This window comes from Mytilus trossulus, chromosome 8 (assembly GCF_036588685.1).
Source record: "Mytilus trossulus isolate FHL-02 chromosome 8, PNRI_Mtr1.1.1.hap1, whole genome shotgun sequence".
Taxonomy (NCBI): Eukaryota; Metazoa; Mollusca; class Bivalvia; order Mytilida; family Mytilidae; genus Mytilus; species Mytilus trossulus.
The window spans coordinates 30,380,076-30,524,254 of record NC_086380.1 but is presented as its reverse complement, the minus strand read 5'-3'; the positions used below and the strand labels follow the sequence as shown (position 1 = coordinate 30,524,254).

The following is a 144,179-nucleotide window of genomic DNA, read 5'->3' as shown; positions in this document are numbered from 1 at the left end:
AATGACGAACTGTTAAATGCAAACGGAGCAATGTTTTTCAATTGCTGATTATCACCTATGACAAGTTTCATCAAATTATTTAGAAATGCGAAGACATTATTATCCAAGTTTCGTAAACGATTTCCATCCATTATTAGATAATTTAAATTATCCAGGCATTTAAAAGATTCTTTAGAAATTTTCCTTATAGCATTGTATGCAAGTGACAAGTATTTCAGTTGCGGAACAAAAGTTTCATCGCTGCTATTACAAAAATTGGGTATTGCATATATATTATTATTTGATAAATCCAGAAAACCAGTTGTCATAAGACCGTTAAAATTGACATACACAATTTCGTTTTCTTCAACCTGCAATTTTCTTAGGTTTGCTATTGGTAGAAATACACTTGAATTTAGTTTATGGAACAGATTGTTTTTAAGCGACATAACGATTTTAGCTCCTTCCAAATGATAAAACATGTCATTCGGAAGTCCATACCAATCATTTTTCTCTAAATACAAACTTCGAATAGTTCCAATAGTCAAACTTTGAAACGAAGATTTCAACGATGTAATGTTTAATAACTTCTCAGTTATTATTCTAAGCTCGGCAATATTTTTAAAATCATAAAACGCATCATCTTGAATTATCTCCATTGAATTATTCTCTAACCACAATGTCTTGAGGTTGATCGAAGAAATATTCCTAAAACTACTCCGATTGATCACCGTAAGAATGTTATTTTTCAATATCAATTTAGTAATTGTTGGTGGTAGCTTCGGGATATAATTCAAACCAGTGCAGGTTGCTATTGTTTTTGTACACATGCATTCATCATTTAGTCCACTTGGTTTTGCTTTCGCACAGCAGAAAACATTACATACAACGGCTAAGCAAAGTAAAATGCACACATAGGTAAACTTTAAATTCGACATTTTCAAACTTCAAAGTGATAGATTACAAAAAAAATGACACTGAAACAAAAAAATACTTCCCGGTATATTAGTATGTTGAAAAACTTCCTTGATTCTCCAGTTTTTTTATATACCTGTTATAGTTGATCTCTTGATAATTACGTGCATGTTTCAACTCGATATGCACTTGCTAACCTATATTTCAATTTAAATATTTATTTGACAGTTTTCTAACAATGAAATTCTATAACCAAACCCGCTATTTTAAACATACTTCTTTGGTTTGCCAAAAAAGCACTATGACACAAAACAATTATAAACTGGCAGAAAGTATATATTTCTTTAATTCAAAACTGTTGAATGGTTTGGTGACCTTGCCTTTCGTAAGCCCAGTCTATAAACCTCATAAAAAATATGATTTTCTTATATTGACTTTATATTGTATATATATGTCATATATGTATCCGTGTGATCGTTTTGCATTCAAATTGGACTTTAACTTCTTTTATTAACCAACTAAGTACATCACTGGCAGAAATAAATGTTGATTATAAATCTGTGTTTAATACAGACAAACTGGACATTAATACAGGGCTATTACACAAAAAAAAACAGGGCGGCTGGGCCAGTACAGAAAAAACAGGGCCGTTACAGAAAAACAGTGTTATTATCAAATATAAAAATTTAACACGGCCGCCGATTTTCAAAACAGATCGGCTCGAAAAAAAAAGTCATCATAATTTTATTCTGTAAAATACGTCAAAGCAATGGTTTTCTTGAGATCAATATTTTTGAAATAGACTATAAATTTCAAAAATAGTAGACAGTACATCAAGTTATCAGCAACACATACACTTTTGTTCAGTTGGTTAATAAATGTACTAAGACATGGGTGTTTTTATAATGGCCCTGTTATATTTGTCTTCGGTCAGTAATAATAGCCTCGGATGTCTGTACATACTTCTTCGACCATTATTACAGACCTTGGACATATAACAGGGCCATTATAAAAACACCAATTCATTAATACTATAGTATTAATTTGAATTGAAGGAGATCATAAATGAGCATAATGTATACTTGACTGATGTAGCAAAACTATAATTATCGAATTTCCATGACGGTTATATTTATATAGGATAGTTAAAATAAAAGATTTCCAAATGTGATTTTTTTTTGGGCTTAAAATGTTTTGTATAAGGAAATTGAGATAACAGAAAATTGGAAGAATACATATTTCTCACGGAAGTAAATAAAAAAAATCATTATTCAATTTAAAGTGGGATAAAAATAGTCACAATCAACAAAAAAATGTTTGAACACTTAAAATGACTCTTTTTGTGGAATTTTTCTCTCATATCTATAATTATCATGTATTGAAGAAAAAACACCTGTAAACAGTATGCAAAAAGCCTAGGATGTATTTATCAACAAGTGATTTTCCCTTGTTCGAATTTTTTTTTAAAGTATTTCAAATGTTAAATCAATTGGCTACATTTAGGATTTATAAACAGATTGAAATAACATTGATAGGTCGCAATATTTTCTCATATTATTTTGCGATACAACTTTTTATTTAATTGTGTAAACCCAATTCAACAATTCAAAATGATATAGTACATATAACGAATGAACGTAGCATCAACTGTAAAAATTTGTGAACAACTTCACGTCGTCGTCAACGCGGGCACATATGGCCTTGTAAATTCAAATTCCGAACTTAATAAATAAAGTACCATAAAACCAAACCCGTACTATTACTAAAATGTTTTCTTATGTCCCACTTCCACCAAACATCAAAATTTAAAATAATTTTGTACTGTTGTGGAACTGTATTTCAAATACGTCATACAAATATCAGACGAGGAAACCCGAATTTAAAACGAAATGATAGAAATTGAATATGGGAACGAGGAATGTGTCAGAGAGACAACAACCCGAACAGAGAGCGGTAAACAGCCAAAGATCACCAATCGATCTTAAACTTAGAGAGAAAATCCTGCACTAGCAGGCGGGCTTCAGATGACCTCTCTTAAAATAATAATGTATACTTGCTCAGAGAAAATAGAAACAGCTATTAAAACGCAAATTATTTTGAGAAAATATGATGCAAATTATAAAAAAATGTTTTTTTTAAGATAAAGCATATTTTCATGGTCTAGATACATACGTTTGGCCACTCTAGTAAAATGAATTGTACAGAGAAAATGTTTCCCACATATTAGTTTAGTCATAGTTTGAGACTCTCTCTTGTTTTCCACGTTTCTAAAATGATTACTCAAATGATTCCACAGTCCTGACGATAAGAGAAATAGTTTCACCATCATTATTCAATAGAAATTACATATCAAGTGAATATTTGGCGCAATGAAATTAAAGTGTAGCACCATATGTATAATCTCTGCAAATATCGTGTTTATTTTTCAGAACTCAGACAGCTGATTTAAGAAAAGAGATTTTTGTGTAATACTTGCACAATTACAGTTTTTTCAATAAATCAACAACAGCTGACCAAAACATCAGTCAGTGGGAAGAGTAGCTCATCGGTTGACCAAAGTATGAGTGGGACAGGGAACCCAACAGAAAAGAAAATGTCTCAAAACCAGACACCATCCGTACAGTCAGTAGAATCATCTCATGAGTTATGCACTTCGACTGAATACACTGATAGTCAAAAGTCTGTTATTTCTTTATCTACCACCTCTATCTCCCAAACAAACAGTCAGACATCAGTCATCTCTTTATCAACAGAACTATCTGAAGATGACATGTTTAACAATGTCAGTACAGAACCGTCGGATTCAGATTCAAGCACAGCCAACACTCCAAATCAGTTCCTTCATCTAAAAAATTTTATCCATCTGTTGTAAGATATTGCCAAGGACTGACTGTTCTTACTGGAAGTTCCAATAAAACATCGTCCACGGTGATTGATATTCAAATCTTAATGACTGATGGCAGTGATCAACGATTATTACCAGAAAATATGCCAACATATTTTAATGATTCGAAGAGTTCACTTGAATCTGAGCAAAATCAACCTGCCTATGTCCTGTTAAAGTCAAACAAGGTCATATGTATTCTAATCGACAAAATACAGCCTGGTCAATACATTCTAAAAAGGTTTTGTAAGAAGGTCAAAGTCATGCACGAGAAGGTGGTTACTGATAAAGATTTTAAAAATGTTACTGTAAGTAAAGCAATTATTTTAAAGTATAGTGGACCTGTTACCGATGATTATCAGGGAGATTCACAGATTTTGATACTGGGATCTTTTCACAAGCAAGCATTAAAATTTAAAATGATATCCACACATCAGTCATTATCCACAAAACTTGCATTGCTTGAACAAGACGAAACACAGACACTACTTGAACAGACAAGTCCGGCAAAACATGACCAGATTTTTCTACAGATGATCAACAACGCTGTAAAACAAATGAAAACTGTCACAACAAAGAAAAGCAGAAAACAGAAACCTAAATCGGACATGAATGGCAATTTGGATGGATTTGAAAATGACTTGAATGAACCAGTGAAAAAGAAACCTAAATTCCAACTGAGGATTGTTCTAAAGAACAAAGGAAATAGTCTGAAGAAATCTAAAACTAATTTAAGTCAGGACAATCACTGATTGTGCGGTAATAAGTCTGTGATAATAGGCAAGAATTGACTTTGCTTGTTAAATAGACCAAGGAACATCGAAAAATCGTGCAGTCATATAAAACTAATTTAAGCCAGGAAAATCAGTGATATACAGTGGTGGTAACAATACTTTGGTAATAGACAAGAATTGACTTTGCTTGTAAAAAAGAGCAAGGAACATACAATACTCGTGCAGAAGTCTTAAATTAATTAAAAACAGGAAGTCAGTGATCTACATTGGTGGTAACAAGACTGTGATTATAGACAAGAATTGACTTCGCTTGTTAAACAGAACACGGCACATAAAAAGTTCTTACATCTGATGAAGTAATGTTATGGTCAGCAATATGACTTATGTGATATTATTTCTTTTATTAATTTCTGAAGTCTTTCCATTGTCATTTTTTATTTATTTTAATATGCGACATTTACCTTATTGATATATCTTAAAGTTTTACATACAGTATCAAATGGTTTTTTTTACTTATATCGATGGTCTATCTTTATTCTCTATATTTCTATGCCTATTTTTCTCTTTTAAAAATCCTCGTCTATGCTCTCAATAAATTGACTAGTTGTGGTGGCACCAATATTTTGCATGTTTGTCAAATTTAAATTGAATTTAACAGAATTTTTCTCAATATTGTTAAAAAAATTAAATCGCATTTTAGTCAAAAATGACAAAATCGCAACTCGAAATACACACAATAATTTCTGAATATAAGTAACACATTTGTTTTCCTGTCAATTAGGAATGATATTTTCAAAAGTTTTAATATAAAGAGTTTTCTGATTGATGCGCGGTTTATTTCAAATATGTAATTAAGAGATATCAGATCAATGCCTGCTGTAAAAATTAGAACAATTTCATCAATATATGGGTTGTATTGAAAATTGGTATAAACCGACACGAATGCAATTGTTTATCCTTGCAAGTGAAACATTTCTTCTAGGAGAGATACTAAGAGAGATTATTTTACCAGCATTTATACAATAAGTCAGTTATTGTTAAGTAAAACTTGAGAAATATGTTTTTTTTCACCAATAAAGTCAGGTATGTGAAACTTTATTTTGCCTTTAAGTGACACACTATGATAAATATTATCGTATACGCTTACTTAATGTCATGTTTTCTGTGTATAATTTTGGTATTATACACTTTCAAGGTTTTAAAGAGGTCATAATTCATACATTTCGAGATGTAATCTTTACTAAGGTGCAATTGATTTTGCTTCGCATTCTTTTTTTTCTTGATTCTAATTTTCAGGAAAGCTTTTTCTCTTTTATAGATTTACTCCTTTTATTTGGGTGTCGTAGAGTAGGAAAGTAATTTCAAAATCTACTCAAACCGACATGTACACTGCATATAAATCATTGCTTTGATGTCTGGAAACGAAAACATATAATTTTGATGGAATAAAGCCTTATATATACAGAAAGTGCTATAGATATTTGTAATTTCTTAAAACTAATTTTGTAATTAACTGTACATGTTATTTCTTTTATCACAAAGTGAAAATACAAACTCTTATTTCATTACTGGTTGCAATATTTTAGGCGAACAATACAGACTTATGCAATGTTGTCTGGCGCCAAGGAAGATAACTCATGTTTGACTCGGATGTAAACCAAAGAAGTTGATCTTCAAAGATGATCTGATGTAGTTTTTAGTATAATAAGAAATATAGTTGTTTTCGTTATCACCTATTTCTTTTGTTGTTATGTTTGACAATAAAATTGTATACAAATACATGTTTGTTAGATTTCTAAAAGCAATGGAATGAAGGTAATATAATTATATCAGACACTGCAGAAAATTTCTTGTATCTTAGGAAAAATTCTTTCTTGGTAAGTTTTCATTTAAACGGTAGAATTGCATAAACTACAAGAAACAAAGAGAATAAGGAAAGAATAATATTGAAGGAATGGCTTAATATTTTTTTTCTGTCTATGCAGAAATAACATTTAAATGTGGTACACACTGAATAATCCGAGTAGTTGGTTATTTCAAAGTGTGCTCCAAATTTATTTCGAATAGGCAAAAAAAAACCATTACAGTCATTCCTACAATATTATCCTTTCCGTCATTTATGATAATTCAATTTTTTATTCTTTTAAAACTGTCCCGGGCACTCCGGCTTCCTCCACCAATAAAAACTGAACGCCAAGAAATAGTCTAAAAACGTTGCTTAAAAGTAGTGTTAAAACACCATTTATCAAATTAAATCAATTTAAAACTGGAGTAAATCAAGCGAAACTTTGATGACGTCACAATCACATGAAAAAAAGTATGTCTATGAGAAAATAAGCTAAGCAACGTCAGCCAATTATAGACGACGCATTACATCCAAAATTAAATTATTAAATCATAATACAACCGAAAGGAAACCAACGGGAAAACAAATAAGCCTTTTATAGAATTATTTAATGAAATGAGCTAGTATTATTCAAATTGCTATAGTAATTATATGTAACTAATTACAAATTCCAAAATAATTGAAACAATGTGTAATTAAGCTTCTTGGGAAGAAATGAATTACATTTTTTTTTCATATATATTATATATATCTTTATTCTGTTAAACCTTTGCAATTACAATGGTTTACAGACACTACATGACATCAATAGTACAGACGTAAATAATACATGAATACACAGATCAAAATATGTACACTATATTTACAATTATACTGATAGTATTTAGCCAGGAGGGCACACATGGGAATTTATAAATGTAATGAAACTACACAGCTTTCTCAATTTAGATTTTATATTTAAATTCATAATTTTCTTAAGCATAATTACATTTCGACGATTTACATATTTTTTTATCGATACATTCGTTTCTTTTTACTGACATCTCTGTGCACATCAAAATATGATGATACTCATCTCCAAGATCTTTGGAGTTACATAGTTTACAAATTCGTCTATCTCTCTGAATATTTGTCCATCTCCCTACCTCAATGGGTAAATTATCACGAAATTCTAGAATATCAAAATAGTTCTCAAACCCAAAAGTATTCCTTAAAAATTCGATAATTTAATGTCTTCGAACATGCTTGCACATTTGAAAACCATGTTTGTTGAAACTGATGTATTAGGAATGTTCTGATTGTATTCTTTATCCATGCACATGTCACTAATACATATTGTGATAACCATACAAAAGATAATCACGTCTCATTAAAAATGAATTCAACATGGTTTAACCAACTAAACTTTTATTTGACAGCTTAAACAGTAGTTTCTGAATTCAAATTGTCACTGATAATTTAGTCTGTTTACAACATACTAATTTCACCCAAAATGATACCATACGAACTTTGATATCTAAATTGATGGGATATCGTCCAAGTTCACCATATATTACACAATTTGGGGTAGAAGACTTTAGGTGCAGAAGAAGCTTGCAGAATTTTTATTGAACTCTCTCCAGAATTTCGTTATTCCCTAACCCCAAAATTTCACAACCGTACACGAAGACCGGTTTCACTAAATTGTCAAATAATATTTTTTTGAAATGCAAATATTCAATACTTTTCAAAACATTAAAATATTTGAATGACAGTTTAAAAATATTCATTGTTTCCCTGATGTACTCACAAATGTGCACTGTTCTTTAATTATCTAATGAAGTATGCCCTTGGTTTTAAAGATAGGTAAAAGTAAAAACACAAAAATACTTAACTCTGAGTGAAATTCAAAAAGGAAAATCAAAAATCAAAAGGCAAAATCAAAAGTCCAAACACATCAAACTAATGGATAACAACTGTCATATCCCTGACTTGGTACAGGCATTTTCTAATGTAGAAAGTGGTGGAATGAACCTGGTTTTATAGCTAGCTTAGCCTCTCGCTTTTATGACAGTCGCACCAAATTCCACTACATTGTCAACGATGCATGAACAAAACAAACATACTCAAAGAGTAAAAATGTCAAAAATAGGGGTATAAACATCCCACTTGTTTGACAGTTGTTTATAATTCTGTTATATTGACAAAAATTGGTAGCAATTCAAACAGACATGATAAGTTAATGGGGCAATCATTTGGACCAATAAGCCAAAAAAGTGTAAACAACAGCACATGTATACAACAAATCTGACAATAAAAATTCAAAAAAATATATACATACAAGTTTGACCAAGACGCAGAAATAAACCACCAATTTAGATATAAATAAAAGATACATAAATACAATATTTGAGGATAGCTCTTGAAACGTGTTTTAGAAAACTAAGAGCGTTTTTGTGCTCATATAACTCGTTTTCTGACTACAAAACAAAAACGCTAATTATGTATTCATTTATGTTTTTAGAAAATAGAAGTTGGTGGAATATTCAAAGGTTTGTGTATGTCTTTAACTACAGCAGTCCAGAACAAATTCTCGCCAAACCCTTCTTTATATGACAAATAAGGCGTTGTATCGAGTAATGTCTTTAGTGGGGTAATCATGTGTTTTGAATCAATCTGTTGGTACATTACTAAAACCAAAACCTCTTTTCCCTGTCGGCGCCTCCGCTCTTGTACAAGGTCAATCTCCCATTGACACCATTCGCTTTTAGCAAAGTTATTAGACAAAACAACTATGATCTTCCAACTTTTCGACATATATTTTCCAATGTTGTTGATGATTGTGTCTCCGACATCAAAATCCCTATGATGTACACAAATATTAAGATGAAAATTTTCCAATTGTTTCAGTAGAACGCCATGGACCCATAGGCGATCGGCATCGCAATAAACAACGAACGCGTCAAACTCGTAATCATCTGCCGATTCAAGACTAAAGTTCCCACTTTTCATGCGTTTCTTCAAACGAATCAGATAAAGCGCATTTTTAAAGTTTATCTGGCAATTGAAGGTCATTAGGACACAGAAAAGCAGAATTAATACAGACGAACATGCAGCTATTATTATTATTGACACAATGTTCAAAGGATAACATTCTGCTGTCGTTGGAAAATAATCTGCAAGTAGGTTTTTTTTAAGATTATCTGGATAATGGCATATGTAATACTTTGGCCAATTTTTGCGCATTTTACTTGATAAATTTGTTGATCGAATTGTATCTAAAAACCATTTTATCTCACATGTGCACCGATATGAATTACCGGATAATTCTAGTACGTCTAACGATTTTAATAATTGTGTTGGGAAAGAATTTTGGTTTATAACATGAATATTGTTTCCGTCAAGATACAACTCGCGCATGGAAGACACGTTTTCGAAGATTGATGCCTTCAACAGTTCCAGTTCATTCCCATGTAATGTCAACAATTCAATATTTGGCATTTTTTGCAAAAATCCATCTGGGATTTTTTTTATACCTGTCGATGCTAGATAAAGTTTTCGTATATTCCGTGTCGATAAAAAAAGTTTTTTCAGTATCTCAAAATCCATTAAATGGTTGTTAGATAAATCCAGTTCTTTCAGATTTGGAATAGTTCGAAAAATATTTAACGGATCGAATGTTTTATTCATTTGTCTTCTACCAAAGCGGAATTGGTTTCGTTGCAAACGTAGAATCTGTAACGATGAACTATTGAATGCATACGGAGAAATGTGTTTTAGCTGCTGGTTAACACCGATTGAAAGTCTTCTGATACCATTTAATAATCCAAAAACATTATCACCCAAGCTTCGAATACGGTTTCCATCAAGATTAAGATCCTCTAAATTGCCTAAACATCTAAAGGATTCTTTAGAAAATTTCCGTATACTATTGTATGCAAGTGACAAGTATTTCAACTTCGGGACAAGTGTTTCACCGGTGTTTTTACAAAAAATAGGTATTGAATAAATGTTATTATTTGATAAATCCAGATATTCAGTTGAGCTAAGACCATTTAGATCGACAAATACAATTTCATTTCCTTCAATAAGTAGTGTCTGTAGGTTCCTAATTGGTAGAAAAACACTTGAATTTAGTTCTGTCAATAAATTGTCTTTAAGCGACATGAAAATTTTAGCTTTTGGTAAAAATTCGAACATGTCCTGCGGAAGTTTATTCCAGCCGTTGTTCTCAAAACACAACTTTTTAATCGGGGTAACAGGCAAACTCTTGAATGAATATTTCAATGCTGTTTTATTCAATAGCTTCTCGTTCGTTATATTTAGTTCGGTTAAAACTTTGAAATCATAAAATGCATCTTCTTGAACTGTTTCAATTGAATTGTTCTCAAACCATAGTGTCTTGAGTTTGATTGAAGAAATGTTCCTAAATGCAGTCTTATTAATCAACGTCAGAGTGTTATTTTTCAATGTTAATTTTGTTATGTTTCGTGGTAACGACGGAATATAATGAAAATTACAACAGGTGGCATTTTCCCCTTTAAATATGCATTCTTTGTGTTTTCCACATCGTATTCCTTTCGTTAGGCAGAAAACATTATATCCATATGTCATGCACAGTATAATCCAACTACATTTTATCATGGCAACAGACATCTGAACACTTTTAAAATGTGCTATTTTAAAACAGAAAGAACGTCGAAACCAGAGAAATATTTCCTAATGTGTCATTATGCTAAAAAAAACTTCCTTAATATACTAAGTTTAGATAAATTTGGCCTTACAACTGTTTTGATTCGTTCGTCTATGATGAGTCATGTGTATCACAAGCGTGGTACCTTTGGTGAGTTTTTTATACACAGTTTAATCTGATGCTTGATTAATTTTTTTTTTTACAAAATCCATCCAGAGTGGCATAGCATTATCAGAACGATGCAACACCTATCATGTGTATTTCACTGCTTATAAAGAAACCAAAGATAAGAATTTCAACATATCCAAGTTTATATAATTTGACAAAAGTAATAATGGATGAAGTGATGTAACAAGTAAACCTAATTATTCATGCAATTGATGAACCCATTAAAAATGGACAACATAATTGATACCACTGAGAAAAGTCGCTTCTGTTAATCAATTCAACCGTAGAATATAAGTCTGTAACATTAACGGAGAATAAAAGAATTTAATTCGGTTATTTCTATTCTCATATATGCGTTTTGATGGTTCAACTATAAATCTGGGTTTCTTTCTGCATCTAAGATTTCGATATAATCACTACTATATATCAAATGCCGAGCCAACAAATAACTTATATATTCAAAAACAATCATCCTTTATCAGTCATCTTGCATACTGTTGTTGTACTAAAACATATACATATATAATGAAATCTAATGACAAAAATGGAAGATGGAATTATGTAAAGGAGGCCCATGTCTCTTTACCTGCAATGAAGAGATAACGTAATCATTCGACTGGACACCCCCCAAAAAAAGGTAATACTTTCCATAACTAATTGAAATTAAAGAATGCATTTTAAATAATTATTGAAACGGATGAACATACGACATGTACGATTGTATGGAAAGAGACCATTATAGGTCGGACAAAAGATACACAAGTCAAAAGTCATGGACATGAGGTTATCATCATTACCGGAAATTGGAGTATTCTAAATTTTCACAGGGAAGTAATTAGAATAACAATATGTGTTTTAAAAGTGTTGAAAAACAGGTCAATTATGTGTTTGAAGTGTTAGAACACAGATCACCTTCAGCCAAATTGACGTGTGAACGTTTCTCTATTGCACTCACATTTTTGTAATTATTTCAAACAGAAAATATGTAAAATAAATTTATTGAAATCAAATAACTAAAACTAAGACCGTTAATATAACACTAAAATTAACAAACTTAACTACAATTTAGATATATAAAAAAATGTGGTATGAGTGCCAATGAGATAACTCTTCATCCGAGTCACAATTTGTAAAAATAAACCATTATATGTCAAAGTACGACCTTCAACATGGAGCCATGGCCCACACTGATCACCGAATGATACTAGATTGATTTATCTATAGTATATGCAAACTGCATTTGCTTAAAACAGGCTGCACTATTGAATGCAGTAATTTTGAATTTAGCTAGTCATTTTCAATGTAAATAGAAACACTCTCATTTGTTTTTTTAACGTGCAGTAATTCTCAATAGAAAGACCCAAAAAAATAAAACAGGTATTTTATGCAATTCAAATATTTGGGAAGATGTGCAAGATGCATACAATTTAAAAAACAGATGATAAGTATGTGTATATACATTGGTTATGATCGTTACCTTACGTTAATTCATTTATTTTAACCCGTTTACACTATGTCGTTTTAATCTGGGTAAAATAATTTATTCGTGTTAAATTTGTGGGATATAAGAGTAATTAGATTCTTCTCAAGTTAGCTTCCAATATTGGGAGAGATAGCAAGACATAGGACGAGCTTGACTCCTCCATCCAAAAAAGTCAAGCATGTATTCCTAAATACGAGAACGACATTGGACGACACAATTTTCCTCCCTAGTGGTCAGGAATGCGGAATACTTTCAAAGTTTGCAAAAATGTAACTGTAATACAGAGAATGTATAAAACTCCAATTAACAGATGGGAGTATCAATTGTTGGTTATATGTGTGTGTATATTGTTGTCGAGCGGGGAAAGTTGAGTTGATTTTTATTACTTGTGAAACGGGGTAACAAATTCGGGTTAGGAATCCACTGTTCGAGAACTACAGGGTAGTATACATTGATGAGGAATGATCTCTCTCACACACTCCACTACTTTCTCTCACTTTCATCTACTCATTCTCTCTTTCGTCTTTTCTCACTCTCGTCTACTCCTTTCTCTTTCTTCGCCTAGTCACATTCTCTTCTACTATTTCCCACACTCAACTACTCGTTCACTCTCAATCTCTCGTCTATTTTTCCTCTCTAATCATCTCTCACTCAACTCGTTATATCTCTAGCTTTGTCGTCTACTAACTGTCATGCTAACTCTCGACTATTCGGAAGAAAAAAAGAGAGTAAGCAATCGGAAGAAATAAATGACATAGAATGAAAAAGTGAGAAAGACCGTGAGAACGGGAGCAAGAGAGAGAGAGAATAAAAGCATGGAGATGGATTGGACCGAACTTGAGAGACGGGATCGAACGATATGATAGAGGGTAACAATACGTGCCCAATAAAAAAACACAAAAAGCAAACGGTTACGTGTGATATATTCCACAATTAACTGTGCCCCTCTACTTGCTGACTTGTTTCTTTATTATTATGAGGCTGACTTCATGTAGGAACTTCTTAGGAAGAAAGATAAGAAGTTAGCAATATCCTTTAACTCTACTTTCCGCTATATAGATGACGTTCGTTCCCTAAACAATTCAAAATTTGGTGACTATGTGGATCGCATCTATCCCATCGAATTGGAGATAAAGGATACTACAGATACAGTTAAGTCGGCTTCATATCTTGACTTACATCTAGAAATTGAAAATTAGGGTCGGTTGAAGACAAAACTTTACGACAAAAGAGATGATTTCAGCTTTCCAATTGTGAACTTTCCATTTCTAAGTAGCAACATTCCAGCAGCACCTGCATACGGGTTATATATCTCCCAATTGATACGATATTCCTGTGCTTGCATTTCCTATCATGATTTTCTTGATAGAGGGTTACTGCTCACAAGGAAGCTATTTAACCAAGAGTTCCAAATGGTGAAGTTTTGGTTGACCGTTATGGAATAACCGTTTCACAAATGATATCTGATATGTTCCTTACGTCGTAACTACAATCCCCTTCCCTTTCATGAATTTGACCTACCGAATTAGACTTTTTACCGGATTTGTAATCACATAAGCAACACGACGGGTGCTGCATGTGGAGCAGGATCTGCTTACCTTTCCGGAGCACATGAGATCACCCCTAGTTTTGGTGGGGTTCGTGTTGTTTATTATTTAGTTTTCTATGTCTTGTCATGTGTACTATTGTTTTTCTGTTTGTCTTTTTCATTTTTAGCCATGGCGTTGTCAGTTTGTTTTAGATTTACGAGTTTGACTGTCCCTTTGGTATCTTTGATCCCTCTTTTAACAATACGTTCGATTTTTATTCTCCAATAAACTCTCATTATCATACAACAACATTAGAATATAAAACCTTCATATGCATATGGGAAGATACATGTTTAAAAATGATAGAGCAACATACCTATCAATGGATTTATAAGAAAATCTTAGCAAAATTATTGAAAAAACAAATGTGAGCTTTAACAAAGCATTTTAAGTCTGAAAAAGAGAGAAAGTAGTTCAAACATTGAATAGTAACCAACACTTTCAACTTGAGCTTCAAAGATTTTATTCAATTCATTATTTGAAAAAAAGTATCATTCATTGTAATTAAAAAAAGAATGTCCTAGAACAACAAATTATTTAGAAGGTTGGAATAAAAAAACTGAAGAAGTTATCCAAAGCACATCACCCAAACATCTTCAGCATAATAACGTTGTTGATGCAAAAAGTCTTCCTTGCTCTCAATCTTATCAATACAGAGCCGGTGTCAAACCTGTTAAAAGAAAGAGAAACTACAAGGAAAAAGATGACAGACTTTATGACTAATTTTAATAGTTGGTTCTTTTGTTGTACTGTTACACCACTGTCCCATGTCATGGGATGACTGGCGCCTTCAAACGAATTTAACCCCGTCACATTTTGTATGTGCCTATCCCAAGTCAGGAACCTGTAATTCAGGTGTTGGCTTATTATTTGGTACATATATTAGGCTATTTGTTTTCTCGTTTTACATTTGTCATTTTGGGGCCTTTTAAAGCTGTCTATGTGGTATGGGCTTTGCTCATTGATGAATGCCGTGCTGTAACATATAGTTGTTAATTCCCGTATCATTGGAATTGTGCTATTAAAGATTTTTTCTCAGACTTTTAAATGCCTTTACTAATTTTTCATGATTTTTTTTCCAGAATCCTAATTTTTTACTACCTTTTCTTTTAAGTAATTAAATTTTCAATAAATGTCATATTAGACATACTCTTAATTATAATACTTGATACATGTTTTCAAACAACAACAAAAAAACATGTTTTTTGCACAAATTTCATAAACATTTTTGTATTTTATTTCCACAGGTAAAATTATAAATGGGTGCATGTGTTTCAATTAATGTACGATTTAACACAGGTGGTTTTAAATGAAGTGTACAAAGAATACATTTACTATAAAATGGTCGAGGTGCAAGGACAAAGATGTAAGTGAATTTTAACGGGAAAAACCAAATCCTTTGACGAGTAATGACAGGTCATATTAATTGCCATCTATGTACTTTTGTATTCTGGATCGGATGTTGTTTTTGTTTCAACCTCAACCTATATATCATTATATATGTCAGTATAGTGATAAAATATCACCAGAGGTAATTATCTTAAGTTGATCTTATTATTTAACAAGTATATTAAAAGAACCTAAATGGTGTTTCAAACAAAGTCGTTTCTTACGTGGGTTATTTTGATTATGAATAAAAAGTAAAATCACAAAATACTGAACTTCGAGGAAAATTAATTCGGAAAGTCCATAATCACATGGCAAAATCAAATAACAAAACGCATGAAAAACGAATGGACAAGAACTGTCATATTCCTGACTTGGTACAGGCATTTTCAAATGTAGAAAATGGTGGATTAAACCTGGTTCTATAGCGCTAACCCTCTCACTTTAATGACAGTCTCATCAAATTCCGTTATATTTACATTGATGCGTTAAATAGAGATGTGTGATATATTAATGAGACTGCAAACTAACAAACCCCAAAAAACGGGGAAAAAACCCTAGCAGTAGCATTTAGTCTTTTACAGTTGATAAGCGTCGATACAATGTATAAATCTCTTATTTGTCCCAAGTATAGAAAAGATTTCTGACAATCAAACCATCAACTGTAACGACAAACCCGCTTTCATAATCAATCGAATAATATAAAAACATACATACAAAGAACCCGGAATATACATTCGAACAGAAAACAACAATTAAGAATGTGCTGAGATGAGGTTTTGGAATTTGTGTTAGATGTTCGAAATCCTTGGTTTTTACCATATGATTGAAGGTAAACTATTTTGCCCATAACACCCATTTATCTTTTTACATACTGTAAATGTACTTTTATTCGTGGGGTACCAATTTTCGTGGTTATCGTGGATGACTCTATCTACGAATTTAAGTGTCCAACGAAATAAAACAACCATTGTCCAAATCAAAACACGGAAAGATCCTAACTAAAGGTTTGACTACTGATATAATCTAGAGAATAAATTGAATATCGCCAAAGCTGAGAATACTATAATAGTAGTGACAATGCAAACGCATTATGAACTACAACTGCATGCATGATTATTCCCATTTAATCTTTTATAACTTAAACTGTACAACTATTTATCTTTTAATTCTCATGAAAAATATTTTTGATCGATGAAAGTCAGATTTCTGGTATTAAAATGCTAGTCTGATAAAGTGTTTAGTATATATCCTCATACTTCTCATGCATACGGGAAATAATAAGTTCATGCTGGACTTGATTTTGATAAAAATTATTTTACAATTCAAGATACGTTTATCATGTTTATAGCATTTGTTTATGTTACTGTTTTCTTTAGGTGACATGTTCATTGCCTAATTAACACCTTTGGTTTCATTTTTTATTCTAGAAAACTAAAATCCACGAATTTAAAACCCACGAACATGTAAATTTTTCTCAAACCACGAAAATTGATATCCACGAATTAAAGCACTTTCACAGTAAGACTTAATAGCTCATAAAAGGTCATTTGTCAAACTCTAAGCAGATTCTTGATTTTTTTCTTTTGATTTGAGACCAAAATAATTTCATTACAAGTATCAGATAAAAGTCTGAGTCAGCCTTTTCCCGCTATATTTTAAAAAAGGAAAAGGAGCTCCATGACCTTTTATTATTTTTAGCTTATTTTGTTTCTTAACTTATGCAATTCCAACTAAAAGTATCAATTGAATTATTAATTTTATTTTTTCAATTTCACCTGAGTACATCCTTTACTCTATAATTCCGGTTTAAAAGATAACAACAAACAATACTATATATTATATAATCCTTCAAACTATTTTGTAATAGTACGTTCATATTCAGCAGATTAGATACATTCAACTTGTAGGAGGACATAATCTTGTACAGTGATAAAATTTAATCAGATTTAAAATAACGTTTCTATGAATACAATAAGATGTGTGATCACGTTTATATAATAAGACAGCAACATAACTAACGAATAATTACAAAATAAATCATATTTCACTCTTCATAAATGTCTACGTTTCTATACAGTATCTCTAACTCTCAATCGTCCAAAATCGATAAAAATAAGTAGAAACAATAAAAAATCAAAAATTAACATGTCCATGCAGTCTTGATATTCGATATAAACTTCACTTTTCAAATATGATAACGCGTTGTGAATCTCAGTAGATATTATAATGTTCTGATGTGGGTCTCACTAAATACAATTTTTGCGTTGTAAATTGCTTAAGATACCGAAATGATGTGTAGTTGGTAAAATAAAAAGACAAATCGAAAAATATTAGTACACACGACATGTACACAAAATAGAAAACTAAAGACTAAATCATTGAACGTATTTATAAATTTTAAGAACATCTATATTTAATTTATGAATGAATATTTTGATTTTATTGATCAATATTTTGATTTTATGAATCAATATTTTGATTTTATTAATACCTTTTATTTTCATGTATACAAATTCACTTTTATGAACAATTATTTGTTTTTATGAACGACAATTTTAAAAACAAAACTTCCAACTTATGATGCCAACCTCTCATTTAAAGGTAAAAACAGTGTTTGCCCTCAATTTGTTTTTAGAAATCATACAGTTTCTTTGTTTATATGTTAAGCAAAGTTCGGCCCAACGAGAAATCGTTAAAATGTATTAATTATCAACTGATTTACCATAGACATTATGTGTAAAGTGATATTCAAAAAGCGGTAACAGTCTTAAAAGTAATCCGAAATGTTCCAAATTAACTGTGTGCTGTTTTCATATCTAAAGCATTGATTTGAGACCAAAATAAAATTATTTTTTTTGCATTTTTTGAGATTTCAAAAAACACTTTTTTTCCCAAATATTTTTTTTTTTTTTATTTCAACCCATTATTTACAACATGAACATAACTTGATTAGCATATTGAATATTTTTAAACAAATTTGAAATTTTATTTAGTACTATAGAAAATTATGTGTCGATTTTTTATTCAACTTTCCGCAAAACTAATTTGCACCCTATGATCGTTTACACGGAATTTAGATACTTTCCGACAAGTTTTGATTTTCATTATCACATGTGCATACATTGAAAATGAAAGCTTTTGAAGATAGTGTATCTCATTTTGTTTTATATTTAAAACTTTTTGATCAATTTTATTTCAAAATCGTGTATAGTTTCTTTTGTTGACTAGTATATAAGAACTATCAAAACTGTTTGGGTATTAACTACTTTGATGAATATGCTGTGTCTATATGGTTTTTTTTTTGTTAGTAGAGAACTGAATACTTCACTTTTATAAATAACATGAACCTACATGTCCGTCAGATAAAGTTAAAATATGCTCTCATTTTATTTTTATTTTTCAATTTTAAATTATGACGAGTCACCATAGATTGCTGTCATATTTTACAGAATAATAACTTGTGATTGAAATGTGAACAACTTTAAGATTGTTATCTTTTCACTGAAGAAGGAATTGAAGAAAAACTATTGTTTTTTTCAAAGTGAATTGGGGACACACAAAGGCGATATTGAAGGTCAATTTGTGTCCTTGTAGTATATTAATTAAGTCAAACTATTCAAACATGACCTTGTCGATACTTATAAAGTTAGAACCTGATGATGTATACACTTATAAGGTAAGCATCTGATGATGTAAATACTTGATATTTCAAAACGATTTGTTCTTCACTTCCGTGTATAAATTACGGAACAATTATCCTTGAAAGAATTACTATATTATAATGATCTTTATCGGTGACGTTTGTCCTAAAAGTAGGTGTCATTGATTATGTATGTTTAGTTATTATTTTTTAGAAATTGAATACATGTTAATTTACGAATAGGTACCATTACATGAGACAATCTTAAAATAGGGTTACAAAGACCAAACAAATAATTTTGTTTATCCAGATTATATTATAACCCTAAAAATTGTTTCTTATTAAAAACAAAATTTTACGTTAGAGATTGAAAACCAATACCAAATATCAAATATTGTTTTTAAAGCACACATGTTGACTTCTAATTTCCTGGTTTAAGTCATCATGTTTTTGAACCTGGTATTCAAATTCACAGGTTTTTTAACAGCAAATCTCGGTCTTTTTCTGAAATAAGTTCTAAACAAATTTTGATTTTTTCAACCCTGTACACCACCATTTCCTATGTGAAATTATTATTTTGAAACAAAATTTGAACGATCATGTTATTTCGTATTAACGTTTACATTCTAACGCCAAACACACGACTCGTATAATGAATGTAATGAATGTGGTTGTTAAATTTTATAGATGATTTTTGTCTTTCTTGGTTAAATATTTGACTGCACTGCTATATCCCTAATTTTACAATTTTACCTATTATGTCTGTTTTGTTCACGTATTGTAAATATAACGGAATTTGAAGCGGCTGTCATATAAGTGAGAGGTTTAGTGCCGTAAAACCAGGTTAAATCTACCAATTTTTACATTGAAAATGCCTGTACCAAAACAGGAATATGATAGTTGTCCATTCGTTTGATGTGTTTTGTCATTTGACTAGGGACTTTACGATTAAATTTTAATTCCTCGGAGTTCTCTATTTCTGTGATTTTACTTTGTGCTCTAAAAAAGGTCTTCTATTTTAAATGCAAGTAATTTTTCGAACCGAATCAAAGGCCAAATTTATAAAGAAGAAGAGGAAACTTTTTTTCATTCACAACAAGTCATTTCCTAAACGAATAAACCCATTAGGTAGAAAATATATGACTTTCCAAATGAATTGACATAGTTTTATTAAATTCTAAGAAGTACTACATTGAAAAAATAGTCTTTCGTAGTGTCAACGGACACTTCGTTGTTTTTATATCATAACTTAAATACAAAGATGTTTCAATCCGTCTATCCATGCAATCAACAGTGACGGATCCAGAACTCTTGATTAGGGGGGCCTCTGACTGACTTAAGGAGGGCCCACTCCATTCATGCTTCAGTGGTTCCGAATATAATCAACTTATGTTTTTCCCCACAAGGGGAGGCCTGGGCCCCATCACCCAATTTATCCGCCTGTGATCCATCAAAACTATCAACAGATCAAAAAGTTGTTTCAGACAACCATTTTAGTAGATTATTTCAATGACAATAACACATTTCTGGAATGATTAACTATCATTGAATAAAATGTCGCCCAATCGTTAGTGACAAGTCAAGGATATTCGAAGGGAACCAATGTATGATACAGTATATGAAGGTTACCTGAGACTTATATAAATAGATCAACTGTTCGTGCTGTTTTACATTTCATCAAAACGGTGTTACTGTATGTTTGCCAAACTGTATTTCAATAAAAAGTGAGTATATTTATTTTAATTTTAATTCCAAATTTACATTACCATTCATAACCATGTGTTTTATGTTTATATTTGTAGTTCTTCAATATCTGTATTATATATGTTTGTATTAGGGTCCTTTTGACACGTATGGGTTTAATTTGCAAAGAAAATAATTTATTATTTTAATTTGAAATTATCACATTAGCACATAATTTTGAAAACCATTCTTAAAGACGTTTTTATCTGTGTGTAGTGTATTTTTATTCAGATTTGACTATATTAATGTTGAGCTAATTTAACAAACAAAAAAGATTGATTAAAAATAGACTATTCTTAAATTGCATTTCCAAAATTGAAACATTTTTTTACTAAATCATACAAGTAAAACCGCGTATTGTTGAATACAGATGATACATGAACTCAATTTCAGTATACTTTGTAACGGTAAGAAGACTTTTTCATATTTTTATTTGTTCTATTTCTTATATCTTTGCTATTATACTTCTAGCTGTATGCGATGTACATATGTTGTGAATATACTTTTCTCTAATTTTATGCCAATTTATACCTTTCCAAACCCATTGTATAAAAAAAACACGTGTGGTTTTCGGTGATATCGGAAGATGATTAGATGAATTTAAGGTTCATAATCTTCATCTGCTCAATGGGTGAATCAAAATATGCTAACAGGTGTTAATAAATTTGATAATTTTGTGGAACGTAGAATGCACTCGAAGGAAATTTAAGTTATTCAAAGATGAAAAATTATTTCTTACTCATTAGAGAAACAGATTCCTACAAAGTTACTCGGATTTTATTTTTATACATAAAATATTGATAGTTTCTATTCATAATCAAAATCTTTTTCCAATAGTTCGCAATTATTAGTATGTCTAAATATCAGCTCAAGACAATAACAATCAACCAAGGAGTAAACAAAGACTTACAAAACCAAATGATATTTACATCAGCAGTAATAAATAATAATAAGAAACAACACGAACTCAACATTGTTAAATATATATTCAATTTAAATTTTATTATTTTTACAAAAAAGTCTAATAGGTACATAACGCCATTTGTGTTCTTTTCAGAAAACGATGGATGTATATAGAAATACAATATGTTTGTTTTTGTTGGTTTCCATCACTCAAACTGTGGTGAAATCTAGGTCAATTATTTCACCTCCAGACTTGGAAAATAAAAAGACACCCGTGGAAGCAGAAATAGATGATGGTTTGTACTTTTAAAAAAAAATTAATTTAAGAATTTTATTAGATAATGTGCTGTCATTCAATGTCGTTCAATTTGATGGACAAAAGAAGAAAAGAAACCAAATTAAACACATTGCCGCTTTTTGCTATCTGCTACAACAAATTGCTTTTTTAGACTATCTGCAACAACAAATTTTTTTATGATTATTGGCTACCATTTCTGTGCATCAAGATTTTCAGATATAACAATTCATCAGAAAAGAGTACAGTCCTACAAAGAGTACAGCCCTACTTTAATACCGTATATATCATAATGTAATATATTATGCTACTAAGCCTATCATAAGAGAAATTAACATTGTTACGATAAACCATTGTGTGATGCAAAGCGTTTAAACTACAGCAGCTATAAGTTGGGTATAATTATTTATGCTTATTTTTGTGTTGTAGCCATTGAAGTTTTTCAGGAAACAAAACACATCAGAAATGAAATGAAGCGTAAAAGACGCCACTCTATAAACAACGACATTTCTAATTGCACACCAAGACGGAACAAAAGGGGTACGTCGAATGGAGTTATTAATGGAGTCTTCTGTTGTAAAAAATTCCTTAGGATGAGACAGTGGCCGTCCAAATGTAACCGGTATCTTCAATATTTTCGTAACATTATCAATCTGGAATACTCCGATGCATAAACTATGGATCATCCTTTAAATGTGTTATGGTATTGGTTGAAAGACGATAAGACCATACAAACGAGATTTTGTGATTTTGTGTTCATACTGAGTATGTGAAGGAACTGTGACATAGAATAAATTTAGTTATCAGAACGAAAGCTTTGAAATCCTGTTTTACCACAAGAATTTAAAATTAGTATCATTTGTATTAGCTCGTTGAAAACATAAATATTCATATCTGATTCTACTGTGCTCGCCTAATCCAAATTTTGAAATCCAACAAAAGGAAATTGTAGCTTCACTTTTTTATTAAGAGTAAAATAGTGTTCTTACTTTCATTGCATTAAAAAAATATAATTATTGCTATTGGGGTTTTATAGTTTAGCATTATAGTTTAACTAGCATCTAGTGTGAATTATTTAATATTCGCTGGGTACCAATTTTCGTGCATTTTGTGGTAACAAGAGAACCACGAATTTAAATGGTCAAGAACTTTGCCAAAAACCGAGAAATGAGATATTTAATTCACGAAAATTGGTATTCACGAAAATAAATGTATCCACAGTAAATGATTTAGATTGTTCTCTAACTATTGTTGAACATTTATCTTTGGACCACCGTAACTGCATTGCGGTACTTCCTTCTTTATCATGATGTTTTTTTTTCCTTTATCATGATGAGGTTTTTCTTTATTGTGATAAGATGATTATGATGAGCTTATTCTTTAATGATAATGTTTTTCTCTATTATGATGAGGGTTTTCTTTATTATAGAGAACTCTTTCTCTATTATGATGGAGGTTTTTCATTATTATGATGAGTCTTCTTTATTAAGATGAGTTTTTTCTCGATAAGGAAGAGGATTTTCTCTATTATGTCAAGATTATTTTTCTTTATCATGATTAGCATGTTCTTTATTGTGATAAGGTATTTCTTTATTATGATGATGTTATTCTCGATTATGATAAGGTTATTCTCAATGATGATGAGGGTTTTCTTTATTATGATGAGCTTTTATTCTTTAATGATAAGTTTTTCTTTATTATGAAAATGGTTTTCTTTATTTTTATTAGCTTTTGTTCTGTTATCATGATGAGGTTTTTTCTATTACGATGAGGGTTTTCTTTATTATGATGAGTGTTTTCCTCATTGTGATGAGCTTATTATCTATTATGCATAGGCTTTTCTTTATTATGATGAGTTTTTTCTCGATTAGGATAAAATTATTTTTCTTTATCACGATGAGCATGTTCTTTATTGTTATAATGTATTTCTTTATCATGATGATGTTATTCTCGATAATGATAAGCTTTTTCTCTTTTTTTCAATTACGATGAGGGTTTTCTTTATTATGATGAGTGTTTTCCTCATTATGATGAGCTTATTCTCTATTATGCATAGGGTTTTCTTTATTATTGTGAGTGTTTTCTTTATTATGATGAGTTTTTTCTCTATTATGATGAGCTTTTTCTCTTTTATAATAAGTTTTTCTATATTATGATAAGGGGATTTGAACCACCATAACTGCATTATGGTACTCCCTTCTTTATCATGATGTTTTTTTTCTTTATCATGATGAGTTTTTTTTTATTGTGATAAGATGATTATGATGAGCTTATTCTCTAATGATAATGTTTTTCTCTTTTTTGATGAGGATTTTCTTTATTATGATGAGCTAATTGTCTATTGTGATGAGCTATTTCTCTTTTATGATACGTTTTTTTCTCTATTATGATGAGGGTTTTCTTTATTATGATGAGGTTTTTCTCTATTAAGATGAGGGTTTTCTTTATTATGATGAAGGTTTTCTTTATTATGATGAGGTTTTTCTCTATTATAATGAGGGTTTGCTTTATTACTTTTTTCACTTCAAAAGGGGGCGAAAGATGCCACAGGAACAGTCAAACTCATAAATCGAAAATAAACTGACAACGCCATGGCTAAAAGATGGAAAAGACAAACAGGCAAATACTAGAACACAAAATACAACATAGAAAACTAATGACTGAGTAACACGAACCCATAAAAAAACTGGGTGTGATATCAAATGCTCCGGAAGGGTAAGCATATCATGCCCTATATGTGGCACTTGTCGTGTTGCTTGTTGTTATTACAAACCCGGTTAATAGTCGGGTAGGTCACATTCATGAAAAGGGAAGGGCTCGAAGTTACTACGTAAGAAACAAACATAACTGATATCATCTGTGAAACGGTTATTCCATAACGGTCAACCAACTTGTGATGGCGTCCGTAAAATTTACGAAGGGGTGATTTCAACTTCACAATTAGGAACTTATGGTTTAAAAGCTTCCTTTTGAGCAGCAACCATCTATCAAGGAAATCATGATAGGAAATTCAAGTGCGGGAATATCGTATCAATAGGGAGATAAATACTCCGCATGCAGGCGTTGCTGGAATGATACTTCATAGAAATGGAAAATTCACAGCTGAAATCATCTCGTTTGTTGTAAATCTTGGTTTTCAACCGACCCTCATTGTCAATATCTAGATGTAAATATAAAAAAAGAAGATGTGGTATTATTAATTGCCAATGAGACAACTCTTCACAACAGATCAAAGTGACACAGATATTAACAACTATAGGTCATCGTACGACATTCAACAATGAGCAAAGCCCATACCGCACAGATAGCTATAAAGGGCCCCGAAATGAAAATGTTAAACAATTGAAACGAGAAAGCAAACGGCCTTATTTATGTACCAAAAAAGAACGAACTACAAAAAGGTAACACATAAACAAATTACATTCACTGAATTACGGGCTCCTGACTTGGGACAGACACATACATACATAATGTGGCGGGGTTAAACATGTTAGCGGGATCCCAACTCTCCCCTAACCTGGGACAGTGGTATAACAGTACAACATAAGAACGAGCTATAAAAATTAGTTGAAAAAGGCTGAACTCATCAGACGGACAAAATACAGTTGGATGTGGCTGGCTACTTGTAGTCAAGGTTTGAGGCAGACTTAACTGTGTCTGTTGTATCCTTTATCTCTGGTACGATGGGATATATGCGTCTACAAAGTAACCAAAATTTGAATTATTTAGTGAGAGAACATCATCTTTATAGCAGAAAATAAAGTTTAAGGATATTGCTAACTTATTTTTCATCCTAAGAAGTTCCTATATGAAGTAAGCCTCATAATAATAAAGAAACAAGTCAACAAGAAGAGGAGCACTATTGGTTCCCATTGGAATGCCGACAGTTGAAAATCACGTCCTCAAAACGTAACAAATATGTTGTCAATCACGAAATCAAACATCTTGATAATGACAGAATCAGGCATTTGTTTGTTTCAATCAGTGTGATCCTTTACAAAGAAGGATTTATCCTTCCCTAATACAAGATACTTGTATTTACGTTGGCCATGTTTTTATGTAACGAAGTAATACCAACTCTTTCATTTTTTCTTATTGTTTTGAATGGGGAATACTTGTGTAAAGTGTTGAAAAGTCAAATATTTTAATACTAATGTAAGATGAGAGTCTTAGATTGTATGTACTCTAAAAGATCTTGACTTTTTTCTTTAATAGTTAGAATTGTCCTGCTTTTTATTTTTCACTCCATTCGGTCTTTTTGTTTACATATATTGTCATCCTGCTTTTTTTTGTTGCAAAGTGTCTTTTTTTTGTGGTGCTTGTAAAAAACCAATAACACAATAATTGATTGTACAGCAATGAAGCTCTAATGTGTGTGTAATATGCACAAAACGAAAATAGGCCGTAGCAGAAAATGTCCTAACAACAAAAACGATTGTTCGAAATCTTAAACAAGAACGTTTTAGATATGGTATTATTTGTGACAAACGCAGACAGCAATTATATGGCTTATCCACCAACTATGTAGATACTAGTAATGACATTGGTACCGCCGTACCTGCAACATTACTAAGTCCTCATGCAGAAAACAGAACCACAGAACAAATCATTACACTTCCAATCGTTACTGTAGGTTAAACATCAAGAAAGTGTTGCATCTATATCACAACAAAGGGTCCATTTTTTACACTGCTAAAAAGGGTCAGATTACATGTGTTTGAAATACAAGGTGTTGTAATACACTTACTGAAGCAACATGTTGTTTTTTTAATACAAACATAATTTCGAAAATATATTAGTTGATAATTTATATTATAATGCTCCTCAGGTGCATTAAAAAAGAAAATCAATATTAGTTTTGATAAACCAAGAAATCAATAGCCTTGGCCTTGTCAATTGTAGGAATATCTGTTCAAGATATGAAAATAGATGATGACATATGTTCATGTACTATAATTAGCATCTATTTGGCTTGTAAAAACATGATTTACCTATTTATTTAATCAAATGAAAATAAAATCAGAAGGAAATAACCCTACCTTTTTCACATTGAAAAAATAATGCCATATGTAGTAATGCAAATCCTTGCAAGACGAGAAAATTAAACACCAACTTAAATGTAACTTGTTTTATGTTTTGAAGTAAATCCTCAACAAAAGCTTACACAAAATATTCTGAAATACAGTAAATGGATTTTGGGTTCAATTAACAGATGTTTGACCAGATAGTTATCAAAGGTACCAGGGTTATAATTTCCTGTTACACAAGACTAATTAGTGAGGCTCAGATCAAAATAGTTATAATGCCAAACAATTACAAAGTTGAAGAGCATTGAGGACCCAGAATTCCAAATACTGCTGATGTAATCTATTCCTGGGATAAGAAAATCCTTAGTTATTGTGAAATTTTGAAGTTTTGTCAACCAGAAAGATTTGGTTTAATATCTTTATACCCTGTCTAAGATAGTATTAAATCATTATGTTTAGGGTCTGTGTGTGTGTCATTTCTTTATTCTATCTGTTAGTATGTGCTGTAGCAGGTTAAAGGTTTTTGCATTTCAATACCTACAAAGTTGTAGTCACCATAGTATAGATGACCACAGATCTCAGCAAAGATGACCACATAAATGTTCCATAACTGCAATCCCGTCCTCTATTCCTTGATTCTGACATTGCTAAAATTCTAGTCTAATAAGCAAATTTTACTGACATGAGCAACATGACAGGTGCCACATGTGGAGCAGAAACTCCTTACCCTTCTTAAAACACCTGATTTGACCCAAAAATTTTAATGTGGTTGATCTATCATTAGTTTTCTAAGTAGTGCTTTGTGGACTCCTCTTTTCTTTGTTTTTCATTGTCTTTATATGCCTTTGTAAGATATACTAACTTTGACTTATAAGTATGAAATGTTCCCTGGGTGACTTCTCATTCTTTTTTGGAAACTTTTTCATTATGGCGTGTTCCTTTTAAATTTTAAGCCAAATTACAGTTTTGACCCCAATTAAACTATTGACAGAACATGAAAATATGATAGTGTGAATGGAGTTAAGAGTCCTATGGACACATAAATATGTATATATCAATACAAAAGGACAAGATTTATTCTAAAAGTTTATTTATGATTACATTGCTCAATGTTATTTCACAAACAATATTATGAATACAAACAGTACAATGCTTATTTGAGTTTAAACTGATGCTGTTTCACAAACAGTATGATTAATGTAAATGGTACAATGAATGATTCATACAAATGTTATCATCATATTTCAATTACTGTAAATTCAGAAATTATTGCGATGTTTTTATTGTTGTGAAAATGAGACAGAGTTATAATCGCAACAATTCAAACTTGCATTTTGGAATATTTGATATGATTTAAACAGGATATTTCCTAAAATTGCAAAAATCAAAATTGCATTTTAATCTTAAATGAAGAAATCACAATAATTTCTGAATTAACAGTATATCACTCATATTTACTCTCTAATCTCTTCAAGTTTTCATAAACCCCTATTAACAGTACTGGTTCTACACCTTTCTTTAATTCATCTAAACTCTTGCACTGTATAAAACTCTTAACAACAGACATAAAATAAACAAAAACACACTGGTTACCAGAATGAAAAAAAAATGTGTTTCTTGCATGCTTGAAAATTTATGCATTTGATCATTGAATTTGTGAAGATTTCTGATATGTTTCAGGAGTCGATTTCACAAAAAGACTTACGACTAAGAAAGGTTGTAAGTCATGAACAATTCAGTATTCTTAGTCGTAAGTTTTTTTGTGAAATAGACTCAAGAACATTGAAAGTAAATGGTGAAATGAATGTGTGATGGGTGTTCAATGAATTAATTTACATTGTACTTGTAATGAGAAATTTAACAAGTCACACAATAACACTAACTTAATGTACATATTACAATCAAAATAATGAGACAAGCACTTATCATGAGGAACAGAAATATGTTTCATGAATTTCTCTTAGGGAGTATGCAAGATGCACTATAGAAGACATTAGAAGATGAAAATCTCTCATATATTGACTTTGTTTTACAGAAAATACTTTCTTTAATATACAAAATATCAGGGTACAACAGATTCTCTTAAAAGCACAGTTGAAGCACATGTGCTTTATTCATTTATAAAGGCCAGTTCACTACTTATGTGCGCCCATAATATCACTTTTTTACAAATATTGATGATTTTCTAGTTTATTTGGCAGAAACAATTCTGTATGATGAAAAATCATTCGAACTATGTTATTATTGCTGAAATCTAGATTATATAGTTGAAGACTGCGCAGTTTAAAGTTCATATGATTAGTTTACTTTTCTTCAAATTTTAATACAAACTCATGTTGTGAATAACCTATTCCCACCTATATTTGTGCAATTTTTAATAATTCAAAACCTATAGAAATAATTTAACAAACAAGGCAAAAACATTCTAATCTATAAAAGTTTTAATCTTAATTCACATAAAAATCTTGAAAACAATTTGTGTAATCAAATAAAATATAGCTATACAGGGCTAATACTAATCTAATATACAATACATCTATCAACATAAAAAAATAAATATTTTGTTCTCCTCTGTTTCTGCTAAGGGCTGTTCCATAAAAGCAATCATGGTACCCAAATTAAAATCTCAACAATGGAAAGCTGTATATGTTGTGAAAACTTGTCTCTATATGGCCTTAATGCTTTCAGTGCCTTCCCTGGGTACATGTATATTTTTATGGAACAGCCTTAATGGATACACTTGTATCTAGCACTCAAAATTTCTTCTCTTGAATATGCAGCATACAAGTTCTTCAATCTAAAAGATAATATCATATCCTTAGTATAATGCAGAACATATCTTCTGCAGCTCAACAGAACAATGTGCACTTCTCAATTATGCAGCCATAAAATGTGGTGATCCATTGAGCCCAACTCATCTACAAAAGATTTCACTCGCCATTCTGTACATACTATAACAAATGTACCATCAAATGTTTTTGGTTTTAATTATTACAATTCATCAACTTATATAAAGTCTATGGTAATCGTTTGCACCAAAACCTGCATTACATTTTGGGCACTTTCTCTGTCTTGTTTCATATCTGGTCTTCAGACATTCCAAACAGAACACATGGAAACATTTTGTCAATACAGCGTCCTTCCTGTTTACTTTACATGATGGACATGTCAATTGTTCCTGGAATTAGAGGTCAATTGTAAAATATTAATGTATTGTTTGAAATGAGCTTTTTTCAAACTAGATGAATAACTTGTTTTGCTGAAACATTTTGAAAAGCATCAAGTTTTGTCATACAAGTGAGAGGTTTATATAGCTATAAACAAGGTTTAATCAACCATTTTCTAAATTTTTAAATGAAAAAGGGTCAGAAGTGTGACAGTTATTGTCCATTCATTTTGGTGTGTTTGAGCTTTTGGTTTTGCCATTGGTCGCGGACTTTCCGTTTTTAATTTTCAGTATTTCTGTGATTTTATTTATTTCTATAGTAATAGCAGCCACTTATTTATATGTATCATTTCGTTTAAAGGAACATTCATGTAATTAAGCTAAATTTACATCAAGCCATTTAAAAAAAAATATCATTAAGATAAAGTCATTTTTTTTTATGTTTTGGCAAATCTTATATACTTCAATTCAGAGTTTTATAGCCACTTCCATCATTAAAATTACAAAAATATTACTTCAATAAACTCAAAGAAAATGTCGATGAAATATAAAATATATTTTTGGGGTGTACAAATACTTCAGGTGTATCTTTACTTGATGTAGACCAGTCTATAAAATACCTTATACTCAGCAATCTCAGCCATTAAAACTTCATCTGCTGCCCCTGCCATCTCAATCTTCTTACTTCTCTCTAGTTTACGTTGTAGTTTGGCAATCTCCTCCTATTGGACACAAAACATTAATTGTATATTAATTACATATAAATTATCACTATCATTATTAAGTGAATTTTCATTTGGTAAGACTATATTTTCCTTTTTACATATTTTCAATGAAATACTAATAGCAAACAGGTCCTTGGCATTGTCGTTTAAATTGTTTAACAGTTGGTAATGAATAGGCCTTTTTTTTAAGCTTATTACAAACATTCAGTATTGCTTATTGTTAAAGGCCATACAACGACCTATAGTTGCTTAAGTCCCTGGCATTTGATGGATGGACAACTGGGCTATAATGAATACAAACAGATGTGGTGTACTAGTTTAGTTTAAACATATTTATTTATAGTGGATTGGGAAACAAGTTTTACAACTTATATTAATCCCTTTCCACTTTGCAGGAGCAAGTGCTGCCTTGTAGCAGCATTAGCCTACTCTTTTTCGAAATCTACAAGGGTGTCTTTAACGTACAAGAGATATGGCTCTCTCTTAACACGGGCCAGCCATATATCGTCCCAGTCCGACGGACTATCATCTTTTCCTCAAGACCATACTCGCGAATGGTGTCAAGGGAGAGCCAAAAATTGAGTTCCTGAAATTTTCATCCCAAACGGGAATCGAACCAGGAACCCTTGTGTTAGTAGTCCGATGTATGACTCAGTGAGTAACATTTAATCAATAAATCATTTGTGTGATTCTTAATTAGCGTCTTTTTTTTCTTTTTTTTCTTTTTAGACTGTTGGTTTTCCCATTTGAATGGTTTCACACAATTAATTTTGGGGCCCTATATAGCTTGTTGTTTCGGTGTGAGCCAAGGCTTCATGTTGAAGGCTGTACATTGACCTAAAATGGTTTACTTTTTTAAATTGTTATTTGGATGGAGAGTTGTCTCATTGGCACTCACACCACATTTTCGTTTATCTATGATAAGCCGACACTTGATTTCTTTTGAAAAAGCAGATCAGTACCAAGTATATAGCAACAAAATAGTGAAATTTATTTGATTTTTTTTTACTACTGGCTTATTATCCTTGTTATTAGAATGTTGATTTTCACTGCCAATAATTACACATTGTAGTAATGTATCCGATACAATAGTAGTTTGAAGCTTTAAGGAACTTTCATCATGGCATTCCATTTTTATTATTTTGGTTTCAAATGAGAATATATTAGACCTTCTAGCTTATCAAAAATTCAAAACACAGATTGCTTGTGGATGTCATACATGAAGTACATAAGGTTGGAAACATTAGTCTGTTTGATAACTTTCTTCAAATTATTCTATCAAAGCAAATATAGAAATAAAAAAAAACCATACAACTAAACCATTACAGTGCAAAACAGCACATACGAAAGTGATTTCTTCTTCTTTTCTAGTATAAGCCTCCTTTAGTTAGGAGCACCTCCATATGGAGTTTTACCATAACTTTAAAATTTTAATGAATAAAAACGTTTTTCCAACATATGTAATGCACATATAAATAAACAATAAAAGTGTCATGCATTTCATACTTACAAGGACCTTTTAATAGAAATTAGTTGACCATATATTCACTTATAACTCAGTTTTATTTATTATTAAAGTATGTTTCATTTGATTTTGCTTTCATGCACAAAAATACATTAAAAAGAGGTTTTATTAAATAGGATCTATATATCAAAATAAAATCTAAAAAGGCAGTATTTCTCAGTGGAATGTTTTATGGTCCCTATCATAAATGTAATAGTGTAATAAAAAGATTAAAATGGCTATTAATTATTTAAGTTAATTTTGATAGCTTTATTTTTTCATAGATTTAGCCTACAACAGTGATGTCATTCCTATCATACAATAATATCTACCTGTAGCCTGTTACGTTTAAATGACTGTTGTTCAAGGGCACCTGTTTTCTCTGCCACAGATACCTGGGCTTCTTTCAGCTGTGCTTGATATTTATCTAAATGTAACTTTAAATCAGCTGCTGTCTGTGAACTTTCTACTGCCTTCCTCTTGTGCATTTCCATTGATTGTTGGGTAAAGCTACAAGGAACAGATATATCTTATGATTTAATAGAAGTTGTCAGTGTATAATAAATTAGCGTGGTTTCATAGATCTCAGTGAAACAAAAGAATGAAAGTTTTAGAGCTCATCCAAATGAACTTGCAACAAAAATCTGTTTGGTAACCTTTCACAAAGAACTCCTCTCAGATTTAAAATGGTCACTTTGATGTACAAGCAAACTTAATTTTTGAAAGACTGTAATGTGACAATTTTTATGTGTACTGGTTCCCCGAATGTAAATTTTATTTATAAGGATAGTAAGAGTCAGAACCAGAAAAAAAAACCCCAAAAACCTTGTGAACAGATATTGCCTTTGAAATTGTGAAATGTAATCTCCAAAAAATTTATCATTCTACCCAGATTTTTGGTGGGGTTCGTGTTTCTAATTCTTATGTTTTTTATGTTATGTTTTTTTACTCTTGACAAATTTGGCCATGGCTTTATCAGTTTGTTTTACTGAGTTTGAATGTCCATTTGATATCTTTCGCCTCTATTTTCAGTATAAGGAAAACTTACCCTAACTCTTTTTCTGCTGTTGATAAAGCATTTTGTAAAACTTGCTCTTTCTCTTCTAGATTACGTACAACCAACATTTGAGCCTCCACTTGAGTCTGTAGGGTTGCTACCTGTTCTGCAAGAACTTCTTTTTCTTCCCTTAATAATTTTTGTATCTGATTAGACTTGATTCTCTGAAATATATAACAAACAAATTATTTTCTCCTCACTAAATTTCAAAACTACTCAAGCTTCTTAAAGCTGTGTTTGATCATCATCTACATGTAACTTTCCTGAATGTACTTGAACAAAATTTCCACAAAGCTTGGCAATCTTTCTTTAAAGAATATTCTGAAACTGCTATATAACAACCTCTTTTGTAAATTGTATTTTGTTCTGATTTTTTTTAATTCTAACATGGCATTTTCTGAAATGTACCAATAAATCTATTTATGTTAAAAGAACAAAAATGTAATGTAAAATTTATTTTTGAATAATTTAATTTTGAATGTAACGCATCTTCTGATTGGCTGAGGTTATTTTGTTATCAGCCCATAGACATAATTTAGTCATGTGATCATGACATCATCAACGTTTTTTCATGGTTTTCTACGGTTTAAAATCGAATTTAGAATTAAATTATAAGAAATGACAATAATACATTTTCTGTCTATTCGAAATAACATAAAAAATGTGGTGCACACTGTTAAATTACCCGCTATGAGCGATATTCAGTGTGCACCAAATTTTTAACGTTATTTCTTTATGCCCGTGTCACACTGTCCCGATTTTTATATACGATGGACACCCGAATGCGAAAATTGTAACTTTGTACGAAGTTGGTCCTGATCTCGTTAAAATACCAAAAAGTGACCGATTCAAAATGGTTATGGAGTAACTATTCGTGCGACAACAACTCAGACGATACATATTAATCAGAATAATGAAGAAAACGTTGGTTTTTTCTCTATATACGTGTATCTGCAGTGTTGGTGTACAAGAAGCGTTTATGATTTTCATTATGTTACTTGATATAAAAAATTGACAAAAATAATATTTAACTTGTATAAAGTAAATCCTGAGCCTGTAATAGCTGCTCTTCTTGTTCCAATTTAATTAATAGAAACAACGCTGTCGCCTTTCTTGTTCTCATAGAATCATATGATATGAGCTCCATGTTTTGTGAACGTCTTCCTTAACTGTCATATTAGACTGACCAGGGCATATCGCGCATGGCACTTTAAATGTATTTTAGGCCGATAATTAAGTTACATTTAGCTGGATTTATTGCCGTCGTAGTTCCATCTTGTTCCTTCTTGTCGCCTTCGTACTTTTATTCGATGGCAACACGACAGGATTACGAGGTCTTCAAGAAGTCATGTTGCCATCGTAAGACCTTCAGGTAGCTTCGTGATTCATTCGTGTAGACATCGTAATGCCGAAACTGCCCGATGGAAACGATGCAAACACGAATGCAATACGATGTTTAAAGATGCATTCCCGGTGACATTACGATGGTGAGGATGGTGATACGAACTCAATACGAACCCTCAACATCGGACGCACCTTCGGGGATTTTTTAACATGTTAAAAAATTTAGAAGCCTTCCCGAAGTTGTCCCCGAAGGCTCGAAAAAGTGGCCGATGGTTCAACGATGGTGAAAGATGGCACTACGAATAGCCCGATCTGGAAACGATCAGTCCCGATTTTGAAAATTTCCATAATCGTGTTGCAATCGGCGTAAAAATCGGGACAGTGTGACGCGGGCATTATAGACAGAAAAAATATTACAGTCATTCCTTAATTATCAGTAAATTAGCCAAATGTTATTTACATTATTAATTATGTACTTCTAGTTTATTCATAATCATCAAACTTTCTCAGTCTTGTCTGAATTCAAATTTTTGCATTTTCAGCATCACACTGATTGTCATACCTCAGACATAAGTTTAAAATTGGCATCATCTTTTTCTTTCAGCTGCTGCATCAGTCTCAAGTTCTGTTCCTGCATATCTTCAAAGGCCTGTCCTGTTACTTCCATCTCGTTCAATAAGGCTTCCTCTCTCTGTAGAAGTAATGGTTTCATCAATTATCGACATAGTAATAACCGACCAAAGTAAAGTTTTTAATGAATAATTTACTTGTCTTTAGAAAAATTGTACTCAATTCCATTTAGAAATACAATACAAATATGATTATGATGTTATTAATGCTGATAAATTAGAATATAAAACATATTTATCAACATTAACATACTAAGTTGAAAATACAAGGTACTATACTGAAATCATAACACATGATATCACTCATGACCTTGAAAGATTGAAACTATTTTTAAGAGGAATCACTCATGACCTTGAAAGATTGAAACTATTTCTAAGAGGAATAACTCATGACCTTGAAAGATTGAAACTATCTTTAAGAGGAATCACTCATGACCTTGAAAGATTAAAACTATTGTTAAGAGGAATCACTCATGACCTTGAAAGATTAAAACTATTTTTAAGAGGAATAGATAAGTTCTGTGAGTGTTACTTTGTCTTCACTTTATTGACATTTTACTGTAAATGTTTCCTACCTGTTTTTGTGTAGACAAATTCTTTGATAGCTCAGAAATAGTTTTCTCCATTTTTATAATTTTTGTTATAGCCTCATCTTCAGCCAGCTTTCTTCTGTCTCTCTTTTCATTTTCCTGCATTCTTTTTAACTCTTTTTTAAGATCCTCATTTTCATGGCGTAACTTTTTCTCAGCACCCATAAGCTAAAATCATATGGAGAATATACTCTCAGGCTCAATAACAATAAGATACTATCAAATCAGGAATTGTTCTGTGTATTCATTTTTTACAATTGTCAAACAACAGATGAATTAATTTTGATTTTATGATAAATCATATTTTATCAAGTCAAATTGCATCTATGATTTGTGACTACTTTTTAGAATTAACAATATGTAGCTATGTACCACTTTTTTTTTGTTTAATTTTGTTAAATTTGAAATTGACTATAAATGTTATCTATATATATAGGTAAATGTTCAAACATTGGTGTCATATGTGAAACTTATTATAAACTGACCTGTGTTTTATCTCTCTGTTCCTTAGGAGCACTTTTATACATGTCTAACAACAACTTCAGTTCTCTTTGGCTAGCTTGAGATATTCTGTGAAAAAGATAAATAATGATTTAATTAAGCGTACTTGAACTTCTCTTGAACTGAATTTCAATGTGCATATTGTTATGCGTTTACTTTTCTACATTGGCTAGAGGTATAGGGGGAGGGTTGAGATCTCATAAACATGTTTAACCCCACCGCATTTTTGCGCCTGTCCCAAGTCAGGAGCCTCTGGCCTTTGTTAGTCTACTATCATTTTAATTTTAGTTTCTTGTGTACTATTTGGAAATTAGTATGGCGTTCATTATCACTGAACTAGTATATATTTGTTTAGGGGCCAGCTGAAGGACGCCTCTGGGTGCGGGAATTTCTCACTACATTGAAGACCTGTTGGTGACCTTCTGCTGTAGTTTTTTTCTACCGTCGGGTTGTTGTCTCTTTGACACATTCCCTATTTCAATTCACAATTTTATTTAAAATTTTATGGTTGTATTTATTTTAAATACCCTTGTAATTCCATCTTTAAATTAATAATATTTGCAGTTTTTTTTGCTTTTAATTTCTTAATCCTCATATTAACTTAACATATAAAGGTAAAGGTTATACACGATTTTCATACATATCCACTCATTTCAGACTAACAAACTTGGATTCAACACTTGAACCAATTCAAATGATTTATAAAGACATTTGATTACTTCCCAATTTTAAACTGAACTTACAAGTAACCAGAATGTTTTACCTATTAAGACTAACACAGATATATTCAAAATTGACAATATACATATTGTTTTTTTTTAAGAGTTGGTGAGAATACAGTAATAAGCTTTGATAATGAAGAACCAACAGATCAATTATCATGCAAATATATTTTCCTATTTTTATATGTCAACCATCACTTCTTGAAAAGACAATGAAATACAAGAACTTCAAAAAATCTTACTTTAGTTGAGCTCTCAATTCTTTTATAACTTCTATATCCGTTTTGCCTTTCTCTCTGTATTCAAATTCATCTTTCTCATCCTCTTTATCTTGAGAGGAGGAGGAGGTCAGTTCAGGAGTATCTGTTTTAGTTGGAGTTCCTGGTGTTTTTGGTACAGATGGTGTTGCTGTGATTCCTTCTACTTCCTTACTACCAGGTGCATTCTGGGTATTTTTAGCACTGTTTTCTGCTGATTTTTGTTCAGCAGCTGCAACCTCTGCCTTCAACTGGATTAAGAGAAAAAATAGATATAAGAAGATGTGGTATGAGTGCCAATTTGACAAATCGCCATCCAAGTCACAATTTGTTAAAGAAAACAGTTATAGGTCAAAGTACAGCCTTCAAAACAAAGCCTTTGAATTGAAATTTCTTTTTTTAACCTTCTTTCCATATCCTTTGTTTTTCTATTGATATTCTTATTTGAAATTAACATTAGAATTTTTACTGGATTTTTTTGGGTCTAAAATATAAAAAAAAAAATATTTAATGCTGCATTTGTGAAAATGATGGGAGTGTAAGATCAAATCAATACTGTATGTGCTTGCAAATAAAACCGAGTCTACTCATCAATTTATTTTGAAAATCTGGTAAATGAATTGATTTAACTGCCACCAGAAGTTTTGACCAAAGTTGTTTAATATATACCTTGTTTAGTTCACTTAATGTTTCCTTATATCTTCTTCTATTTCTACTTGACTCTGCCTTTAACTGTTGGTTATGTTTCTGTAAACTTTGTATAAGATTTCTCATTTCCTGATTAATAGGTCCTACAAGCATAAATCCAACTTTAGGCTTAAGCTTGAATTAGTTCATTTTTTTGTGATGACTTACTGCAATGAGTCATTCCAGATGTCAATCACATCATATGAAGAACACAGATCAATATGGTTTTCTGTTAACTATTTTAAACTATATGGTACAGGCTTTGCTCATTGTTTGAAGGCCTTATTTGGACCTGTAGTTGTTACCCTTCTACATCGTTTTGTCTACGATGGAAAGTTGTCTCATAGACAATCATACCATATCTTTTTATCTTTATACAGATGCTAGGTAATATTAACAAATTGCAGACTATAACTTGCAAAGAAATATCTAACGAATACTATCATTTTTTTGCCAACAAATTTCGTTGTAACAAAACTATGTTTTAATTCTGTTGTTTTATAATTGTAATAACAGTCTCTCATCCCGCTAACATGTTTAACCCCGCTACATTATTTATGTATGTGCCTGTCCTAAGTCAGGAGCCTGTAAATTCAGTGGTTGTCGTTTGTTTATGTGTTACATATTTGTTTTTCGTTCATTTTTTTACATAAATAAGGCCGTTAGTTTTCTTGTTTGAATTGTTTTACATTGTCTTATCGAGTCCTTTTATAGCTCACTATGCGGTATGGGATTTGCTCATTGTTGAAGGTCGTACGGTGACCTATAGTTGTTAATGTCTGTGTCATTTTGGTCTTTTGTGGATAGTTGTCTCATTGGCAATCATACCACATCTTCTTAAGTTTTTTTAAGAATGGCACATGCGTTCTAAATTTAACATTGTGTACTTGATATTATATTGTGTTTATACTTGTGTGTATGTGGTGAGACTTTAATAAACTATTGAATCTGAATCTGGATCTGTAAATTGTTTAAATTGGAAACAATCTGTCCATTACAATGGAATTTCATCATAATTATGGAAGAACATTATCATGATGATTTTATTGGTTTTACATTCTATTTTACCTGTTTGTTCATTTTGTGCTAAGGTTTGCTCAAATTCTATCCTCAACATTTCATACTCTTTTCTAACTTGAGCTAAGGCATCCTCTAACTGTATACATTCGGCTCTCAATCTTTTCTGGGAATCTAATTCATCACTCTAAAATATAAAAATATCTTCTCAGTACATACAGTAATTTTGCCATCTTTCTTCTTTTTTTGGTCATTTATAAAACAGTTTTCAAAATGACTAGGGTATTTTTAAAATAAGGACATGGCAATGTATTCTTAACAAAATAGATCTCTCAGATGTAATGTACTGTATATCTTAAAACATGCTTTGCAACTCTTTTCTTATATCTTTGTGAAACTATTTTTTTAAACAATAGTTCTAGTGACTGTTTCAATGTCAAAGAGTAACTATTCTAATGTGATACGTATCTGGTGAAGCATAGCAACTGCTTTGTTTTACTCCTTTTTATTACACATATACCTAATGAAATGTTGAAAAACAAGAATGTGTCCCAAGAACACGGATGCCCCATCCGCACTATCATTTTCTATGTTCAGTGGACCGTGAAAATGGGATAAAATCTCTAATTTGGCATTGAAATTAAATTTACTAAGTTTCAAGTTGATTGGACATCAACTTCATCAAAAACTACCTTGACCAAAAACTTAAACCTGAACGGACGGACGGACAGACGAATGAACGTAGACAAACGGACTGAGGGACGCACAGACCAGAAAACATAATGCCCATAAATGGGGCATAAAAATATAAAAGTATGCTTTAAACATAGTTTTTGTATTCATGTATTTAAGCTCATGCAATAAATGCCTATATCTCATCACATTAGAGTTTCTGAAGCCCTTAAAATATTCTTAACCTGTCTTAAGGAGGCTCGCGGGTATAAGATTTTCAGAAAAAAAATAAACATTAATTTTTCAATACAAATTTTATTTATAACCTTTAATAGTTGTAACTTTATCATTTGGTACAAAAATTGTTCCAAAAAATAAATGTGTGTTGACCCCAGGTGACTTTTAAAATGTAGATATCATGCAAAAAGCTCCAAATTATCTCCCTTTGGTGCAAAAATGCCATTTTTTGGCATTAAAATTGAAATATCTTTTTTAACTTATCGGTGACCTATATTTTTTATTGTTGTTTTTAAATAAGCTGTACATAAACTAAATAATTGTAAAATTTGACCGATTTCTGTAATTTAGTTCTTTTTTTATTTTGATATTACTTTTTTTTCTCCTATTAGTTCAACAGAAAAAAAGGACATCAACAAAAATTTATGCTTCTTTCGTAGGCAGATTGTGAGCGTAAATGAACGGTGACCCCATTTTTTTATTTCATTTTTCTATTAAGTATAAGATAAAGTTCATTTATAGAAAAATAAAGAGAAATCCTATATTAAATAAAAAAAATCATTTAGACCCTCGAGCCCCCTTAAGTAATAGGAATTTTCTACAATACCTCAAGCTGTTCTAAATGACGTAGATGTGTATTTTTACTGGTCATCAATAGATTCCTAGTTTCACTCAACGATGTCCTGATCTGTAAAGCATCGTTATACAACACAGAGAACTGAGACTGTAAACATTTATACTCTGTAGTATCAACAATTACTTCCTCTGGTAGATGCATAAGCTGAAAAAGTAAGAAAATATCATCAAATATACTGTAAACCAACTTATTTACGCAGATACTTTATTTCGCGTTTTACCCTGTCTTGACTACTTCTTGGCTATTTAATTTCGCGATTTTCTGATTTACTTGATGAATTTTAGTAAGGAAAGATCCAAGGATTACATATTTGCGACGATTTATATTCCCGTTATTTTCCTACTCACGAAAATAAGTTGGTTTACAGTATTTAAAATACAAAAGCATGAAATCTATATTCAAATTCTTTAAAATATCAAGGGGAGATAATTTATTTGAATGACAATTAATAAAGATATAAAAATCTGGAAACAGAATAATAAAGAACTGATAAGTCTTGACACAACAGACAAAGGCATTGTTGAAATACAGACATAACATAGTTAAGAGCTGTTAAAAATTTACACAACATTCAGGTTTATATTTGCTACAAGTTTTTTTCATGTCAATCCTTCTTTACAATCATCCTTTCTATAAATACATCCAGAAAATTAGTTAAATTTTGAACATAAGTCCTTCTTATTTTTTTTTAACCTGGGTTTAAAAGAGTACAGGGCTTGTTTACTGATATATCTTACAAGTCTTTTACAAAATCGACTTACTTTGCAGATTATTTTTTTGTTGCATAATATCAATAACATGATTTTTAATTATTTTCAAATCTGTAAGTAATATTTAAAATCAAAATTGACAGCAAATGTGAAAGAAATCATGCTCAGAACATGCATAATTTAGTCAGTGTAAATAATGCTTACATCCATTTTGAGTTTTTCCATTTCTTTTAAAGCTTCCTGATGCTCACTGGTCAATTTCTCAAGTTCTGACAGACGATTGGTTGATATCTCTTTGAATTCTTCTAATTCATTGTACATTTCATCAAACTGAAAAAAATATGGACAATTGAAATATGGATGCAGTTAAGAGAATTTTACAAATAAATATTTTGGGAAAAACATGCATCAATAAATCATACAAATCTTTACCCACATCTCAACAGTTTTACACTCAGTTGAACAACCAACTACAAATTTCACTGAAGAAAAGTAAAACAAATGAACGCTGTGCTTGTATGCAAAACTTGTAACAAATAAAAGTGGTTTTTAATTGTGTATTACTTATGTGTTATTGGTGCTTCATGTGGAGCAGGAACTGTTTACCTGTCTTGGAGAAGATGAGACTTACACCCTGTTTTAATCAGTTTGCTGTTGTTTTAGTCTTTGGTTTTCTGTGAATTGTTCTAGCCTTTCCATCATTTTTTATCTTTTGTTTGGTCATGGTGTTACCTGTTTTGATTGAGCTTGAGGTTGCTGATTGGTCTTTTGGTAGTAAAGGTAAAACACAATATGACCTCTTGGCGTTATCTTAATGTCATTTCTTGATGGATTGCTGTCTCATTGATTTACCTAACATCCAAATACTCTATATAAGATCTACTCGATCTTGAAAGAATTTTTACCTTTTTCTTGGAAACTCCAGTAATTTTCCTTCCACTTTCCTCTTGTATGACCCCAGTATCATCATAACTTTGAATCTTAAGTAAAGCATCAGCTAGATGTCTGTCTAACCGTAAAGCTCTCTCATCAGCCTTCTCAAAGTTATATTCTAAATCATCCATCTTGTTATTCAATTCAGCAATTTCTGTTTCTGCTGCTGTCAACTTGTCTTGAGATTCTGTTACCTAAGGGAACAATGTAAATAAATATTATTTCTGTTTCCAAGACAATTTCAACATGACCAAATTCTTTTTCATAAGCACTATCAATAAAGTTAAAAGAATTACTTTACTGATGCCAAGATTTTTTATATGTACAAACGCAACTACATTGCTGTGTATGTAGATAAAAAAAATTATCAACATTTAAGGGGAACTAACCCATTCAAACCACAAATTGTCATTAGTATCTGTTGATGAATCATGGTCCTGTCTATCCCATTTTGATTTCTCTATATTTCTCTATTGTAAGGCTGTCTGGCTCTTTTAATGACAAAATAATTTTTAAAATATTTTGAAGAAAACATCATTATATATCCTTAAAAATCACAAAGAGGTTAACATATTTAACATATTCAACCATGTATAAATAAACCCCTAATTAATCCACATTAACAAATCCGTCTGTTTTTTTTAAAGTTTGAAAAGCTTGACATTTTCCTTTTATAGTTCACTATACAGTATGTTTTTTTTCCCTCGTTTTTGAAGGTTGAACAGTGACCAACAGTTGCTACACTTCTGGTACTGAAATATCTTACATGTTATCATACCACATTTTTTTATTTTTATATCAAAATCCAATCCTATACCTATCATACAGTTAGAATATCTACTGTGGATTCATTTATTTTTGTGGGTACTAATTTTCGTGGTTTGAAGAAAATTTACATATTCGTGGATAATTAATTTCGTGGTTCTGGTAAAGTCTACGCTCATTCCTTTCGAAAATAAGTTTTTCGTTCAACATTTGAATTCGTGGTTCTCCTGTAACCACGAAATCCATGAAAATTCATCTCCAACGAATATCAATGAATCCATAGTATTTACCTGTAATGAATGTTCATGGTGTTTCTTGTGTAAGTCTGTTACTATTCTATGCAGACGCTTGTTCTCTTTTTGTAACTCAGTCATTTCATCACTGACTGTATCCCTAAGTGATAACATGTCTTCTGCTTCATTCATTTCATCTTTGGGTTCAGTTGGTTCATCTGATTTTTCCTTTTTCACCTGTTGACCTTGAGAATCACCTTAAAAGAAATCAGCATTCCAGTTTAAATCTAAAACATTTAGTCCGACAATAAAAGATAATCAATCCTGAAGATAAGGACTGTTTATGTTAGAAGTTTTACCTATGATTAAAGTATGAGGTAAATGAATAATATTATGTCTATGAAAGTAAAATTTAAAATTGAGAATGGAAATGGGGAATGTGCCAAAGAGACAACAACCCAACCATAGAAAAAAAATGTATGAAAGGTCTACAACAATAAGTATCTTTTCTGTAATATAAGCACAGACTTTTTGTGTAAAATGAGCCATGAAAAAAGTAAGAAAATTAATAACAAAGTAAAAAGTTTAGAAAAGACTGATACCATATAGAAAAGAAGATAGTTTAAGAATTATACTTCTTCCTTTCAGCATATGGCTTTTGCATAATGTACTTAACAAAATATGTATGTAAATTACAAAAAAAATTATTCTTACAGGTAGGTAATGAAATCTTTTGAAATATTGTAAACGGGTCTTCAATGAATAAGTTTTTTCACAAAGAGGTTGAAATATTTTAGTGAATAATGAGAGGCCACTGACCATCAAATTGTTAATTTATACAAACTGGAGATATTTTCATGCATTTTGCATGATTACTTTAAAAGCTGATGTAATCCTAGTCCAAAACATTTCTTATTTACAGTATTAACAATTGTTTGCCACACTTCTATATAATTACCTGCTCCCTCCATATCAGGTTTAACATCACCATCTCCTTTCTCCATTTTCTTTTCTTCTATCTGTTGATCATCACCCTCTGTCTTCACGTCTTCCTTTTTAATGTCAATATCTTTCTTCTCTTTCTTAATATCTGATTCTTTTTTAATGTCAGTTTCTTTCTTCAATGGCCCAAGCTCTAGAGCCTCTTTAGCATCTTTCTCTACTTTTTCTTGTATAGATTTATGGAGTTTTTCATTTCTCTGTAGCAGCCTGTCAAAAGCTTGCAGTAATTTACCAATAGCCCGTTTGGAGAATTCCACCCTCTGTCCAAGTTTTTGCTCCAACTCTTGTTTGTCCCATGTTGACAGCAGAGTAAGGAACGCTTTTGTTTCATCACTTTCATCTGAAATCAATTATTTTTCAGTTTTGTAACATATAAGGACATGAGAACAAAACACAATCCTCCTACGATATACTTGTTTACTTATTTTTTATTTAATAGGTTGACTTGTTTTTGTTCTCTGTAATTTGACTATCTTTCAAGTAAATTTTCTCTAAAGATTTTTTTGTTTAAAAAATTTGTTGATTTAATGTGCATAATAAACAATAAAAATTTCAAAGTAATTGTTAGAATTTATGACTGTATTTTTGGATCAGCCAGCTAAAAATGTCCAATTAGTTCATGTTTTAGGAAATTATGTAAAAGAATTAAAATAACATGTTCTAAATGATGCATACTAGCTCAATAGAATTGTTTGGCGAAAATAAACCATTGCCAAGATTCCGGTCCCTAATCTACAGGAAGTTTTAATGGAAAAAATAAAAACAACATCTAATAATACTGCAGCTACAAGAAATCATGGGAAAGACAGAAGTTATCCATGTTATCAGGTATATCCCAAGGGTTCTCACTAAGGATTTTTGAAGGAGAGTCCAGGGACTCATCATTTTTAGCCATGATGAGTCCAACAACAGGAAGAAAAAAAATATGTTGCAATATAATGTAATATTTTAGTCTCCATTTCCTAATAGAGCAATGAAATGACATCAAATTCAGATCACTTTTAAACTTTTGCTATAAGATGATGATATTTATGTTTTACTGTGTTCAGTTTATACAAAATATTTCAATCTTGATGCATCTGTGGTCTCACCAGTTTTGAAAATGGTGAGTCCAGTCAGATTTTGATGAGTCCAGGACTCCAAGACTGGCCTTACATGCCTTAGTGAGAACCCTGTATCCCTTAATACTAATAGTGCACAATTGTTATTCTTTGAAGGATTGTGATATTTAATTTTGTGAAATTCTTTTACCCTTTTCTATTGACTATTCATGCTATTGAAACAAAGTATTCATATTTTATTTTTGCATTTTTATTTGCAGTTACAGTGAAATATAACCATTGATAACAGGAAATATTTTAATTGAAAGATCAATGTATAATCATGATATCTAAACTTTTTGTTTTTGTATGTTTGCAGTTTTATTGACTTTTTTTTAATTTCAATTGAAAGATGTAATCATACTTTTTGTTTCATCTTCATCTGCAGTTTCTGCATCAAACCGTTGTAATAAAACTCTCACATCTTCATCTAACTGTAAGTAAAACAAAACATTTAGTACAAGTTAATTCAAGGCACATAATAAAAATTTAACCATAAACAGAATCGATTAGAATAATATAGTTAGGTAAGTCAGAACTAAACATGTATATTTCGGCTAAATAATTGGGATGATGCCAATACTTGCATATAATGTTATAAAGGAACATAACTCAAGAACCATTGCAGTGAGTTCATCAAAATTCAGACTTGATCTGTGTTTTGTGGTAAATAAGAATTGTATACATAAGTTTCATGACATTTGGTTGTAAAAATCTAAAGCTAAACAAAGAAAACCAACTTTGGGATGTACATGTACAGATGGACAAGGGTAAAACTTAATGCCCCTTCACTTGGGCTGGGGCTTCAAAAAACATCAGCATCTTTTAAGTTCCATAACTTACTTGATTCCAGTAACGATTTACTATCATCAACACAGCATCATCAGTTCTTTGTCTGAACTCCAACTGTTCAATTCTTTTTCTTAATTCTTCTTCAGCTCTCTTTCTCTGTTCGATTCTCTCAGCTAACTTCTTGTTTTGAAATGCTAGCACTTTTTTATCTAGTTCTTCCTGTAAATAGATTATAAAAAATATATATATGTAATTAAGATGATTAATAGTTTGTACATAAACAGTCTAGATCTGATTAAACCAGCCCCAACTATCCACTTGCGTTTGTAGGAAATTAAACATAAAAGTTTTTTCCAATATTAACACTTTATATTAACTTCTAATGTCAGTGGAAATCCATTCACAAGCACACCTCTGGGTGCAGGATTTTCTTGCTGTGTTGAAGACCAATTGATAGTCTTCCGCTGTTTTATGAGCTTTGGTCGGGTTGTTGTCTCTTTACATCTCTATATATGTATATGAAGTTTGTTTGAAATTCATGATTGGTAAATAACATGAATAATGAATAACATGCTTACTTAATCCAGCAAATATATTTCATGTCAATCAGGAAAGTGCATGACATTTGTGCTAAATGTTTATCTGCACACTTAATCTATTAAAAAAATAAGTGAAGTATTTCATTTGACCAGGTAAAATATGATAAATACCAGATTTCCAACAGTTCCAAGATTGACTGGTTGTAAGGTAGCATGTTTTTTCTTCACTGGTGGTTCTCCAGAGCTATTGCCCTGGTCCTCGGCTGGCCTCTTTGTAGCCATTCAACAGGTTTGTATTACAGTTCACATTACATCAATTCTGTAAAACAAAAGTATGATCAATGTTCAATCTTAATTTTCTATGAATTTATATTGTATTGATGTCAGGGGGTATGAGTCTCAGAAGCTTGCATTATGCCTGTTTCTTAGCCTCATACAAAAATAGCTGATATATAAAGACTCTTCACAGTTATTGTCTATATATCCAGCCAAAGTTTTGTAAACAGCATAGGGGTTTGTTACTGAACATTGTAGACCTTGAGATATAAAGGTAGACTAACTAGTTGAGTTAGAGAAGATCTTCTTTGGCCCAAGATTGAGGGTTCAACTCATGCTGGTACCCATCCATGGATTTTCACAACAATGGCGCTGCAAGCATCTGCTACTGGTACACACATTGTATATAGAATATAATGCATGGCTGTTAGATTTGGTCATGAGGTTTGACCAGCCAGTCATAAGATACCATGACAATTCTAGGTGACATATAAGGAACTGACCAGAGGGTTTCTGAGTAGAAGTCTCAGGGTTGTACAGTAGTGTGCCTGTGAGTTGCTCGGATGGATGGTACGCAGCCCGAAAAAGTAAAGAGGGAAGAGTGTTGTAGACCTTGAGATATAAAGGTAGTCCAACTAGTTTAAGTAGAGAAGATCTTCTTTGGCTCAAGTGGTTAGAGTGTTGCCTTTAGATCCCGAGATTGAGGGTTTCGATTCCCGCTGGTACCATCCATGGAATTTCACAACAACGTATTTTGGCGAGTTTACTATATTTTGCCTTTAGAATTAAAAGAAAATAGGAGTTCCTGATGGACAGTAAACACGGCAAATAGTTACAAATCCTATGGGAACAGTTAGTGCTAATAGTTGAGGTTTATTAAAAGGCAGCAATTAACTGTAATGTGAATTCACACTGAAATTGAAAAGAAGAAAGAAGAAGACTGTTGGTATACATGGAAATAATCATAGAGCAATATCATAAAAAGTAAGCTTCAGATAGAATAAATGCTAACAAACATTTAACACTAAAAAAGTGTTTTTAACATTGAAATAACTATGTTTGTTAATATTATTAAATAATTTCTTCAAATCTGCAACCTTAGGCTTCCATCTTGAAAAGTCCCGGATGATTATCGAAAGTTTCTAGACTTTACGCCGAAACGCATGAGAAATTTCAAAATGTTTCGAACGGCGTACACTCCCGGTCAACTGTCATAACTCATGATTGATAAAATTATCAGGTTATCATTGGTTTGATTCCAGATATCAAATTAATTTCTCAAAATATTCAGAACAATGGCTGAAATTGATGAATTAGATGTTAATCCTTTCTTTAGGTCATTACAGGTAATTAAATTATAAGTGTAAGGAACTGATGACAGTTATGTGGATATCATAATCTGTCCCTTTGGCTGTGACAATCATCTGATCATACCACATTTTTTTTTCACATTTTGAGGGTAACCATCCTTGCTTGAGAAAAATTAATTGTCATTAAATTTATTTCCATTGTTCAATGAAATGACATAAGGGTTTAGAAACGACTTTCACATTTGTGCATTTTCCCGTACTTTTCATAGGAAGCAAGTTAACTCGTACCATGTTAACTCGTACCAACAAAAGTTAACTCGTACCACTGGGATATCGTACCACTGCAAACTCGTACCATCAAAGATATATCAAAAATTACGAATATTTTATGTTATTTTTTTTTGTAAACTTAATAAAATTAATGTTGAATTACTTGAATTTTATACTGTATTTTATAGACAAAAATACGAATGTTTTCTAAAAAGTTTTATTTTTTAAGCTGATATTTCAAAGTAGTTATAATCCAGAAGAAAGAAAAAACATTGCTTTAACTGTACCTTAATTAAGTTGAATATCCAAATTAAATTAATTAATGCTGTAATCCGTGATCACAAATTGAATGCTATGTTTACAATTGTTGAAAGCCATGTGCTTTTTGGCGGGAAAATTCGGGAACAAGAATCGGTTACATTTCATTGTAACTTGTTATTTATAAAAAGTAAGAATTTCATTTTGGAAATCATTTTGATTAAGTGCTAGGATTTATTTATGAAAAATTAATTTGGAATGATTAAAAATTAAATTCAATAATAATCAGTAAAAGTTTAAAAAAGTCAAAGGAGACAACAAAGCAAATCTGCCAGGGGTCGCCCCGATATTCTGCCACAGTATTTTCTATCCAATAGACAGGGAACATTAGCTGCAAATTGGTCATTGTACTTTCAAATTATATACATTTTACAGACTTGAGAGGTATTGAGTGAAAGTAAATTACATACATCATTAAACACCATTTAAATAAGTTGGTACGAGTTAGCAGTGGTACGAGTTTGCATTGGTACGAGTTTTTGTAAAGTGGTACGAGTTGACGTTGGTACGAGTTTACAATGGTACGGGATAACTATAATTCCTTTTCATATAATCACATTGCATATTTTATTACCTCATTATTTTTGCTCTCTGATTAGCATGATTAGAGAAGTTGCAAACTATGTGTAGCAGAAACAATTCTGCTTGCGATTCGGGGATGCGGACCACAGCTAATTCTAGTTTGTAAACTGATGTAATGGAAACGACTGATGCCAAATGTGATGCGCTACATGTATAATATATCTAAGTAAATGTTAACCAAAAAACTGAAAAGAATATATAATTTAATCAACAAAGTACAACTTTTATTGTGATATATATGCCAAAAGTATGTACAAATGGAGCTTTCCATAACTTCAAATTACCCGTACTAAGGAGGCATGTAGCAAATGCACTAACCTAATTGATGGTTGGAAAGCTTGGCTTTCCTAGGTTGGACTGAATGTCAGTCCTCAGAGCATTCAAAATAATAATCTCAAACCAGTTATATAAAATATATAAATTTCTCACAGAAGGTTAATTACCAAAGATTTTGCAACGATGCAAATATTAAACTTTACAATATAAATAAATATATCTTAAACCAATGAATTCATATTGCAAAAGCTATGTTATTTAACAAATATATACTGAATAAACTGCATGTAAATTCGTAAATAAAGAAATATGAAATTTATAGTTTTAAACAAGGGAAATAATAATGACATAATAATCCTAACTGCCATATATGATTACATAATATGAGGCAGGTAAAAGAATAAGAAGTCTATATTACAATTTTTAGTGATCATCAGATACAAATGTAAATTGTAGAACCAGAGCAGCATCAGTCAACTAAACTTAAAAAAAAAGAATGATTTTGAGTTCATTAGTACATTGATTTTTGTGTTTTACTGATTTTCTTCAGGACTATTATCATGATTATCTCTCTATGGCAATACAGTATGTAAAAGAGATAGTGTCTGGTATTGAATTATATAACCCTTGATACTCCTTTTGATGCCTGTGTAGTACCTCAGTTGAAATGCTTTGACTACGAAAAGCCTGCATCAGATTTAAAAAAATGTGTATCCAATATGAACAGGATACATTTGTACATGTTCATAAAAATATCTGACTTTAATTTTTTTTTTTATGAAATATTTGTTTTTTGCAATGCATTGATACTTTAAAGCATATTTTCATAATTTTATTAAAAAAAAACTGTAAAAATTAAGCTTCATGTTACATCTGATTTTTTAAATAAATTTTTACTGTTCTGGATAAACATTTCACTGTTTGTGGATGTTGAAATTAGTTGGGTTAATTAAAATAAGAATACTCAAAATATGAGGTTTGATACTTGTTGAAACAAGTGATTTTTCATGTCATGCACTCATTGTCCCAGATTCATTTCAAGGTCATCACTTGACATGACCGGTCATCATATCAACGCAAATGTTGGTTCTGTTATTTTTAGCAACATACATGACATAATTAGTCCCTGGATCATAAGTATTGTATATTTAAAGCAACAATTATATTAAATCACTTTGTCCAGTGATTTATTTGTACTACTTAATTAGGTGATTATTAAAGAAAGACAACTCTTAGCTTACTTCAGTACTTCCATCATTTGTGGGATCAATGTTACTTGAATCAGTGTCAGATTAAAAAATCACTCATTTAAGTAAGTCTCCTGACTGGTACAAGGCACATGGTGCTATATTGTTGAACAACTAGTGCTATGTTAATTTCCATGGTCATGATGGTGCTATCACTGTGAAAATTCTGGCAAGGACACTGTAGATATAGAGCAGCTCTGAAATAAACTGAATTATTTTAAAAAGTGGTTCATTATTAAATTTGAAAGAACCATTAGGGATAAGAACAATAGAATTGATCATCAGAGTACAGGAACCTACTCAACTCCATCATTGTTTTGGTATTCACTCATAGCCAATTAAACTGAATGAAGTAATACAGTGTTTCCTATTAGTTTAAACATATTTATTTATGGTGGATTGCAAAACAATATAAAAATTTAAAGAAGATGTGGTATGATTGCTAATGAGACAACTATCCACAAAAGACCAAAATGACACAAACATTAACAACTACAGGTCACTGTACGGCCTTCAACAATGGGCAAAGCCCATACTGCATTGTCAGCTATAAAGGGCCCCAATAAGACAATGAAAACAATTCAAACGAGAAAACTAACGGCCTTATTTATGTAAAAAAAATGAACGAAAAACAAATATGTAACACATAATTAACAAACGACAACCACTGAATTACAGGCTCCTGACTTTCAACTTATATTAATCCCTTTCCACTTTGGGGGTGAAATATTTTAAAGACATTTTCAGTATGAATCATGTTAATCACTAAATTTTTCATTTAAATTTCAGACTACACATAAAAACCTGTACAAAGAAGTCCAAGATAATGGTTACATACTATGTGTTCCACAGACAACATCACTCATGGAGTCGACATTTTCTGTCAAATTTATAGGTAAGTTTATGCATTTAAGATTGAAACCAAATTAGAAGTAAGACCAAAAACAGTATAGTTGTATTTCCTGTCTCCCTGCCTAACCTGAATTTTCATATTTGCCATGGAATTTGAGAATGGAAATGGGGAATATGTCAAAGAGACAACAACCTGACCAAAAAAGCAGACAACCGACTGAAGGCCACTTATGGGTCTTCAATGCAGCAAGAAACTCAAAAACACATTTTATGGACATATTTGGTTACACACTTTTAAATCCCAAACAAACTGTATGTATTACTACGTAGTCTATTTAAATATGAATAAGAAAATGTGGTACATGTATGAGTGCCAATGTGAGATCTCTCCATTCTAGTCAAATGTAGTAAACAATTATAGGTCGAGTACAACCTTTGTTGTAGAGCCTTGGCTCACACTGAACAGCCAGCTATAAAGGGCCCCAAAATAACCGGTGTGAAACAATATTTATTCAAAAAAGAAAACCAACAATTTAAGGTGGTACCCAACATCTGAACTAAAATCAATATGGCTCTTTTAATTTTCCATAAATTTTGACAAAGTATTTACTTTGACCCTTTGACTAAAATATAAAAATTTCAAATAATTGAATCAACCGTTAAATCAGAAAAATTATACTGGTTATATAGCAGTTTGACAAAAACTTATTTTGATCATTGAGGAGCTTAATAATCCCTTAACTACATAACGTCATTAAAACGTTCTGCTGATTTTACAGAGTTATCTCCCTGTAGTGTTAGGTACCACCTTAATCTATATAATAAAGGAAAAACACTTATGAACAACCATAACAAATGACAACCGCTGAGCAACGGGATTTTGGTTTTAATCTTTCCCATATTTTCAATACCGGTAGTTTATTTTGTGGCTTAAGAACATCACATAAAGTTTCATTTCAAGCCTATTGAGTTTGAACTACAGTGCAGGCCTTGAAGGCATAAAACTTTTCTCAGTGCTCGGAGCACAAAAACCATGCTCGTAACATGAAATCCAGCAATTTGATTGGTTGATCTTCAAGTCTGAGTACAAAAATCATGCTCGAAAGTTTTATGACCGTGAGGCCAGATCTACTGTTATGCTACTATATCAAAGAAATAAAGAATAAGTCAGAATAATCAAACAGGACACAGTTAAAGAAGTTCATAAATAATGAATCAATTTTGACAATTTCATGATTAGTAAATATCTTTTAAAAAGTGTTAATACCAGTTGGTGAGTGGTCACAGATTATTATTTTTGTTTTCTGTTTGCTTTCAGCAAGTCATATATTAAAGCCATCCCCATACTTCAAAGGGTGAGTGTTTATGCACACAATATTTCTATCAATGCACAATATTCATTTGAAATAGTCTCATAAGTTTTTTACAGTATATTTCACAATTCTAATAAGCAATATTAATTGACCTGATATATTGATTTGTATTGTTTATAAAAGACACAATTTTGTAACAAGCCCTTATACAGAAGACTGAAAATTTGGCAAGTCATCCTTGTTTTAGTACATTATATTTTTGCTCTGAAAGGGAGAAGTTTATGCAAATATTAATAAATTTGTACTGTCAAAATGGTGGTTCTTCACAAGATGCACCCAAATTTTAACTTCTCTTAATCATAAATTTTTCTGTCTTGTAACTTGTTAATGAATTTAAACTTTGTAATATATGCAAATCCTTTGATATTGCATTTAATCCTTTCAAGAAAATAATTAATTATTTTTATATCTTTTAGAGAATATTTTTTGTTGTCCAGTGACAAAATATCAGTTCATCTAGATGAAAAAAGAAGAGAATTTGTGACTGGTGAAGGTAACATATTTTAAGGATGTCTGCTTGTCATGTTTTGTAATTTTTGTCAGATATTCGGAATCCTCTGGTTTTATCCATTTGAATGCCTTAAACAAATTTTCCCATGAACCCCCATTTTTCTTTTTGTTAATTTTTTACATGTATAATTATAAGTCACTTGTAAAAGTCTTCATTTTCCCGCCAAAATGCCAATGGCTAATATCTCAAAAACAATCACATTGACCCCTATATTTTTTATGTTTTTTTTATTCCTCAACTTATTCCCTATCAATACATACTACTTTTATGAAAAGTTATTTATATTGAAACTGAGCAGCGAACATCCTTAAGTCATAGGTATCATGGATATAAGACTATTTTAATGATAATTGTCACATTGTGAGCAAGCTCGTTAAAAAATCAGTTTGAGTGTATATTCCAGTTACATAAGTCACAAGGTTCATTTAACACGTTATGGTCTTCAATATTTATGCAAATTGTACATTAAGGATTAATCAATCAATCAGTATCTTGTAAATCAATATGCCAGGAGAAGATTAATCTGAGTTAAAAATCATTGTATTTTATTACATTGTAAAACCATGCTCTGTATGTTACAGGTTACGAAGGAAAACATCATATCAAAATAATCAATGAAGAACAAGGATACAGTCAGGTAAGTGTATAACATTTCACACACTGTTATTTAGTTGAAATTATTTTATTTATCGCATCATTGTAAATATAACAGAATTTGATGAGACTGTCATTAAAGTGAGAGGGTTAGTGCTATAGAACCAGGTTTAATCCACCATATTCGTCATTTGAAAATGCCTGTAGCAAGTCAGGAATATGACAGTTCTTGTCTATTTGTTTTTAATGAGTTTTGTTATTTGATTTACCATGTGATTATTGACTTTCAAAATTGATTTTCCTCTAAGTTCAGTATTTTTGTGATTTTACTTTTTATTTTTTATGTTATGAAGCTCACAGGTTTCATACTTCTTATTGATAATCACCAAAGATCATCTTGCACTTCCATCTGGAAATTAATCATTACTGCTACTTTTTTGCAATCTGTATTTTTCAAGTAAGATTCTAAGGCTACAGGAGTGTTACCCTTAACTGTTAGTCTTTATAGTTGTGGTCATTTAATGCATCCATCCCATTTTTTCGTTTCTACACATATCACATTTACCTCATGCAAATTTTATGAAACTTATAAACAACATGATCAATGCTAAGAACTAAACCTTTAAGACAGTTCGAATTTGGGAATAGATTTACTAACCATTTTAGAGTTATGTCCCTTTGTTATTTGGAAAATTACAATTTTTTTTGGCCTTCATCACTCTAAGTTAAGTTTGCCTCACCCAAATTTTATGAAACTCATACACGAGGGGGGATAGGACTTTTATCGGGTCTCCGGGATCAGGTCTTTTTAAGCTTGGGATTTCGGGATTGACCCTGTGGGGATCCGGGAATTCTATTATTCGAAATTCGGGATGTCGGGATTTAAATTATTTAAATTCGGGACCTCTGGATTTCATGTTTATAAGCCCAGGATTTTGGGATCAGGACCCCTCCTATCCCCCCTCATACACAATGCTGAAAACCAAAAAAATGCAGACAGAGTTCAAATTTTGGCAGAAAGTCATCTTCAGTTTTGCACCTGTATAACTTAATAATAGAAAATTATGATTTTTACCCACAATATAACTTTTTGTTAAATATTTTTCAGGATTACAAACCATTCAGAATTCTAGTTATAGAGAAGCCATTTGATTCAATGTATAGGGTATGTAGTATTGATGAGTTATGAATTTAAAAATTGTTAATTATTTGAAACATGAAAAGACAACACTTACAAAAATCAATATATTTACTGTAAAAATAAGTTTTATTGTTTTTATTTTAAAATTATTTATGTAGAAATTAGGAGATGTGATATGAATGCTTTGATGGTCTTGTGGTAGCCTTTCTCCTCTTACTCTAGCCAGGTCAAGCCAAAGACTGTAAAATTAGTATTTGCTGCTTTTGTTCTAAGTGCTCATTAAAGATTATGCGTAAGATCAAAGACTGGACAGTGCTTGGCTCCAAGTCAGCATAATGTGTCCAGGTAGGGTGACATGTGTTCCTGTGTACTGTTACCTTGTGAACTCAACTAGCAAGTAAAAATACAGCTCAGGGTATTGGTCTAGATATTTGTATCGCACTGACATGATCTCATCCTAAATATCCTTTTTATTTGCCACTGGACGTTAAATATATACTCATCCATTAAAACTTCTTAAAGAAAAATTTTCATAGGCTATTTTGAATTCAGTTCTCTTACTTTAGTTAGCCTCAACCAAATGTCATGAAACTTATGCACAATGCTTATTACATGTACCACAAGTCACAGACCAAAGATTTATGCCCCTTCATAATGCTATATGCAAGTATGCAAGCCAGGACATCAACTATGTCCCTTGGACACATTCCCCATTATTAAAATTATATACAGACCCGTTTTCAGACACATTTTAGTTTTGAACTCAGAAAAATGTAGGGTTTTGTTAAATCTTTAATAGCTGTTAAATTCCAATTGACCTTACTAATACGGAGAAAATCTATTAACAATCTTAATTGACTAAGATTGTCAGTTTTCCAAACAAAGGTCAGTGGTTTTCTCCGGGCACTCCAGCTTCCTCCACCAATAAAAACTGATCGCCACTAAATAGCCTAAATGCTGTGCTTAAAAGTGGTGTTAAAACACAAAAAAAAAGAAAAACACATACTGAAAATATGACAATAGCATGCATGAAAGCAGTCATTGAATTTATGTTTTGAAATTTCCTTTAATGAATAATGCCATATATTTGTTGCAGTTAGATGTCTCCAAGTATCTCTTTTTAAAAAAAAGTATATATGAGTCATGTGAGTGTAGCAAACGAAATATTTTGTAATGAAATCTTTGTATTTTTTCTAGACTTCCAATAACCAGAAACGAAATAGTATTGAAATATCCCCACAGAAGATAACTTTTGCAGAGTGAGTGTGCTTTTTAGCTCACCTGACCTGGCGTCCGTCGTCCGTCGTCCTGCGTCCGTCGTCCGTCGTCCGTAAACTTTTACAAAAATCTTCTCCTCTGAAACTACTGGGCCAAATTTAACCAAACTTGGCCACAATCATCCTTGGGGTATCTAGTTTTAAAAATGTGTCCGGTGACCTGGCCATCCAATCAAGATGGCCGCCATGGCTAAAAATAGAACACAGGGGTAAAATGTATATTTTGGCTTATATCTTTGAAACCAAAACATTTAGAGCAAATCTGACTGGAGTAAAATTGTTGATCAGGTCAAGATCTATCTGCCCTGAAATTTTCAGACGAATGGGACAACTTGTTGTTGGGTTGCTGCCCCTGAATTGGTTATTTTAAGGAAATTTTGCAGTTTTTGGCTATTATCTTGAATACTATTATAGATAGAGATAAACTGTAAACAGCAATAATGTTCAGCAAAGTAAGACCTACAAATAAGTTTCATGACCAAAATTGTCAGTCAACCCCTTAAGGAGTTATTGCCCTTTATAGTCAATTTTTAACAACTTTCGTCATTTTTTGTAACTTGTACAAAAATCTTCTTCTTCATATTGTATAAAAAATGTGTCCGATGACCCTGCCTACCAAACAAAATGGCCGACATGGCTAAAATTAGAACATAGCGGTAAAATACAGTTTTTGAATTATATCTTTGAAACTAAGACATTAAGGGCAAATCTGTCAAGATTTAAATGTCCATCAGAATAAGATCTTTCCCCTCACTAATTTTCAGATGAATCCGACAACTCGTTGTTGGGTTGCTGCCCTAAAATTGTTAATTTTAAGGAATTTTTGCAGTTTTTGGTTATTATCTTGAATACTATTATAGATAGAGATAAACTGTAAACAGCAATACTGTTCAGCAAAGTAAGATCTACAAATAAGTCAACATGATCAAAATTGTTAGAGGACCCCTTTAGGAGTTATTGCCCTTTATACTATAAATTATAGTCAATATTGAACAACTTTTCGTCATTTTTGTAACTTGTACAAAAATCTTCTTTTCTGAAACTATGGGCAAAATTTAACCAAACTTGGCCACAATCATTACTAGGGTATCTATTTAAAAAAAGTGTATAATGACCCCACCTACCAACCAAGATGACCGACATCAGTAAATACAGTAACAGGTGAGCGACACAGGCTCTTGAGAGCCTATAGTTTTATTAACACAAACAATTCATCTGACATCACATTGTTTTCACTAAAAAGATACAGTAGGTCAACCAAGGATGAAAATTAAGAAAAATGGTTAAAGTTCTGTAAAATGTATTTCACTTAGCAAATTTTTGATATTCTTCACCATTTACACTTTATATACATAAGACTAATGACAGCTGGAAAACATACTTAAGTTTATAAAAGTTTATAAATAAAGATAAGATTTCTTTCCACATCTTATATTTTAATAATTTTTAATCAAATATTCTGTTCCATTTCTTATAATCATAAAGTCTTGAAGCTTGCTGATTTATGTGAGCCAAGCACTGTATTGAAGGCTGTACTTTCACTTATAATGATTCACTTTTACAAATTTCAACTTGGATAGAGAGTTGTCTCATTTGCACTTATATACCACATCTTTTTATATATATTGAAGCAATTGTATGTGTTCCATATTTCAGGTGTAAAGAATTCTTACAATCTTTTGGTGAATATAAAATAGTAAGTTTTTCTTAAAGTTACTATAAATTTTAAAGTAAGTAACCAACTATTTGAAAAATGAACCTTAAAGGTAAGGCTAGTGAATAAAACAAAAACATGATAGCATCGAGGGATCAGCTTGCCAGTAGTGCAGCTAATTTTATTAAGCAAACAGATAAAGAAAGAGTTGGTCACATGTGAAAACTGCACTGACCACTGTATGTTGAAATATCTACAAAGAAACAACAGAAACAATTATAGTCGCCATCACCTAATATTGGCACCATGATTTTTGTCAAAATTTTCTTCCGCCAATTGAAAATCATAATCTCTAGTAAACACTGTCGATATTTAAGAAAATTTTGACAAAAATCATGGTGCCAATTTTACATGACAGCGACTTTAGTATAACATATTAATGAAAAGCACATACATTCTCAATGCAAATAGTTATTTGTGGAAAGGTGGTTATGCTGCCACAAAATATGAGCTTTGAATGATTATAAACTAGTTTGAAAAACAAAGTAAGCTTTTCCTGCTTTTGATAAAAATAATGTAGAATAAACATATGATATACTTATTTATCATATTTTTAGTAGTAAATACAGTAGTTTTGAATATTTGATAAATAGCCTGCTGTTTAATCTATATCACGCAACTTTGTTGCGCACCTGTTATCGCATACCCTTTATCACACCCCTACTTTTTTTATTGTCACCATATTGCATTCATTGTCTATATATACTATACTTATAGATTATCGTTGATCATCTCAACGAGATTGATTTTCTCGCTTGAGCTGGTACAGCGAAAGTGAGAAAAGCAATCGAGTTGAGATTATAAATGATAATCTATTCATCGCTATTTTACCTATGACGACGTTGAACTTGTCAATTTCGAATTTCATGTCAATTTTGTTAGCAACGCCACGTGGCCTCCGTAGTTTCTAGTGATAATTTTTCCATCTCAAGAGAGAAGCATGATATGAAAATTATCACAAAAAAAGATCAAAGGAAAAATGCACAAAATAGCGATAATATATTTTACAGGTTCTACGACATTTGGAAGATAGTGTCAATCAATTCAATACAAGTTACATGGTTTTAGAAGATTATTTAGACGATGCTTTGGAAAAACTTCAATCTATAGCTTTAAATGCTACTGAGGTTAGTACATGTATTTGCATAAATGAATGAATCAAATTTGCATTATTTTTTATTTTATTTTTATAAATATACAGAAGATGTGGAATGATTGCCACAATGAGAAAACTTTTCACAAGACACCAAATGATATAGATCAAAGCTAGTTTTGGCAGACCAATTGTAGGCAATAATGCTATGAGAATATAGACATCATCTTTAATTAATAGCTTTGATGATCTCCAATTTTAATTGCTAAATCTATTTGAGAAGTTTTATTTCTGCATTATTTCTGTCCCTTATTCTAAATTTCCTTAAAATTAATTTTACATGAGGGAAAATTTTCTGACATATTTATGTGAATCTCAAACCATTTGAAAAAAATAGGCTAAATAGATTTCATAGCAATCGTCACAACTCGGCCGATTCCGTACCTCATAGAAGGAGAGGAGTGGAGTCACCCAAGGATTGCTGATTGGATTTCATAGGTTACATTGTTTATGGGAGATAAAAGTTACAAAAACAAGAAATAAGATATGAAGAAGTTCTAAAATGGTGACCAAAACAGATAATTATAAAGATGTTCATCATTTCTAAACATTTGTTGCAATAAATCACTTTTGAATAAAAAAAGATTAAAAACAACGTTTTCCCAAACGAAGATTTGTTTTGGTTATTTTTATTAATATTATCTCTGTTTTGTAGCAATATGTAAAAGACAAACAAATTTGTATATCAGAACAAGATATCTTTAGCTTTAAGTTTGAATAAATGGTTTATTTATTTCAGAAATGTTTCAAATGTAGTAAACACAAACTTTGGCAAGACATGTCATTTAGAGACGACCTTAGTTCCTGTATAGAAAGGTAAACATATTTTTGCGCCTGTCCCAAGTTGTTTAGGGGCCAGCTGAAGGATGCCTCTTGGTGCGGGAATTTCTCGTTACATTGAAGACCTGTTGGTGACCTTCTGCTGTTGTTTTTTCAATGGTCGGGTTGTTGTCTCTTTGATACATTCCCCATTTCCATTCTCAGTTTTATGCTATATATGAATAAAAGAAAATGTGGGCATTCATAGCATAGACAGCAACCCAATGACACAATAGCTGAAAGACATATTGATGTTGACATCCAGTCCTTAATAGTAGACAATTTATATGTTTCAGTGTTGAGAGTTTCATTGAACTAGTACACATAGTCCAGATGAAGCCTGCCTCTGGGTGTTGAAGACCCATTGGCGGCCTTGAGCCTTTTTTCTGCTCTTCTCTCTTTGACACATTCCTCATTTCCATTCTCAATTTTAAGTTAAATACAATATGCCAAAATCTATTAAAATTGATAAAAGATGTGAATGGATTGAAAAGAATGTATTTGTATTAGGCACTTGAATTCAATCAAAATTGCATTAATTCCCATTTACTAGATGATAATGTCAATATTTCAAATGTGTTATATGTTTGTAAAGTTATGTTCAGACGTCTCTAATATATGTTAATGATTGATTTCTATTTTTTCCCAGTTATATAATGGGAAATGTTCACCAAACTATTTTCAAAGTGCTTCACAAGAAATTTGCTACAGATGATGAGAAATTATTAAAGAAATGTAAACAATTACAAGACGTGAAAGTGGAACAGCTAGGTGTGCCACCAGAATTCTCCTGTCCTTTACCTTTAGCGGTAAGTCAATAGAACAGCTAGGTGTACCACCAGAATTCTCCTGTCCTCTACCTCTAGCGGAAAGTCAATATAACAGATATTCATTTCCAATGTAATATCCTTAAATAGTGCAAGAAATACCATCTGCTGTAATATACTCCACTATAAGGGTTTCTAGTGAAATATCCTTCACTGAAATACATTTAACTGTAATGTAATGGTCTCCACTGTAAAACCCTCAACTGTGGCAAAGCCTACTGTAATATTTTCTCCCTTCAATGTAATATCCTTAACTTTAATATCCCCACTGTTATACCCTTCACTGTAATAGTTCCCACTGTAAAACCTTTCACTTTATTACCCTCTACTGTAATACCCTTCACTGTAATACCCTCTACTGTAATACCCTTCACTGTAATACCCTCTTCTGTAATACCCTTCATGTTAAAACTTCCACTGTAATAACTTTACTGTAATACCCTCTACTGTAATATCCTCCTCTGTAATACCCTCCAATTACCCTTCTCTGTAATACCATCCACTTACCCTCCATTGTAATACCCTCCACTTATCTTTTACTGTCATACCCTCCACAGACCCATCACTATAATACCTTCCACTTACCCTTCACTGTAATAAAATTGAGAATGGAATACCATTCACTTACCCTCCAGTGTAAATACCTCTACTTATCCATCACTGTAATGCCCTCCACTTACTGTTCACTGTAATACCCTCTACTGTAATAACATCCACTTACCCTCCACTGTTATACCTTCCACTGTAATAATTTCCAAATACCTTATTTACCCTTCTCTGTAATACCCTCCACTTACACTGTACTAACCCTTCACTGTAATACCCTTTACTGTAATTCTCTAATAACCTCCACTGGAATACCCTTCACTGTAATACCCTCTACTTACCCTTAACTTTCCCATCTACTTACCTTTCTCTGTAATACCTTCCTCTTATCCTCCACTTACCTCATCTTTCCCTCAACTTAACCTCCACTTATGTCCAATTACCCTTTTCTTACCCTATACTTACCTCTACTTACCTCCACTTACCTCTACTTACCCCTACTTATCTTCCACTTAACCTACCCTCCACTTACCTCTACTTACCCCTACTTATCCTCCACTTAACCTACCCTCCACTTAACTCTACTTTCCCTCCACCTCCTATTTACTCTCTTCTTATCTTAACTTACCCTCCTCTTACCTTTACTTACCTCTACTTACCATCCACTCAACTCCACTTACCCTCCACTTATGTCTACTTACCTCCACTTACCCTCTACTTACCTATTCTTGCCCTGCACTAACTTGTACATACCCTCAACTTACCTCCATTAACCTACATTAACCCAATACTGACTTCTACTTACCTGGATGTACCCTTCACTTACCTCCACTTATATCTACCTACCCTCCATTTACTTCCACTTACCCCCTTCTTACCCTCTCCTTACTCACTACTTACTTGTACTTACCTCTACTCACCATCCACTTAACCTACCCTCCACTAACCTCTTCTTACCCATCTCTCAACCTACATACCACTTACCTCGACTTACCTCTTGTTACCACTTACCCTCCATTTACCTCTACTTACCTCCACTTACCTCCACTTACCCTCTACTTACTCTCTATTTAATTGTACTAACCTCTACTTACCCTCCACTAACCTCTACTTACCCTTCTCCTAACCTTCCCACTGCTTACCTATTCTTACCCTCTACTTACCCTCCAACTACCTATTTTTACCACTTACCTCTACTTGCCCTCCATTCACCTCTACTTATTATCCATTTTCCTTTACTTACCTCCACTTACCCTATACTAACCCTCCATTTACCTCTATTTATTTCCAGTTACCTCTACTTACCCTCAATTTACCTCTACTTACCTCCACTTACCCTACCTTCCACTTACCTTTAATTACCACTCACCCTCCACTCACCTTTACTTACCGTCCACCTACCTCTACTTACCACTTACTCTCCACTTATATCCTCCACTAACCTCTTCTTACCCTTTACTTACCATCTACTTACCCTCCAACTACCTATTTTTACCACTTACCTCTACTTACCCTCAATTTACCTCTACTTACCTCCCCCTAACTTACCTTCCACTTACCTTTAATTACCACTTACCCTCCACTAACTCTCCACTCACCTCTATTTTCCCTCCACCTACCTCTACTACCCTCCATTTACCTCTACTTACCTCCACTTACCCTCTTCTTACTCTCTTCTTACTTGTACTTACCTCTATTTACCCTCCACTTAACCTACCCTCCTCCACTAACCTCTACTTACCCTTCTCTTAACCTACCCACTAATTACCCTCTACTTACCTTACTTAACTCTACTTACCTCTACTTACCCCTACTTACCTTCCACTTACCTCTTCTTACCCTCCACTCACCACTTACCCTCAACTTAACTCTACTTACCTCTACTTACCTTCCACTTACTTCTTCTTACCCTCCACTCACCACTTACCCTCCACTTACCTCTACTTACCCTCCACTCACCACTTTCTCTTCACCTATCTCTACTTAATCTTCATTTACCTCTACATACCCTCTATTTAACTTCCACTTACGTCTACTTTACCCCCAATTACCACTTGCCTGCTTCTTCCCCTGTACTTACCTCTTCTTATCCTGTACTTACACTCTACTTAACCTACCCTCCACTTATCTTTACTTATCTTCCACTTAACCTACCAACAACTTACCCTCTACTTACCCCTACTTATCCTCCACTTTAACCTACTTTCCACTTACCCTCTACTCACCTCTACTTATCCTCCACTTAGCTCTACTTACCCTCCACTTAAATCAACTTACCTACACTTACCCTCTACCTACCCTCCACTTACCCTTCACTGCAATACCCTCCATTAAAATTCCCTACACTGTTATATACTCCACTGTAATGGTCTCAATTGTAATACATTTCACTGTAAAATCCTGCATTGTAATATGCTCCACTTTTATATCTTTAGTTACATTAATCCCTTTCATTGTAATAGTTTCCACTTTAATTTCCTTCACCAAAATGCCCACTGTATTATCCTGTAAAAGTAACCATTTAAAAAAAATCTATGTAACAGCACACTCATTGGAGTATAAACCATTAGTAATTTTATCATGTGCAGCATAATTTTAAGCTAAAAAAAAACCTATTTTATATTTTACATGGCATATTTACTAGGACTTGTTAATTTTTAAAATGATCTCATTTAAATTGGAGAAAAGATGTTAAAATCTAATGATATGATCTGAATGAAAGTAAACATGACTTTCAATAGACTAAAAAAACACTAAGTTATGAAATGATTTTAAAATCATTAAGTCTGATAAGATAGGAGTTCTTCATGCTGTAGCAGTTTTTCTTATCAGCTACTGTAAATTCAGAAATTATTGCGAGGTTTTTATTATTGCATAAAATGCGACTGAGTTGTAAACGCAATAATTTAAACTTGCAATTTTATATGAATTAAACAGGATTTTTCTCAAAGTTGTAAAAATTAAAATCGGATTTAAGTCTAAAATGACAAAATCGCAATAATAAATGCACGCAATAATTTCTGAATTTACAGTATGCTGCAAGGACACATATGTGACTATGTCCATGATTTAATTCATGCAAGCTTCTCATCATTGCTTAATCTCTTTAGAATAAAAGACTGAGGATTAGATAGAGTAAGATTTTTTTCTTCAATAGCTCCTAAAGTAACTGTCATTAGGGTGTGACGTCATATTTTAAATGATGTCATTGTTGGGTATGTGACGTTACAGACATTGAGCTGTTTTAATTTAAGGCACACAAAATGCAACTTTAAAAAACGACTGGCAGCAATAGAGTAACTGGAATAGCTTGTTTGAAGTCAGGATACTACAAAAAAGCTATAACTAGTAGTGTTTAGCCAACCATGTAGTCAATGTATGGTCATCCATAACTAATAAAAAACAAAGAATAAAACTGAAACAAATTATAAACTATCTTATGAAATATTGAATCTATTTATATTTCAGGTTGTTGAAATGGCTAATCTTGGTGGGCTAAAAACTCCACATGAAAAATTGAGTTGTTTAAAGGCCACTGTGGTATGTATTTAAAAATATAATTATTTTTTTTATAATGTATAAGTGAGCAAATTGTGAAAACAAAAAAATTTGATTTGGTTTTTTGTGGGATAAATATTATAAATACTGGAAATTTAGAAATTATTGTGATATTTTTATTATTGGGAATGACAAATTGCAATAATAAATGTACGCAATCATTTCTGAATTTACAGTAACCAAAGAATGCTTTTTGTCCTATCTTTAACACCAGTGTTCTTGGCTTGAGGTTTAAATAGGGTTTTGTTTGGATATGTTATTATTATATGTAAATTATAGATATATTTCACCAAAGACCCCAAATAGATCCAGTCAATTGTGTAAAAAACTTTCAAGTTAAAAGTATATTTCACCAAAGACCCCAAATAGATCCAGTCAATTGTGTAAAAAACTTTCAAGTTAAAAGTATATTTCACCAAAGACCCCAAATAGATCCAGTCAATTGTGTAAAAAACTTTCAAGTTAAAAGTATTATGGCATCTACTGGCAGTAACAGAAACTGACTACCATCTGAACAATGAGTGTTTTGTCAGCTTATTATGTTCAAACATAGATGGTCATTATCCCATTGAAACCTGACGGTAGAGTGCCAACCTGTAAGTACAGGTCTCTATACACCAAGACTTGCTCTTTGGTTGCCTCTGAGAAGTAGACTGACCAATGTGCGAACACTAACACGATCACTTGGAGAAACAGTGTATTTGTAAGCACTCAGATGACCTTTGTTAAGAGAATGCTTGACTGCTTTATCGGAGTTCAATTTTTTTGGTCTTAATGGATTTTCTTAGTGTATGTTGAAGGTAATTCATAACACCAAACATAAATATTTTTCGCAATAGTTATAAAAATATTGCCAGTTATATTTCGGTGGTGCTTAACTTTTGGCGGACTGTATAGTTGAGTGTGGTATTTTGATTTATTTCAGGATCATATAACAGGCACTATACAGAATTTTATAATAGAAAACCAACCACCTGGACTTACAAGTAATGGGAACAATTAACACATACTGTGGATTCATTATTATACATTAGCTACCAATTTTCTGTGATTTCTTAGATACAGAAAAACCAAGAATTTAAATGTTCGATCAGCAAATACAAATGATCAATAGAAATATATGCTGATTAAAGCATGAATATCCATAAAAAAATGAAATCTTTATCCATGAAAATTAGTACCCATGAAAATAAATGAATCCACAGCAGTCTGATGTAGCAATTTATTCTGTAAATTTAGAAATTATTGCAAGGTTTTACTTATAATATTGCGAAAAAATGCGACTAGGTAAGAATCTCAATAATAAGAAATCAAATTCTAATATCTGTTTTCAGCTTTTCCACAAATCGCAATAATTAATATCGCATTTTTGTCCATTCTGCAAAAATCACAATAATAAATGCATGCAATAATTTCTGAATTTACAGTATTGGTTTATCGTAATTGAACATTTTAGAAAATTTGTACATACACATGTATATGCCTATAAAATTACTCTAATTATAAAATCTTACAACAACCTGATTTAAATAATGTTCTTACATCTAATGTATTTAATCTGAAATTCATATCAAGATCTATTGATGTGTACTTAAATATTTATATGGCTTAGTTGATACAGCTTGCAATGAGTTGATTTACCCTTAGATTTTTTCTAGTTTGCCTTAGAGAACTGGTTTTTACAATTTTAAAGGGAAATTCCGTGATTTTTTACTTATCATCTAATTATGTTCATCTTAACATAAAAAACACATTTGCAAAGTTTTAAATTTATATTCCTTCTAATAACGGAGAAAATCAAGTATTTGTAACTTTTTTGGTTGAATTCTCGAGTGGGTCATGACGTATTAGCCCGATTTATTGAATTCTGGGAAAAAATAAAATCTGTTTAACTCTTATAGCTTATCGACAATATACGTAATTAAAAGCGCACAGCTGACGAATGGTCGAAGTAATTAACCACAATATAGGAATAAACGAAAATGAATATGCATATATACCGTTTTGTATTAATTGAATTAAACTCCTATAAAATTATCTCTAGTAAATATTTTTGAAATTTTAATTAATTATTGTTGAGATTTTTTTCATAAAATATTTATTGAACATTTTTACTGATATTGAACTGAAAATATTTCAGTTCTATTTACCGTTATTGTTTTGATAATCATTTCAATGCAACTAAGAGTGTGTATATTATTTTGTAAAGGTCACTATATATTTCTCGGCTTGAGGTCAATTCGTTTACCTTGTAGCTATTTAGCCGCAGGTGTGAGTTCAAGCGTACACAGGTATAAATGTTGTTATTTGGAAAGGATAAACAGAAAGGATTAGAAAGAGTATATGCTGTCACAATGTTAATACACTAAGATTTAATACACGATGAGAATATAGATACAATAATTAAATTGTGTAAATTAATTGAAAATAAAATTCAGATTCGTAATTCCTAAAGTGTATAAAAATAAAAGAAAACAATTTTTGATTACTTTCATAGCGGCAATTGGCGTAAAGATTCAAATATGAAGCAAAAAATAGTAGTTTTAATCTTTAATAAAAACTAAATGCAATATTACCCAATTTGATATACCATTGTACATCTGTTTGATATCATTGACTTTACCAGAATTTCTTAACTTGTATTCAAATCTGGCTGTGTTTAAATGCTAATAAAACTATTGCAATTTTAAAGTTTTTAATTGACAAAAAAATACAACATACAACATGCATGATTTTTTTTAGTTTCTTTTTAACATTTTATTCTTACATAATTAAATTCATTTGACAATCATTTACACGATTTTTTTGTGAAAAGAATACCAATTATCTAAGCTAAGGCATTATTTCTTTTGAGGATTTTTGAGGATTTTTTTAAAAATTCTATGATAATATTTGTACAATGTTGAACATGATAGCCGTCATTAATCCAAATAAGTAATACAGTAGTTGTAATAAAAGTTATATTTTAGTCATGCATAACTGATATTGACGAATTTATAATAGTTCGTCCATACATCGTTGTTCATGAAACAATCATTATTAGTATACATGTAAGTTTCCTGACGTATAAGAGCCATTGAGGATGAGCTCCAGAGAAATCAGACTAGTGGCGTTTCGTTCGTTTGTTTGTTGGGAAAGGAGAGAAAATGCAACCGCTTGTACAGATAAACGACAGAATTACCATACAAGCATTTATAGTCAACACAATCAGAAAGAGTTCCCATCGTTAGAAGGGGAATATGAAGGCTTCCAAGAATGAACAAGTGACATGTCTAACTCTGAACAGTTAGAAAACAGACTATCGACATCGACAGCTTGTTCTTGATATTTGAAATTATGATATAGTGATGAGTTCTTGCGTCTGACAAAAACTAAATTCCTTCATGGTTTTATCTTGCCATACGTTTATATTGGTTTGTAAGATGATTACTCAAAATCGTTATTTGAAAATCCTGTTTGTGAGAATGATGTAGATTCATTTCAATACAGAAATTTCGTCTATATATTTCACAAGTGTATAACACGGAGAAGCTCTGAAGGTCCATTACTCCCATTTTGTTTGGGTGTGAACCATCAATGTTTACAGCAATATCAAAGAATAAGGTGATGATGGTAGAAAGAACTATGGGCGTCATGTGGCAAATATTACATGCATATCGGACAATGAGTTGTCAATCTGTATGAAAAGATTTCCAATACAACCATATTATTGAGAAGGAATGTTTACATGCTATACTCTCGTACTAGTATTACAGGGTTCTTGTGGCGTTCACCTTAGACACACATCGTTTTAACGATGTTTAAAAAAAGACAGAACCAATTTAATGTCATATTTCCCTATTTTTTAAATATAACTAAAAGTCTTTTATCTGACAAGAATACCCCTATTTAGCGAACAAGTAATTTATACTTTTTTCTGTTATTGAATACCAAGAAAGAAAATAAATCCCGAAATTAATTTGAAACTTTGATACTCAAAAGTTTCCCAGCAAAATATTCACATCCCCTGGGGATAATTAGTGTTCGTCCAGTGGCATATATAACAATTGTGATGACGAATTCCTTCCTTTGTTCGAGAACAATCTTATTGAAATATAAATCTGTGATTTTCCTAGGTCCACAGCTTCAATGAACCAAAGCAAAAGTTATACATCGACCTGTATTTAAATCAAATTGGTTCTCTTCTTCTTTTCGTATACAATAGTCTATCGACATTGGATGATTACATACTGTTGGCATACATGGACTAGTCTATTTACAACACTTTTACCCCTATTTATTCAAAATATATGTTTTTTTCTTATGTTCAATGTATACATGTATATATTTTAAATTGCGTCACATGCGTTTTGTTTAAATATACTTTTTTCACTTTGTTGGTCTTTTGGAAAATGTTGTTTGTGCTGTTTTTAGACCCTTCTACAACGAAATTTGTTTGACATGCACACGTATAAAAATTGCGGTTTTTATCCAACGCAATCATAGGCTTGAAAGTAGTTTTCAATTTAGACTCGTTTATATATATTTTAAATTGCGCTATAGTTCCGTAACTTTCTATCAAGTCGTATAAACGAATCGTCGGCAAGTGCGTTCATTTTTTAAAATCAATATTTCTGGTCTGTTCCAATCTGTCCTTCATTATTGACAATGACTATATATTACATTTTCCCAAATTCACCCTTGGAAAAAATATTTAAATAGATTTTAATTTCATGATCATCAAATCTTATTTTTTGGGTATAATTTATATTTTTATGAATTATATTCTTTACACCAGAAATGTTATTTATAAACAAGCATATGAGTTTAGTAATGACAAGTAAGACAGAGTTGTATATTATACATCTGATAGTTCAAAATGGAAAGTTATAAGTTATCAGCCGTGTACACTGATCAATACCTGCAGAAGTGAAACGATGCATGAACTTGCAAGCCCCGACAGGAAATCGCTTGAATACCTGGACGTGTCACCTCACACCCCTCACAATACCTTTGGAAGTAATACCTTTAGCCATGCTGGTGATCAGATGAGGGAAGATCTAAAATATATTTGAAAAAAGTTTATTACTTTAAAGAATTATGAACAAATTAGATTTTCGAAAAACAATTTTCACGGAACACTTATTTATGATTTCAACTTTGACTTTTCACCAAATTCCAATAACAGTTTAAAAACAACAGACCATGGTAATTTAAAAAAAGTAAGAATATTTTCCGTATCAAGTTAGTTAGTCGGATAAAACAACCGTACGATTGACAAGATATCGACACGCAATTACGACTACATCGGTTACTATAGTTTTGTTTCTTTGTGGTTTATAGACATATCGTTAATCGGAAAAGAAGACAAGATGGCGGATCGCAAAGAATTGATACTCTAAATTTAAAATCGATGGTGATCACTTATCTAGCGGAATAAATTTTAATATCTATGAATTTGAGCATTTTTATACAGAATGAACATAATATCAATTTTTGATTTTTTTGCGAAGTTTCCCTTTAAGTTATAACACAAAATCTGATACATGTATTTGTATTTTATAATATTGCATTATGTCTGATGCAAGCGGTACAAATTCTATAATTTAATCAGTGATATTCAATGTTGTATGCTAATAGTCTGTATGTAACCACTTTAAATGAAATATTTGTATTAAAGCAATAAAGAATTTTATTTTTATTTCAGATATGCCAGTTATAACTTCAGATGATCTCATTCCTTTACTTGTAAGTTGAGAATTACACTTACTGTTTATTACATTAGCATGTTATTTCTAAATTTATTTTACTATTAACTCATGAATGTATGATTTTCCTATTGATTTTCAGTATTAGATTATGCATTTAAAAGCTGTTTAACTAATTAAAACTTGACAGTTTTTGCCTGTCTTTTTATAAATATTTTATATAGAGCAGATTTTTTTTATGAAATTTAGATGCGAGTAAATTTTTTTTTATATTTGTTCATCTGCTAAAATAATATGTTTATGACTTGTAAGCAGGATAAATATTGATAGTGAACTTTGCAACTCCTGCTGACTGATAATGGTTTTATAACAGCAACTATTTATATTTAGGTTTCTGTCATTGCTCAAGCCAAGTGTATAGACTTAGCCAGTAATATGTTTTATATGGAATTTTTCCACTGGACCACTCCAACTAATGATAGAGACAACTTAAGGTGAATACTACTTGTTCATTGATTTCGTTTTTATCAGTTAAAAGTAAAGATTGTAATGTAATTAGAATTTGTAGTTTCAGAATTTTCATGCCTTTTATTTTGTATTTAATACCATGTTTCTAAATTCTTACACAGCAATTTTGCTGTAACTTACCTTACAGCCTCTACCTTTGTACACCAAGCAAGACAAAGAAAATTTTGTAAACATAACACCCAACCCCACCAAAAAGTGAACAAAAAACCAGAACTCTTTCCTCCCCCCCTCCCCCCAAAAAAACAACAACTCAAAAAACAATAAGAACTCAAACCTCAAATAATGAGGGTACCCCTAGTATCAAATTGTGCTTATATTTTCCAGTTACTGTATGGTCACAGTGAAGGCAGCTGTAGAATATATGAAACATGCAAACTTTGATCATTTACAGAACCCTAAATCAAAAGTACAGAAAGAGGTATTTACTTCCCTTATTGAGTTTTAATTGATGATGAATTTCGCTGTTCTGGTATTAAACTAAATGCATTAATGTGAAACATATGCCACTGCCAAAAGCAAACAAGAAAGACAAACTTTTCAACTACTGTAATTAGTAAATTAAATCGAACTAGACAAACTTGGTATGTAAATTCTCATTACACAACTGTGTACCCCAAAAAAGTGTGTTAAAAACGTTGGGCTATGATCAATGAGCAAAAGTAAAGTTGAGTAGATTCATAAAAAGAGTTACATTTTGCCTTGACTGATAATAAGAATAGCTAGGTAAAATCTAAAGAAATCAAATGTACATGTATACCTCCTCTATTGAACAAGAGTGCACACGCTGAAATGTCTCGCCTTCTTTACTTATCATTGATATTATGTTGATAGTCCTAAGTATAAAGCTGTATTAAAGACTGTCATATAAACTTAACATTAACCAAGATAACTAAACAAAGACCAATGAAACATAAAAATGAGGTCAAGATCAGATGAACCATGCCAGGCAGACATGTACAGCTAACAATGCTTCCATACAATTAATATAGTTGACCTATTACTTATAGTTTAAGAAAAATAGACCAAAACACAAAAACTTAACACTGAGCAATGAACCATGAAAATGAGGTCGTAGTCAAATAAAACCTGCGCGACTGACATATAGATCATAAAATATTTCCATACACCAAATATACTGGACCTATGGCATATAGTATTATATAAAAACACCAAAACTCAAAAACTTAACTTTGACCACTGAACCATGAAAATGAGGTCAAGGTCAGATGACATCTGCCCGCTAGACATGTACACCTTACAATCATTCCATACAACAAATATGGAAGATCTATTGCATAAAGTATGAGAAAAACAGACCAAAACATAAAAATTTAACTATAACCACTGAACCATGAAAATGAGGTCAAGGTCAGATGACATCTGCCAGTTGGACATGTACACCTTACAGTCCCTCATACACCGAATATACTAGCCCTATTGCTTATAGTATCTGAGATATGGACTTGACCACCAAAACTTAACCTGGTTCACTGATCCATGAAATGAGGTCGAGGTCAAGTGAAAACTGTCTGACGGGCATGAGGACCTTGCAAGGTACGCACATACCAAATATAGTTATCCAATTAGTTATAATAAGAGAGAATATAACATTTCAAAAAATATTAACTTTTTTTTTCAAGTGGTCACTGAACCATGAAAATGAGGTCAAGGACATTGGACATGTTCTTAACATGAGGCATCTATATACAAAGTATGAAGCATCCAGGTCTTCTTCCTTCTAAAATATAAAGCTTTAAAGAAGTGAGCTAACACCACCGCCGCCGCCGCCGGATCACTATCCCTATGTCCAGCTTTCTGCAACAAAAGTTGCAGGCTCGACAAAAATTAAGCTTCTAGATAAATTGCCATTCTCTCCTTTTCAACCTTTGTATCTTACTATCTATTACATCCTCACTATTTCTCTTGTAGATCAGTATAGATGATTTAATGAAAAGAACTAGGGATACTTCTTTAAAAGATGACATTAGAAATGTAAAAGTAGAGACGGTTCAGGAGAGGTTCAGGAAGAACTCCAGTAGTAACATTGATAACAAACTAGATTCCATATCAAAAGTCCTGGAGGAGTCATCTGAAGAATGGGCACAAACGAAGCAGAAAGGAGCTAATAGTATATTTGGAGGTATAATATTTTTCATCACTAGTGAAATATCTGTTCACAGCAAATGATTGTCAGAAATTTAATTATGACATTTAATTTTCTTGATTTCTTCTGATTTTTTTGTTGGGACGTCACGTCATGAAAAAAGTGACCATGTCTGATGAGGTCACATATAAAAAAACAAACTTTCTGCAAATCTTTAAAAAGGAAGGATAAAAATCATTAGAAAAACAGACATGTGTGTTATGATATTTTTCCACTATCAACAGTTAAATTTTGATTACTTAAAAAGCTAGGCAGCCTCACACTTTTAATATTAAACTTAAACTTTCTCAAATGGAGGAATTTCGTAAAAAGGGATATTTCATAGGACATAACTTTAAAAATCTTTTTCAAAGATAAAATGATTTTGTTGACATTTATTAAAAACATTAGAAGCTTAAAATATTTCCTTTTTAGAGAGTTACCAGCAGCTAAAGAAAACTGTACCTGATATTGTTCCTCCTCAGGACCCCCGTAGAAAAAATGACCAGTTGGGGTAAGTGTGGGAAGAATATATTTCATTGTGGATAGAATACAGTAACTTCTTGTTATTAGGAAAACTTAGTGTAATCATATTTAAGAGACAGTGGCACACCTAAAAGGGGGGGGGGGGGGGGGGGGGGAATCTGGGGGTTGGAACCCCCTATTTCTTTTGGCAATCCATGCTTTTCAAGGGTGACATATAGTTAGACCCCCCTCTTCATCCTGGTGTGGGAACTCCTTTGAAAATGACTGAATCCTACCTGAACATAGATCTCTTCATTACACAGGAATAAAACTAATACGGGGAAATTTATGAATTTTTTGGTAATCATGTAATAGAAGACATATTTATGTTTAAATATTCCAAGATTTTGGAAAAACTGCTTTGAATTAACTGTAACTGGAGAGCATATTCTACTCTACAAATTCATATCGTCACCACTCACCACCAGGATTTGAATCCCGGTCATCTGCGTGACAGTCAGTGCATTAACTCACTGAGCCAAAGAATCGATTCCCTAGCCCAGTTGATTAAGACTGGCTTTATATGTTATACCTGTACTGAGGGCAAGCAACCCCGCTACACTATTCCCCCACCACAAGAGTCATCATATCTTTATATATGATTCTAAACAACACAAACCCTGGCTATACTCCAGATAACCATCGTGGATTTTTCAGTCCGGCGCCAAATGTAACCGGAGAGCACATATCTACTCTACAAAGTCATATCGCCACCACCTGGATTCGAACTGCGTGACAGTCAGTGCATTAACCCACTGAGCCAAAGAATCGATTCCCTAGCTCAGTTGATTAAGTCTGGCTTTATATGTTATACCTGTACTGAGGGGAAGCAACCCCGCTAAATAACAAACAGTATATCATTATAACCACACAATGAATCAACCAAGATGTATACTTATAATATAATATAACCCTTAACAATATTCTTTTCTACATTCAAAATACTAATTCAAATCGTCCTGAATATGCATGAAATATTTGCCACTGGACATTAAGCAACTAGCAATCAATCAAGTCATACTCTCTCAGATTCAAACATTAACTATCTTACTCCTATCATATCTAAAGGTCTATGGGCTTACTTACCAATAAATAGGCAGAATTGTATAGGATGCACTGCATAAGCCTTTCATATATACACCACAAAGAATATAAAATCATACTATCCAAATATCAAGAATGTTATTTCCAATATCTACAGTAAAACCCAACTATGGAAATTTCAGTATGTAATAGTATGCACAAAGTATAATGTCTCTATACATGTTTCATCACCATGTAAAGTTTAGATAAGAAGTAAATGTAAAATATATGTATGTCTCCATTTTTCAAGTGTGTTGACCACCATTATTTCTTGTCCAAAGTCTGAGATTTGTTCAGAATGACCAATAAGAACTGACCATAAAGGTAAACAAGGTGTGATCATTATTTTACTAATGAGTTGGACAGGTAGATACTGTTACAATTTTGCTCAATGAAGCATGACTGAACATAACTTTCATACAATACAAGGTGTGAAGAGATAATAGACTAAAAATCAAACAATCAAATATTCAAAGTGAGTTAATAATATCTTACATGTAATAAAATTTCTAATATGCAAAGGACCATTTAACCTCAAAATGGGGTCACTTTTTTTTCCCTTTAAAAAATTCTGATTCAATTTGATGAAAAAGATATTGGTCAAGTAGATGACAAAAAATAAAATATTCTGAAACCAAATTTCCCCCGTAGCTTATAGTGTTTAATTTTGATTTTTTTTTTTAATTGATAACATAAAAAAAAGTTTTTACAAAAAAAATGTAGACTTAGACAAAAAAAACATAAACCCCTCTTGAATTTAAATGGTTGCTCCCTAATAAAGGAAATATGTTAAAATATACTGGGTCATATTAAGTATATTTAAGATAAAAATACAATATTTATTTCTTTTATTTTCAGAGATTTCTTGAGCTCATTACAAGATGACCCATTTGATATGTCATTTGGAAAACAGTCATGACAGTTTTTGATCATTTAAAAAAGCAATCTGTGATATTTACAATTCTTTTTTTGTTAATGCATGTTATATATGAAATATGAATGATTTTTTTTCATACCAATTTTTGTAATACAGGGTATATGTATATTGTAGGTTAGTGATTTACATTGAATTTTCGGCATTGCTATTTTGAATTTTACTTAATATGTTAAAACATAAAATATGAATCATTAATTTGTCATCATGGTAATGAATTTTGGTAGATGCATTAGTTTAATTTCTCTAATTCTATGGAAATTTATCCCTTTTGGAACCCATTGTATAAAAAAATTTAATCAACGTGTGGTTGCTGGTGATCTCAGTAGATCATTGGATGATTTCAAGGATCATGACCTTTTTGGCTGACTGGATGAACCAAAATATGATAACAGGTGTTAATGAAATTGACAACTTCGTGCAATGTGAAAGGCACTCGAAGGGGATTTTCGGTAAACAAAAAAAGAAAATGTCTTTTTAATCATTAGAGAAACAGATTCTTATATAGTTACTCGTGGATTATCGGATTTATCCAATCTCGATAGTTAAATTATAAATTTTAAAGTACTCGCCGAGGCGGCTCGAACTTTAAAATTGATAATTTAACTATCTTGATTGGATAAATCCGATAATCCACTGGTATCAATGTAAGAATCTATATTTATCTAATTATTAGATGATTTAAATTTCTGCTGCCAGTTAATTTTATTTTCATAATCACAGTTAAGATTCACTTGATCTCAGTTCTTCATTAGTCAATAATTCTTATATGATTTGCATATCTTTAAATACATGAATTAGATTGGTCAATTATAATTTTTCACTTAGTTTACAATTCGATAAACAATGTTTCCGAAATTACTTTTGTAACTTTCACTGTGATATATTCATGCAGGATACAGATGCATGCAGGATCTAGGGATTATCAACAAATTAAAACCTGGTTTACACATCAATAATCTCTAGAAAAAATGTGTTTAATCCTATAATATTCAATTATAAAGTCAAATGTTTATGCTTTTCTTTGATTCAGCTTTTGTGACTTAAGGATGTTTGCTTGTCATGTTTTGGAGTTTTTGTCAGATTTTCGAAATCCTCTGGTTTTATCCATTTCAATGCCTTAAAAAAAAAATCCCATGAACCCCCATATTACTTTTTATAAATCTTTTCCATGTATAATTATAAGCCATTTGTAAAAGTTTTATAAATTTTTATTTATTTTTTGTTAGTTTTTTAGAAGTTTTACTGGTCAATGATAAATCTATGAAAAGTCAAGAGAGAACATTTTCCCGCCAAAATTTCAATGGCTAATATCTCAAAAACAAGCACATTGACCCCTAATTTTTTTTGGCTTTTTTTAATCTTTAATTAATCCCCTATCAATATATACTAGTTTCATGGAAAGTTATTTATTGTGAAACTGAGCAGCAGACTTCCTTAACAAAAAAGTCCCAAAGGATGTCTCTTATGGTTGTGACCTTTTATTTATTTCCCTTTGGACTTATGATGTTCCGGCATAAAAGACGAGACCAATGTTTCACAGTATTTATTTTTTTTACACTCAAGATCATTTTATATTATAAAAGAGGCTTGTTTATTATTATAATGAAATTAAAAAAATAACTTGAGGTGATATTAAGCAATATCCAATTCTCACTTGCTATAAAAACCATAATTTTATTGCTTTATGGTGGTACATGACACTACAGGGAGATAACTCTGTAAAAATCATCTGAACATTTAAATCAAGTTTATTGTTAAGGAAAAATTAAGGTATCATAATTAGTGTTTGTCAAACTTATATCTATAGGCCATATTTTATATTTTTGTCAAACAGTGTGTCAAATGAACTATATATTGTCAAAACTTTATGAAAATAAAACAAGCCAAATTAATTTTAGTCCTGGTGTTTGGTACCATCTTTATATACTGACATTATTTATATTTTACAGTTTATATTAACCTCTTGATTTATTTATCCTCAACAGACTCATATCAAACATTGGCCAGTGTTAGCATTTTTTTTAAATCATTAAAAACTTGTGATATTAGATTAAAATAATGTGAACTTGTTATTATGACTGGTAATATATTGATATTTGTTTATAATTTTCTTTATTTGTTAAGTTTTTGTATTAAAGATTAGAATAAATGAGAAAATAATTGAATGGTTTTCTTGTTCTCACGATAAATTTTCATACAGCAATAACAGGTTGCACAGGAGTCCTAAGGAGTACATAATAGTTCATGCTGAAATATATGAAATATGAGGTTTGGTACGATATATCAAAAACCTTCTATTAGTTGTGTGTTGTATTCATAAGTTGCTGTCTGCCATATATTTTTTTTCATTTATTGTCTTAAGCATAAATTAGGATGTTGGTTTTCTTTTTCTTTAAGCTTATATAGCTGACTATATTGAATGGATTTTGTTCATTGTTGAAGGTCGTTAGGTAATCTATTATTCATCTTTGATTGTCTTATTTAAAAATCACACCATCACATCCCTTATTTATACCAGTGCTGCTGTCAATATTGTCAAAGAAACAGTACACTCCATGTATTCAGCTACTAGGATAATTGTTTTATATGATGAAATCCTATAAGATAGTCCGTGTTATCGTCTCGCCTGAGACTTTCGTATCAGTACGCAAGAAATAGAAATAACTTCAGCATTATTTAATATGTCTACAAAGCTTTATATTTCAGAGGGTATAAGACCTGGATACTACATACCTTCTATACAGATGCCTTTCGATTCAAAGTTTCAATCAGTCATTTGTCCATTGTCATTGACCTCATTTTGTTGGTTTACTTACTGCTTAAAATTTGTTTAGTTTACTTTTTTACTATGAGTAATCAGGATAACTATGTTTGGTATATAAGTTCCTTGCAAGTTTTACTATGTCTGTTAGACAGGGTTCACTTGACCTCATCCTAATTTCATAGACCAGTGGTCAAGGTTAAAGCTATGTGATTAGGTTTGTTACTTAGCATATTTTAGGGGAAGGTCAACTATATGTGGTGTATGAAATAATTGTAAGGTGTGAAGCTGACGCTTGGCTTGCAAAGATTTGGCTATGAGCGTTCCTGATGAAGGTAAATCCAGAAAAGTGCCTCAGATGCCTGAAATCATATAATGAGATGTTTTCCTTTTTTTCTAGCAGTTTTTTTTCTGACCTTGACTTTATACACCTTATCGCTAATCCCGTCAGATATTTTGTTTTATGATGTCAAAATTTTACAGGAATCTGTGATATCCAGTAATGGCAGACAAATAGTGATAAGGTGTACTTTCATGCTTCATTGATCAAAGTTTAGATTGAGTTTACTGGTCTTATCTTCAAATACTACTAGAACACCCTGCGAAATTGCGCGCATATACAGCTTGTGAACTGTTGTAGGATGATTTTTCGTAAAATATATTATGTATGGAGAATTACGTAAAAGGTATCTCCTTTTTCCAAAGTCCAATATTTGTTTCCTTTCTGTTAAATTCAATTATATTCATGTTTCTGGCCTACGACATCAATTCTTCTCATATATATGTAACACTCAGAAGCGTGTCCTTCCCCTCAAACGTTTCTGATTCCCCCAAACGTGTCCACATTGACGTCACTGAACTGCAAAACATGTCTAGTTAAAAACATCGCCAAAGCGTGTGATTTGTATAAATGCCCAAACGTGTCCATTTCTCAACAAACCCCCAAACGTGTCCATATCAAGCGTTATTTGGTTATTGCTATTCCATTAACGTATAATAATTTTACCACTTCATTAAAAATATAGATAAAGTACTTTTTTAAACCGGCCGATAAAAACTGGGTAAATGTGGGGGCATCATTTCGGCAATGTCGTATGTAAATTGTAAGCAAACATGTTTAGGTAAACTGTGCAGTTAACGGATGAAAGTGTACCATTCTTTGCACATTAAAATTTGTTTGTTCTCTCTAAATATTGTGAAACCCCGGCAACTGGACGACTAACAGTCTAAAATAAATGTATCAGTACAAATAAAAACTTGTAACCTATGTTCTCTTTTAATATATATGAAATACTTGCAATTGGACAATAAACAATCATCAGTTTAAGGATGTACTTAGGTGAGGTTACCCTTATTAGTCTAAAAAATATGCTTCTTTGACAATCCATCAGTACTTTTTTTGAGAGCCTTATTAACATGCCAATGGTAGGATTTGAATCATATATAAATGACTAATACCGACTAAGGCTAATTTGAGGGGTTGTCGATCGGAGGGGTCCTGATCCCGAAATCCCGGGCTTAAAACCATGAAATCCCGAGATGCATAATTTAAAGAAATTAATATCTTGAAATCGAAAAATATATTCCCGGATCTCGTAAGGATCAATCCCTAAATCCCAGCTCAAAAACACCCGATCCCGATGCCCCGAAAAAGGTCCTGCCTCCTGCTAATCTCTACCTTACTTTCATTTTTGCCAAATCACTATTTTCCCTTTTAACAATAAATTTTTATGCCCCAATTATGGGCATTATGTTTTCTAGTCTGTGGATTCCTGTGTTCATTTTCGTTTGTTCGGTCATCCGTCTGTCCGTCCGTCTGTCCCATTTCAGGTGAAAGTTTTTGGTCGAGGTAGTTTAAGACGAAGTTGAGCATGTTTTATTTATTTTAATATATATGCAAGTGGTATGACCCCTTGAATAGTAAACATTTCAAAGAAAACAGTAAACAGAATTATAGGGACATTCTATAATAACATAGAAATTCCCTGACAGAATACAGAGAGTCGCTTTATATTAAAGTAGTATAATCGTAGTTTACATTTAGATAAACGGGGAAAATATTTGTCCTCTCTCAGAAAGTATAATGATTTTTGCGATCTAAACACCATGATATGGAGAACACTCTACCATTGGTTGTACTTGTGTCACATGTTTTACTTTTTTTAATATAAATGCAACTGGTATGACCCCTTAAATAGTAAACATTTAAAAAAAAAAACAGTGGACAGAATACAGAAAGTCTTTAAAGTAGTATAATCGTGGTTTACATGTAGGTAAACGCGAAAAATGATTGTCCTCTATAAGGAGGTATAATAGTTGTTGTTCTTGCGATCTAAACACCATGATATGGAGAATGCTCTGATTGGCCTATCTAATTTTCATTTTTGTTATCTATTGTACGATTGGTTGTATTTGTGCATGTTTCAAACAGGAAGTCTAATCTATGACTAAAAGTCAGTCTGATGACGGAATCATATGCGGGCTCCTTTTTTGTCGTTTTTCTCCCAAAATAACTCAATCTGAATAATCATAAGAATAGATGACAAATGCGACTATGCATGTTACCTATAGGACTCAGAGGCATGATGATTGATTTATTGTGGAAGGAAGAGAAGCGACACCCAAAATGAGGTCTTCTCGTTTAATAGTATAGAAAAGTAATAGGGGTAACACCAGGTGTGATGACATGGTAAGTGTCGTCTGCTATACATACATCACCAAAAATGGGATTCCACACTCTGTCAAAATATCATGATCATTGTGAGAAAACAACAGGTTAATTTTCAAATGGGACAACTGTAGACATGTTAATATCTAGTGTTGTGATCCGTCAGAGCTTCAATATGGCAGCAGTAATCTACATAAACAGACATCAACATTCATTTAATGAGGCCTATAAACTCATTGAAATAACAAGACAATGAAAAGTCAGACTTTATTCGTTAACAACATGATTTTATATCCATAAGATACACTTCAAATTCTGTTCAATATTACAAATGCTGTAGATCAGTCTTACAATAAAATAAACAATATCATTCATTATAACAAAAAAGGTCAGAATAAAGTATAACATTGTATCCTATCACTTCAGAAATATAGGCTTTCATAGAATATCATGTCCCAACCAAACTATCATGATATCACCTCAGAAATATAGGCTTTCATAGAATATCATGCCCCAATTAAACAATCACATTTCCCTTTAATGGAACTTAATAGAGTTAACTATAGGCCATATAAATGCTTAAATCTATGTTATTTAGTCTCTGGTTGAAACTTTTCTCATTAGAAATTATATCACATCTTCTTATATCTAAAATCCGAGTTTGATTTGGCATATTATTTCAAAGCTTTTAATAATAATGATCATGGTTTAAATATTGATTTTACTACAACTCCATGGAACTTAACAAAGTATTTAACCTGATACAGGATGCCATCTATTCAACATGTTTATGTTTTGGGGAAATTTTGTAAAACTTTGTTGCATTCTAATGTAAACTTGTTAAATTGCATGAAAAACCACCCTAAATGTGATATAAAGTCTTTCTTCCATATTTCATACTATTCCAACGGAAGCTACAAGAAATTTTGACTTGACAATCTCCCAAATAAGTAAGTAAGAACGGAAAAGCCGGTTTCCTGGGTTTAAGGAAACCGCCAAATATTAAATCTCATCAAAAAAGAAAAAGGAGGTGCTGAAATGCATATAATCTGACGAAATGTTCTCGTGTGTATTCACTTCCGGTGTCTTCTATGAGATTTCTTACGAAAATTAAATTGAGACATATAAATGAACAGGACAAACACAATATATCAAACTACATGATGAAGAAAAGATATAGTAACTTCTCAGGTATATTTTAACAGAAGAAATTTGAAAAACTAACCTATATATATAGCTTTCAAATCTAAATAATATTTCAATGAACCATAGCCATTTATTATAATAAATTTATTTGTAAATGTGGTTTACTGTTGAATTTGCTTGTCTGCATGTTATTTAATTACCTCACACAAGTTGAAAAAGATTATCAAAAGTATAAATCTGTTAATAAAAAGATAATTTGACAAAGTTCAGATAAGTGATTATATATTAAACAGAACTATTATCTACTGTTATATAGGTATTACCATCTTGCTCATGAAGAAAGCAGTAAACTGAAACCTTAAACATGCACATATTATGAACTATTTTACAATGTTGTATTAATAGAATGTATGTATAAATGGCACAATTAGACATATTTATAAGTAAAACACTGAATTAAACTTCAGTAGTCGAACTAACTGGGATATGAAAATGACAAATGAAAACATCTTTATATGTGTCCTCAATAAATATCTGCATAAAACATTTTGTGAACAAATAAATTTAATATCTATACTGTAAATTCAAAAATTATTGCATGCATTTATTATTGCGATTTTGTCATTTTAGACTTAAATGCAATTTCAATTTTTACGATTACGAGAAAAATCTTGTTAAATTCATATAAAATATTTCCAAATGCGAGTTTAAATTATTGCGTTTACAACTCAGTCGCATTATTCGCAATAATAAAAACCTCGCATTAATTTCTGAATTTACAGTTCTTAGAGAGACCAATTACCTCAGAAATAGAATAAATTAAGGCATAACCATAATTTGCATACACACCAAGAAGTAATTATAAAATGCACCACTGAAAATAGGTAATTGTTACCAACTAAAAATAAATTAAATATGTACAATACAAAAAATTAAAAAAAGTTTCTGTGAAAATGAATGAATTATAAATAAAAATAAATAAACAAAATCGAATATTAAAAAAAAGACCAAACATTATGGAAAATAATGGAACACAAAAGTTTCAAATGATATGTTATAATATTAGATTACCTTAAATTATCAAATTTTGTTTAAAAAATTAAACAAAAAGAAAAACAAAACCAACTATTTTTACAATATGACCACTGTTATTACTAATGGAAAAAAGTAAAATCCCAATCATGATTTCTTATTTTGAAAATCTTCTTATCTTAGAACGCTGCTTCTAAACCATTAAATAAATCTTGTTGAACACAGACTAAAATTCATTGATTAACAGACAGCATACGCATTCTTTCAAATTGTCAAAAGCAACATTTGAGTTAGATAGGATAGAAATCAATCTTATGCAAGTGTACACATGTATAATAGATATTGGAAGATGTGGTATGAGTGCCAATGAGACAGCTCTCCATCCAAGTCACAATTTGTGAAAGTAAACCATATATATACACATATAGATGTGCAAGACTTTGATTGATTTTGGACCATTCAAATACAAAATAAAAGATGAACTTTGATCTATTTTGTTGGGGTCTTATATGAACTAAATTTGCAAACAGTTACAGACTTTGCATAGACATTTTTTTACAAAACATCAAATGATTAATAGATATATTGTTATCTAATAGAATAAGGCTGATTTCTATCCGGCACAGCTCATTTGTAACATATTCACCAGCTCATGAAAAAATCTTTGAAAATTTGATTCATTGGTGGAATACCTACAAATGATTTTTTTGATTTTTTGAATTTATTTAGGAATTAATGAATGTTGAAAATCATATACACTTTCATTGATTTTGCATTTGTAAGAAAACAACAAAGTTCAATCCATTGTTAATCCTGGATGGAATGTTATAGAAAATGTAAACATAATTCACATAAGTCTTCAACTCAGTGCCTAACCAAACAATTTTAAGAAAATTAAGGTGGTACCAAACACCTTTTCTAAAGTTAATTTGGCTCATTTAGTTTTCACAAATTTTTGACAAAATATCAACTTTGATTTTTACAGAGTTATTTCCCTGTAGTGTTATGTACCACCTTCAGGAATACCATTCTAAAACTGTTTCCTTATATGATCTACATAATTTCTTAAATTAAACAAATCATCTTTTTGATTATTGTGTCACCCTCATTTATATATTTAACACTAAGATGACACCAAAAATAATGTTGCTACTTAATTATAGATGGTTTCACAGCACATGATATTCTCAGTTCAGAAATCTTAATATGCTATTAATATAATGATAATGATATATTGTTTAGATTAACAAACTATCAATTGTACATGTGTATGAATATGAGATTTTTTTCCAAGGTAAATTATACATTTGTACAAGATCAATTTTACAGAATCTACAAGTTATTTGGAATGTATGATATCTTTTTAACAATATCTTTAAATAGACAATATTACATTTTCAAAATGACAACTCAATATAGGTATAAATATGATCTTAAGACTACAATATATGTGAATTATTCCTAGTGTCTCTGATAATCTGTCCATTATATTGTCTGTTTCAGAGGACCAAACCCTGCAGTCATTAAGGCATCCTCCTGTAAAAACAAGAAATACATTAAGTCTTGATCACAATTGATTAAAATCGTACAACAAAGACCCTCACGGATAGTCAAGGTCATTAAATAACATCCTTATTGATGAGAAAGACACTTGTACATTTATTTTGTAGTGACAGATTTTGGGGCTGCTGTTAACTCCTCACCCATGCATATAAATAAAGCTTGCAAACAGGATTTGTTAGTGTCAAACAAACAGTCATGATATATAGAATTTTGATTCATTTAATCTAAAATTTAAAACTGATTATAATTACACCTTACGTAAGAATCCTGGGTTTTGATTGGTTGTTAGCCAGTGTATTTTTCACCAATTCACTGTTATCAAATAAATATCGTTCATTTTTTAATGCCACCGGGGTATTTGCCAAAAGGATATGCCTTTTTTACCCGACTTATACTTTATCCGACTGGACGCTTGTAACGTTACGATCAGCAATGCTTGTTTGAACATTAACATTCGGTGTAATTAAACAGATATATCATGTTCTTGAGGGGTATTTGCGAAAAATACCAGTCTTGAGAATGAATTTCCATCGCCTTACGGCTCGTGAAATTTAACATTCTCTCGACTGGTATTTTTTGCAAATACCCCTCCTTAACATGATATATCTGTTTAAAACTGGCTATTTATTTTTTCATTCATAAAAGTTTTTAAGCATGTACTGATGGCATTCATTTTTAAGAATGTACTCATGGCATCCATCGTGAAATTTCAATAAATTTCATCTTTGCTTTCTTTGAAAAACTTAAGAACAAAATTGGATATAATTCATATCAAATTAAAAATTTCCAATATCAACAATCTTCCCAGCTAAATCTAAGAGTACGAGTAGAGTAAGAGAGAGAACCTCAACCAACAAATTAATTAAACTTCAGAATTTATTAATTTGCTATTTCTTTAACATAGTTCTTCACAATCCTATAACATGTCTGATTATAACAAAGACAGGAAAAGGCTAATGTGTCACTTGAAATAAAATAGTGCATATTAAAATGTAGATCAATTATTCCTAGCAGATAAATAGGCAAACAAAACAAAAGTACATTAGGAACATCTCTGCAATAACAAAAGTATTTATCTTTCAACAACGAAATAAGATCACAATATATACTACAAAGACAACCTAAAAATGCAATAGTATCAAAATTGGATAATTTAGATTTAATCAAGATAAAAATACAAAAAAAAAAAAAAAAATTGCAGTGGATAAAAAGAGCCATTGAAGCAATTTATAATAAATAAATTATGTTATTTTAATCTTTTCAAAAACAAATTTCCTTTGAAATGGTTTTTCGATTGATAAAATTGAGAAAGGAAATGAGGAATGTGTCATAGAGACAACAACTCAACCAAAGACCAGAAAACAGGCAAAGGCCTTAAGGGGTCTTTTACTGAACATTGCTAACTGATAGAAATGTTCACGACAAAGCATAGGGAAAACAAAGCAGTAGAAAAAATGAGGATTGTATTTATACAGATTCAAGGAGAAATACAGATGAACATAGAGACAAGTAATTACAATATCTAACTTTACCTCTTTACCCATTTAAATAAGCATATTGGATCATTTCTGAAATGCAATTTATCAATTAATAGTTGATTATAACCAATTAGCTATTCATTTTTTTCATTTATTGAGTAATAAATTATTAATATTGTTTTGGACCTTTGAGATATTTTTATTGACACTGCTCATATTTGTTTTTTTCGTCCAAGAAGGTTATCCTGTTGGAAGATACATTGTGTCATGTTAATCTAGTTTAACCCAAACATATTTTGTGTCTGTACCAAGTGAGACTATGTGTTGTTTGTCTTAAATTGACTTTTTTCTTCTTCAAATAGTTGCATTTTAAAAGTTCTCTTTCCAATTTTCAATTTAGCTGCAGACATCCAACTTTTTGCAAACAGAACACAGATTCACAGATTCACAGTAGAGTGGAAATTTAATTGGGCAAGTTACATCACAGATTTAAACTCATAATTATGTATAATTGATCCAATCCTTACCATTAAATCATAAAACTTCTTTGTAATTTCTGTGTTGAAGAAATCTTTTTCAGTTTGATAGAATTCACTGTCTGTACCATTCTTCTGTTGTTTCTTCTCCAAGCCATCTACTACAAATGCACTTATTTTCTTCCAGGATTTCTTGGGTTTTCTTGCATTGACAAAAGATTCTTCCTTTCCAAACATCAACATCAGCTGTTTGTAAGTCTGTTTAATTAAAGACAAAGATTCTTAATATAATGGCCATCTATTTTTTTCTAATGATACAAAATTTGGATGGTTTATATTTTCAATGAGGAAATTTTTAATAAATCAAAATGCATACTTCACATCTTATTCTAAATATTAAAACTTTTCATCTGAGTCTTGTTTGTATTGCATGAATGTAAATTGAAAAGTCTACAGCTTTAAGTTGATACATCTTTTTATAATACCACAGAACAAAATCTGAATGTCAGCATTCAAGAGTATCATCTTCAAAAGGCCTGGTTGTGAATGCAGAAAGATTTTCTTACAGCAACATCTTTTGCCATTTTGTTTACAGACACCAAGCATATTGACAAGAGCAAAATAATAATGTCTTTTCCCTGACCATAATCAAATGTGTAAGGATTGAGAAAATCTTTTTTCATTGAATTTATGATGACTATTTGTGTACTTACATGTGGTACAGGAACTTCATCCCACTCAAAGTGTCCATCCCAAACATCTACTACAATACTGGAATCAGCCTAGAAATATATAAAGTATTGGTACATGTACATCCTGTATTATAGATTTCATTACTAATTTATGATTAAGACAAACAAATTTTTGCACCTGTCCTAAGTCAGGAATCTGATGTACAGTAGTTGTCGTTTGTTTATGTAATATATACGTGTTTCTCGTTTCTCGTTTTGTTTATATAGATAAGAAGCGTTGGTTTTCCCATTTGAATGGTTTTACACTAGTAATTTTGGGGCCCTTTATAGCTTGTTGTTCGTTGTGAGCCAAGGCTCCGTGTTGAAGGCCGTACTTTAACCTTAAATGGTTTAATCTTTAAATTGTTATTTGGATGGAGAGTTGTCTCATTGGCACTCACACCACATCTTCCTATATCTATAAAGAATGATTTTGTTTTGTTTTAAACAGTAGTTTAAGCAGAATATTGAAATGATAATTCAGTATTAGCTATCAGCAGCTTAATAGGCTAAATTTTTACAAAATAACCTACAAACATCCATAATATTTTTATGAAACCTCCAATTTTTTCCTTATTTGGAGCTGAGTTTTGCATGTGTTCAGTTATTTATAGAAACTAATGATAGAGTCTAAAGAGAAACAAGGGAGTTACCAGTAGGAACCAATTTGTTGATTGATTTAGCCCATAAACAAGAATGTGTCTCTATTACATGGAGCCCCATCCCCCACTATAATTTTCTATGTTCAGTGGAGTGTGAAAATTTGGCTTTAAAATTAGAAAGATCATATCAAAGGGAACATGTGTACTAAGTTCCAAGTTGATTGGACTTTAACTTCATCAAAAACTACCTTGACCAAAAACTTTAACCAGAAGCTGGACAACGAATGGACAAACAGACTAACAGACAAATAGATGAACAGACCAGAAAACATAATGCTCATAAATGGAGAATAAAAATCATTCCAAAACAGGTAAAACAATGATTTTCATATCTTAATAATCTTTTAAATCAAATTAAACAAACCTATGAAAATCTTCATTATATTATTGCAAATGCTTGTCCGCCTATATTTATTGGGTCACATGGCCATTTGCAGTTCTCAGAGATCATTTCAATGGTTTAAATTAATAGATTATGTCTAGTTATAAAATATGCACTAAATGCTTATACTTTATATAAAGATTTTAAGCATTGTTTATTGTTTTATATGCTGTAATCTCAATTTTTAATATTTTAGTCCGTTGTAAATAAATCTAAGAGTTTGAGTCTTTTCAGTAATAACAAATTTGGCAGCAGTTTCTATTAAGCATTGTCATATATTAGGATTTTGATTACAAACAAACACACAATTAGCTTAAAAACATCTATTCCTGTCCAATCTAAATGATTAAAACCTTTCAGTAGAGACAAAATATCTGTATTTCTAGCAATTTCAAACAACTTATAAAGATCTAATTTAAAATTTATATGTAAATTGCAAGACGTTTTTAAATTCAATATCTTCATTCTGAAGTTTTGCAAGCTCTGACAGTGAGATAAAACTAGAGGCTCTAAAGAGCCTGTGTCGCTCACCTTGGTCTATGTGAATATTAAACATAGGAAGCAGATGGATTCATGACAAAATTATGTTTTTGGTGATGGTGATATGTTTGTACATCTTACTTTACTGAACATTCTTGCTGCTTACAATTATCACTATCTATAATAAACTTGGTCCAGTAGTTTCTGTGGAAAATGTAACCGGTAGTAAAAATCTACAAGTTTTATGAAAATTGTTAAAAATTGACTGTAAAGGAAAATAACTCCTTAGGGGGTCAATTGACCATTTTGGTCATGTTGACTTATTTGTAAATCTTACTATGCTGAACATTTTTGCTGTTTACAGATTAACTCTATCTATAATAATATTCAAGATAATAACCAAAAACAACAAAATTCTCTTAAAATTACCCATTCAGGGACAGCAACCCAACAACCGGTTCTCTGATTCATCTGAAAATTTTAGAGCAGATAGGACTTGACCTGATGAACAATTTATCCCCTGTCAGATTTGCTCTAAATGCTTTGGTTTTTGAGTTATAAGCTAAAAACTGCGTTTTACCCCCTATGTTCTATTTTTAGCCATGGCGGCCATCTTGGTTGGTTTGGCGGGTCACGCCACACATTTTTTAAACTAGATACCCCAAAGATGATTGTGGCCAAGTTTGGATTAAGTTGGGCCAACAGTTTCAGATGGGTAGATTTTTGTAAAAGATATATAAAATTTACGAAAAATGGTTAAAAATTGACTTTAAAGGGCAATAACTCCTAAAGGGGTCAACTGACCATTTCCGTCATGTTGACTTATTTGTAAATCTTACTTTGCTGAACATTATTGCTGTTTACAGTTTCTCTCTATCTATAATAATATTCAAGATAATAACCAAAAACAGCAAAATTTCCCTAAAATTACCAATTCAGGGGCAGCAACCCAACAACTGGTTGTCTGATTCATCTGAAAATTTCAGGGCAGATAGATCTTGACCTGATAAACAATTTTACCCCATGTCAGATTTGCTCTAAATGCTTTGGTTTTGAGTTATAAGCCAAAAACTGCATTTTACCCCTATGTTCTATTTTTAGCCATGGCGGCCATCTTGTTTTGTTTGGTGGGTCACGCCACACATTTTTTAAACTAGATACCCCAATGATGATTGTGGCCAAGTGTGGTTTCATTTGGCCCATTAGTTTCAGAGGAGAAGATTTTTCTAAAAGTTAACGACGCCGGACGATGACGACGACGGACGACGCCGACGCCGGACGCCGGACGCCAAGTGATGAGAAAAGCTCACTTGGCCCTTCGGGCCAGGTGAGCTAAAAAACAAATCTAAACTAAAAATAAACAAGGCTGACAATCTTCCAATAATTGCCAATCAAACAATATATCCAACATACCAGTCTGGCCCCTTTATCCCACTTCCATCGTCTGAAGACTTCATCAACTGGAAAATTAGTCAGATCTTCTAACATCCCTTCAGGATACTGTCCTTTAAAGATTGGTAACTCATGGGTTCCTGACATTACAGAGTTTCTGAAAAAATATAACAAAATCATAACTTTTTATCATAGACAAATATAAGGGCTTCATGGTTTTTCATAGATGTTTTTTTTAGTTTAACGTGACATCCATTTTCAATAAACTAATACATATTTTTTTTCAGGAGACAGCTAGCTAGCTGAAACCCCCCTCTGGATGTGGTATTTTCACACTGTAATGAAGACCAATTGGTAGACTTGGGTTGTTTTTTGCCCTTAGGTCAGGTAGTGTTCTTTTTGACACATTCACCATTTCCATTCTCAATTTAATGCGAGTTTAAGATGTAGAACAGTAATAAAAGTGTGGTTTATTTGGTTTTTTATGTCAAGTGTGGAATTTATATTATTTTAAATAAATACAAAAGGTCCCCCTTTTTACATTAATAAAATACACACCTTCATGACATATCAAAATATCAAACAAACCACTGTGGATTCATTTTTTGTGTTACTTCTTTTTAAAGTGAAATTTCATTTTTGTGGATACTGGATTTAGGGTTTTGTTAACTTTGACAAACTTGCCTATTTGAAATCTGTTTAGTTGAACATTTAAATTGGTTGCTCATTTTTTACCAAAAAATACAAGAAAATTGTCTTCATATGAATGATTAATTCACAGTATACAAATATCAAAGCAACATATTTTACCCTTCAAATAATGGTACAACAGTCCATCCTATTATCTGTTCGTTGCCTAATGATAATTCCTGATCTTTACTGGTCCTTAATTTACCAGGCCCATCATGCTCTATTCTGCTGGTGTATTTTACATCTAATCCATACAGTTGTATCAATAGTACAGAATTCTCATCATAAAATGGGTGAAGATTCTGAAAAATAAATAATGACAAATGAAAACAGTCACTCATCATGTGAATTTGAAAAGATAAGTTTTCATCTTGTACATCTCTGATATAAAGCTTAAAAACCAAAAGGTTTTTAATAAATGTGACCCATACAAATTCTGAAAAAGGAATGAATTCTATATGATTTACTTTCAACTTATGTATCTCTATTCTAGACTGCCAATCAGCTTTTAAAAGAGGATTTCAAAGGACTAGTATAACTTTACGTCATTTTCCAGTCTCAATTTCATTACATAAACTTGTCAGTGATAATATTTTGTTATAACTTAAAATATTCATATCTGACACTTTTAAAAAACTTACTGTGAAATCATCTGTCCAGACAGGAGATTTCTGAAAACTTTCAAAGTCTAGTTTAAGTGTAATGAATTTCTCTTCCTCTCCATGGCCGTCTTCTGTAGGAGGCATGGACACTACTTTCTCTCCAGGCTGTACCCTGGCAAAACACTGAAGGTAGATTCCCTCTGAAAAAATAATGAATAAATCCTTTTATTTCTTGTTACAGTGAAATACCTTGATTTCCAAGTCAAACAAAAACTGGTTATTTCACATGTGAAATAAGTCATGTGAAATAAGTACAATTAAAGAATCTTTGTGAGCAGGCTCACATACCTCATTCCCCAACATTGTCACTGGACAAAAAAAATCTCACCAGAATCCTAAGTTTCGAAGACTAATAACTTTACATGTACAAAAGTCAATTGACAAAAATGTTCTTGTGGATATGCATAGTTAACATACTACATGTATATTCTCAATAACTACAAAGTGTCATGAAATTTTTTTGTGTGGTTTCAGAGGAGTTGCGATTACAAACTGTTGTAGTAGTATATTTTGGCCAAAATTCTTAAGTTAAAGGGGCATTTCGCCTAGAAAAAAAATTGAATCATAATGTTTAGTCAATATGCACATCTTCATACTGTAAATTGAGAAATTATTGCATGCATTTATTATTGTGATTCTGTCATTTATGTTTAAAATACGTTTTTATTTTTTGCGATATTGAGAAAAATCCTGTTCATTTCATGTTAGATTTCAAAATACATGTCTGTGAACATGTAGAATTTTGTACAAATTATAATTCACATATTACATGCACAATAACTTATAGATTTTGTTATAAAAAAAAGCATTGGTACACCCTATAGATATTTTTTATTCAATGACCACATAATAATCTTTATGTTGTAATATTACACCACTGTCCCTGATTATATGAGTTGGACACCAACTAGCATGCTAAAGTTGATGCAGTCACATTCTGAATGTGCCTATTCCCAAGCCGTCAGGAGTCTGGATTCAGTGGTTTTAGTTTGATACTGTGTTACTAAGTTTCTTGTTCACTATTTTGTGGATAAATTAGACAGTTAGTTTTCTCCTTTGAATTGTTTTACATTACTTAGTGGTGTGGGTTTGAATTATGGCTTTGGGAATTATACAACATCTTTTTCTTTTAGCATTTATATTATAATTACAACTCCCTCTCTTTTCATTTAAACGGAAAGAGAACCCTGACCACCATATTTTTAAAAGCTTTTTAACTGCTTCACATGGCGAAAATTGAAGCCCAGGAACCATTGATGCAAATACAGATGTGTCTTCATTTTAATTTTTCGACAAATAAACCTTTTTAAAATCCTACAGCTTCTCAAATGATGTACCCAAATTTTCCATATTCTACAATTTCACATAAGATACATGATTGGTGTTACACTTGGTGTCATCCAAATGTTCACTAGGTCCAATTTCTATTATACTATCAGAATTGTCACTTGAGTCAATTTCTATTATCAGAATAACCATAACTGGCATGCATGTTTCAATTTTCAGTTACATGTCCTGTCTCCACTGATCTGGGTATTTTTGTATTTTATAAGCAAGTTTTATAATGAGGTTATTAAATAAAAAAAATATTGTGCATCAATGTTTTTAATACTTGTTATGTATATATATTGCTTTTCAGAAAAAAAATCAAAAAATCAAAAACACAAATCGATAATAAAGTGTCACTGGCTGTACTATTTTCAAATATTAAATAAAAAAATTTGAAAATAAATAACTCAGCCTTGATAATCACAAAAATAAATGGTTTGTTCTTTGGTAGTTTGAAAATAAATTACCTGATTTGCAATGTATTGAAAATAAATAATTCAGCCTTGATAATCACAAAAATAAATGGTTTGTTCTTTGGTAGTTGACCCCCCTCTATAATGAGTCTTTATGATCTTTTTCTGTGGCTTACTTTTGTTTATAAGCTATAGGTTTCTTTTACTATGGCTATACAATATTTATTGTTTTTACAATATCTATTTTTTTATTTCTAAATTAAAGGACCCATTAAGAGCATAACATTAATTACAACATGACATAAACATTAGCTTACTTTTGTATAAAAGCTATAGGTTTGTTCAATTTTTACCCTGATCCATGTTCTTATAATACATTATCTCTATACCTGGTAGGTTATGAGCCTGCTGGATTTTAACATTTATGCCCATCTTGACCCTGTATCGTATTGCTCTGTCCAGTGGAAGGTTACCAGCAGCAACATTGGAACCATATTTCTTTACATCCAGTTTATCCTGGAGCCAACCTAGTAGTTCTTCATCATTCTGACCTGAAATAAAATGTTCACAACATCTATACGATAAGTTTTAACTTTGGTTATTCAACAAGTTTCAGGGCCATGTATCTTTTATAAGAAAAACATTCTATGGTTGATTTGGCCTTCCAGCTGTATTGAATCTAGCACCACTGATGAGTCTTATGTTGATTAAACATGTGTGCTGCAAATACAATTATCAGTCTGGTTACTTTAAAAAAATGTTTATGAATTGCCTTTTTGTGAAAATACAACATACAGGTACCACATGTGGATCAGGATCTGAATACTCTTCTGGAGCACCAGAGATCCAACACCAGCTTCTGTTGGAGTTCCTGTGGCTTAGTTTTTACTTTTCTATGTTTTGTTTTGATTACTATTGTTTATCAATTGATCTTTTTCTTTTTTAGCAATATCTTTGTCTCTTTATTTTTCGTCATCAGTGTGAATGTCCCTCTGGTATCTTTTGCCCCACTTATACATTAAGCATCTTACCTATTGGTTGTCCTTCCGCCTGCTGCAGCCTCTGTATCATATCTCTGACAGTCTTAGGATACATCATATGTTCCTTATAGCTAGTGAATATTCTTTTCTCTGATGCTGTAGGTCTACATGCCTCAGACTTGTAATATCCTATACCATAACTAGGAGCTGGTTGATCAGCCTATCAAATCAAAATAAAATAGTTCATGCATATACATTGTATGTTAATACTGTGGATTCATTTATTTTTACATGGGTACTAATTTATGATGATTGAGAAAAGCTTGCATTTGTGTGAATATTTGATTTTGTGGACTTGCCAGTCTACATACCTCCTTATGGAAGGTTTGTGATTCATTAAACATTCAAATTCATGGTTTACCTGTAACATTGAAATCCCCCAAAATGGTACACAACTAATGATAATGAATCCAAAGTACATTATTCATACGATAGCTTTTTGTGGATTAGGTATAGGTATAGGTTAACCACTTTTTGTACAAATCTTGTATGAGGACATATGGCGAAACTGTGAAATATTGTATCAATAGAAACACAAGTTATTCTTGATCCATTCAAAAATTGGACTGAAACAGAACAAAAGTGTATGAGAAAGAGGAACAGAAATTGTTGTGTGTGAAATGGTTGCCAATGCACCATTTAAGATAGCTATGGCAGGAGTTACTTTTAACTAAATTTTGTATAATTTGTGTTTCATCTAAAATCATTATTCCCTTAATTAGTAGTTTTTATGCATTTCTAGATACACATAGACATAAGGCATCTGCAGACAGATACAAATAGAAGATGTTTTATAATTGCTATGAAGTGGATAAACTTACAGCTTTTGTTGGCAGAACTCGTACAAGAATAGAAGCCCCTGGTACAACGGGTATATTATCTAAGTCTGTAGCATGGTATTTAGGTTTCTGTGGAGGAACACCATTGTGTAGACGTAACTGATGACCACCTACATTTAATTGATAACCCTGCAAATAAATTGGCATTATTTACCAAATCTAACAATGATATACTCGTATAGCATAAAATAGGTACAAATATTTTTACTTCTTGACCTCAAACAGTGTTTAAACTAAAATCTTTGTTAACAAACTCTTAAAACTCTTAAAACTTTCCCCCAATTATTTATATGTTTTACTCCAATATCAGTAAAGTAGATTTTTGTAAAATTTCAAGATCAATTAAATCATCCAAGTTTCTATGTCACAATGAAGAAATTCACTTCAACAGCTTTTAAAGAGCACACTTCTTACTTTACAAGTCCAATTATCCTTTAATTAAATATAATGATCAATTAATATTAGAGATCACGATTTCACCACTATAATGTTGACTCTTACATTGTCTTTGTCAAATATTGGTACAAAACAGCTCCCAATGACAGTTATCTCCTCTTTGATGACATCCCAGGTATAAACTCTTAGGAAAGCTACTACATCATCATCTAATTCTTTCCCTTGCTCATTAAAGGTGAGTTTGAACTGGAAAACAGGACATCTTGCTGACTTGTCCAGATCTGGTATGGTCAATAACATCTTGGTGTCGTCAGGTGCACCAATTATTCCTGTCACCTGAAAAATAGAAGTCAAAAACTCTTCAAAATAATTAACACATTATGTACCAATATCCTGTGGATTCATCATTATTCATTGGATACCAATTTTCTTTTATAGTACAGAACCACAAATTTAGATTTTTAACAAATAAAAAAGTATTAGAGAAATGTATGCAGAAAAACTGGCATAACCATGGAATCAAATATCCATGAAAATGCATTTTTTTTACCAATCCTAGAAAATTGGCGCCCACAAAATTAAATTAATTCACAGTAGCACTTGAAACCTGTAAACTTCCAAATAAAATGTGAATGGTGTACAAATCAACAGTGCATATGAATGATTGATTTTTTGAATTTGTAGTTCCATTTATAAAAGATATATGAACATTTGCAATTCCCTCAAAAATGTATATTTACTGCAAACATCGTGAAAACACTTTTGCACTAGACACACAGAAAACATCCCTTAGAAAATAGTAAGAATGACAGCAAATATAAAAACCCAAATTCAGGATATTTTCTGAGGGCTTAAATGGCAAAATGCACCGGTCTACATACATAAAATTACTAACATTGCAGTAGAGATAGAAAGGCTTGCATTTAAAAAAAGATACCGTATATGAAAGTTTGCAATTCCTTCAAGAAAGTAGGACGTATATAACATGGAAACACTTTTGCACTGGACACACTGAAAACATCCCTTAAAAAATAGTAAGAATGACAGCAATTATAACAAGAGGCTGTCACAACGACAGTAAACCGGATTTATTAACATTTATTTGTGTCCTGCAAATATCACAAGAACAATAACTGATGAACAGTGAAAGTAAAAATCGTCAATATCAAATTTGACCTCAACTTTGTCATCAGTATCAACATATTAAAATTTGAAAAGCTTAGATTGAATGGTTCATGAGTAAATGCAACAACTTGAATGGAAATGCCATTTTACAATCTTTCAAGAACCATAACTCCTGAACCGTAAAAGTCAAAATCGTCATTATTGAATTTGACCTCTATTATGTCATCAGTAACAACATATAAAAATTCCAAAGCTTTGTTTGAATGGTTCATGAGAAAATGCACGGACACTACTGGAAACACCATTTTTCAATATTTCAAGAACCATAACTCCTGAACAGTAAAAGTCAAAATTGTTATTTTTGAACTTGACCTCCATTTTGTCACCAGTAACAACATATTAAAATTTGGGAAGATTTGGTAGAACAGTTCATACGTAAATGCACGGACACGACTGGAAACTCCATTTTTCCATCTTTCAAGAACCATAACTCCTGAACGGTAAAAGTAAAAATCGCCATTATCGAACTTGACCTCCATTTAGTTGTCAGTAACAACATATTAAAATTTTAAAGGCTTTGGTTGAACGGTTCATGAGTTAATGCACGGACAACATTTGATTGCTGCCCGCCCGCCTGACCGCCTGGCCCCCTGCCGTACATCCCCAAATCAATAACGTACATTTTTGTTCCAAAAATCCGGTTAAAACCCAAATTCAGGATATTTTCTGAGGGCTTAAATGGCAAAATGCAACGGACTACATACATAAAATAACTGACATTGCAGTAGAGATAGAAAGGCTTGTATTTAAAAAAAGATACCGTAAATGAAAGTTTGCAATTCCTTCAAGAAAGTATGACGTATTCATCATGGAAACATTTTTGCACTGGACACACTGAAAACATCCCTTAAAAAATAGTAAGAATGACAGCAAATATAAAAACCTAAATTCAGGATATTTTCTGAGGGCTTAAATGGCAAAATGCACCGGTCTACATTCATAAAGTTACTGACATTGCAGTAGCGATAAATAGGCTTGTATTTTACCTTGACAATGGAGGAATTATCTGTAATAAACCTAACACCATCAATATAAAGATCAAATGCCATGTTTTTAGGAGTGGGTGTCTCATTCCTTTCATTAGCTACATCTGGTTTGTATTCTACCCAGGGACTATCATCATCCTGGAATCTTATCCTTGGTTTCTCCCTACAACAAAAGGCATGTCAAGATCATTTAAGGTCATGATATCTGTAACTATGAAGATTATGACTACAGTAGACAAAATCAACAATTTGAGTCAAAGTAATTTTTTCTACCATAAAATCAGAAATTATGTATGAAGATTATGACCACAACAGATCAAATAAACAACAATAGCCAAAGTATTTTTTTATACAATAAAATCTAAAATTTTTGTTCATTTAAAATAAAAAATGTAGTGATTGCTGAAATATGGACTCGGATGTAAGATCAGAAAATGCTGCATAGATATGGTACCAAAATTTAAATTCAAATTTTTTTTTTTAGATGTCTATCCAGTCACAGTTTTCTCAATAATAAAAAGATGATATCAACTTCTGAATTTGTAATAATAATAGTTTCTTATAGTTAGAGGTAAAAGATATATGCATACCATACTATAAAATAGTTGAAATTTATTTCCTACAACACACTTTTTACCTTCATGACCTTGGAGCATTGTGAATGTGAATTTTCAAATGATATATTTAGTTATATTTACAGGTTCTTTCACATGTTTTTATTGAAATTTTGAATACCTTTCACAAGCATGATACATTCTGCATTTGTCCCATTGTTGTGATTGTTGTTGTTATTGGTTTTGGAAGGCGGCTTACTTATGTAGTAATTGCGCCTTAAATTAATATAACATAATTTAAAATATTATGTATATATACTTTCAGTCTTTAATTTATTTTTAGTATTACGTTTTGTTGTGATGTTCAACATATGAAAGAAAAAAAAAACATAATTCCCCGACATTAAAATACAAACTTTGGCTTAGGTTTCGGACTTTCTTTCGGTCTAGGCTGTGGATGTGGACTTCCCTTTTTAGGTTGTGGTCTTGGACTAGGCTTGGGACTATAGGTTGGGCTATGTCTTGTATCAGCAGGTGGGACTTGTAAAGGCATAGCAGCAGGAAGGCCTGGTGGGCGTGCCCTGTCAGGTGGTTCCTCTCGTGGATCATAAACCATAACCAACAACTCAGAATGATATCCAAGGATGGCATCTGCAATGAATTATTAAATACAAATTAATTAATTACAAGGTAAGTTTAAATAAACTGTAAAAAGTGATTTAATCTTACAGAGTTACCAATTAGAAAATTCTAGTTCACAAGGATGTACCGTAATCTTATCCTTTTAGATTGATCTTGACATCTGGATTTCTATCCTATTATTATTAACAACTCTTAAAATTTACAAAAAGTGCCGGATAAAAGTTATCAAAGGTACCAGGATTATAATTTAGTACGCCAGACGCGGATAACTCGGTTTTAGATTTTCAACTTTTTTTTTAAACAATCAGTTCTTCGAATAAACTTGAAAATATTCTTATTATAACTACACTTGTTTTTGTTTTTTAAATCTTTCTCTTGTCTAGCAATGAGCTGATTTTTTTTGTACCAGTTTTAAAAGTGACAGCAATAATCATAAATTTTGCAATAATAAAAACATTTGCAAAATTTCTGCATTTTCCGCGTACCATATTTCTTTCAAACCTTCTTTTTAACAAATACTCTTTGCAGTGATGGATGTGTCTACCTTCAGTATTAACAGGTACTGTTGGAGAAGATTGATGTGTCTTAAAACAATAATAAACAACAACTTGACCATATTTTCTCCTACCTTCAGTATTAACAGGTATTGTCGGAGAAGATGGATGTGTTGAGACTTCTGGGATATCTCCAGGATGTAACGTCAACTTAAAGTCTCCATTCTGTAGTAACCAGTGAATGTCTATTGAATCTATAGAATCTCTGCCTCCTCTTGGATTGTGTGCATCACGCTGGAACAATGGCACTCTCGCCCAACCTACTGGGAGGGCTGATCCTATAACAATGTAAATAAGTCATCCGTACATATAAACTCAACCATAACTAACTACTAATCCTTGCTTCAGTTGCGGATCCGGGGGAGGGGGAATGTTCTGGGGGTTGGAAACTCCCCCTTTGTCCTTGAATTTGATGGAGACCCCCGTTTACAAATGGCTGGATCGACCACTCTACTTTTATTTAATTTACCCTTTACATTTTCAACAGACTATAACAGCACTTAAATTATCTTAAGGATGTTTGCTTGTCATGTTTTGGACTTTTTGCCAGATTTTCGAAATCCTCTGGTTTTATCCATTTAAATGTCTTAACATTTTTTGCCCATGAACCCCCATATTTCTTTTTATAAATCTTTTCCATGTATAATTATAATTCATTTGTAAAAGCCTTATAAAATTTGATTTATTTTTGAATAGTTTTTGAGGACTTTAACTGGTCAATGATAAAGCTATGAAAAATCAAGAGAGAACATTTTCCCGCCAAAATTTCAATGGCTTTTATCTCAAAAACAAGCACATTGACCCCTATATTTTTTTTGCTTTTTTAATTCTTCAATTAATCCCCTATCAATATATACTAGTTTTAAGGAAAGTTATTTATTATGAAACTGAGCAGCAATCATCCTTAATGGACCAATTTAGAAATAATGTTGCATTATGGGAACCTGACTAGTTGGAAATTCTGAATAGGTCTAGGTATCATTCATCAAGAATACCAAGACTGCAAAATTTGAACTCCACAGCACTTTAATTAGCCAAATGGACAAATTCAAAAAAATAAAGTTGCATCATGGGAACCTCATTGTTTTAAGTGTTTTGAGGGATTTGGCACCAACATACTATTAACCCAGCCACATTTTGTATGTATGTCAATAGCCTGTAATTCAGTGGTTGTTTTTTGTTGCTGTGTATTGTTGATTCATTTCTTTTCGTGGGTTTCAATTTTCGTGGATTGCAAAATCTCGTTGATATATGATTTCGCGGTTTTGCCAATCTCTGTATATCAACCCTATTAGAAATATGTTATTAGTTGAATATTTGAATTCATGGTTCACCTTTACCAAAGAAATCCACGAAAATTGGTATCCAACAAATAATAATGAATCCACAGTATTTGATGTTAATACCTAAGGCTGTTAGTTTTCTTGTTTGAATTGTTTTACATATGCCTTATATAGCTGACTATGTGGAATGGGCTTTGCTTATTTTTGAAGGCTGAACAGTGACAAACTGGTATTCCATGAACTTTATACTTTAACAGTCCCCTGAACTTTAGTGCATTTGTCTTCCTTATTTTAATATATATATTAAATCTTATTTTAGCATGCAGTCATTTAATATATAATAAACAACAAGGATACACGGCCGATATATACATTGAAGACTGAACATTGCACAATGCAGTATACAAAGACAACAACAAAGCTAGGAAAATATATGTTAACAAGTTACATTTGCATATACAATAGCTATACAATTAAAAATACATGGATAAAAAATACAGTGCATTTCATAAATAAACAAAAATATAAGTAAAATACATAATAACTTCAAATTCATGCATTTATAGTACATTTTTGTATTTATATTGGTGATTCCAGGGTGAGATATGTATAGATTCCACAACTGCAACAAATGTATTACGATATTTCTCCACTCGAGACAGTAAAATTTTAATATCTAAAGCGAGGCTTGTAAAATTGTAAATTGTAAAATTTAACTGTTGAGAGTGGAGAAATATCGTAATACACGAGTTACAGTGCTGGAATCTGTTTCTCCTATGTTTTTTATCCTTCCTTTTTAAAGATTTGAGGAAAGTTGTGTAGTTTTGATGTGACGTCATCAAACATGTTTGCTTTTTTCATGACGTCACAATAAGAAAATTCAGAAGAAAACAAGAAAATTTAACATCACAATTAAATTTTTAACCAATCAGATTTTTCACTAGTGAGGAGAAATATTTTTCTCACACCGGTCAGGAAATGTGAAAAAAGCACAAAAATTAGAGAAAAACTGGATCTGATCATCATGATCAAGACAGTTTGAAACCTTGACATATTTGCAATTTAAATAGTTATATTACACTTCACATTGTATGTATACATTTTCTTTTTTTTTAATTCGTTTTCCATTCATCTTTTTGTTTAAAGAAATAAATTTAATTTCCTAACCGGACATCATATTATTTTTACTCTCTTTCATCTACTGTAAAATACCAAAATTTTTATAATCAAGTAACACGGTATTTGAAAACATTACATGTATATAAAATAAATTTCAAAGCATCAAACTGAGACCATGTTAAAAATGAAAATTAATTAAAAAAATACACTATTACATAAAACATGCATGTAAGCACAGAATTAAAGCTAAATATAGTCTGACCATGGATATATGGTTTCCCCCCAAGCATAAATATAGAATATGGAATGTGATGTGTTATACCTCTTTGTTTACCATTATCTGCATAAGGTGGAGATAACCTGGGTTCTTCAGGAAATAAGGTTTGGAAGTTAATAAGCAAAGTTAATCTAGTAATATCATGTTACAGGTATGCATCATTAACATAAAATCAAAGTGCTTGTAAGCACTGAAGGGTAAAGATTGCTTTAATCTATCATAGGCAAGAAAATTAAACATTTCATTTTGTAATTGATTCAGCTGCAACTATGGACAATAGAAAATAACTCTAATCTTATTTAACAATGAATATGCATGAAATATTTGCCACTGGACGTTAAGCAAACAACAATCAATCAATTTAACTCTAATTTTAATTAACCATGATATCACTGATATCTTAAGAACAGACATTTAATTCTTGCACCTGCCACAAGTTATGTAATTTTCTTGAAAAGAGGTACATCATTTTGTAGTTGGAATATCAGGGCATATATTTGATCGATAAATTTCTGAAAATGTTCACAGATAGGATGTTTAGAATGTAACCAACAATGCACTATATTGTTGTGTATTTCAAAAGTAGTGATAAACTTTGGAAGATTTAGATATCAAATCAGTACCATATAGTTCATATTGCTTAAAAAAAAGCAACTTATTTCACATGTGAAAACTCATATTCATCAGTTTAACTCATAGCTATTTTTTGGTTAAAGCATAACCATTAAGAAAAAAATGCTTTTTAATGGTTTCTATAGCTACAAAGTCATTATAAGAATTGGAAGATGTAATATGATTACCAATGAGACAACTATCAACCAGTGACAAAATGTCATAAATATAAACAACTTACTTTGTGCAAATGTACCAGGTTTAGTATATTCCACTTTTAACATACAATATGGGTTAGCACCAAGTTCCTTTTCAACATCATATTCTGCTATGTCTAAATTCTCAAACAGAAATTTTTCGTCTAGATAGTAAATCTCATATACAGTGTTGCCATAGTTATCTTTTTCTATGTCCAATGCAACGGCTTCCTTAAGAGACATCCTGGTACGTAGACGAACACTTCCAAAGTAAGCAGTTACATTTAATTTCAAATATTTGGGATCAATGTTAGCAACCCATGGCTCCTGCAGGGAAAAAATTAGAAATAGTTGTAAAATCTGAATAAAATATTCTTAAGATGTGGCTGGCAAAAATGGCAAAGTAATCAGATATAAATAAGATCTGCTTTTGCTCTTTTTGTCAAAATGCAGCAAATACCAAATTTTAGGGCATTATTATGACCTGGCAGGGATTCAAGGCAATGACGCTTTTACACTAGACACTGAGGCTGCTCCCTAATGCTTTAATACTGAAATAATGTGTTCTTTCTAGAAACTCTACATTTAGATAAAAAAAAAAAAATCATCTCCATTATATAAACCACTACTATCCAACACAAACCTTTGTTTGAATATAAATAATTGATTTAAAAAAATAAAATGTTTCTCCACATTCTTCCACTTGTCTGAGATATTGCTGATATCAACGTGTAAAGCAGGGGACAAAAAACAGGAAAGACAGGAAACTCATTAAAATTTATTAATACTGTAAATTCAGAAATTATTGTGATGCTTTTAGTATTGCGAGAAATGCGACACGGTTATAATCCTTATAATCTAAACTCACATTTTTTAATTTCTTAAATGAATTAAACAGGATTTTTTTTTAATTTAGCAAAGTTTAGTAAAATAATAAATGCACACAATTATGTAAGAATTTACAGTACATGTACTTACCCTTTCAATGATCTCAGAAGGTATAACTAACTTCAATACTAAACATTTCAGACCAACTGAAGGTAACAACCCAGGTAAAGAAGGTGTCATTGGGGCTGATGGTAACTGACTCATTCTGGATACACCCGGTCTGAAAATATATACAAAACGTGTAAGGCATGATTGATTTATTAATATACTAAATAATTAAACTTGAAGTCCTTCTTTTCAGTAGTATTACAGAAATTTGTTATAAAATTTTGTAATAAAATTTTGATTTGACGGTTGCAAATCTCTGTTTTGATGTCTCCGCTGCGCGTCGCCAGTAAAACTGCATTTGCGACCGTCAAATCTACAATTGACAGTGGCAATTCTTCCAACTACAGTACTGTTATTCCTTATGTAGCTTTAGCTTGGCTATTGTATTAAACTTTTTCACAGGTTTCCATCACAAGGTAACTCCCTCTATTTTCTGTTCTATGACTGTATCAAGAAATATATTTTAAATTAATATCGCAGCCAATTTGGAGCAAGCCACCATTTTCTAAAGTACCTTTAATAAAGTTCACCTTAAATTGGACACTCTCAAATAAATTGAAGAGCACATGTAAATATACAGTGTAACTTACTGTATTCTTCTTCTATTTAGATAAGGGACCTCCATAAGATCTTTGCCACTCTCTAAATGGATCCATGCCATCTGAATATCTACTGTGTATAACTTGCTTGGCTCAAAAAGGAATACCTGAATTGTAAAATATAAAAGCATTAAAAATCTTAAAGCCAATGTATTATACCAATTTATCAATCTACAAACAAAACTATTCAGCAAATTGTTATTTCTTGTTATTTCTAAATGACATTTAACTGTTCAAAACATGATATTTATTTAATCTGGCTTAAAGGTAAAAACTTTTTAAGCATTAATCTCATCAAATATATATATCAATTTACTGCAGAGGGGGATATTAAAGGAAGGTTTGACATAGTGGGGAAGAATCTGCTAACCATTCCTGGGCACCTAAGATCAATCCATTTTTTTTGGTGGATTTCATATTACTCAGTCATTTTTATGAAGAGTTTTAAGGACTTGTTTGTCTTTCAAACGTCTTTCTGTTTTTGCCATGGCTGGTCAGCATCTTATCTACTTTTGAGCTTTGAAGGTCACTTGGTTGGAACCTCTTTCTTAGGAAAAGTTTTTATATTTTTAAATCTGATGAAAGAAGCATTGTAACACCCTTTTCAAGAAGGATTACCCTCAAAAAGATATTTTGGAGGCATATCTTGTCAGCTAATTTATCCTCAAAATTCAATTAAAATGAGTTATTTCATAAAATCCACTCCTTGCTAATCTGTATAAAAAGAAATTTCAGTCTAATAATATTTTTAAGCACCTCTTTCATGGTTTTGTAATCTCTAGCCTCCATGAACTTGTATCTAAGAAGCTCTACCAAGGCCAGACTGAAATTCTTCAGGACACTGTCACTCCAATTCTGCATAAATAGCTGGTCCCATACATACATCACTCCAGGTGTATCTAACACACTCACAAAGCCCTAAAATATAACAAGATGTAAGAAATAACTCATGGAACACATACATTGTGACATTATATTTACAGACGTAAGAAATAATTTGTGGAATCTTAATACTCACAAACCCTAAAGCATATACACATATAAGAAATGGTACATTGAACACATAACTATGATTAAAATAAAAAAAATAAAAAATATCGCCAAAACAATAAATTGAATATAAGATGGTCACACATCCCAGGTCTACAAATATTGAAATGACCATATGTATATGCTGAACAATTCCGGCACTAATTAAATAGATATATCTGCATAATGTCACAGTATCTTATTGTGTACGATTTTTTTTTTTTTTTAAATCCAACTTCTGTAGGTTATTAGAGAAGAAGCGAATAAGTGGAGTCATTATATTTGAAATTATACATAATTACCTCCCCTATCCACCGTCTGAAGAAAACCAGAGGGTCAGCCAGTAATTCAGTAGTAATATTTTCTTCTCTTTTACTCCCTGGGGTAGCCTTCAGGAGTTCCTCAGCCTTTGCTTTCTCTATACTAATCAACTGATGCAAAAATTCCTGTAATCATAGAAATATATTTTCAGTCTGATTTTGGATCTTTCTATTTGGTTACAATAAATTTTCATCAATTTTAGTATGATTGATTGATTGCTGGTGTTTAATACCCCTATTGGCTCTAGCAGCACAATTAGCTTTATCATGGCAGCCATTTGTTTGGTCAAAATCAAAGTGGAATGATAGAGAATGGTTGTTGGAAAAACTGAAAATGCTAGTCAATTAAAATAAAAAAAAACTGCCATGTTTGGGGTTTTTACTCACAACCTCAAAATCAACAGGCTAATGGTACGGCAGATGAAATACTTATGAATGTATAATGAAAATGAGTTTTTTAATAGATTGATAGATGACTGCTGAAACATCTAGTGGCAAATAATACATGCATTATTCAAAATAATGTCAAATATACTTCAAGGATTAAAAATCCGGGAAAAAATCAAGTTCCATTTTGTTGACCTTGCCATTTTGTGTTAATATGGTTTTTAGGTAAGCACATGTATAAAGATAATGTACCTTTTTGTTGACCTTGACATTTGTTGTTGCTATGGATTTCAGATGAGTATAAAGGTCAGGGTCAGTCAACATCATTGTATTCATGACTTGTTCTGCTATAGCAAACACCTGAGGCCATGTTGGAAAACAGCTGGAGTTTAACAGATCTAAGTACATGGCAACTTCATACACATGTTCACCTGTAAAAATACACATATATTATACATGAACTGGATCTAAGTACATGGCAACTTCATATACATGTTCACCTGTAAAAATACACATATATTATACATGAACTGGATCTAAGTACATGGCAACTTCATATACATGTTCACCTGTAAAAATACACATATATTATACATGAACTGGATCTAAGTACATGGTAACTTCATATACATGTTCACCTGTAAAAATACACATATATTATACATGAACTGGATCTAAGTACATGGCAACTTCATATACATGTTCACCTGTAAAAATACACATATATTATACATGAACTGGATCTAAGTACATGGTAACTTCATACACATGTTCACCTGTAAAAATACACATATATTATACATGAACTGGATCTAAGTACATGGCAACTTCATATACATGTTCACCTGTAAAAATACACATATATTATACATGAACTGGATCTAAGTACATGGCAACTTCATATACATGTTCACCTGTAAAAATACACATATATTATACATGAACTGGATCTAAGTACATGGTAACTTCATACACATGTTCACCTGTAAAAATATACATATATTATACATGAACTGGATCTAAGTACATGGCAACTTCATATACATGTTCACCTGTAAAAATACACATATATTATACATGAACTGGATCTAAGTACATGGTAACTTCATACACATGTTCACCTGTAAAAATACACATATATTATACATGACCTGGATCTAAGTAAATGGCAACTTCATATACATCTTCACCTGTAAAAATACACATATATTATACATGAACTGGATCTAAGTACATGGTAACTTCATACACATGTTCACCTGTAAAATTACACATATATATTATACTTTAGTGGCATACTTTGAGTTTTCCTGCTTGAATTGATTATATGACACTGTTAGAGAAGACAATGTAATGCATAATTTTGAAATAAAACTTAAATTTATGTTTGTGGGTGCTTTTTTCAAATTAACTAAATGTATATGTACATATGTGTCTGAGGTGATATTGGTCATGTATTTATCACATGTTTACCATAATAAATTTATACTTGTATGATGAAAATTAAAAGATACCTGAGTATATATGTCAATAAGAAAGCAGCTCAATGACACAAATTTCCCTAAATGACATCTAAATATCAATATCTATATAACTTTACAAGTAAGTGTCTTTATAATATGTCAAGTTCTACATTCCAATTTTACTCATTTAATTTCTTATTTGGTATTGGTGTCAAAGTGTATACTGACAAAATAGTAGTATTTTACCTATTTCTGTTGTAGTATTAGAACTCCTTTGGAAGGCCAGTTGTAACGGGAACAACCAGTGTATGAGATAGGGTTCATAACTTCTGTCATAGACATACAGCACGTTCAGTGCACGACAAGATTCTTTGATGTGAGAATCAGATTTGTAAGCAACCATACTGGTCGTTTTATTGTATGTCTGTAAATAAATTTAAAATAAATGTGAGTTAAGGTAGCTCCCGACACTAAGGGAGATAACAACGTTTTACTGATGTAAAACTGGTTCCCGTTAAAAAAAATTAGGATATATCGCCTATATATCTAGGTCACGGTAACAGTTCCAATGTCGTCTGTTGACAACGTGTGTAAACAACTTCTAAGTTACAGCCCATCGCTCAGAAGAAAGGAAGGTTTATCAGAAAGGATAAATGCATGCGTTCTTTTAAAATAAAGAATATGAATAGCTTCAACTTGAAAGTTCACACAGTCTTAAATGATTCTCAACTTATAAGATCATATGATATAAGTTTTTGGAAGTTGGAGAAATTCGGCGTCCGATCACAGACAGTGACTCTCCGTTTGACGAAACCTGGAAAGAAGGTCGAAGGATAGCTCTAGTTGATCACCTAGTGCAGAATAAGTTCGTTAAGATATAAAACTGTCCCCTGCGGATACTGTCTGTGAACGGAAATACGACCGTCAAGGCTTGGACCAGGAGCCGAGGCGGAGGCCGTGGAGCATTTTGTCCATACCATATCGTTGTAGCTGCAGTGAATGTAACCTGCTTATCATACATGTGTAACAATGTTGAAACGAGGAAAGAAATGGAACTGGTGAATTGTTATCAATTCAAAAGCTGTACATGGTAAGAGTTCAATTTTCTCTTTAAACATTTTAATTTTACTGGGTGGAGAAGGTGTATGGTTTCATGTCTTGAATAAATGAACCTGCCCCACACCTCTCTTTTTCTTTCTTCAATTCCCCTCTATTATGGTCTGGGGTTTATGTGGTTTGAGGGTAAAAAGTTTTATTTTGAGGGGAAGTGCTGCTCAAATTTTTTATGAAGCTGGACTTCGTAATTTTTCTGGAATTTTGCCCCTGGAAGTTATTTATCATTTTTGCAATGAACACAAAGACATCTATACATAAGGGACTTTTTAGTTTTGCATCCAAAAGGGGAGGATTCTTTTGTAAATACTTATTTGGTAGCAATTATATAACCATAAATAAAATTAGAATTGAAAAGTAAACAAATGCAGTCACAATGATTCATTCACAAAAATAATGTTTTACAAACTTAAAATATTAGTTTTCTTTATTTTATCATCAGAATTTTCATATTTAATAAGTCTTCTTTTGCATGTGATCAGAGACCAAGTGGTCTGATACCTTACATATTTAGTCATTTAAAACACCTAGAATAATGTGTAGAATGCAGAATAATGCATGAAGGCAAAAAAGAAAATCAAGAAGGAGGGGGGGGGGGCACCCACCCTCATTCCACATTATTAGAAATAAATATGAGTCTGTGATCTATAAGAAAATAGATAGACATGAATTCACAATCATATTATATAAATATAAATTGAAAAAATCAATTGTAATAAAATTATGAACTAAGTCTAAATAGTTTATAGTTTATCTAATTAACCAATACATGTGCCATGATGTGCAGAATGACATTTCATGTCATATTTTTCAGGAATGATACATGCAGGAATTTGTGCCACACATTTCAACAATTTCCTTAATGGATTGAATGTACTTTATGTGAATTCATCAGCCATACTTAAAAAGAAAAAGGAGAATGAAACTGGAAAGAAAATATTTGCAGTTGCAAAAGAATGCTGTAAATAAATTCAAAAGAAGAAACAGTTTTAAACATGGTTAATTTAATGAATAATTGGAAGGTAATTAAATCTTTAGTCATATAATTTCAAAGTTTTTTTTTTATAATTTTCCTAAGTGGATATAAAGTATAATGAGGACCATAATTATATTCATATTTGCACTTAAGCAGTCATAAAAATGATTTAAAAGATCTTGGAAATAATTTCAAGTTTAGGGTAAATTTTTTAAATCAATTTTGTGGTAAAGCATTGTTATATATATACTTAAAGACTTTTATGTATAAAACATGTCAGAATTTGTTTCAACAAAAAATATTGAACTAGAATTAGTAACATTTGTATTTATTAAATGAAATCTATATTAATGTATAATTTCAACAAATTTAATGAAACCTATTTGGTTTTGAAAGCCTTTATACATATTATTATTACAAATTTCATTGTTAACCGTCTGAGTTTCCAGTTAATTTTAAATGTAATATGTTTCAGCTATAGTATTTGAACACTGCATGCACTTTCATTTATATATATTTGTAAATTTTGTTACTACTTTTTTTCCTTAGGTTGAAGCTAGTTTTGTTGCAGAATGGCAAATGTTTGGTACTGGTTGAAACTATGAAAGTGATACAGGTAAATTTAAAGAATTTAGGCTTAAACTTTATTAATAGAAAAGATATTCCCAAATGTCAAGGTGAAAGTGGACATTGTAGATTCTAAACAACCATGTGAAAGCAACAGTCTTCTATGGTGAGAGGATGCCATACTTAGCAATGATCTTGTTATTATATGGAATATGATTTTTTTTCTAAGTTTCAATGTGAGTGGATTTATAGTTTTTTCATTAAAAGAAATGGCTTTTTTATCATTATTTTCATTATTTTGATATTGAACAACCAACATTGATAACAAGTAATTTAAAACTCTCACTTATTATAAATCTATATAATATAAATTTACTTATTTAAGTTTTTTTATATTTGTTATCAATTGTAGGTCCCATGGTAATCATTTAACAGCAGGTTTTTAACATCAGTTATGCAGAAAAATGAAGGATGGCTGTCAATGGTAAATACATACATTTTAGGATGATTACATGTAGTTACCTTTGAGAAAAAACTTGAGGTTTCATTTGATACTTTTTAATCTAATAATGGTGTTTTGATTGGATTAATTTTGCACTCACTGAAATAATATATAGATGAAGTAGTTTATTTGTATATATTACACCTTTTCATTACAAATAAATAAATTAACCTTTCAGGTAAATGCAGCATCAGAATATTCCCCAAGAAAGTTTACCCAGAGAGTTTGGGAAAGTATAAATAAGACATTAGAGAGGGAAACACTTACAGTTAACCAGAAAACAAAGATTTTAAAAGAAAAGAATTGCAACTAATAGTAATATGATATATCTGACTGGGAGCAACATGTACTATTCAATATAGAAGGATTGACAATTTTGACTGAGAACAGAGTGAACTTTAATAATGCTATGACTATCAATCAATACTTGACTGAATCAGAGGAGTAAACTATTTACATATTTGTAAATATAACAATTATATGTTTGCTTGATTATTGAGGCATTCAAAATAAAGAAAGTTGAAAAACCTTTGAAAAAGTTATAATTTCATAATTTTTTGGTTATGTTACTATGACAACTGAAATATATAATGTATTATCATTATGCTTCATCAACTTAAATCATTTATTGTGGAAAAGGTGACAAAGTCTTTTTATCCATTTACTTGCATGACTGTTATCTCAATAAAATAAAAAAAAAATATTTGGTGATTTTTGCTAACTTCTGACTAATTTATTTTGCTCATTTAATACCACAGTAATGCTAATGTAAGCTGCATTATAATATATCATAGTATTTGTTCACATTTACATAGAAGCCATGTGTTGTTGCTCTAAAATCATGGGATTTGATCTTCTATCGTCTGTTTGGTTGTAACTCTTGCACATCAGAACAATGCACAAACTTGAATTTTCCAACTTCGTGTCCTGTTGCCATGGTAACCGTTGTTCATAGAAACAAAATAAATGTTCTCATTTCATTGCCTTGTGAAACTATTATTCTGTGAAAGTTTAACAAAGGATATGACAACATATGTCACACTTTGGTGAAGTTTGGTCACCGATGATGAATGATATACAAAAAACTGCTGATGATCACTGTTTCGTTAGGGGTCACAAAAACGTTTTTGGGGCAAAAAATAGTCTGGTGACCCATATTTTTTTTGATTTTTTTTCAAAGCTCATTGTAATGACCATCTTATGTCAAATTTAAAAAAATATTCATTGGACCATTATTTTGGAAATTTAAGAAAAATAGAAATTTTTAACAAAATCTGTGTTTTTTTTGGTGGTGCAATGTTGATGAAATTGGAGCTGAAATCAATTAAAATGAATAAAACTGCCATTATTTGTGTTTTATTTTCATTTCAAATAATAATTTTGTAATAAATGTAAAACAAACCTTTCAAAATACTTTCAAAGGCTTAAAAAAAATCCAGAGTTTCTACATCAGGTATGTTTTTATGCATACACGTGATATACCAACTTTGGCGACCGTTACCATGGAAACGAGTCTGGTGACATACTATTTTTAACTCAAATTTTTATAGAGGCCATTGCATAGTATATGTATGCAAATTTAAAAAAAAATTCAATGGGGGGAAAAAAATTGCTATATCTGTAGAGTGCCACCTTAAAGGGTGTCAGAAATGAGAAATATAGATATAAATGTTAAAATGACACTAAAAAACAAAAAAATCCTCAAGCCAATTTTATTTCAAGAGTTCGATTACATTCTATATTAATTCTCAGGGGTTAGTGAAGAGTTATTTTTTGTCTGAACTTTAAATTTTTACATTATTTTAGTCTTTAAATACATACACAGTGCTTCAAAAACATGTAAAAAAAAATCTATTTTCTTTTTTAGTAGGTTATTTTACCTCAATTACAGCAGTCTGTATGAGACCATGAATTGGTGAAAATGTGGCCCTGCTTATCTTCAAATCTTCTATTCCTCTTGAGACAGCTTTAGCAAACCTTTCTCTTACAACTTTCTCAACATTACTAAAAATGCAAAACATTTTAATTTTAAAACAAATCATTTCCATATTGCACTATGAACTCAGAATTATGTGCTGGAATTTATCATTGCAATTGTTGAACAATGTATGATAATGGGAGAAAATAACAGTTACAGAAAATATTGAATAAAAAAAAAGGTGTCATTTTTTTTGAAAATGGAAGTTTTTAATCATTGGACACATATCTCCAAATTTATTAATAATAAAAATATTGCAAAAATCCTGAATAATCAGTATTTGTGATGTCAACCAATGCATACAAAAGAGAATTGTTTTAAAAGTTGACAATGTTGGCTATGAGAGGAACTAGAGTTTACACACAAAACCAAAGATCTTAAAAATCTAATTGATAATCACTTTCAAATGACATGAGCTAGACTAGAATGTGTTTCTACTTGCAATATCTAAAATTATCTGTTGAAGAATTAGATATGGAGATCACCTGATTACCTCAGAAACTCTTTAGTTAATATAATATATGCAAATTGCTTTAAAACCCATTTCTCTTTAGCAATATCCTAATAAAATAGTATATAAGATGCTCCTCTTCAAAACTCCCACCCACACATTGAAAATGAAGAAAGCACTATTTTTCCTAGCAAAAGTACAAAAGTACACTATTGGTCAAGTACAAGTATCCATGATGTTTTTTTTTCTGCTTTTAGCCATTATTTCTAATGTAATCTCTGTGTTTTGTAGTTTCTTATTTTTTAATATTCCTAATACCATGTGTTTTGTTGTTTTTTATTTTTTAATATTCCTAATACAATGTGTTTTGTTGTTTTTTATTTTTTAATATTCCTAATACAATGTGTTTTGTTGCTTTTTATTTTTTAATATTCCTAATACAATGTGTTTTGTAGTTTCTTATTTTTTAATATTCCTAATACGATGTGTTTTGTTGTTTTTTATTTTTTAATATTCCTAATACAATGTGTTTTGTTGTTTTTTTATTTTTTAATATTCCTAATACAATGTGTTTTGTAGTTTCTTATTTTTTAATATTCCTAATACAATGTGTTTTGTTGTTTTTTTATTTTTTAATATTCCTAATACAATGTGTTTTGTTGTTTTTTTATTTTTTAATATTCCTAATACAAATTATGTGTTTTGTAGTTTCTTATTTTTTAATATTCCTTATACAATGTGTTTTGTAGTTTCTTATTTTTTAATATTCCTAATACAATGTGTTCTGTTGTTTTTTATTTTTTAATATTCCTAATACAATGTGTTTTGTTGTTTTTTATTTTTTACTATTTATAATACAATGTGTTTTGTTGTTTTTTATTTTTTAATATTCCTAATACAATGTGTTTTGTAGTTTCTTATTTTTTAATATTCCTAATACAATGTGTTCTGTTGTTTTTTATTTTTTAATATTCCTAATACAATGTGTTTTGTTGTTTTTTAATTTTTTACTATTTATAATACAATGTGTTTTGTTGTTTTTTATTTTTTAATATTCCTAATACAATGTGTTTTGTTGTTTTTTATTTTTTAATATTCCTAATACAATGTGTTTTGTTGTTTTTTATTTTTTACTATTCCTAATACAATGTGTTTTGTTGTTTTTTATTTTTTAATATTCCTAATACAATGTGTTTTGTTGTTTTTTATTTTTTAATATTCCTAATACAATGTGTTTTGTTGTTTTTTACATTTTAATATTCCTAATACAATGTGTTTTGTTGTTTTTTATATTTTAATATTCCTAATACAATGTGTTTTTTTGCAGACAACTCCAACTCGAATCGTCATGTTTTTCACTATGTTTCATGTTATTTCAATCTATACTGTACTACTAAAGGAAGAGAACAATTTCATTGAGCCGCAACTCCTGTGAAACAATACATAGTGAGAAATATTTTTATAATAACATATAAATGTAGTGTTTTGAACTTTCTAATTTAGTCTTTGAAGCAATCTTTTTTTAACTGAAAACACCAATTTTTGGGAAAATATTCAAATTAGGAGAGAGTATTTATGATTAATCCATGTCTTTTATGCTTTTGCACATGGTTATTCGACAAACTGCCTGCAAAATTATTTTTTCAACACTTGCCTAATTGTACAACTATCTTTACAGACATATTATAGTATATGCTATTAAAAACAAATACAAAAGTTTTTTAAGGAACTGTCATTACTGATTTCTATCAATGTCATTCTTTGGCATATAAAAATGGTAAGACCAAGCTTTATAGTCTCTGATATAAACTGAACTAGTTTTTGATCAATCTAATTCATTAACATGGTTGTGAATCATAATTTTATGCATACATTGGTGTGTCATTAGAAGATGATGATTTTAATCAATTGGTAAGAGATCATTAATATACATAATATTCATTAATATAAATCACACTTATTCCAAGTATAAGTAAAATGTATGTATAGGAATATTCATGATTGTTATGAAATTGATGATAATTACACCAAATAATTAAAAAATTGTCTTGAAATTCACAAATTTAGTGGAGTTCTCCCTAAGACATGTCCATGAGTCCTGTATTCATAAAAATCTCTAAGTATTTTTTATCATTTTACAACAAAATAAAAAAAAAAATAATCTAAACTTAAAGTCTATTTACTGCTCTCATTGAGACAAATACAACAAGAATATGTACATAGTACATGTATGCCTCAATCACAGTATATATTTCCATGTTTAGTGGACCATGATGTATGAAAATGGGGTCAAAACTCTAATTTGGCATTAGAATTAGAAAGATTTTATAATAAAGAACACAGGGTTTAAGCTAGGATTTTGAGGGCTTTAGTCACTTTTGCGCGCCATGAAAATCAACCTTTTTTTTGTGTAACAGCAAGGAACCAAGGATGTATGTTACTAGCTTCATCTTTGACTCTGTCAGATTTTAAAGGACTTGTAGGCATGACTGGCAGTCAGTATTGTATGATTTGACTGTATTGGTCCTTATTATGAAAGATTCTGACATGGGATGTGGAAACTTAGTTCACAATTTCTATTCAGTTTGTTCCAGAGGACATTCCTGAACAACACAAGTTGGATTCAATTTTTTTAAACAAGGAATCACAGTAGGAATTAACTTGCAATGATTTTATCACTGCATAATCATTATCCTTAAAGAACGTCTAAATAGATGTCTGGAAATCATTTCTATTAGGTTGGGACTGTATAAAATCCTTTTTGGAACGAGTATAATGACTGAAAGGAGGTTGTAAACAAATCAGGAATGGATAACGTTTGCTACTTTCGGTTTTAAAATGAAACGAAAACGGGAAGTGACACGTGGATATTAAATTCAAAACGAGTCCGGATTTATCAGGAAATTATCATTTTTCGGTTTTAATTCCTTTAGTTAGAGATATATATTTGTCTCTCTCGTTTAATTGCTTCTAAATGATTTCGTATTTTACGTTTTTTTTATGAGAGTCTATAAATAATTAAAGGACTACTTTCACGCATGCGTAGCACAAAGTACAGGAAGCACCTGTTTAACTTGTGAAGAATTTGAACGTTTTGAATAAAGTTCTATATAATATTTTTTAAATGGAAATATCGAAAGTTTTTTATGGCAATTTATATCAATTGTGACGAAAATGCGTTCAAATGACGAATCTACGACAAACAAACTTCAAATTGTGATCTTTTGAGAAATAATGAAATTCAAATGCGAACTGTCCGGGAGTATAAACAAATTGTTTCGATCAAATGACGAAACTATTCTCCTGGTTGTTGACCAGCCAAATGACTGATTTTCCTTGGAAAATAATTAATTTATAATGGTCAATTATGATTTATTAGCAATTAACGGATTAGTGACCCATCGGATGGCGAAAGGCAGATTAGTTGTAATCACAACTTGTAACACCTGTTGAAAATGTTAATTACCTGGGGGTCATAAACTTGTCAAAAACATAAAGTCAGGTAGATTTATAGAATTTTAATGAGAAAATATTTTTACACTTTCTACATTTAAGTGACGAAATTGATTTGAAAAACTTTCGTCAATGCCAAAACCCTTTCGTAAATTACGAAAGTGACGAGCGCTAGAAAAATCACTGAAGAACATGTGTACTAAGTTTCAAGTTGAGAGAACTTCAACTTCATAAAAAACTACCTTTACCAAAAACTAACCTGAAGTGGGACAGACGGACAGTCCAATGAATGGTTGAACGGATGAACAACCAGAAAACATAATGCCCATAAATGGGGCATACAAATTATATAGCCATAAAATTTCACACTAACCAAACATGACAATCCCCAGGACTTGCCTTCTAAAATCCTGGATGAGAATTCTGTTTTTATATTATCAAGAGCTATTCATATTGTAATGTTAGGAAATAATAATTCTCAAATGAACAGCTTGATTCTAATATCAACTAGATTTCCAATAGTTTCGAGTTTTTACTTCTAATTTTTATTTGCAATGGCTCTTGATAATTAAATTTAAAATTGACCACTTACAAGAAAATTTGCTAAACTCATGTATAAATTTTCTGTAAAAAAACACATCCTTAAGTACGTGTAAGAGTTCTGTGTTTCTCAGGGGCGGATCCAGCCATTCTAAAAAGAGGGGGGGGGCCTAACCCAGGACAAAGGGGAGTGCCAATTACATGTCTCCATTCAAATGCATTGATCGTCCAACCCCCGGAACACCAAACCCCCCCCTCCTCTGGATCTGTGTCTGGTGTTTCTGCTGATTCTGCAATGTATTTAATTACTATACTAGCTCTTTGCATGCATTCTCAATAATCTTTATCACAATGTCACCTTCTTTAGCACAATATCTAGTCACACAAACTTACCAGTCACTCGGCTCTCTTGAAAATCATAAAGAATTTTACAGTTTATACACTATTTAAGTATTATTCAAAAATTATCTATATAATCGTGTGCTTGAAGAGATTAGTTTAAACATGTCTTAAAACTCTGGATTTAATTTCTATGTACCCTATGAATGAATTTTTATCCATTTTCAGATAATTTTTCACAGATTCAATAATTTCACTAACATTTGAGGAAAACTTTCTGAATTGTATTAAGCCCAAAAGAAAAATTCTGTTAAAAATCTTATAGTTCAAATTTTAGTCACTACTAAAATAACAGGCATTAATTCATGGTTGCTTTATATTTTACAATAAACAGCTGCGCCATGAGCGCATGATACGCCCGACGTCTTGTGTGGAAGTTTTATGCAATAATCATAAATAGTTTCTGAGAAAGTTTTAAGCAATAACCATATATTATTTTTGAGACACGATGGGACATGTAAAACCCCCAACCCTGTTTTTTTTTTTTTACAAAAAACTAAATATCACTATATAAAATAAAATTTTGAATCAAAACCAAAAAGTATACAGATCTTTAGATTAATATAACAAAGAAGTGTGTAAAGTTTTAAGCAATAATCATAAATTATTTTTGAGATAAGGCGCGACATGTAAAAAAAAACTCCTGTTTAACAAAATACTCAATAACTCCAAAATAAAGTTTTAAATCATCACCAAAAAGTATACAGATCTTTAGATTAATATAAAAAAGAAGTGTGTAAAGTTTTAAGCAGTAATCATAAATTGTTTTTGAGATACGGCACAACATGTAAAAAAAACCTCCCCCTTTTTTACAAAATACTCAATAACTCAAAAATGAAATTTTGAATCATCACCAAAAAGTATACAGATCTTTAGATTAATATAACAAAGACATGTGTAAAGTTTTAAGCAATAATCATAAATCGTTTTTGAGATATGGTGCGACATGTAAAAAAACCCTCCCCCTTTTTTACAAAATACTCAATAACTCAAAAATAAAATTTTGAATCATCACCAAAAAGTATACAGATATTAAGATTAATATAACTAAGAAGTGTTTAAAGTTTTAAGCCATAATCAAGAATCGTTTTTGAGATACAGTGCGACATGTGAAAAAAACACACCCCTGTTTTAGTTACAAAGTGCCGTAACTCAAAAAGTTTTAATCTTATTTTCACCAAAAAATATACAGATCATTTGACCATCATAAGAAACAACTATATTAAGTTTCATTAAATTTGGATAAGTCCTTCTCAAGTTACGGTGTGACATGTTTACGTCGGGAAGACGGACAGACGGACGGACAGACGGACGGACAGACGGACGGACACCGGACATTTGTATACCATAAAAATTCCCGTCAAAATTTTGACGGGCGTATGAAAACGTTAAAAGAATCAATGGACTATAATTTTTTTTTCTCTTTTCCTAAAAAATATACAATGGATTCATTCATTTTCATGATTCTCATGAGTATCATTTTTTGTTGAATCAGGAAAAGTTCCATTTTCGTGGATATTAGATTTTGTGGTTTTCCTTAAGTCAGCATATATTTATATACAGAAAATTCATAATTGGTTGAACACTTTAATTCATGGTTTCCCTGTATGCAAGAAATCCATGAAAATTGGTTTCCAAGGAATAACAATGAATTCATAGTAAATCAAATTTACAAATCTCAATAGAGTATTTACCCTTCGTGTAATCTTTTCCTTTCTTCTTTGAAGAGAACATCAGACCACATGAAGCTTCTGAGTGCCCCAGGGAGTTGTCTCCCATGCAGACTTCTGGCCACATGATCAAACTTTCTTGGATCTCGTTCCAGTACTGCTAAAATGGACCTTCCTATAGCATCACTCTGTGGGCCCCACAATGGTGGAGGGTCCCCATCAACTCTCTGTACCATTTCTGCAAATAAAAAATAAGCAATATGTTTGACACAGATATTGGTTGAAAATAGTGCTATTTCTTTAGAGTTCATGTAAGTTACAGTAAATAGGCTATGACTTGTATCATGTGTATTTTTCTAAGATTTTGCATACAATTTGGATTTGTTAAACCTTTTAAAACTGAAAATCAAGGAAATAAGGCATATATATATATATATATATCTTTTATTATTTATATATTACTGATATTACTTATAAAGTTGTATGCAAAACTTTAGCAAAATCTGTGACATGGTCATTTTCTTGACCTTAAATTTATTATTTATCTATTGAAATGATACATTCAAATAAAATTAGAGAACGGAAATGAAAAATTCAACAATTTTCTCTTTGGAAAGGGGAATAAGAATGGTTAAAGTGACGCCACCAAAATTCAAACTTGATCTGTGTTTTTTTTGTTAAAAGCCTTGTATATTAGTTTCATAGCATTTGGTAAAGGCGAACTAAAGACGAAGAACGGAAACCAATTTTGGGATGGACAGACATAGAGTGCAACCTATGGGCGTATGGACAAACCTATGGATGTATGGACAAGGGTTAAATTTATTGCCTTCATGCTACAGCAGGCCATAAAAATCATTGAAAGTTCTTCCTACCTTTGATAGCAGCTGATGATGGCTTCTTTTCTGAGGCAGGTGTTGATATAGATGACGATAATGAATTAACTTTATGTCTACTAGGGGCCGGAATCTTCAAATCAAGTTTCCTTTCCATCATAATTTCACTTAACTTCTTTTTCTACAAATAAATTGTATATAATTTTTTTTTATTTACATTCTATAAAATTTATACCGTATAGCAGGTTATTTTCGCAGGTGAAAAATTTAGCGATTTTCATTGAATAAGGTATACAAAATATTTTGGCGTTTATTATTTTAGTGGATTCAAAACTTGTATCATACCTTTGAATGTGCACTTTTAAATCGACATAATTTATTTTGGCGGTTTTGGTCTTTTTGCGAAAATAAGAGAAAATAAACCGCTATACGGTATTATCAAGATATTAGTATCACTTTTCTTGTCTTCATAATTTAGAAAATAATGAAAATAAGACTACCCATTTGTTTTTTTCTTTAACAGTACTGTTTCAGGGGTATCTAAAGTCTGAGGTGATGCTACACACTTACAGTGACACATTGAGGTCAAACCATGGAAATTAAGATCTTCAAACTATCAACTTAATCTTGATGTTTAAACCTTACCGATAGATCTTGTTCCTGTCTGTATAACTCTCTATCAACTTAATCTTGATGTTTAAACCTTACCGATAGATCTTGTTCCTGTCTGTATAACTCTCTATCAAGCCCTCTGTTAAATATGTTATAAGAATGCTGCATAAACTCAGAATAATCCTGTGGTACATCTCTGCAAATACAAACATTTTATTTTAAGAAATAGTTCTAATTAAGAAATAATACCTTCATGTCATGCTCTATGCTCATTTTAACATGGGTAGGCATTTTATTTGTCGATATTTTACACTGAGCATTAGCGAGGTGTAAAATGTGGTCAAATATAATGCCTACCCATGTTAAAATGAGCATAGAGCATGACACGAAGGAATTATTTCGATTCTAATAGGTCTAAGCGTACGAAAATATTGTAAAAATGTTTGGCTTTTCCTGTTTCCTCCCCGAGGAGTTTGTGCATTACATTTCATATTTGATAAGTTTAAAAACTAGGAGCAGGGTAAATATATGTTGTTTTATAAAAATTATATAATAAAAATTTATGCTAGCTGCTTAAATGTATACATTTTAAAGGATAGCAATGAAAATCACGTTAATATACACAGTAAGTTCGTGCGCATGTGTCAAACATATTTTTTATGCTCATTAGAACACGGCTTTGTTTACAAAGCGTAATAAGGACGTCATATTAGAATATAAATCAAATCTTCTTTACATTGATTCTTTTGTGGTTTTTTTTGGTAAGAATAGTTCAGCCAAATCTCAAAATAATGCCTAAAATTATAGTAGACAAATTACAAGAAAGAGCATACACATGGTACACACATATATATGTCAATATTGAGTGATAAACGTGATCTTTTCATTGAAATGGTTTCACTACCTCAAATATAACAATTATAGAAAAAAATAATAAAATCTTGCTGTAAAGAAGAGAATTTTCCTTCGAACAAAAAAAAATCCCAGAAAAAGAAAAAACGAAAAGAACAGAACTTTTCTTGTATGCATTTTTGCGCCTGTCCCAAGTCAGGAGCCTCTGGCCTTTGTTAGTCTTGTATTATTTTAATTTTAGTTTCTTGTGTACAATTTGGAAATTAGTATGGCGTTCATTATCACTGGACTAGTATATATTTGTTTAGGGGCCAGCTGAAGGACGCCTCGGGGTGCGGGAATTTCTCGCTACATTGAAGACCTGTTGGTGACCTTCTGCTGTTGTTTTTTATTTGGTCAGGTTGTTGTCTCTTTGACACATCCCCCATTTCCATTCTCAATTTTAATAGTTAAAGAATCAATTAAATACCTGAAAACAAAGACACAATGGGCTCTGTTCATTTTACTTAAACTTGATCTAAAATCTAGGACAACTCACCCATTGTTTCCTGCCCCCAACATCTTTTGGTAACCTATATCTTTAACACATTTATACATCTGGCTGTTTAAGTAGGCCTGGGCTTCTTTTAATATTTTCTGTTTCTCATGAGGTGCCATGTTTGGATGTTCCTGAAAGAAGAACAAGTCATTTATTACTTTAAAAAACTCATCAAAGATATTAAGTAAAACACTTTGCTTTTCCCTGACCCTGAGTGCCAATAGTGATTTCTAGTCAACCTGGATTCAAAAGTTAATTTCTTAGATTAGGTTTAATAATACTATGGATTCGTTATTGTGGGTATCAATTTTTGTGGATTGAGGAAAAAATGTGTTTTCATTGATATTTGATTTGGTTGTTTTGTCAAAGTCTGCATACACACTGTATATAAAAAATGTGTACTTTGTCTAACAACGAATTCCCAGTTCACATGTACCTAAGAAATCAACAATAGGAATCCCACAAATATGAAGTAACAAATCCACAGTACACTTTGTTTCTTGAGAAATAAAAAAAAACAAAACAAAGTTGAAGCATTGAATTTTTGCAAATAAATTGAGGTACAATTTAAAGCACTTCTCTATTCCTAAGTCCCACCAATTCTTTCCATCAGTTTCAAAAACAGAAGTCAATTCTCCTTATGATTTTGAAGTAGTGAGCCTTGCAGTATGCAAGAAAAATCAAACAAAAGGAAAATGAAGAATGGACTTTGCAGTTATGCTTATTATTCTTCTTCTTTTAAAATAAGTTAGACCCATTGGTTGCAATTAGCTGTTTTCTGTCCTTTAGTCAGATTATTTTCTCCACATTCTCCATTTCCATTCTCGTGTGTAATTTTATTATCATGATTTAGAATCCAGTCTGCAAGAATCAGTACATTGATTTGGGAAGCAACCCTAATAAGAAATACCGTATAATTGGTTATTTTTCGCGGGTTGCAAATTTTCGCTTATTTTTTCGGATAGAACAAACTTGCCAAAATATATTCCGCCAACTTAAAACGGCAAATACAAAGGTATTGATAAAATCAGGAATCCGCCAAAATATTTCTTATACCTTATTCAATGAAAACCTTGAAATTTTACATCCACGAAAAAAAAACCTCTATACCGTAATGGAAATGACTTTGAAGAGAATATCAACCAGATAATGTGGGTACCAGTTCAAAGTTATTCTTACCAAAAGTTGTGGGTTCCAGTCAGCATCAGGTAAATACTTGCTGACGAATGGAATACCCAGATTCTGTAGGAGGGCCTCTTTCCTCTCTGGTTTACCAAACTGTCTCTCCACTTTCAATGTCAGACTTTCTGCTATCTTATCTTCAATCTGCAACATATAACCTTTACATGAAAAATATAAATCTTGAAGTTTTTGTCATTAAGAAAAGGAATTCATTGTTGTACAAAAGGTTACACAGTCGCAAATATTTTTTTTATCTCAACAGAGGGGAAATCATTATTAGCACTACCATGTGGATTTTAAAAATGGTTGCACTAAAATAACAATAACATCATATATAACTCTTGGTGTTTACTGCAGATTAGTCGTGCTATCCTTTATTCATTGTTATTTGCAGTATATCTCATAGTCAATTGTCTTGGTTGGGGGTCTCATTGGAGGGTTCCGATCCTGGATCCCGCTTACTGTTTTGTCAGATTCCTGTATCCGCTTACACTATGTATGTAAGCAAATCTCATTTTTTGTCATTTCCTGGGTCCCGCAAGATCTCATTTTCCGTTTTCACGACACAATAATTTGACTTTCACGTGTCACACTTACAAAAAATCGACAATCCTGTGTCACCCTTAGACCCCAATGAGACCCACTTGTTTTTTTTTTCTTGTTTTTTTATAAAGAGGTTTCTCCACACAAACTACTTAGGCACTTGTCTATTTAAAAGTCAAAATACACTTACCTGGTGCATTGAGTCAATGTCAACATAATATTAATTCAATATAAAATTCAAAAGCATAAAATTCTAACCATGAAATAAATAGAGTTGTACATAAATAAGTTCATTGGTTTTCCTGTTTGAATTAGCATGACAGACCCATTATCGCTTGCTTTTGCTTTATCATTTTTGCTCATTGTAGAATCATGAACTATAATTGCTAACACTACAGCATTAGTCTCTAGAGGATAATTGTCTTATGGGCAATCATTCCAAATCTCTTCATCTTATTTTGTACATTGCATGTTGTCTCCTTAAAATATTGTGGCTTACAGATATATCCTACCTACCTTATGCCATGGAGCATCTGGTAACAAAGTTTGTTGGTAACAGGAGTTCATCCATAGAACTTTAAATGGATTCTCCTCAGGCTTTTTCACCTTGGGTTTCTTGGTAGCTGTAGCCATTATATAAGGTACAACAAAAATTTACAAAAATATAAATACTATTTACACAATAAATTATACTATGTTCAATATATACAAAAAAAAATGTCCATTGGAATGTTAATTACATAGATTATGAAGTTAGAGACAATAGTTCCGGTGGATTTCCTCCATAACAGTACTTGGCTTTTGGATTTCTGTAAGAATTTTCATGCTGAACACTCTGAAATTAGAAAATTACATAATTGTTAAAGCATTTGTTGTATTTGTAGTTTTACACAATAATACTACTGTAGATACCAATTTTTATGGATTGAGGAAAACTTGCACTTTCATGGATATTTATAAAATTGAGAATGGAAATGGGGAATGTGTCAAAGGGACAACAACCCGAATTGTACACAAGAAACTAAAATTAAAATAATACAAGACTAACAAAGGCCAGAGACTCCTAAGTCTGCATATATTTATAAAGTAAATTTGTAATTGGTTGAATACTTCAATTTGTGATCCAATGAATAATATTTTAATGTATGTTCCTTTTAAACCAATTTTTAACAATTTAATTCCAAAATCCTATAACCCTCAAATTATATTTAGACTTTGTAGCCTTAGTTTTTAAAATCAAAATCATTATATGGCAGAAGATAGACAATCACTGTATATAATAAAAGATTACCTGAGACGATGTTCTACATTTAGCTAAACACAACTCGAATTGATCCCCAACGGATGCTAAAGATCTATCTCCTAACTGTCTTGCTTCTTCTAACACCCTTGTTAACAGAGATTTCTAAAAAAATATATGATATAAATATAATTCTGTAAAGCTGTTATAACAAATATTCAAACAACAACTTAAGTTACTGTCCACTTAAATAATAGATATAAGGTATTGAAAATAGAATATGATCATATCATTATCCTAAAGATTGGAGATATTAAGCATTTACTGATCAATTAATTGATTGGTTGACTTTTTGTGTGAGTTACCACACTTACAGCACTATTCACTATTTTGCAGTGGACAGTTTTTTAAGCAGAGGCAGCTGGAAGGCCCAACCAATTTTCAGTAGGAAAACTGACTAATCCAGCAAATTAAGGTTGGAGTCCAAATCACCTGTCACATGCAGGGATAAAGATTACGAAGATATTTCATGCATGTCTTCTCAGTTCTGTGTTCAACTGGGACTGTTAAAAGCTAATTTATATTGCTGTATATACATATATATATATATAAGTCCTTAGTTCAACAGATAACTTATATTCAAATCTTATATTTATCATAAAATTTGTATTCATTACCTTTTCAGGATTTAAACAACAAGAAACACAGAATTCAAACTGTTCACAGCAGCCATTACTACTACACTTATCACAGCGATGCTTTGATATATGCTGAAGAGTTACATCACAACATCCTCTATTGTCCAATTCGGTTCTGTTGCAGATATACCCTGTAAAATCAGAATAAAAGAATTCTTAAAGCTACAGTGAGAGGACTCAAGATAAAATTGTGCTTTTAACATAATATATATGACAGATCTGGAAAAGAAATGTTTTGTTTTACCAGTTTTTTCAAATTGAATTTGAAGCTATGAAAAGATGTCACTATTAGCAAATTTAATTCCTACTTCTAACATATCTAAAACTCTTTTAACTCGAATTAAACTGTAAGGCCTTGAAGGTGACACTACTATTAGCTCATGTTACATGTAACATGCAGACAATGTTTGATTGATCCTTATATTGTATATGATAGATGTTAAGGAAGCTGGTTTGTCATGTTTTGGATTTTTTGTCAAATTTTCGGAATCCTCTGGCTTTATCCATTTGTATGCCTTAAAAAAATTGCCCAGTGACCCTCATTTTTCTTTTTGTAAATCTTTAACAGTATAATGATGAGCCATCTGTTAAAGTCTGATAAAATTTAATTACTTTTTAACAGTTATTGAGAGTTTCAACTTGTCAATGATAAAGCTATGAAAAGTCAAGAGAGAATATTTTCCCGCTAAAATTTCAATGGCTAATATCTCGAAAACAAGCACGATAACCTATATATTTGTTTTGCTCTTTGGACTCCTTTATCGATTATTATTAATCCCTTTTCAATATAAACTAGTGTTTTGAAAAGTTAATTACTTTGAAACTGAGAGGCCAACTCCCTTAAATGCTATCAAGTAACTCTTGTGTGTAGAATGAAATCAGAGTATATCAGAACTAAAGTATACCTCTTTCATCAACAATTATCAACTTTCCTTGGACGGAATTCCTACAGGGTACAATTTTAGTGCTGTTGTTTGAGACTACGTCAGGCAGATTTGGTTTCCATTGAAATGGCTGTCTTCTTATGGCGTGTTTAGTTTCATAATCATCCTCAATGAGACTTGAATTCTGAAATAAATGAAAAATTAGAAAATATACCTAATTTTAAAGACTCAAAAAGTCCTGGTCGCATGTACAAAAATGTACAATGTAATTCTAGGAGTGCAAAAAAAGAAAAAAGCTTTCAAATGTTGAGCATGTTGGAGAGTAGAAGGAACATGGGATGTTATTTCAAAACATATATGTATATTGCCTGTACTCATTTTCCTCAGAGCATAGGAATACATGTAGCTCTTTCATTATGTTTATTGCTGTTTTTCAGTATTTTCATCTGAAGTTCACAATGAGGTCCTACATGTAAATAGTGTGTACAACAATACTTTTCTTCAAATCAAATTCAAATTTTTGTAGGAAATTCAGCATCAAGGTCAAGAATAGAATTAAAAGGTTTTGATAGTAAAATAAAACAGTTGAGTTAATCAAGGATTTGTCATGTTTGTATAGTAGCTATATCATGGCTATAGCTGGAGTCAATTAATTTAGCCCCAAAAAATATACCAAGCAATATCTTTCATATTAAAAAAAGACCTCAAGAATCTTATAATGGATGACATGGATGATGGATATTTTACACTGAACCTGGATTAAAAAAAATATATGGAATGTGTCCATGGCATTTTGCAAGTTATTATATTGTAGAAAGAGAGTTTTAAAAACACATTATAAGAAAATTAAAACAAATGTATATCATGTATATTATTGTTCTAAAACATGAGTAAAATTATTATCATAATACAACAGGGTATGTATATACGTCTTTGTGTAATATATAATAAATAAAAAAATATCACAAATAAATGTAGCAATTACATTGTACATCTATCATGTCTATATGGACCATAATTTGCTATTGCGCTCGTTTCCTATAACTATAGAAAAGTGATTAAATTGTGAATTACTGTAAGAAAAGTAGTAACTACATCTAAAGATGCCATTATTTTTATCAACATACAACTGTATGCTACTTTTCCCTAGAAAATACAATGTAATTAACAAATTTCAAAGATTATACAACCGTATTTTTGTGTCGTTTCACGCGTTACTTTTCGCTTCCAAAATGCATAACGCTGACTGATTTATAGATAATCGTCACCGGCAAATTTGTAACTTTTGCTTTCAAATAACAAGGAACATCGACCAATAAGAATAGTCAGAAGAAAATGCCGAGAACTAAAAGTATTTCTGTAGCAGGTGTAAGAACACTGGCGTGACTTTGGTGTCTGATTTCGTAACACAAATTTTAGATGATGTAATCTGCTTTGTTGTAATAGAATTCTTAAAAACAATATGCAAATATGAACTCTTGCGAGATGTTCAAACAGGTAAATCAGAGATGATTTACATTCTTGTTTTGATCTTCGTAAAAATTAAGTTAGAAAATGACTTTATCGTTATGCGTTACATTTCACACGAAACAGAAGTCCAGTTATTTATTAAAATTGTTTTTGTAGTTAAGTTCTAATCATTTCCGGTCATACGTGAAATATGTGACTAACATGTGATCACGCCCTTACCGCCGGACATACGATATACTAGGTCTAAACATTGTTTTTGTTTCCAATCCAACAGGATGTTAGCAAACATAATCTGTAGACTTGTTTCGTCTTGTTTAAAAAAGAAAAATACAATTTTCAAAGAGATTGTGCCGGGGGTCTATTATTTTTCCTATGTGCATAATGTTACATACGATCTTGTGTGAAAATAAATGCCCAATGACTTGACAAAATCAATTTCAGATTTGACCGACGTTTAAACACTCTTCAGGGTTTCCCCTGGGTCAATATTTTTTTTCGCCACCCCTTTCGCCAAAACAATTTATTTTTCGCCACTTTATTATTTTTATTGCAAATTGACACTAAAATATTTTTCTTTTAAAAGTTTCCTTTTTTCAGCCCCCCCCCCCCCCCCCCCCCCCCTCCCTTCCTAAATAAGAAATAAGTGTTTTTTACAACAAAACTAAGTATCTTATCACTTGGAATTGATCCCTCGTGTAAGGTGTAGTCATTTCATTGAATGATTACTCTCATGCCAACCTTTTGAATAGATTTCTTCATAACGACAGTTTTCTTTTCTAGACCATCGTAAATAAAGTAAAACTGTATGCTTGAAACACGTGTGTAACTGAAACGATTTTGAAGTACCCAGTCAAATCAATGATCTATATGGAAGTAAAATGATAAAGTTTTAAATCAGAGACCTTTCTTGCTTTTGAACATTTTTCGTCATAACAACAATTTTCTTTTCTGGACTATCATTAAAAGAAAGAGAGCAAGCGTAAAAAAATCTGCTTCAAACACGTGCGTTGCAATCTTATTAATAAATCCCTTTTGTGACATGTGACAGAGGCCATTTAACCATATCATTTTGTCATATCATACAATCAACACCTTTATTAATTAGTCCTTTGATGTCGATAGCTATGAATGCAATCAGCTGATTATTGATTTTCTGTCAAATCTTAACGAGTTCAAGGTGAATTCCTAGTATTGTCTGATCGGTAAAGTCAGAGAAACCCGAAATAAGTAAATAAACAAGATGGCTGAAAATAAATCGTTATATATAAATCGTTATATATATTTCTTTCGCCATATTCTTTCGCCAATGACGAATTTTAATCGCCACAATTATTATTTTTTCGCAAATTGCGAAAATGGCGACCACCAGCGGAAACCCTGACTCTTCGTTTCCCAATAACGATGTAAAGGGTCCTTGGAAAATTCAATCGAAATTACGTCTATTATCATGGTGCCGATGTTCGTTGGATTGATTCTGCTTCAGCAGTAAATATTACTGGATATTTAAGGTGAATAAAGATAATTTAATATAAAATACATGTTAATATACCGTTACACTTGGAATGTACAAAGTTGGCATCTTTGTCACAATTTTTTATTATTTTTTTTTATTCCCCTGAAATATCCAGTAATATAATATTTACACTTTTCAGAAACACAATAAACTTGTCAAAGGAAAAGTAAACTTTCACCAGACATGACTTGAAAGGAAGTACTTTATTGATTTTAGCCCACTTAAGTAGGTTAAAATGTGGAAACCATGTACAGTACGCCCAGAGAGTTTGTAATCGCGAACTTTTATCACCGATTTCCGAGTGTAGCGGTGTGACACCGCGAATCACGGATTCTACTCCCAATTTCCTCCAAAGATTCTCTCCCAACACCGCGTGGCTGTTTATTGGTTTATTGCCCATCGGATGAACTGAAAATTAATGACGCGTGACAACATAATCGGATTAGCCAGATTTATTACCTTTGTACATTTAATCGAACTTGATTGCACCTGTGTGCTTTAAGATACGTTATTTAAATGTCCATTCATTGTCAGATAAAAGTGTGACATTTTTATTTCAAATAAGATAATTATTCTTGTATGCATGTGCTCATGTCATTGTCATATGAAATAAAACGTAAAAACGTATAAAAATACGAATAAAATACTTATTTAGTATTTTCATTATAGTCCGATCAGTTCATAATTTTTGTTTTTTCAACAAAGTTTCATCAAAGATGATTTTACCACAATTAGAACCTTTTATGGCCTACTCAGTGAGCAATATCCGGTTCATTAATAGTTCAATATTATATAATTAATATCAACTGGCTTAAAACAAAATTATGTTTTTACGGTAATTTGTCCAATCTAAATCAAACCCTAGAGTTAATTTATCGGACCAACAAGTGAACTCTGTTACTTTCAATTTATTTTGAAATGTAAAATATTTTGTTCCACTACCTCGGTAGATTACCGACTTGAAATATTTGAATTTAAAAAAGAAACTGTAAAGTGACAAATAGTTTTGTATGCAATGTGGCAGCCCTATATTCATAAATACTGAGATAATTCCCCGCCCAGACACAACACAATAATCACAACCTTATTTAATTATATGAAGAAATAAAATCACGTGTTTTTTTTTATCTGTTATGATCTGTTATTGATCTTTTATCATTTAAAATAAAATTGGATTGGCGCAATCCGTATTTTACTGCTCGTTAAAAGTCCTCGGCGAAATATAAAAAGAAGTATTTCTACTATAGAATATTAAAATGAAATTATATCGTACAAGAAAGAAATATGTAAAAAAAAATGTGGATCGGATTTTTACGATCGGCACATTTTCACAGAGGATCTCTACCAACGCCCATCAGGAACTGAACGACATGCATCCTGTTTTCATCTACCATTAATGTATAGTGTTGACTATGGAAGTATAAATAATGTCCAGGTTTATGTCCTCTGTTGACTGAGAAACATATAAATAAAAGGCTGATGTTCGTTTATTCAGAAAAGGAATAAAATTTAGAATCCGGTTAATCAATTGCAAAAGGACCTTCTAGAGCCTCAATCTTAACGCACACAAATGTCAATCATTACAAAGCAAGTTTAAACCTTCAATGAATTTTCCCACGGTTATCCAGAAAGGTCACCTGAGTTTACTGTTACATGATACTATTTCCCGCCAAATAAAAATCTCGTGGACAAAATTAATGTCACTATTTTTAGCATTCAATATTGTGAGCGAGGTCAAGTTCAAGTTCAACCACGCACTGTTGATCACTGAGATGCGTGTCGTCTTCCCACGGCAATTAATAGTTTTAAAAATATTTAAAGATCACTGTTCTAAATACAACACAAAAGTTTACATTCATTGTGCGTAAATGATGTACAGGTCACAAATATCACATGGTGCCTATTTATAAAGATTTTAATTCCAAGTTAAAAGTTTTTTTCTTTACTGGATTTAAAGAATATTACATTGCCAATGATTTGGAATAAATTGTATATAACTGGAATTTAAAAACCAAATATAAATATATTTTTTTGGCTAAAACATAAAGATACAACAATTATGGTATCCTGTATCAATGAAGAAAATATGGAAATTTCTGAATAAATTGTACTAATTGTTTTCAAATCAAGCACATATTTAGGAGTTTTATAATACTGTTACATTTAAGATGGATTTTAAGAAAAAGTATACTGTTCAGATTATTTTAAGCAAATTTTGCAATAACATAAAACTAAAAAAATGCTTTCGGTTTCCTGTCACGTAAACATTGAATCAAAATGTATTATTTTTTTCTCGAAAAACTCAATTGTTCCATTCATACTATTCTAACACCAACACAACCCACAGAATAAAAGTTAAAGTTTTAGAACTTATAAAAAAGGATACAAAAAGAAACCAAAGGCCGAATACCAAATTATGGTCCATATATCTATGGTTAGGCTTTTAACTTTCTCATTGCTAAATTTGTTTTCTTTTGCATATTTTTTTAATATTTATTAGGAATAAATAATCTCAATAAAAAAATATGTTTCATTCTTCTTCTTATGGTATCCGGTTATCCATAAGATTTTTGAAGATTACTAACTGCTGGGCATGCATAGGATAATAATAAATAAATATTTACAAACGAATAGTGCCAAAAATAAACAACTAACATGACATTTGGTTAAAACTATTAGTAATTTACATAACTACTAGATTTACTGTTCTATATTGTGGAGAACAGTAGGTGTCAACTGTTCTCTAAAAATATTTAAGGTCGGAGAAAGTACTATCTTTGGAGGTAGTAGTCATTCCATTGTGTAATAGTAAACGTAAAAAAAATGAATATTTGTAATAGTCTTTAAATGTAAGTATGTGTCTGTAAGTTTGTGGATGAAATTGTTGGGTTCTAATTGTCTGTTGGTATGAGTAAATCTGATGGTACGGAGACAATATGATGGACAATTTTATAAAACATTATAAGTCTAGTTTTAAGTCTGCGTTGTTGTAAGGTAGGCCAATTTAAAGTATTGGGCATGTCTGTAACGCTACTGGTGTTTTGATAACGGTTGCAGGCATACCTAGCTGCTGGATATTGAACTATCTCAAGAACTAGGTAAGACTGGTACTTAATGTTTTTAGATTTTTTTTTAAGTCAGATTGCAGTGTTTTACCAAAATATTTGGCAGAGGAGACAGATTCTAGGGTATGACTGTGAAGGATGTAGTCATGTTTAATTGTATTTTTCTTATTTGAGGCGGTGAGAACAGTACACTAAATAGTCTTCATGTCACTAATTAGTGAGACCCCATAAAGTACACTGGCAGAATCAAGCTTACAACAAAATCAAAACAGATATGACATTCAAATCCCATTAGGTATTTACCTTTTACTACACATATCTATATCATAAACATAATAAACAAATAAAAATACTTCAAGTAGACTCAGACTGGGTCAAAAACTTTGAAAAAATAAACAAAAGTAGAAACAACACTATTTTATACCTTTGCTAAATTTTTTGAGAGTAAAACAATACACCCTACAACCAAAATAAATAAAAGAATCCAACGTCTTCTAAAACTTTTGTAGTTCAGCATTGGCATGCAAAACTGTGGCTACCAGATAAACAATGATGACTTCATATTTTCGAATTTTAAAATTTTTCGACAATGACATTGTAAAACAAACTGAAATATTTGTTTTTCAATATTTAGTTGCTTCTTTTAATTAACAACTAAAATATAACAATCGAAATTAAAATATATGGGATGAAATAATAACATAGCTTTGCATAATTTTGTTAAAATCTTTTGGATTGGACCAATTTAGATTTTTGTCCAATCAAATTCCTTCTTTCAAAGGGATACAAAAATATATTCTGAATTTTGACAGGTGCGAGGAAATGAAAGTAGACGTCACTGTAATTATGCTGCAATTTATATACTTTTTGTATGTTTATGTCAGATTCCAACAGTACAATACTACCAATTGTTAAAATTAGAGATTTAATTAGTGCCAAACTTCCAAGAGCTATGCGAATTCATTGAATTATTGGATAAATGACAGCAAACCAACAACACAAAAAAAAAAGCCCACACACTCAACCAAAAACTTGTTTCTTCAGGTTTAGATAATGGCATACCTTAGATAATTGAAAAGTGCATTTTACATAATATTCGGTTAGTTTGTCCACACAATACACTTGATTATGTTTCTTTAGCCCCTTGATTATTAGATCACCATAAAAAATTGCATCATTTTTAATATGGTTCATCACATTTATGAACTGGTCACTACTTTGCAGACCACATAGGCAGATCCAGGGGGAGGGGGCAGGGCCCCCCGTTTTGTGGGAAAAATGTGTTGATTATATAGGGAAGCACTGAAGCATGACTGGAGAGGCCCCCCCTTAGGTCAGTCAGAGGCCCCCCCCCCCCTTTTTTAGGAAAAGTTCTGGACCATGCATAGACAAGTTCTCAATATTTAAGTTAACTGCAAAAATTCCAAAGGTAAAACATCACACCAAAGGCAGCAATTTATTTCTGACTTCATGATGTCTATCCATAATTAAGAATGTATTAACGAAAGATAGATTGTATATGCCTATATTTTTTTGGATACATCTTTTGATTGAAAAAACTCTATGTTCCTTTCCTGATGGCTAGTCAAACATTTAAAGGAATTACATACATGTATCATTACATGTACCATCAATTAAAAAATTGATATCTGGAATAAGTTTTTCACAATAATAACTACCATGACTACAGCTGACAGAGAATAGTGATTGTAAAGTGAAAATACCCATTCCGCACTCATTAAAAGACAGTTGTTTAGATCGATTCCCTTAATTAAATGTATATCTTACCATATGCATTGTTTCAATTTATTGATTTAAAAGAGGGGAGAAAGATACCAGAGGGACAGTCAACCTCGAAGATTGAAAATGAACTGACAACGCCATGGCTAAAAAATTTAAAAAAAAAAACAGACAAATAATAGTACACAAGACACAACATAGAAAACTAAAGACTAAGCAACACAAACCCCACGGAAAACTGGGAAAGGTGAACAGATCCTGCTTCACATGTAGCGCCCATCATGTTGCTCATGTTATTTCAAACCCATTATATAGTCTCACATTTGTGGTGAAAAGGGTAGTGTCATAATGGTCAACCAACTCAAGATGATGTCTGTTAAATTTACAAAAGGATGATTTCAACTTCACTTTAAGTTGCTTAAATTTGCTGAATTTGTATATATATATATTTTTAATGAGAATAAACAAATTTCATCAGTTTTCCACAACATATTAAATAAATGTTTATTGTCAAAAGATCATTTCTTTTATCATTTGTTAAACAAAGTAATCCTTAGATACATGTAGTCATGACACTGCTAGTTACATAATTTTTAGTTTCCAAGTTGAAAAATAACATTATTTTATATCATGTATATGACATTTAACAATGTTCAAGACATAAAATAAAATGATTCCAAGAATGATATTTAAAGCTTTTAAAAATACAATATAGCATTTAAAGTGATTATGATTGTAAGTTGATAAAGTTTTGAACATTTTCATATCAGTTAAAATTTCTGTCTTTTTTTTCCAGGTTTAAAATTAATATGTAACTTCATGTCTCACAGAAGGAATATGACTGAAAATAATTCTAATCAGGCTACAATGGGCTCCAATAGTAATCAGAATTGGATGAGGTTAAATCTGCCCATCAATAACACTGGAGCAATCTCAAATCAGGTCGGAAATGCCGTTTCTGGCATAATGCCAACAATAATGGGACATAATCCACATAGAATAGTTGTATCTAGATCGTCTTCGGTTGATGCCAATCCTTCGCAACCAACACCTGTTACACAAACTAGTACTGACAATGTTAATAATGACTTTGTACTGGATTTAAACAGACTTCAGCATAATCCGGACCCTGCACATTCACATGACTTTTTACACCAAGGACTACAGATTGATCCAGAGAGCCTTCAGGATTTTGGATCGGATGAAAATATGAATGAAAATCATGAACATTCCCATGAGAGACGGACTCCCCCGCTGACTCATCTGTTGTCTAACTCTATAATCTTTATTGTTATTGTATTGTTTAAGTTACTTTCTGATCATATTTTGGGTAAGTGTTCAATTATTCTCAATTAAGAAAAGAAAGGGGTATGGAATACACATATTTTGGGTAAGCATTCAATTATTCTTCATAAAGAAAAGAAAAGGATAAGACTTAGACATATTAGGTAGGCATTCCATTATTCTCAATAGATTAGCAGCAAGTACAGACATCACATTAATCGTGTTGATAAATGTTGCATTATTCATGTTATTGTCAGTTATCAAGGATTTGATTAGATCCAAAAATTTAGAATTGAATTCACTGCATGAGCATATCAGTTTAGGTTTCAGATTTTAGTAAAGGAGTAGCAGCAATAAGGCCCTTTTTTTGCCCAAAAATTACTGCAAATTTAAAAGTTATACATATTTTTAAATTACGGAAAAGTATCTAAGGTACGAGGTATTCGGAATAACAAAACAATTTTGTACATTGAACAAGTTACCATGGCAAAAAATCATGACATAATTTGCTTATTTTGTAAAATTTAGCGAATTCCTTTTTTTTCATCAAATTTTTAAGAATATTTTAGATTGAAAAAGTATGTGAGCATTCAACATGTTCAAGAAACAACTTTATATTTGGTGAGTTCAACTCAATTCAGAATAATAAGTTTTTTAATTACACTTTCATATTTTTTACAGGTGTGGTTGTGTTTCTCTGTATGGGTGTAACATTTATTTATGCAAATAACAAACTTCAAGGCTTAGTTCATCAAACTTCACTTAGGGTAAGTAAAACATTGAAAAAATTGATTAATAATTCTGTGTAATTCCAGTGCAAATAATGTTCCTAATTCAAAGAAAAATGTTTGAAAGTTTAGATACAATACTGATACTATATATTTAGATGTAATGGACCAAAAAGGATTTAAATTTAAAACAAAATATGTTGTATAATACAGGAGTTTGTTTAAAGATTTGTTTTTAATTTTGGAGAATATTTCTTTCCTAAATTACAATTTCTTACTTGTATACATACATTGTTTTTCCAGTTTGAATGGGTTTTCGCTAGTCATTTTTGGGCCTTTTATAGCTTGCTGTTACATATGAGCCATGGCTTCATAATGAAGACCATACTTTGACATATAATCATAATAATGGTTTACTTTTACAAATTGTGACTTGGATGGAGAGTTGTCTCATTGGCACTCTTACTACATCTTATATCTAAGTAATTGGTTTCAGATTCAGTCATTTCTGTTTTCAAACTCATTGAGAATAATCTTCTCGAATATTTGTTACTGCAACAACTACATTAATTGATGAATTTTCTTTTTCAGGATGTGAATCACTTTCGGTATATATTCTCTTTCCTACAATTAGCTGGATTGATGGCAGCCAATATGGCTACTGTGTATTACGTCTTCAGAGACCAAGAGTTATGGAAATTGTAAGCATAGAATATACATATGATATATACAGCATACTTTTATGTTAAAAAAGTGGTTGCATGTGTTTTTGTGATAAGTTACTTTTTCTTCTCCATATGATTTAAAAGAAATTTTATGATATGCTATATCATGTATATGAAAAAATGAAGAAGTGTACTCTTTAATGAAACAGCAACCCAATAACTAGTCCAAATAATTATGACGTCTAGAAAGGCTGTTATATTATATGGAAAATGTAAGCATAGCAAATATAGAACTTATTTATATGTTAGAAACAGAGGTTGCATGATAAATAGGATCTTCTCCATATACCTTATAAATTATGAAATACATGATATGCTTTATGAACAAATAAAGCAGATGAAGTTTACACTTCAATGAAACAGCAAACCAATAACAAAAACAAAAATAAACATCTATAGGTCAAAATGCTGTCTAAACAATAGACAAATGTCAAACTTTTAATTGTACAGATTTTAAACCACCACCTGCATGATTTGTTTTGTGAATTTTAAAATAATAAGTAATTAGTATCTTATTTATAGTACAGTAACCATGGTAACTGAGGATACAAAGAAATTTTCAAATTGAAGTTCAGGGACAGATATGACTTACATTTTGATAATATGTATTTTTAAAACAGATTCCTAAAATTAGATGAAAAATATTAAAATTTAATTTATTTTTCAGATTGTTATTCCAGATGCCCAATGGTTGGACGGCCGATTTCTGGTTATTTTTGTGGATGATGGTGGTCACAGATTACATTTTAAAATATGCCACCATCATATTTAAATGTCTGATATCTGTTGTTCCATTCAGTAGTAAGAAAAGGGTATGCACTTTGGCTATCTTTTACTTAAAAATAGAATAATTTTTCATGGCCCCACAAGATAGTAACCGTCACTGCATGCCTCAAAATAGCAATTGAAACAAGTGGCTAATTTGGGCAACAGTGTTAAAATTTACTGGCCAATTCCAAGTTTTAGTGGCCAAACAATTGAATTAAGTATGCAGTTGTTTTAAACAAAATTGGTAGCTAATTGTAAAAATAAGTCCACATTGGCCACTGTTTAGTTGACAAAATTGAGCAGTGGCGGTACAAAAACCTTACTGTAAATATTTTATTTACGAAACAGTCAAATTGAATTGATAAGACATTTTATATTGTTATGATTATTTAAAATATGCTGTAAATTTTAATTATTATTTTTTTATTTCCAGGGAAAGTATTATATGTTCATAGAACATGTGATGCAGTTATACAGATTAGTTGTTACAGTGTTGCCATGGTTTCACTTCCTGTCAGATGATGTGTCTTTTATATTTGCTGCTGTTTTATTATTAGTTTATTTTATATTTAAGGTAAGAATTAGCGAGTTATATCAAATCTTTTTGTATTGTTTTTCACTAAGCAACTGAAACTGTATACATGTCAGAACAATACATCTTTAGCTATTTGAAAATCTATCCTGGTTGACTGGAGAATCTGCCCCACTTGAACACTTTCCACTGTGGCATCAAATTTTCTATTATGATTTCAAAAATATATGGAAACCTTTGTGATGTCCAGTAATTATGGACAAATAGGGATAAGATGTATGGTCTGGAAATATTATCATGCAACTGAAGTAAATGTTCTAAGTTTAACATTTATCAATAATGAACTTTTGACAAGGTCAATACATTATTTATGGACCTGTTCAGATTATATTGACTGATGACATTTTTTTTATTTTTTTTATATATTAATAATGTACATTTTTACTAGGAAAATGACTTTCAATGTTCTTTATGTGTATTTTTTGTTTGTAGTTTGCAAGAATTTTAACATGTTATTGAAAATAAATTTTTTTTTAACTTCATCGCTTGTTGCATTAGCATTCTTGTATTCTTATTGTCTGCTTTTTTACATAAAATTCTTGAAATCTCCTGATAAACTTGCAAACTTTCTTTTCTGATGCTCCTTCCTCCATGATTATTTTGTGTGAAGTCATGACGTAATAAATTTAAATTTAGTAACATTTTCATATTGACCACCAATATATGTATATAAAAAAAGAAACATAGCGACAATATATGTAAAAATAGAAACACAGCATCAGATACGTAAAAAATCCTTTGAAACATGTGATCCTCATATCCAATGAAAACAGTAGAATGCTACACCATATGTAATATTTGAATTTATATTCAAGTACATGCCTACAAGGGCAGAAAATCCACAAATTATTCAATTTAAAAAAAAATTGTTCAAGGAAAACATATAATTTAAATCCATTGATGGTAGTGGTAATTTGCAGTCAACGCATTCCTATATTTTTCTAACAAATGAGCTGCATCTTTGTTTTTTAAGGTGATTCATAACTATACAGGGAGAAAACTCTGTAAAAATCAGCATAACTTTTGTAAACACTTTCTATGTAAAGGGAAATATTATGCTTCTCAATTATCAAAATTAGTGTTTGTTATATCCAAATAAAATGTTTCTGATGAAAGAGTGTGGTTCAAGTTTATTGAAATTTTTATATTTTTGTCAAATTGTTTAAGTATTAACATATTTTGTCAAAATTTTTTGGAAATTAAACGAACCAAATTAGTTTTATTTGGGTGTTTGGTACCAGCTTAAAACACAAATTATCCTGGTTTCAACAGAACATATGTTGTTGTAAATACATAACACACATCGCCATCAAATAGTGTTTTCAAAGTAAATAAATTTAAGCAGTAATTTTAATGAATTTTGAAAGTAAAGAATTCCTTAGGAAATAAATTAGAATATGAGAAAAATGAATACTGATGAAGTTTTTTTTTCATTTCAGCTAAATAATACAATGGTAAAAATCCAAGATGTATACAATGCTGTTGGTAGACTCAGAACAGATATTGTAAGTATTTTTTTTACAATATACAAGAAAGGATTTTCCCAGTTAAATACTATGCACCCCCTCCCCCTAAGGTAAGCAAACTTTTTAAAATTTTATGTGGGTGGTTGTATTTTAAAAAAAATACCAAAATGCAAAGGGAGTGATGCTCTAATTAATTCTTATATCTGTGGGTGTTTGGGGTTAAAAAAAGTGAAGTCCTTGGGGAGGAGGGGGAACATACTAGTTTCTGGAACAGCCCTAATGATTTGATTTATGTGAAAAATGCGACAGGATGAATGTCACCAAATATTGTATTTGAGTAAAAGAAGAGGGACGAAAGATACCAAAGGGACAGTCAAACTCATAAATCTAAAACAAACTGACAACGCCATGGCTAAAAATGAAAAAGACAAACAGAAAAACAATAGTACACGTGACATAACATAGAAAACTAAAGAATAAACAACACGAACCCCACCAAAAACTAGGGGTGATCTCATGTGCTCCGGAAGGGTAAGCAGATCCTGCTCCACATGCGGCACCCGTCGTGTTGCTTATGTGATTACAAATCCGGTAAATAGTCTAACTCGGTAGGTCATATTCATGAAAGGGAAGGGGATTGTAGTTACGACGTAAGGAACATATCCGATATCATTTGTGAAACGGTTATTCCATAACGGTCAACCAACCCTTATTCAACATGCTGAGAAACCGAATGTATTAACTCTTGCTGCATATGCTGTCATTTAATAATAGATAGAAAATTTAAAATGTGAATTTATATATGTCTAAAGTTAGCATTTCTTTTAAAAAAGATATTTTGACTGACAATGCTTGTTCGTGCTTTTATTATATTCTTGTAATTTTTACGTTTTAAGAAACATGAATTGAACACAATATGTTTGTATTTTAGTCCTATGGAACCCGACCAAGCCAAAGTGATATAACATCTAGAGAAGAAAGTTGTCCCATCTGCCAAGATGATTATAAAGATCCAGTGATGTTGGCTTGTAAAGTAGGTATTTCTTCTTTATTATCAGTTAAATTAGTGGTTTGGCTGGCAGAGTGGCACATGGGGTAGATCACATGATACCTTGATTGCTGGCAGAGTGGCACATGGGGTAGATCACATTATACCTTGATTGCTGGCAGAGTGGCACATGGGGTAGATCACATTATACCTTGATTGCTGGCAGAGTGGCACATGGGGTAGATCACATTATACCTTGATTGCTGGCAGAGTGGCACATGGGGTAGATCACATTATACCTTGATTGCTGGCAGAGTGGCACATGGGGTAGATCACATTATACCTTGATTGCTGGCAGAGTGGCACATGGGGTAGATCACATAATACCTTGATTGCTGGCAGATTGGTTCAGATTATTGGTTAGCATTTGACTGTGTAGTGATACAAGAAGTTGATCTGCATTTGCCTGATTTACTGGCAGACCTGGTTAAACATTAATTACTTTTCTACAATTGAGATACAATATTTCTTTTTTTTTTGTGCTATTTTCACATTTCTTGAGGGGTGTTAGAAAAATATTTCTCATCACTAGTGAAGTATCTATTCTCAGCTAATGATTGGTCAAAATTTGGTTATGACGTTAAATTTTCTTGATTTCTTCTGAATTTCCTATTGTGACTTCCTGAAAAAGTCAACAATGCCTGATGACGTCACACATAGAAAACACAACTTTCTGCAAATCTTTGGAAAGGAAGGACAAAAATCATAAGAGTAACAGATTCTACAAGTTGATGTCAAATTTTTTATATTTTGATATCATAATTGTATTTTGATGTCATAATTGAATTTTGACCAATAAGAATCTAAGATCAGAGAACCAAATGTTGATTATAAAAACATTTGTTTTGGAAAGGATAAATCTGATCAGATCAAAAGTTTATTTTTGGAATATGATACCAACTTTGATGTATTAATTGTTTATTAAAACTTTAATACATAGTGACTGACTAAAATCACAAATACAGGAACTTAAAAACAAGTGGCTTTCACTTATTACATAAAAAAATAGTTATTCACACATATGAGTTTATGCTTGTTTATATTTTCTTATTTTCTTTTTGCAGCATATCTTTTGTGAGAGTTGTGTTACAGTCTGGTTTGATCGAGAAAAGACATGCCCGATGTGTAGGACTCAGATCCATGCTGAGAATCCAGAGTGGAAAGATGGATCAACAAGTGTCCACATTCAGTGGTATTGAAACGTCTGAATAATAACATTAAGAAATCAACAAACTCGTAGATTAAGAGATAAAAGAGACAGCTTAAAATATCTGTAAAAGTGTTTTGGCATTGATGGATGGGGATTATTTACTGTGGATTCATTTATTTTCATTAGTACGAATTTTCTTGGATTGAGGAAAACGTACACTTTTGTGGATATTTAATTTTATCTTTTTTCAAAATCTGCACTCACAAAATCAACGAAAATTGGTTTAAATCAAAAATAAAAGAATCCACAGTATCAGAAAAAGTTTTTTGGCATAGATTGATGGGCAATAACTGTGGATTTATTTATTTTCAGCGCAACCAATTTTCTTGGATTAAAGAAAACTTACTTTTTCGTGGTTATTTGATTTCTTGTTATTGCCAAAGTCTATAACCTTGAGTACATATGTGAGGGAGGGTAGCCAGGATCCTGATCTCAAATTCCCTGTCTTAAAAACACAAAATCACGAAATCCCGGGCTTAAAAACACGTAATCTCGAGGTCCAGAAAATTCAAAAACAAGAATTCCCGGATCCCAAAAGGGTCAATCCCGAAATCCTGAGC

General features: G+C 31.3%; 7 protein-coding genes and 1 long non-coding RNA gene across 10 annotated transcripts in view; 3 read left to right on the top strand and 5 right to left on the bottom strand.

Moving 5' to 3' along the window:
• The window catches only part of LOC134680799 (toll-like receptor 2), a 2,497-nt gene extending 1,533 nt beyond the window's left edge, over positions 1-964 (bottom strand). Inside the window, exon 1 of the mRNA XM_063540033.1 lies at positions 1-964. This exon is cut by the window's left edge and continues 1,533 nt beyond it. Within this exon, the coding sequence (XP_063396103.1) occupies positions 1-917 (917 nt within the window). The 5' untranslated portion in view covers positions 918-964.
• Positions 965-8,857: 7,893 nt separating this feature from the next.
• LOC134727565 (toll-like receptor 2) lies at positions 8,858-10,027 on the bottom strand. Its single transcript, XM_063591946.1, has one exon. It carries the CDS (start codon positions 10,025-10,027, stop codon positions 8,858-8,860), a length of 1,170 nt encoding a protein of 389 aa, XP_063448016.1.
• An 18,313-nt stretch (positions 10,028-28,340) lies between these two features.
• On the bottom strand, positions 28,341-48,551 carry LOC134680798 (E3 ubiquitin-protein ligase Bre1-like). The gene is made up of 19 exons (XM_063540032.1): positions 48,460-48,551; positions 47,258-47,405; positions 46,599-46,766; positions 46,120-46,189; positions 44,612-44,995; positions 43,711-43,910; positions 42,628-42,849; positions 41,927-42,052; positions 40,983-41,156; positions 39,518-39,653; positions 38,432-38,553; positions 37,748-38,013; positions 36,768-36,852; positions 36,268-36,450; positions 35,626-35,754; positions 33,711-33,883; positions 32,995-33,172; positions 31,054-31,155; positions 28,341-30,445 (listed from the first exon to the last, which is right to left on the bottom strand). Exons 2-19 carry the CDS (start codon positions 47,366-47,368, stop codon positions 30,269-30,271), a joined length of 3,006 nt encoding a protein of 1,001 aa, XP_063396102.1. The 5' UTR covers positions 47,369-47,405; positions 48,460-48,551; the 3' UTR covers positions 28,341-30,268.
• Positions 48,552-48,557: 6 nt separating this feature from the next.
• Positions 48,558-77,671, top strand: LOC134727564 (ankyrin repeat domain-containing protein 27-like). Its single transcript, XM_063591945.1, has 19 exons — positions 48,558-48,708; positions 52,155-52,260; positions 53,536-53,572; positions 54,007-54,083; positions 54,683-54,738; positions 55,804-55,860; positions 57,034-57,095; positions 58,770-58,809; positions 59,838-59,954; positions 60,720-60,796; positions 61,449-61,608; positions 65,641-65,712; positions 66,656-66,716; positions 71,417-71,457; positions 71,808-71,911; positions 72,270-72,363; positions 73,875-74,085; positions 74,524-74,602; positions 76,555-77,671. Exons 1-19 carry the CDS (start codon positions 48,658-48,660, stop codon positions 76,613-76,615), a joined length of 1,563 nt encoding a protein of 520 aa, XP_063448015.1. The 5' UTR covers positions 48,558-48,657; the 3' UTR covers positions 76,616-77,671.
• Positions 77,672-82,315: 4,644 nt separating this feature from the next.
• LOC134680796 (uncharacterized) lies at positions 82,316-126,593 on the bottom strand. Its single transcript, XM_063540031.1, has 28 exons — positions 126,480-126,593; positions 125,705-126,023; positions 124,643-124,789; positions 123,464-123,594; positions 122,170-122,269; positions 121,501-121,642; positions 120,650-120,863; positions 114,015-114,138; positions 109,223-109,400; positions 107,766-107,944; positions 107,109-107,252; positions 106,534-106,695; positions 105,769-105,884; positions 105,161-105,290; positions 104,227-104,509; positions 100,769-100,972; positions 99,915-100,149; positions 98,945-99,089; positions 96,879-97,109; positions 96,360-96,506; positions 95,530-95,698; positions 94,888-95,049; positions 92,736-92,896; positions 92,215-92,396; positions 91,426-91,561; positions 88,471-88,539; positions 87,809-88,015; positions 82,316-85,776 (listed from the first exon to the last, which is right to left on the bottom strand). Exons 2-28 carry the CDS (start codon positions 125,819-125,821, stop codon positions 85,726-85,728), a joined length of 4,266 nt encoding a protein of 1,421 aa, XP_063396101.1. The 5' UTR covers positions 125,822-126,023; positions 126,480-126,593; the 3' UTR covers positions 82,316-85,725.
• Positions 109,437-112,079, top strand: LOC134680797 (uncharacterized). 2 transcript variants are annotated; one of them, XR_010100508.1, is made up of 4 exons: positions 109,437-110,066; positions 110,904-111,111; positions 111,615-111,681; positions 112,045-112,079. It is a non-coding gene; the product is annotated as an uncharacterized LOC134680797 (long non-coding RNA). The 2 variants fall into 2 exon arrangements; XR_010100507.1 differs by lacking the exon at positions 112,045-112,079 and having other exon boundaries at positions 111,615-111,897.
• LOC134727563 (SREBP regulating gene protein-like) lies at positions 125,934-129,011 on the bottom strand. The gene is made up of 5 exons (XM_063591944.1): positions 129,003-129,011; positions 128,032-128,194; positions 127,106-127,257; positions 126,480-126,593; positions 125,934-126,023 (listed from the first exon to the last, which is right to left on the bottom strand). Exons 1-5 carry the CDS (start codon positions 129,009-129,011, stop codon positions 125,934-125,936), a joined length of 528 nt encoding a protein of 175 aa, XP_063448014.1.
• Positions 129,012-134,814: 5,803 nt separating this feature from the next.
• Positions 134,815-144,179, top strand: part of LOC134680795 (RING finger and transmembrane domain-containing protein 2-like) — an 11,105-nt gene continuing 1,740 nt past the window's right edge. Inside the window, exons 1-9 of one of the 2 annotated variants that reach the window (XM_063540030.1) lie at positions 134,815-134,898; positions 136,595-137,128; positions 137,764-137,849; positions 138,402-138,511; positions 139,203-139,347; positions 139,737-139,877; positions 141,335-141,400; positions 142,293-142,394; positions 143,474-144,179. The exon at positions 143,474-144,179 is cut by the window's right edge and continues 1,740 nt beyond it. In XM_063540030.1, coding sequence (XP_063396100.1) covers positions 136,618-137,128; positions 137,764-137,849; positions 138,402-138,511; positions 139,203-139,347; positions 139,737-139,877; positions 141,335-141,400; positions 142,293-142,394; positions 143,474-143,608 — 1,296 coding nt within the window. In that variant the 5' untranslated portion in view covers positions 134,815-134,898; positions 136,595-136,617 and the 3' untranslated portion in view covers positions 143,609-144,179. Of the gene's footprint in view, positions 134,928-136,594; positions 137,129-137,763; positions 137,850-138,401; positions 138,512-139,202; positions 139,348-139,736; positions 139,878-141,334; positions 141,401-142,292; positions 142,395-143,473 lie in introns of both variants that reach the window. The other variant, XM_063540029.1, reaches the window with a different exon arrangement.

Coding starts and splice junctions, on each gene's coding strand:
- LOC134727564 (XM_063591945.1), top strand. CDS start 48,658: ATGGCTGAAATTGATGAATTAGATGTTAATCCTTTCTTTAGGTCATTA. Junction 48,709..52,154: donor CTTTCTTTAGGTCATTACAG/GTAATTAAATTA, acceptor TTTAAATTTCAG/ACTACACATAAAAACCTGTA. Junction 54,739..55,803: donor AAGAACAAGGATACAGTCAG/GTAAGTGTATAA, acceptor AATATTTTTCAG/GATTACAAACCATTCAGAAT.
- LOC134680798 (XM_063540032.1), bottom strand. CDS start 47,368: ATGGCTACAAAGAGGCCAGCCGAGGACCAGGGCAATAGCTCTGGAGAA. Junction 42,850..43,710: donor ACCATGAACATTCATTACAG/GTAAATACTATG, acceptor TTGTTCCCTTAG/GTAACAGAATCTCAAGACAA. Junction 41,157..41,926: donor TGGAAAAACTCAAAATGGAT/GTAAGCATTATT, acceptor TTACTTTTTCAG/CTTATGCATCTACCAGAGGA.
- LOC134727563 (XM_063591944.1), bottom strand. Junction 126,594..127,105: donor GTTGTTTAAATCCTGAAAAG/GTAATGAATACA, acceptor ATATTTTTTTAG/AAATCTCTGTTAACAAGGGT. Junction 126,024..126,479: donor AATGTAGAACATCGTCTCAG/GTAATCTTTTAT, acceptor TTCTAATTTCAG/AGTGTTCAGCATGAAAATTC.
- LOC134727565 (XM_063591946.1), bottom strand. CDS start 10,027: ATGAATAAAACATTCGATCCGTTAAATATTTTTCGAACTATTCCAAAT.
- LOC134680796 (XM_063540031.1), bottom strand. CDS start 125,821: ATGGCTACAGCTACCAAGAAACCCAAGGTGAAAAAGCCTGAGGAGAAT. Junction 121,643..122,169: donor GACAGGAACAAGATCTATCG/GTAAGGTTTAAA, acceptor ATTTATTTGTAG/AAAAAGAAGTTAAGTGAAAT. Junction 100,973..104,226: donor ACCTGGTACATTTGCACAAA/GTAAGTTGTTTA, acceptor ACATTGTTATAG/GATCAGCCCTCCCAGTAGGT.